General features: G+C 44.4%; 3 protein-coding genes and 2 long non-coding RNA genes across 9 annotated transcripts; 3 read left to right on the forward strand and 2 right to left on the reverse strand.

The window, feature by feature from the left end:
- The first annotated feature begins 5,340 nt into the window (after positions 1-5,340).
- On the forward strand, positions 5,341-23,224 carry LOC111094591. Of its 3 annotated transcripts, XM_038585912.1 has the most exons (7): positions 5,359-5,436; positions 18,835-18,957; positions 19,542-19,802; positions 21,707-21,755; positions 22,045-22,151; positions 22,597-22,649; positions 22,920-23,224. In XM_038585912.1, the coding sequence occupies exons 3-7, from the start codon at positions 19,718-19,720 to the stop codon at positions 23,076-23,078; spliced, it is 453 nt and encodes a 150-aa protein (XP_038441840.1). In that variant the 5' UTR covers positions 5,359-5,436; positions 18,835-18,957; positions 19,542-19,717; the 3' UTR covers positions 23,079-23,224. The 3 variants fall into 3 exon arrangements, with proteins under 3 accessions (XP_038441839.1, XP_038441840.1, XP_038441841.1); XM_038585911.1 differs by lacking the exon at positions 18,835-18,957 and having other exon boundaries at positions 5,341-5,436; XM_038585913.1 differs by lacking the exons at positions 5,359-5,436; positions 18,835-18,957 and adding an exon at positions 7,480-7,850.
- Positions 23,225-33,588: 10,364 nt separating this feature from the next.
- RHEX (regulator of hemoglobinization and erythroid cell expansion) lies at positions 33,589-50,889 on the forward strand. Its single transcript, XM_038585914.1, has 6 exons — positions 33,589-33,676; positions 46,665-46,808; positions 47,030-47,130; positions 48,113-48,244; positions 49,464-49,534; positions 50,035-50,889. The coding sequence occupies exons 2-6, from the start codon at positions 46,798-46,800 to the stop codon at positions 50,233-50,235; spliced, it is 516 nt and encodes a 171-aa protein (XP_038441842.1). The 5' UTR covers positions 33,589-33,676; positions 46,665-46,797; the 3' UTR covers positions 50,236-50,889.
- A 360-nt stretch (positions 50,890-51,249) lies between these two features.
- On the reverse strand, positions 51,250-63,349 carry AVPR1B (arginine vasopressin receptor 1B). Its single transcript, XM_038586063.1, has 2 exons — positions 61,862-63,349; positions 51,250-57,701 (listed from the first exon to the last, which is right to left on the reverse strand). Exons 1-2 carry the CDS (start codon positions 62,799-62,801, stop codon positions 57,379-57,381), a joined length of 1,263 nt encoding a protein of 420 aa, XP_038441991.1. The 5' UTR covers positions 62,802-63,349; the 3' UTR covers positions 51,250-57,378.
- LOC111094613 lies at positions 63,233-77,494 on the forward strand. Of its 3 annotated transcripts, none has more exons than XR_005385604.1 (4): positions 63,233-63,368; positions 63,918-64,072; positions 69,542-69,672; positions 76,880-77,494. It is a non-coding gene; the product is annotated as an uncharacterized LOC111094613 (long non-coding RNA). The 3 variants fall into 3 exon arrangements; XR_005385603.1 differs by lacking the exon at positions 63,233-63,368 and adding an exon at positions 63,480-63,602; XR_005385602.1 differs by lacking the exon at positions 63,233-63,368 and having other exon boundaries at positions 63,480-64,072.
- On the reverse strand, positions 69,506-75,384 carry LOC119868029. The gene is made up of 4 exons (XR_005385605.1): positions 74,903-75,384; positions 72,160-72,371; positions 71,366-71,435; positions 69,506-69,622 (listed from the first exon to the last, which is right to left on the reverse strand). It is a non-coding gene; the product is annotated as an uncharacterized LOC119868029 (long non-coding RNA).
- Positions 77,495-102,318: the final 24,824 nt, after the last annotated feature.

Below are 102,318 nucleotides of genomic sequence, written 5' to 3' on the forward strand. Positions count from 1 at the left end.
ATCCCGTCCTTCAGCATGGGGAGAGGGTCTTTGGGAAGAAAGAGAGATCCTCAGGCATGTGGATTAGGGGCTGGTTGGATGCAGAGCCTTTGTCTGTTTCCAGAACATTTGAAAGCTCTTGGTGTGACACCGTCCAATCACCTTCTCGATTCTAGAGCTTCAGCTTCAGAAGATAAATTAATAATAAGAGGACGGTTTCTCAGTGCTCTGTGGAAGTCAGCCTTATCAGGGTTCCAGAGACCGTGTCAGTATAAGACACAAGCCGCTGCTCTCCTTCATACTCAGCAGGCTCCTGACTGCAGTGGAGCCAGCAATCCGGGATGCATCAGTTTTCTCTGAATCTAGTTTCCTCGTCTGTACCATGAAGAGGGTGGATTGGGTAACAATAACAAGGAGCAGTTTTGAGGGCACAGACTATGTGCCAGGCTCTGAGCTAAGGACTTTGGGAACATTAGCTCATTCTACCCTTAAACCAATCCTATCTGGCAGGTATTATTTTAAAGCCCACTTTACAGATGAGATAACTGAGGCACAGAGAGTGTAAGCAACTTGCAAAGGTGCTGTAATCAGCATCCAAACCCAGGTTTGCCTGAACTTTAAAGTTGATGATCTGTACTGGGTGATCTCAAAGGTCTGACATTCGAGAATTTCTTCCTGGAAGAGAAAGACTAAGAGAGAGGATGGGGAGGGAGGAGGAGAGGGTAAAAGGGGGAGAGAAAATAATTTTCTTTGTGATGGAAAATTTGAAGCATTTTAATTGTAAGAAGAGAGAAGGGTGTGTGCAGGGTGGCGGGTGGTGGTGAGGAGCTGTGTGATGAGAAATCTTGTTATTGCTTCTTTTTTGCAAATATTTTCTATTTTGCCTTCAAGGAGCCTCTCAGCAAGGATCATTACTGCACTGCTGATAGGTGCAAAAATCCCCCTCATGCACCCTTCTGCTAGTTACGCCTGACCCAGATGTTGAATTCTGAAAACTAAAAGTTTAAGGTGTTTTGTTTTGTTTTTGCTTATTGTTGGAAGAGAGTTCCTGACACAAAGGCTTGCTTTTCCCGGTGGCTTGATCTGCTTTTGGTTTGGCAAAGCCTCTTGTTTTCATGCAACTGGAAAAAAGAAGAATCCAGCGTCTCCAGCATCTCGCCTGTCAAGAATTCAGATAGTGTGAGTCATTTCCAAAACCACTGTCAATCCTATTCTGGGAAAGTGCCTTTCAGACCAGAAATTATTGCAGTGCTCCCTGCAGAGGACACAGGCACTGGGGAAGCTTCTCACTTGAATACTGCCTGTGTGCGCGGGTGCACTTGTCCCTGTGTCTGCAAGCAGGAAGAGCAGTTTGTGCCTTGGGCTTGCCAGAGAGCAGGGCTGCATACTGACAGCAGCAGCGTCTGTGCTTGTTACTGAGCCTGGGCTTTGAAAGCACTCAAAGAAGAATTTGGAGTCCAATCCTGCCACTTAGGTGGAGGGCGATATTGGGGTTTTGGATCATCAGATTCCACTGCTGTAGAAAAGGAAAAATGATTTCCTTGTAGGATGACGTGAGGATTACATGAGACCATCCTCAGGAGGAGTGCTCTCTGTGTGCCACCCAGCCCAGTGCTAGACACCCAGTTAGCACTTAATACCCGTGCCCCGGCTAAGCCGCAAGGACCAGGGCAGGTGTTGGGCATCAACGAGTACCCGCTCTATGGCATCCACTCTTCTAAGTGCTTTATCCTCACTCATGAAGTTCTCTCAACAACCTCAAGAGAAAAATAGTCCCAGAGGGGTTAAAGGAATTTGTTCAAGGTCATACAGTTGGAACTGCGCCTGAACCCAAAGAATCCTCTGTAAGTCTGTGATCTTTTACAACTCTCCCTGCCGTCTGGAGTCTGTACATAGGTCACAGTACGTATTAACTCACTGAACTATGTCGTGGAGACCACCCATCCTTTTGGGTCTTTTAATGGTTCAGGAAAGCTATCAGGATTTCTGCCTGCTGTCATTTCTTCCTGTGTGATCAGGGGCTCGACCATTTAAAGGCTAGGAAATGAAAAGCAAATGAAGGGTAGGAAATGAAAATATTCTCTGACCCTTAGTTTCTTTATCTGTTGAATGGGTTTGTTAGGAAGATTAATAAAAGCATATGTGAAAATGCATAATGTACAGTGAGTGTGCAGTAAATACCTGATTAAAATATTGTTATAAGGGGAAGAGCAATTATACTTAGGCAATTGTGACAGAAATCTGGTGCCTTTTCTTATTATCTTTGTGGGTTTTCGTTTTCAGACGTCTAGTGCCACAAGTCTCACCCGACAGTGTTTATCCCCTTCATCTTTTCCTGCCTATACCGGCACTGCTGGACTCTGAACCAGGCCCATCCTGGAACTTCTGCAAGTGCCCTCAGGGTAGGATTTAGGCTGTGGCTGAATAGAAAAAGGCAGAACTTTAACCTTGGGATCTTTGTAAAGTGAGTTGGTCTCTATTCCTAAAAACTCTTGTCTTGTTCCTAGTCCATTAAATGCCTTGGAAATCCACTGGAGAAAAACACACACTAAAGATTTGGTTAATGCCGAGATACTTGTCTGATCGTCCTTTCTGGGTTAACAGGCTTCTCATCGGAAAGTCTCCAAACGGAGCCTCATTTCCAAAGTCCTGGCAAACACCATTTGCTTACTTGCACAAAAATCAAGACACCTACACTGAACTTTTTCAGAGATAAGAAATCCAAGGCTCTGGGAGAGTTTTCCTCCCAAAGGGCAGGAAGCCAGTACAGGAGGGTCTTCCACATCTAACTTTCACATGGGTGTGTTCACTGGGGTGGTGGTGGCAGGAAATGACAATGCCTTGGGATGGAGTGGGAATGGACACTGGGAAAGCAGTGGTGAGCTTAGATTTGTTCTGGAGATAGAACTCACAGGCCTTGATACCGAATTGAAGAGGGATGAAGGAAAGGAGAGATCCAGAACAATTCCTGGAATCTGTCCCACAGGCACACTTAGACTTGTGCGAGATGCTGTTGAGTCCAAGTTATTTATCCATCACCCGTTGTTTGTGACGGGAAATCTTAGAAATAAGGGTCAGGAAAACTAGCTATATGATTATGGTATATCTATACGATGGAACACTGTGGCACCATCACAAAATAATGAGAATTCTTATTTTATAATAATAAAAAGTGTGTAACATTATGTGTAGTGTGCTACCATTTGTCTAAGGTAAAAGGGGGGGAATGTTTATAGTCCCATTTACTTACTTTTTAGCCCAACAATATTTACTAGAGGTTCTTCTTTGGAGCTTTCTCATTATTTTGTGATGGTTCCACAATGTTCCATTGTATAGATATACCATAATCATGTAGCTAACCCTCCTGACCCCTACTAAAAAAATAACATTATGTGTAGTGTGCTACTATTTGTCTAAGATAAAAGGGGGAGAATATAGTCCCATTTACTTAATTGCATTCCTCTCTCGAGGCTCTAGAGGAAAATCTGTTTCTGTGCCTTTTCCAGCTTCTAGACGCTGCTACATGGTTGGGTTGTGGCCCCTTCCTCCATCTTCAAAGCCAGGAAGGTTGCATGTCTCTGATCTCTCTTCCATAGCCTCATCCCCCCTGACCACAGTGGAGAAAAGTTACCTTTTAAGCACTGGTGTGATTAGATTCAGCTCCCTCACTCCCAGGTAATCTAGGGTAATCTCCCCTTCTCAAGGTCCTTCATTCCATCCAGTTTAGCCATGTAATTCACATAGTCACAGATTCCAGGGTTTAAAACATGGACATCTTTGGGGGCCACTATTCTCCCTACCACAATTACTGATTCAAAAAAAATTTTTAATGCAAAAAAATAAATTAATGATTCCTCAACTTTTGGTATGAGCGATGGGTGGGGAGGAATAATGATGGTGTTACTTACTGAATAAGAGATCAGGGAAGCAGACATAGATAGGTTGGAGGAGGTGGAGAATCAAGGTCTGTTTTGGAAAAACTCTTTTGAATTTTTGATCCTGGTAGACCTTCCACGGGTGATACTAGATTGACCCTTGAGTTTGTGGATCTTGTGCTCTCATAAGACTTGCTGAGGCCGAAGACATAAATTTGGGAGCTGTCAGCATATAGAAAGTGGTTAAAGCCATGAAATTGGCTGAGGACACCCAGGGAGAAAATGGGGATGGAGAGGGAGAGAACCTGTAAGTCTGTGATCTTTTACAACTCTCCCTGCCATTGTGCTGTGCTCTGAAGCCCACAAGTGGGTGAGGAGGAAGGATGAGAAGAAGAAGCTGGGAAGGAGCCTGGTGATGATGCAGGAAAACCACAGTACCTCCTCCCAGAGACCTCTCAGCCACCTGGATCGAAAGAAGCACCACCCCACACTCTTTTTCTCTAACATGCTCCCTTACCCACTTTGCAGGGATGAGCACAAACTGTGATTCTCTTATTCTGCGTTTATTGCCTGTGTCCCCACTCTTGTCGGCTCCCTGAGAGCAGACCTCTGGTAGTCTGGATCATTGCCGTATCTCCAGCACCTAGCCCAGTGCCTGACTCAGGGTAGGCATTCAAATATTTGTTAAATGAATGAGTGAAGGAAAACAAACAAACTTAATCCTTCTACTCCCCATTCCATAATAATAAAGATGGCTCTAAAATCTAAAAGTTAAAGAAGAAAACAACACAGATCTTTTAATCCTTCAGTGACCATTCCCCATAGGTAAGGTTTCATAGGAGTTGTCTACAAAAGTATACTTTTAAAATGTACCAGGAAGATACTTCTGTTCCACCTGGTGGCACCTTGCTTGGAATTCCACCATTTGTCCACTTACGCCCTAGAGTAAGGCATTATCCTCTTGGCATAGTGCCTAGTACCTGGCAACCTCTCAATAAATCTTAGCTTTTTATTTGGGCTTTTAAAAATGCAAATATCCCTGGGAAAGATGACTCATGGAGTCATTAACTCCTTAGTATAAATTAGTTTCTCAGAAGGAATAGATTTTTTTTTTTTTAATTTTTAGTAATCTCTACACCCAATGTGGGGCTCAAACTCACCACCCTGAGATCAGGAGTCACATGGTCTTCCAGCTGAGACAGCCAGATGCCTAGTCTCAGCAGGAATAAAGAAGGAGTGGGCAGGAGTGGAGATGTGGAAAGGGAGAAAGAGAGTGTTTCCAAAAAAAATGCTAGGGAATCTAAAGCAAATCTCAAGTTGTGGTTTTGCTGAGGCCCACACCTGCACAGTACAAAGATTGCTCTACAAGCTGCATCAGCCACTGGTTTCTGATTTCGGGGGGTGAGGGGTGTTGTGAGTCTCCCTCTGAGCCCAGCCAGGCAGTGGAGGAAATGAAGAGGCTCTTAAGGGAGGGGCAAGGGAGAGAGGATGGGGCAGGGCGGGGAGCAGCCACTGTGAGAGCAGCTGCCTCTTCAAGAGGGAAGGCTCTTCCCGCTGTTGACGCTGTTCCTCCAGAAGTCAGGTAAGTGGTTCTGTGGAGAGCTAAGAGTTTGTTTTCATTTTCTTTCCTACTGGTCTGGAATCTGGCACACTCGTTGTAGAGTGGACACTCTGTGGCTTAAAAGGATTAGAGCAAGGCATCCCTCTTTCTTTAAACTGCTCCCTAGAGTGCTGTACATATACCCTCAATCCCCTAATCGGATGCATGAGCTGACAGCGTGTATGCAGATAATGGAGAGGAAGCCTGTCCTCATGGTTGGGGTGCCGCTAAAGGCTTATACTAAAAGGACTGAGCTGCAGGTTTAGTGCTTTATGGTTAGCAGTTTGGGAACCTACCGGCAAATGTGGATTGTTGGGATAGACATATGTGTCTGTGTGTCCTTGATCCCAAACTAGACAGTGAACACCTTGAGGGCAGGAGCTGTGCTCTAGTCTAGACTTTTTGATCCTCCAAAACCCAGCACACAGGTTGGCACATGGGGATTTGTCTGCACCTGCACAGCCCAATACAGTGAATACCTAAAGTGTGGCTAGTCCGAGTTGAGATGTGTTGCAGGTGTAAAATACTGAACTCAAGGACTTGATAGGAAAAGAGAACCAAAAATATCCCAATAGTTTTTATATCAGTACATGTTGAAATGACCATTTTTTGGATATATTGGGTTAACTAAAATATATTATTAAGATTAATGTCATCTGTTTCTTTTTGCTTTTCAAAATGTGGCTACTGCAATATTTGAATTTCACTTACGGCTTGTGTTACATTTCTCCTGGGCATCTCTGATCTCTACTGCCCTGACTTTTGTCCTCCCCCTTCTCTCTTTCCTCAACTTTCTGATCAGACCACAGATGCCCTTAGTCCTGGCATATGAAGGCCTTAGAATGTTTTATTGGCCAGAGTAAGATCTCCTGTGTATTTTATCCTTGTTGAATTACTGATTACACCTTAGCAAATGCGTTGCTCATACCATGTAGTCTATAACCATTATCCTTTGTTCTAGGATAAAGGAATTCAGATGACAGCAAGTAGGAGGAGGACTTTTATTAAGCACCAGCTTCACAAATATTTTCTCCTTTACATTTATTTTCATGATAGCTTTACAGGGTAGGCATTATTTACTTTTTCAGATAAAGAAACTGAGGCTCAGAGAGCTCTGATAACTTGTTGAAGATTGTCTGCCTAGTAAGAGACTTAGGGTCAGGATTTGAGACCTGATGTGCCTGGCTCAGAAGGAAAGTCCCCCTCCCCCCCAAGTACTAGCATGTGGCTTCATTTTTGCATAGTTGAAATAGAGCCCACGGCGGAGTGGGGGGGACCTACTCATTTGTAGGTCCTATTATGCCGGCACATGAAAGGAGGTCATTAGGGAGACCCTGGATGATTTATTCTTTATCACTGATTTCTAGATTGGGCAAGAAACAAGCCCTGGGCCGGTTCTCATTACCCCTGGGAACATTCTAGTCCTGGCACGGCCCCTATGAAACTAAGTGGTCTAGGATGCTTTCCACCTCTGAAAACAAAGAGGACCTTTACTGTTTGTGATTCCAAACCTGCTGGCTGGGGAAACCAAATGAGGTTGTTCTTGTTGCCTAATCCCTAACGGTTTACACCTAGAGTTGAGATATTTTTTTCTAAATTGAGAATTATTATTATTTTTCACACTGTGAGAACCTGCTATTTCCTTATGTTGAGATGTCTGTTGATGTGCTAGAAACCAAATTCCAGATAAGGGAGTCCATGTTGTTGGGTGGGCAGGAAAGCTCAAGTTCATTTTCGAGGATGGAGGGCTTTTATTTTTAAGATTTTATTTATTTATTCATGAGAGAGAGAGAGGCAGAGACACAGGCAGAGGGAGAAGCAGGCTCCATGCAGGGAGCCCGATGTGGGACTCGATCTTGGGTCTCCAGGGCTGAAGGCGGCGCTAAACCACTGAGCCACCCGGGCTGCCGGGATGAGGGGGCTTTTGAGGACCTTCATATAACTGGTATTTTCCAGAGCCATTTCGTATGTCCTGCTGCATGCCTTGGAAATTTCAATCTGGTATTGTTGCTAATGATTAGAAATCCTCATTATCTATTTAGCAGATGGAGAAGAATGCCAAGGCTCTTCATAAGCCTGCTTGTTAATCCTCCTTGAAAAGCCGTTTTATAAGAGTGACATCAAAGCTGGGGTGCCTCGAGGAGCACTCTCTTGAGGACTCTGACAGCCTGTCCCCTGGCTGAATCTGAATGTAAAGAGCAAGCAAAGTCCCGAGGCTCTTCTGGCTGCAGCTCCGATGAGTCTACTACAGGGAGTTAAGCTTCCTAAGCTTCCTGAGCTTCCTAGGTCCCCAGCTCAGGCCTCACCTCTTTACCCAATGCACGCTGATTGCTGCGGACAAGGCCTGTGAAGATGGATTTTCCAGATGGGTTGCCATTTCTTGTCCTCAATCTCTGGTGGGTAAATCAAAGTGTCTTGCAGTAGTTACTCCTTCCAAATGGATTTTAGGGTGAATCATGATTTTTATCTATCCAACTTGGCAGAGCCATACATTAATTCGCTGTCAGTTTTGAGGCCTTGATGTTAAAAGAAATGGGTCAGGGAATAGACCTTTAATCTAAATCCCTTCAAAATTTGGTTCTGGGCTCAAAGGCCTGGCGGGAACAGGGGCAGACAGAATTGTTAGAGAGGTTTTGAAAAGCTGTTTCTTTTTGGTTGTTATTGATTTCTTCATGGATTGAATTTTATGAGATCATGGTCTGTATGATATGGAGCATTTGGCAGTATTTTAAAGTTGTGTTTCTATTTACATATACACGTTGTGACATTTTTGGTTGGCCTGTTTTTATCGACTTCTGTCTTGTATCATTTCCCTTACATTCTGGCGATGAGTTCTCTCAGCTTTTATTTATTTGAAAATATATTTATTTTATCCTCACGTTTGAGGAATATTATCACCTGATACAGAATGTTTTCTACCGAAGTGTAATTAATATACCGTTATTTTAGCTTCAAGTGCACAACATAATGATCCAACAATTCTATCCATTTCTCAATGCTAAACAGTCACTATCTGTCAGCAAACAATATTATTACAATCTCATTGACTATATTTCCTATGCTGTACTTTTCATCTCTGTGACTTATTTATTTTGTAACTGGAATGCTTGTACCTCTTAATCCCCTTCACCTATTTCACCCATCCCTCTGCCCATCTCCTCTTTGGCAACCCCTAGTTTGTTCTCTGTATTTAAGAATGTGTATTTTTATTTATTTAAGAATATGTATTTTCCTTTTGTTTTGTTTTTGTCTCTTTTTTCCTTGTTCATTTGTTTTGTGTCTTAAATTCCACACAGGAGTGAAATCATATGATATTTGCCTTTCTCTGTGTGATTTATTTTACTTACCTTTATACTCTCTGGGTCCATCCATGTTGTTGCAAATGACAAGATGTCATTTCTTATGGCTGAGCAATATTCCACTGGATTTATATACTACCTCTTCTTTATCCACTCATCTGTGGATGGACACTTGGGTTGCTTCCATATCTTTGCTATTGTAAATCCTGCAATAAACATAGGGGTGCATGTATCTTTTCCATATACTGTTTTCATTTCCTTTGAGTGAATACCCAGTAGTGGAATTATTGAAACATATGATATTTCTATTTTTAACTTTTTGAGGAAATGCCATGCTGTTTTCCACAGTGGCTGCATCAGTTTGCATTCCCACCAATAGTGCACGGGGTTCCCTTTTCTCCACATCCTCGCCAATATTTGTTATTTCTTGTCTTTTTGAGTCTAGCCATTCTGACAGGTGTGAGATGATATCTCATTGTGGTTTTGATTCACATTTCCCTGATAATGAGTGATATTAAGCATCTTCAGTTGGCTTTCTGTTTTTTTTGGGAAAATGTTAAGATCCTCTGCCCATTTTCCATCAGATTCTTTATCTTTCTTTCTTCCTTTCTTTCTTTCTTTCTTTCCTTCTTTCTTTCTTTCTTTCTTTTTTTTTTCTCTTGGGTTGTATAAGTTCTTTATATATTTTAGATGTTAACTCCTTATCAGATATGTCATTTATAAATATCTCCCATTCAAAAGATTGTCTTTGCTGTGCAAAAGCTCTTAATTTTGGTGTAGTCCCAATAGTTTATTTTTGTTCTTGTTTCCCTTGCCTGAAGAGATGTATCTAGAAAAACATTCCTACAGCTGATGTCAAAAAAATTATTGTCTATGTTTTCTGCTAGGAGTTTTATGGTTTCAGGTCTCACATTTAGACCTTTCATCCCATCTTGAGTTTATTTTGGTGTCTGGTGTAAGAAAGTAGCCCAGTTTCGTTCTTTTGCACGTGGCTATTCAGTTTTCCCATCACCACTTGTTGAAGAGGCTTTTCCCCATTGTATATTCTTGCCTCCTTTGTCATAGATTAACTGGCCATGCAAGCACTGGTTGATTCCTGGACTCTGTGTTCTGTTGTATGGTCTACTATAGTGCAGTATTGTACTGTTTTGATGACTACAACTTTATAGCATATCTTCAAGTTTGGAACTGTGATGCCTCCAGCTTCATTCTTCTTTCTCAAGATCACTTTGGCGATTCAGGGTTTTGAAACCCCATTTCTTTCTTATGTATTCTTATTAGCAGGAAGTTCTTGTCGTTCAATACATTCTGTGATTACTAACTAATCAAGAGTCCTTGCTCAAAATGTGTAGTTGTAAATAAAAGGAGGAAAACATTACATGTGAACAAAAGCCCTGTTAAGCTACTTCTGGAAAATAAGCTCTTTTGAAGATCTTTCAACATGTCAACAATGGAGATCATCAAGATATATGTTACCTTCAAATTGATTTTTTTCTGTGAAATTCCATAAGAAAAGAAACTGTAGGGCAAGCTAACCTTGCAAACAGCCACTTTGATGGGAAGAAAAAGACAATGATGTTGTTCTGCTTTGCTAAAGTTTGTTATCTATATCCCCCTAGAAGACCACAACCTTCAGGAAAAAGGGGCTATATCTGAAAAAAACCAAAACCAAAACAAAACAAAACAAAAAAACAAACCCAAAGGAAAAATGACAAGGGTTACTATTAATGTGGCTGTTAGGACATGTCATTATCCCAGGGAACACGGTGGCATTTCAGAAACTGCTGAGTGAAATTTGTCTGTGCTTCTAACTGGGTCGAAAGCCCTCCAAGGCAGGGAGCACACAGTAGGCACTCAATAGATGCTGAATAAACAGGATGTGGTGAGGAGCCAGCCCTTTGCAGATTTGCCATTCTTGGTCCTCTTGCCAGCTCCTAAAGCTGCTGGAAGGGCTCTACATCCTCGAAAACAGGAGTGTGTTTTGTGATGTGTGATGTACTGTTCTTCATGCAGTGGGGTGAAGTGACATTCCTGTTTGGATGCAAGTCTTGAAATCCTGATGAGCAGACTTGGCAGTGCTGCCCTGGGGTACACTGGGGTACTCCGGGCAAGGGTGGAGATGAGAGAGGGAAGGGGATGGGAAGTGGAAGGTGCACAGTTCTGGTGAGGGTGGTGGTTGGTGCTTTCCCTGTGGCTGATGTCTCTGGGCGTGATTGGTAGGCTTCTAAGGGACAAGGTTGGGTGCTCCTCCTCCTTCTGGGCCATCCAGCAAGTCTTTAGTGATACAAAGAAAAAAAGACCAAGGAAAACAGGCTGGCAAGTCTGGCAGGGGACAGAGGAGCAGGTCGCTCTGGAGGGTAGGGGGCCGGAGGATCTAGGACTCCAAGGGGCTGGCCTTACTCCAGGCAGCAGATTCTTTCTGAGTCGCCAGCCAGTGAGGCTCTTCTGGCTCTTTCACTGCGTCCTTCTTACTTTATGACACATATTTATTTAACATCTACTCTGAGGGCAGCTTTGAATTTCAAAATAGCTAAATATAAAGTGACTCCATGAAGCTCAGGCACTGGGTGCACCAGATTAGGGTGACATTTACTGAAATGTGTTTTAAAATAGGATCTCAGGAACATGGAGATAGTCTAACCCTTGCTCATCACATATCAAAATAGATTCATGGGAAAAAAAAAATAGATTCATGGGGGAAAAAAAACAACCAACAACCCAGGTTCATTACAAAGCTGCTTCACTGACCTACATTAAAAGTAGGGGTTACTAGAAAGAGGTCAGAGTGGCAAGATAAATTCTGGACTTTGTCAGAGGCAAGAAGGGGAGATGCTCTGTAAACAGAAGCGAAAACCCAGGGGTTGTAGACAGAAGTTTGGCCGTCATGAGAACTTTTTTTTCCCTCCAGTTGCTGGGTTCACAGGCAGCTTCAACTAAGCCAAGGTTGCTTTTTTTTCAATTCTGTTCGCCTTTGAACACCTCTTTTTAAAATATTTTATTTATTTATTCATGAGAGACACAGAGAGGCAGAGGCACAGGCAGAGGGAGAAGCAGACTCTCTGCGGGGAGCCTGATGCACGATTCGATCCCAGGATCCTGGGATCACGCCCTGAACCAAAGGCAGACGCTCACCCACTGAGCCACCCAGGTGTCCCTCCTCTGAACACTTCTTGTTAAAAATTATCTTCACTTTCCAATCTTCTGTTATGTCAGAACTGGCCTCTTAGAGTTCTCAGCTCAGGCCTCTCACACTGGCTTGCCCTCATCCAGATTACCCTATGCTGACTCCCCCTTCATCTCCAGCCTGATGCCGGGAGGCCAGCCGTCTCTCCACCCTACCCTCCCTCATTCTCATTTTTCTCCTCTCCTCTTTCTCACTCTCTTTTAACACAGTAAATAGTCACTGCAGAAAAATCAGAAAACTCGGAGAGTAAGTAAGAATATGAAACTCACCAGGAATTTCACCACCCTGAGATAATTATTACTAACATTTGAGTATTTAGCTTTCCGTGGTGTGGACATGGAAAGATGGCCATAATATATTGCCAACTGGGGAGAAGAGGATACACGTGCACACAGATACAGAAAACACACAAGTCCAGAGTATTTGTTTTAATGGAGCATATTTGACATTGTGTTGTGTTATCTGCCTTGTACTGACTTGACAATACAGTGTGAGCATCTTCCCTCGTCAAAAAATTTGTTTTCATAGATCACTTTATTGGCTAAATCTTATTTCACCATGTGGATGTCCTACAATCCACCATTTCTTGGTATCAAAGATGTTTCTCAACTGCTGCTGTTGTAAATGACTTGGCAGTCATAGTCCGACACCTAAATGCTTGCATACTAATAAAAAAAAATTCAAGGGATGCCAGGGTGACTGAGTCAGTTAAGCATCCAACTCTTGATTTCAGCTCAGGTCATGATCTCAGGGTTGTTGGATGGAGCCCTGCACCAGGAGGAAGCGTAGAACCTGCTTAAGATGCTTTCCCTCTGCCCCTCCCTCCTGTTCTCAATCTCTCTCTCTCTCTCTCTCTCTCTCTCTCTCTCACACACACACACACACAATTCAACTGAATAAATCTGAAAGCCTAATTAGCTTTATTCATTAGTTTCTAAACTGGGCGTCATCCCATCTAGCAAGTAAAGGGGAGAGAGGGCTCCCTTTAAGGGAGCTACAGAGAGGGAAAGGGCTACAGAGAGGGAAAGATTTTCAAAAGCAGAACAAGAAAGTCATAAATAGAAAAAAGAATGATTTTAAGAGACGTCACTTTCGTTTGGGGACTAACGGGTATCAATAGGGAGATTAGTTGATCTTCCTTTGCGGGATGGAGAGAGCCTATGTGACAGATTGCCTTACTGGTCCTCACCAGAAGACTCCTGCCTGACCAGTTAAGAATAGATTTGGGGTGAGGTTGAAACTGCAGTCAGAGTAGGTATTAAGTCCTGGTTTGGTGACTTGGCCCAAGTAACACTGTTTTGGGTCTGTGATTTTCTTTTTTAACAATACACATCCTTGACTATTTCCTCAGGATAAATTCCTTTAAGTGAAAGGGCTGAGCCAAAGAAGTAGGGTCATCCGCAGGGCCTTTGGATACACACCACTGGATTTCCCTTCACAAAGATTCTAACAATTGTCTTCATGACAGAGTTTCCATCCCCAAGAACACTTGCTGAGACTGAGCCTTTTCCTTCTTTTTTGAAAAACCAAAAAAGGTTTTAAATTGTTTTAATTTAACTTCATTGATTATTACTGACAAAGAACTTCTTTTTAGATGTGTGCATCTGGCCCTTTGCATGGGTCTTTGTCCAGGCGTATTCCGAGCATGAGTTCAGTGGCAGAGACTGAGTAGTACCGCAGCGTGCAACGATGGACAAGACATAGCTGGTCTTAGGAGTAACAGTTAAAATAAGTTTCCTCTTCCCTTTCTCTAGTACTTTCTATTTTGGAGAAGTTGGCATCAAGGTCAAGAGAGTATGATTTCTTTAGATTCATATTTTGAAAACTTCATGCCATGTATTTGGGTTCTTTGCATTTTTTTCTAATTTTTCTTGCAATCCATCTGTTATGCTTGACAATGGGACTAAAGGTAAATTCACATTCTACTCACATTTCTGTGACAGATTCATATAACCAACGGTGTGCTCTTTCAATATTATTTTTTGGCCTTTTACCTTTTTCTCCCTCACATTTATTCAACAATTCAAATAGTTTAATTTCTTCTATAGGCAGCTTTTCATTTTCTGTTTATGAGTCAACCTTTTTTTCACTCCAATATCTTAGGAGAAGCAATATATGACCCCAATATTTTATTTTGGTATTTGTAACTTTAAAAAATAATATGCTGCAAGCTATGAAATTTAATAATTAATGCAGTTAATTTTTGTGTTGAAGAAATTTCCTTTAATGACCCATAAATAATAGCTGTGCTTTAATTAACAGTCCACCCTCTAATATAAGATAATTAAAATAATAATTAATACTAAAAATCAAAATACTAACATTAAAAAGAATAGAAATATTAAACATAGTAATTAAAATAATTATTTTATGGATACATAATGGTAAATGAACATTAACTACAAACATGACTTATGGCATAATGAAAATCTTGAAGACTATCTTTCGGAACTCTGAGCCACCATTCGGGCAGCCATATGAATTTTAATGCAAAATTTCAAAGTTACCCGATACAGCAATACAGAGGATTTTTTAAAAATTTAGCAATTGAAAAGCAGTTCCTTGTTGGGAAGCATTAGTTAATGTCGATGTCTTAAATCAACGAGCTCTTTATCAACTCATTCAGCTTCACGTTATGAAGCAAGTGAATGTCAACACTGTTAGAAAAAGTCTTTTTATTTCCATGTGTCAGAAACTTATCATTATAAATGGATTTTGCTAGATAAGACATTTTTTGTTATCTACCAGAAAATTAATAAGAATATAAACCACCTGGGGCGCCTGGGTGGCGCAGTCGGTTGAGTGGTGGATTCTTGGTTTTGGCTCAGGTCCTGATCTTGGGGACATGAGGTCAAACACTGCATCCAGCTCTGTGCTCAGTGCAGAGTCTGGGTGGGATTCTCTCTCCGCCTCCCTCTGCCCACCCCCCTCAAGTAAATAAATAAATCTTAAAAAAAAAGAAAAGAATATAAATCACGTACCTTTGGAATCAGCAGTTAAATAAAAATGTGAAAAATTCAAAATAACAATGATGTTTATAATGCATGTAGTCCTCTTAGATGCCATACCCTTGAGCAATAAACAACCTGATGCCCTAAACAACTGTCCCTCACCATTCTAGTCATTTACATGGCCCTTATAAGTAATGTAGGGCTCCCACGTGCCTAGAAACAAGCTGTGTAGGAAACGCAAGAGAGGCTACTTGAGAGACCTGTGTTTGGATGCTGGTCATGCTGTTTGCTCTAACCTTGGGCAATTCGCTCACCGCTCCCTAGGAATCCTTAGTCACCCCATCTACAAATGAGGGTAAGTAATACCAGCCAAGAGGCTGACATTCTAATTTTCTTAGGAAGCCAATGTTAAGGCAATTGTTTGAGGCTTACGAATAAGCCACTGTGCAAACTGAAAGCCTAAAGATGGTCTTTAAAGCAACCTCCAACCAATAAATGGCCTCGTTACAAACCTCAAGAGCACATAGGGTTTCTATTCTGAGAAATGAAATTTTGCAAAAACAACCAGAAAAAAACATTTAAAGTCCCAGAAATGGTGAGAATATTTACTTCGGAGGAAGCCAGGAGGAAGTTTGCTTAAATATCTTCCTCCTCCCATCCCCTGTCCCCTCTGCTGACCCAGCAGAGCAGCACATCCGTGGCCAGCCTGGAGAAAAGGAATGTGTCCAATCTTCCAAACATTCATCAAGCATTTACTGCAGTCTCCTCTGTTCCAGGCACTGGCCTAACCTCCAGGCAGATAAAGCAAATCAGACGCGATGTCGGTCCATGCAGGGCTCCTGAAGTCTAGCTTGTGAACTGTCTTCACTGCACCCTGTTCTTCCAGGTTCTGTCCCTCCTTCCTTCATTCCACTGTCCCAGGTGACAGCTTCCCTCCACCCTCAGATGTCCAGCGTACCTTCTCTTTTCAATCATTTCAGATATTCATTGAGGGAAAAGTGACCGCATGTTCCAGCTGCCAGGCTTTGTTCGTAGCACCCTGCATGTCCATAGTCTCAGCACTGCCCAGTGATCCTCCCATTGTCCAGCACCAGCATAAATGCCACCTCCCCCTTGCTAGGCTTCCCTTATTACCCAAGTTGGACATAAATTGTCCATCTCTCTGATCCAATAGCCATTTGTTTGTACCTCATTTAACACTGACCTCACACCTGTCTTTTCTTACAGCTATTGGAGTCAACGGATATCTTCCCTGGGGTGGGAGGGTGAGGTGAGCTGGGATAGCACTCTTTGAACCACGGCCATGTCCAGTTCCTCCCTAACTCTGCTCGGAATTAGCTTAAGTCCTTCTGTTAGTGGCACTCAGCCATCCTGAGTCCATGCATGGCTCTTATGGTGTATTTATTTAATATTTTTTGGTCTTTATTCTCTGTGCCCATTCCTTCCCCCTCAACCACCCTACTCCTGTCATTGCTTTATTAATAAAAGTGCAACCTCCCAATCTATGTAATAAACCTTATGGTTTGTGTCAGCTCAAATCACATTTGCTGTTGTTTTGGATTGAATTTGCCTATTGGCTAAGGGAATAAAATACGGCGTTGGAATTTCAGGCCCCAGCAACCAGTGAGGAAGGGTTTGGGGCAGGGCAGGTGACCCTTGGAGTTTCAGTGGAAGGTGGTCAGCCGTGCAGCCTGCCATGTGCTTCTTCGCCCTCTCCAGGCTTCCTCGACTTCAGAACCTTGTTTCCTGCACCCTGGGCTCTAGCCGCTATGGCAGGGCCATCTGCACAACTGCCACCTTGCCAGCCAGGAGGCCCTGGAGAGTTTTCTCTTCCAAGAGATCCTGTCCTTGACATATAGTGCTATTTGAGAACAGCCATGTCTGTCTCTCCTGCATTTTGTGGTTTGTACCCCTTGCTGTGTTGAAATGGCCCTCTCCTGCTCTCTGGTGAAGAGACACCATGAGTCCCCAAACCAGAAGGTTTCAAACCTTTTGGTCTCAGGGCCCCTTTACACTCTTAAACATTATTAAGGAACCCAAAGAGCTATTGCTTATTCAGTTTATATCTTTTTATCTTTGCCATTTTAGAGACGAAAACCAAGAATATTTTTAACTATTTAATTTAATTTAAAAATAATACTAAAACCATTTTGTATTAATATAAATAACACAGTTTGATGAAAAATACCATGCTTTCCAAAATATGAAAAATGTAGTGAGAAGAGAGCCATTGATTTATATTTTTGCCAATCTCATTATTAATATCTGGGTTGATCAAAGGGAGCTAGATTCTCAGATCTGTTTGTGCATTCAGTCTGTTGCCACATCACATGACATGTAGCCTTTGGAAAGCTCCAAAGTACACTTGAGTACAAAGGAGTCTGTATACTTGAGAAAGATTGAGAGTAAAAAAGGCGACTAGCATCTAGTACTATTATGGAAGTAGTTTTGACCTCATCAAACTTCTGAAAAGATCTCTGGAACCCCCAGGGAGTTCCTGGACCATGCTTTGAGAACTGCCTGCCACTTATACCATTGGTTTCTTGATGGCAAGGCCATATTCTTTTCATCCTTAGAGGCTAGTTTTGTGGCAAACTATGGTTTTGACTCAGTAAACCTTGTTTGAAATACTTGGAAATATCTGCGCCAGTGAGAAGCATCCCCCCACCATGGCAGTAGCCCAGGGAAATAGTCCACTTATTTGGGTGACGCTACAGATGCTGACAGCATTTGGATTCCTTTGGAGGACAGCCTCTGGAGGCATTGACAGTTCTGTTGAACTGTCTCAGTGGTCTCAGGTCTCTGTTCTTTGAGGAGGATTTTGATTTTGGGGAACAGCCAAAGGCCGTGTAGAGTTAAATCTGATTAATAATGTGGGTAGTCAATTGAGTAACACTACCTTTTGGATTTTTAAAAAGTAACACTGATTTCTTAAAATTTAGATTGCAAGTCTACTTTAATAACCATTCTCTAAATCTACACATATATTTATATGTGTGTGAAATGATGTTTGAGCATATTTAATAACTGTGCCATCATTTAAAGAGCAAAAATTGGAAGCCATTTCGATATCTACTGCTAAGAGACCAGTTAAATAAATGGTGGAATAGAACACTCAGAAGCTGAAAAAAGAATGAGAAAGTTCTGTACCTGTTGATAAAAAATTAACTCCAAGATACATTAGGTGAAAAAGCAAGAGGCAAAACAATACATATAGTATGCTGTCTCCTGTAAGGAAAAAATTATTTTGCGTGTGTGTGTCTGTACGTCTGAGTGTGTCCATGTGTTTTCTTAGTATATACACAGGTGTACTCTAAACTGGAAATGCTGGTTGCCTCCAACGAGGGGAACAAGGTAACTGGGGTGAAGGATGGAAAAGCAGTTTTTCAAAAAAGCAGCTATCCTTTTGTAACTTTTAAATTCTAAATGATGTGAATGCTACCTAACAAAACTAAAACTATAAATAATAAATAAACAAATAAATAACTTGTAGAAACCCCAAACTAAAAAGATGATGTCCTCTCCTCCCTCCAAAATTAAAAATAAAACAATTCCTAACATTTAGAAAGGCTAATATCCAAAAAAGAGTCCTTAGTATTCCTTGAGTAGTATGACTATTAGAAGAAATGTACAATGTGTAGAGGGAACACTAGAAGGAGACAATGACATGCATTTGTGAAAAGAACAAGTTATTTTTGTAGTGATGCCTTATTCTTGTCGCCCTTGCCCCGTTTCACAAATAGGGAAACTGAGTCCAGGCAGGCAAATGACTCATCCATGTCACCTGGGGCTCCTGGTTCTAACTCTTGCCTTGTTAGGGGATGTCCCATCTGCTCCTGCAGATCTTTCTGGGGAGGCTGGGGTAGGGGGTGGGGAGACCCCTGAGGGGGTCAGATCCTCTTTTATTTGGTCTTAAATATAACCCGATCCTTGCCTCTCTGAACAGGGGCTGGAGGCCAAGGCAGGGGGTACGTGGCAGTGACGGCGCCTTGTGGGTCACATCTCCCTCACTCTACCCTGAGCCCAGGAAGGGCATCCTCCCCCAGGTGCCTCCAGGATACAACTCTCGGTGTGTGGTAGGCACAGCTCCCCTATTTCCAAAATTGGCATCACCCACTTTATCACCTACTTTGTCACACTTTATCCCATTATCACACAATCTGATTGATTCAGAGTGATTTTGGACTGTTTCAAATCAACCTCTCTTTCAAAGGATAAAGATCAATGCAGAGATTCTGTGTGGAGGCTCACCACGACTCCGGTAGAGGGTGTGTGGCCCTGACCACAGGGGTGGGGGTACTACAACACGGTCTTTGGCTTTTGTTTGTTCATTTGGCAGATACATATGGAAGCTCTCCGGTGTGTAGGCACCGTTCACATGGGGGGGGATGAAAACAGGTAAGTTTCTGTTCTTGCAGAGCTTATGTTCTCTTGACAAGAGGCTGACAATAGTCAAAAAAACAAATAAATGATAGAGGTAAATTTATATACTAGTAGGTCAGAGGGTGATGTGACCAACAGAGGCACATCCAGGCCAGATGCTTGCAGAAGACTTACCTGAAGATGCTTTTCTTAAGAGAGAAATGTTCTTGCGATGTTTTTTGAGGACCTTCCCTGCAGCGATGAGATTCTAACATTCTCCCCACCCAACAGGCTTCCATGGTAGAATAAGAAAGGTGGAGAAGAGGGATTTCAGTTTCCTGGGGCGCTGTGTCTGTTAGCTGCCGGTAAATACCTCTGAGAGACTCTGTTTCCAGCTAAAGAAGACCACCTGTCCTACAACTCTCAGGATTAGGCACAGGAACTGTCTGGGTGGACCCTCTGGCAAAATGAATTGGACCAACTGTAAGTTCCAGAACTCCAGAGCCAGTAGCAATGCTTTCCTGGATGACCCCACACCACTGCCCTGCTCTGGTAAGACCAGCTGGAAACCAACCCAAGGCCAAGTGGCTATGATTTACTATTAAATAATAGTCTGACCACGTAGTTCTCAATCCTGTGGAGTAGGTATTCTTACTATGTCCATTTCATGAAGAAAATGAGGCTCAGAGAGGTTAAGTGACTGTCCTGAGATCACACAGTTAGGAAGCACCCTGAGACCCAAGTCACTGGACCCTAAAGCCCAGGCTCTTTCATGACCATCCTTCATGCTTGTCCTTCTGACTCTCCTCTGCTTTCCCAGATATGTCCTTGCCTTCCTAAGCCTGGAGGGACACCCTCATACTGTCTGTCCTCCTCGTTATAAACAAGTGTGCCCCATCCCAGTCAGCCACCCCTCATTGGTACCCCAGGGTCCCCTCTCATTGCTCTGGGCTTATCTCCACTCTACTCCCCCACGCATCAAGCCCCATGACTTGGTTCCTCATCTTTGATGTTGATGCCATGGGCACTGGGAAGATCTTGTTTCCAAGGCCCCTCCCTACCCCTCACCCAGAAGGTGGTCAGGAGCTTGTCAAAGAGAAACTTAGTGAGGTCAGCTATCTTACTCAGAAGGGAGACTAAAGAAAGGCAGAGGGGAAGTGGACCATCAAGGTGCCTGACGCAATTCTATCTGGACTTTAGTGCCCCGAGAGGCTCTGATTCTTAGTGAGTCCACCCCTAGATGCTATTATCATCAGTGGGTATCAGATTCCCCTAGTGGTGCCGCGTGTTCCCTTACCCAACCTGAGCAACAATCTCTACATTTGGGTGTCTGAGAAGCCAGGTTCCCAGGCAGGTCTGGAGAGGTGCTACCTGCCATAGGGGCTGAATTGTACAGCTCCACTTTATGGGAGGAAGGAAGAGGGAGGGACCTGAGTGCAGACAGAGAGAGCTTTGGGTTTGGAGTCAAAAACATGGGCTCAAGGCTCCATCTCTTGGTGCAGGAGAAGAGTTTTCACAGTGTGGAGAATATCATCACCACCCCCACCAGTCTGGGCAAGCTCTCACACCTGCTACCCCTGCCCAGTAGTATCAGCCCAACTTTCCAGGGTCCTGAGCCCTTCAACCCCACCATATTTCCCTCTCTGGGTACCCCTCATCTGCATCATTCTAGTTATCTTTTTTCTGGATATCCTGTCATATCTAGTATCCCTTAACCCTTTGTAAGAAGCGGGGAAGTTGAGAGTGAAATGAACACACAAAGGCAGCAAAGTGTAGCATGTGTAAGCACACTATTTAAAGTCAGAGAGATGTAAAGTCCGAATTCTGCAACTTAACTATTTCTAGGATCTTGAGCAAGTCTGATTTCCTTCTGAGCTGGTTTCTTTACTAACAATTGTTCCCATCTCATTGTCTATTTATGAAATTAAATAAGATAATGAATGTGCCTGGCATATATTAAGTCCCCAATAAGTGGTAACTAATAATACCCATAGGATACCTATAGGATAATTAATATCCTATAGAGCTCGTTTCTGTGTGTGCCGTGAGTCCCTTTGCATTACTATGATGGATGACCATAGACTGGGTGGCTTATAAACAACAGAAATTTGTTTCTTATAGTTCTAGATGCTGGTAGATCCAAGATTAAGGCACTGGCACATTCAGTGTCTGGTGAGAGCCTAATTCCTGGTTCATAGAATGCCATTTTCTCCCTGTGTCTTCACATGGTGGAAGGGGGCAGGAGACTTGATGGGAGCCTCTTTTATCAGGGTACTAATCCTATTCATGAGGGTTCTGCCCTCATGATCTACTCACCTCCCAAAGGCCCTGTTTCCTAATACCATCACATTGGGGGTTACTATTTAACATATGAATTTTGGCAGGACACAAACATCCAATCAATAACATGTGTGTAATGATTACTCTCAGATTTCCTTTCCTTTTCCTTTCTGCAGAGAATTTCACTACCCTGAAGCCAGAGACTAAACCTGATGAACTCAGCAGGTAGGGAAGAGAAGGGCTGGACCCATGGGTGAAAAGTGTAGAGGACTGTGGAGAAGGGGTCTGCTTGGCCTGGATATGGGGATTAGTGTGAGTGGGACCATAGCTCTGGAGGTTGGGGCAGAGGAGAGAGGCTCAAAATGGAGGCAGGAAATAGTTGGGCACTGGAGACATGGAAGCCTAGAGATAGAAGAGCTCCCCAGGAGTAGAGAGGCCCCAGGGCAATTCTCTGGTCACCAAAGCTGGCCAAGGCAGCTAGAATGTCCTCATTTCTCTTGTTTGCTTCTCCCAGCTTAGGCACAGCAGCTACAGCCATTTCTGGCTCTGTTGGTGTTGTGGCTCTCATCTTGCTCCTGGTGGGTCTCTTGTCCATGACCCTGAAGAAATGGAGACATGAGAGTGAGTTGAACAAGCTGGCCCTGGAACTTAGGAGGTGGAGATGGGAGTATCTTTCCTAGGGCATAGCCTTGGAGGATGGGAGGAGTGGGTGAGCTATGACGTCTGTTCTCTAGAGCTGCCAGAGACTCTGCATAGAGCAACAGATTCATTTATGGTACAAATTCTTTATGCTGAAAGCCATATATAAGCAATCCGCTTTATAGCATCAACTAAAAGAAATATTGAAACCACATTACCTCATCTAAGTAATAATTCAAATTATGAAGTGTACCAGTAGTGCTCACTCTCCCATCTCATTCTGGACATTTAGCTTACTCTCAGGAACCCTGTGGGTTCATTACAGTGATTTTTGCATTTCAAAGTTCAAGCTTAAGTCCAGCAATCAACAAAGTAAAGATGGTTACTATACCCACTCAAGCTGACTCTGAATTTTTAATTTTTCTAGGACTATTTAAGAAACAATTGAGGCACCAGACCAACTTTCTCCATAGAACTTCGGTAAGTAAATAGTCATTGTACCTAAGGGAGCTTCTCATCACCTCTGCTACTATCTCATGCTGTCTCCTATGTAGATCCCATACAGGAGATAATGGGGATGAGACCAAAAACAGCCCTAAAAGAAATGTTTTTGAAGTTAAGAGGGAAATCCAAGGTTTCCTTGGCAAAAAGCCACTATTCTACTTGCAGTCTTGCCAGGGGCCCAATAGCTGTCTACAGAAATCTCAAGTGCCTAGATATCTGTCTCTAACTGGGGTTCTGTCTCTGAAGGAGCTTTCCTGCCATGCTGATGCCATATATTCGAATGTGATCAACCTGGCTTCCTGGAAAGAGGATGACTTCGCTGTCTATGCCAACGTGCCCCCTTTCAATCGCCCTAGGAAGACATCACCAGACCGAGTGGAATATGCCTCCATTGTATTCCACTGATGGGAAGCCAATGAGATGCTTCAGATGGAGAGTCAGACCTATGCCCCAGCTGGATCCTGAGCTGGCTTGTGCTTTAGATGGGTGGTGTGGGGGTGTGGGTGTGTCTATTTAGAAAAATGCATAAAACATATTCTAATGGTGGTAAATGGCTGGATATTTCTTCTGATTTATTGGAAACAAAGCACAGTTCTAATGGAAAGGAGTGGCATAGAAGAGACAAGGACACGCTGATCCAAGCCATCCCAGCCCCAGAAGCAGGTTCCTGAGACAGACTGGCCAACAAAGAAGACTTTTTCCAGCTCTTGCCCCTCCTGAGGCTAGAGTTGAGGAGGAGGGCTCATACTACTCAGGGCTCAGCTTCTGGGTTGTGTCTTTTTGCTCTACTTTGTCAAGAATTAATACCGTGCTCATGTCTGTGGAGATGTGAATGGCTGCCTATCTTGTGTGTCTGCCCAAGAGAACTGTTGCCCAACAGAACTGCAAGTGTGAGGAGAGGAGGTGGGAGGGTCAGCAGAGACATGAGAAGTGTTTCTTACTGAGGGCACAAGGCCTGATGAACACCCACAGGCATGGAGGGCCCCCCGGGAAAGGAGTGTGGAAGGAGCACCTGATACAAGTGGGCTACATGTCACCACTGGTCAGGGCCATCTCTGTGGGAACTTTGGAGGATGTCTGGAATTACCATGGAGTCTCTCCTTCTTTTCTTCACTTAAAAACATGTATTAAATCTCACCATGTTCTAGACTCTGGAAATCTAGCTGTGACCCCAAGATACAAAGCCTTGTCCTCATGGAGCTTACCTTCTAGGAGGGAGAAATAGTCAATGAACAAATGAACATACACACAGACTATCAGATGTTGGCATATTAATAAAGCGAGTCATGGAATGTAGGAAACAGAAGTGGAAGCAGGGTGTTATTTTGCATTGGATGATCAGGGGAGGCCTCACTATCACTTGACCTAAAGGAAGTGAGAGTAAATGGGGAACAACATTCTGGGCAGAAGGAACAGTAAATGCAAAGGCCCTGAGGTGGAAGTACACCTTACATAGTCAAAGAATAGCAGGGAGGTGAGAGTGTTTGGAGTAGAAAGGAAAAAGTATGAGGAGATGAGGTTTGTGCAACAACTCAGCACCTGAGTTTGGGAATCAGGGATTCAAGGCAGCATTTCCCAGAGCATATTCCATGGAATGTCAACATAGAGCAGCCTGGTTTGGGAGGGGCTACGCCTCTGGCTGTAGATTCCGCTCTCTGCACTCTTGGTGCTCTTCTCTGTTAATCTCCAGTGTTCTCCTCACTTACAGGGGACTCCTGAACCCAGGCCAGTCTTCACCCTAATCCTGTCATCACACAAGGTGATTTAAGTGGCAAAGGTGAAAGTCCTCCTTCTCTCTGAGCTCCGAGTTCCCCAAAGTGTGTCCCAGTTACAGGAGACATTAATGGATGTAGGGATGGAGAGATTAAATGAGATCTAGGACCAAATAAATTTGGGAAATGATGAATAAGCAAAGAGCAATGGAGAAAAAGGAATTTTCACTTAAAATCAAAGCTGAGGGAAGCTACTGCTTATCATCTAGGGAGGGTGGCCTGGTCTATTTAATAAGAACATCGTACTCTATGGCTCCATTCCATTCATGAGGAATGACGAGAGGAGGAAAGGGTAGAAAGGAAACAATAACATTTCCAACCCTCTGCCACCTTTTCTGTGTCAATCAAGGGCAAGTCCAGGAGTAGACAGCCCTTTGTTGTAGTGGAGATGTATGCTTGTCATGTGCCCTGGTGTGCCAGGGATTCGCCTGGTGTACACCAGTTGTCCCGGTGACATCATTATGACATCCCCTTTCACTCAAAAGTCAGAGTTTGGATGGTACGGTAGGCAGTCGCCCATTAACAATACTTTCAAAGTGCAAAAGTAGGTCTGAGACCAAGGAAGGAGGGTAAAGTGAAGATATTTTGTACAATAAAGTGAGAATGAGTTGAGTGGGGGTAGAAGAAGCTGGAAGAATCATGATTTAGGGGGATAAAGGGGAAAGTTTTGAGAGGAAGGAAGGTCAAAGTCACATAAAAGACTTCTACCACTACAAACCTCAGGAAAGCCTGCTGAGCACACCAATGCCTCGTGCAGGTATTTTGGGGAAGGGGAAGGGGGCCTGAAATACACGTCTTGGTCAGCATAGAGCAGAAATAAGAGGGAAGTGGTGAAAGGTGCTATATGAATGAGTTGGACAAATCGGGAGGAGGCCGAACTGAGAGCTGGAAGTGAGTACAGGAACACAAACCCTCTGGAAATTCTCAGAAATCTCAGAGAGGGCCCCAGAGTTTCTAAACCAACGGCTAGAATATTGAGCCAATGATATTTAAATCTTAATGGGTAGATTGACCTTCACATAAATCTGGATCGTAAAATTTATTTATTTATTTATTTATTTATTTATTTATTTATTTATTTATTTATTTATGAGAGACACACAGAGGGAGAGGCAGAGACACAGGCAGAGGCAGAAGCAGGCCCCATGCAGGGAGCCCGATGTGGGATTCGATCCTGGACCCCAGGGTCACACCCTGAGCCAAAGGCAGATGCTCAACCACTGAGCCACCCAGGCATCCCAAGGATTATAAAATTTAGACAGGACTCTTTATTGCAAGGCTTCTCAGAGCCTTCAATATGTAATATATTCTGTGAAAGGCCATGTAGTATTCTTTAAACTCCCTTTCATTTCCCTAAGGGGCATCCATAGGACGGGAAGTATTCCTTGTAGTGCTCATGGGAAGAACTGGTAAAAGAGGACACCTGCTCAGGTGGCACTGTCGCAGAGGGACCGAGTGACCAGGCTAACTCTAGGTTAGAGTTAACTTAGGTTTTCATCTTGGCAAATGGGGTGACTGCTCAGCCTGAAGCCAGGACACCCTCTCTACCAACACTGATTTGTGCACAACAGCTCCAAATTCTTAGTGAGGCTGCAAGAGACATCTCTCTATGGCAGTGGCTCTCAGCTGGGAGAAATTTCACTCCCCCCTCCAGGGGACATTTGAAAATATCTGGAGACATTTTTGATTGTCTCAATGAGGTGGGATGTGTGTGTGTGCACGTGCGCACGTGGTGTGTTACTGGAATACATTGGGTAGAGGCCAGGGATGCTGTTAAAAAACCTAAGATGCACTGGACAGACCCCCCTCCCCCGAAACTAGAATTATCCTTCACAAAATGTCAGTAACACTGGTCTTAAGAGATCCCGCTCTAGGGTCTTCCTGGAGCTCATGTGTGAGCCTGTCTTGGCGCTGGCTCCTATAGATATCTAAAATAAAGATATTTCTCAGGCTTTCTCTAATCTTTCCCCTAATCTTGGGGCCCATGGTGATTTTAACAACAGCCAAATGAACACTTAGAAGTAATTAAGAAATCTTAGCAACTAGAAGGAAGGATGGTCAACCATCTCGATTTCCTGGGGACTGTCCCAGTTTTAGCACTGAGAATTTGAGGTTCTAGGAAACCGTTCAGGTCTGGGCTAACAGCTGAGACTCCAATCCTAAATCAACCTTTGTGACTTTGTAGAAAACAGCTACTCTTCTCAGTTTGGAAGGGAGAATTCTGGATATTTCCAGCTAAAGCCTGGAGGGCAAGTAAATTATGTGCTCCAAGAAGGTCCAGGTCTTGGGCTCTAAGACGATTTCCTCCAGCTTATCCTCAAAAGAAGTTGTCCACAGCTCCCCAGCCTGGTGGGAGCCGCCTTCCTCTCCTTGCTCTCTACCTGCACCCATGGCTCCTGCATTGCATCTCTCTGAGGAGCTGCTTAGTGCATTTGGTGAATGAGTGAATTGATGTGAGTCTTCTCTTCTAGAAGATTCTTGGGAAATTCTGTTAAGTAGGTTGAGGAGCTTCTAGACATTGTGTCCACTGTTATTTCTCCTGAAAAAGCACAATCCTGCAAGGCTCTGAAAATCATCAAAGAGAATATAACTGTTTTAACAAGGACGGGGATTTGGAACATAAAATCTTTTCCAAAGTCCTGAGAGAAATCTCTGTGTGTGACTGGAAATAAGGCTCACTTGCTCTCTTAATGTTTCTATTAGAGCAAGTTTCTCAGTGCCCAGAAGTAACAGTTATCACTGACGTTATTTAGAATTACTGGCGCATGGTGATAATAAAAAATAAATTGCCTTTAGTTTTATTGTTTTAAAATCCTTAGAGACAACACACCCCTTTAATGCCCGCTGCCAAGATGGACAGGTCCATTGCCACCTGCACAACCCCGTTGAGTCACCACTGTTGGCTCTCAATCTCAGCCCTTCACTTACTGTGTCCAACCTTTCCCAAGTTAACTAATTTCCCTAAGTTCAGGCTTTCTCATCTGTAAAATGGAAATAATAATGGCTACTTCCACAGGTGTTTTCTGATAATGTCTCACAAAAATATTCTATAAACTATAAGATGCAGGGGATCCCTAGGTGGCTCAGCAGTTTGGCGCCTGCCTTTGGCTCAGGATGATCCTGGAGTCCCGGGATTGAGTCCCACGTCGGGTTCCCGGCATGGAGCCTGTTTCGCCCTCTGCCTGTGTCCCTGCTTCTCTCTCTCTCTCTCTCTATGTCTATCATAAATGAATAAATAAAATCTTTTTAATAAACTATAAGATGCAATAGAAAATGTGAAGAATTAGTAACTGGTTATTACAATTGATTGTATTATAAGGAGTTGTGTCTCATTGGTTACTTGAGGGAACTAGATCAGCAGGACTATGTTGCCAACATTAGAAGGGACTGGCCATTATCCATTACCAGAGGTTTTTTTGTTTGAGAACCTGCCTCAGGTATCATTCAGCAGTAGCTCCTCATAATCAGAAACTCTGCCAATAAATAAATCACATGACCCCCACTTTTTCACTTCCTTGGTTGCCGATCATCTGAGTGGAGAGCCAACATGGACTCAAAACAGTGGAAGAAAATTTATGTGCAAGGTAGGCGAGGCCAGATGGAGGAAAGAACACAACGTACTACAGTGCAAATTTAACGAGACTGATGAGTGCAGAGGGATGTCCTTCATTTCCAAAGGATTCTTGTTTTTAGAAAAGGGTGTATTTCAGGCTTTGCAAAAATAGTGTACTCCTCTAATATACTCTGAAAATATGTTCCTGGACATGGAATGTTGAAAACTTGATCCAGTAACTTCATTGACATCCCCTGGAAACACACCAGCTGGGGCAATATTGACTGCATAAGGGAAGTGGGGGGACAGCCAGGAGCCCCAGATGTTAGATGGATGTCCCTTGAGGCCTAGCATCTGTCCACTCCTGTCCTGTTCCTGCTATGTCTTCATCATGATTTTGGGGTCTCCTGCTCAGGCTCCAGCTGTCCTTCTGATATTGGAGCATCTCAGGGCTTTCTCTTGGGACCTCTGTGTTCTCACTCTACTCCCAAAGTCTTCAGGAGCATCTGCTTGCCTGTGCCACTGAAATCTGTGGCTCTACCTGCAGACAGAAGCTGAGGCTTCTCTGACCAAAGACTGTGATGAGCCCCACTGCTGTCTGTTCACTGACTCCTTTCAACTTTCCAGAATACAGCCTTCATCACACCTTTGTGTGACTTATTTTTATTTATTTATTTGTTTATTTATTTTTATGTTTTGAGACAGAGAGAAAGTGAGAGCAAGAGCAAAATTGGGAGAACGAGAGTGAGAGCAAGAGCCAGAGAGAGAGAGAGAGAGAGAGAGAGAGGGAGAGGAGGGGCAGAGGAAGAGAGAGAATCTTAAGAGGGCTCAATTTTGAAATCCTGAGATCCTAAGATCATGACCTGAGCTGATCATGACCTAAGTCAGACCCTCAGCCAACTGAGCCACCCAGGTGCCCCCCCTCTTTGTGACTTCTTGCCTGAAGTCTATGATCCCAGTCACATGAGGATAAGGACCACGTCTATCTTCTTCACTCTGTATCCCAAGCACTTAGCATAGGGCCAGACACATCACAGACCATCAAGAAATAGCCACAGAATGAATGGGTGGCAGAACCATTTAGGGGGAATAACACTGATGCCATAGTAGGAAAGCCTTCGATTTTTTCTTTAATTCTTTTTTAATAGTAGCTTCATTGAGGTGGAATTCACATACCGTAGAATTCACTCATTAACAATCTTGTGGTTTTTAGTACATCGGCAGAAATGCACAACTAGCACCACAATCAATTTTAGAACAATCTAGAAGGAACCCTGCTCTCGGTAGCTGTCACTCTCCATTTTCCTGTATGTTATTTTTAAAAGATAATATAGCCTGGGGTGCCTGGCTGGATCAGTCGGTAAAGCATCCAACTCTTGGTTTCTGCTCAGGTTGTGATCTCTGAGTCGTGGGATGGAGCCCCACGTCAGGCTCCTTGCTCAGCGGGGACTCTGCTTGAGAGTCTCCTCCTCTCCCTCTCCCCTTGCCCTTTCCCTGCTAGCATGTGAGCTCTCTAAAATCAATCAATCACTCTTTGAAAAGGCAGAAAAAGAAAGATAATACAGTCTAACATTTGTAGAGTGTTTTGTAGTTAACAGAGTACTTCATGTGGGCTCATTGATTCTTGAACAACTCTGGAGGTGGTCATTGTAGGGCATCTGTCACTGAAGGTAAGCTTTAAGTTATGGAGCAAGCCCACCAATCAATAAAAAGTTAAAGCTGAAAGAGGGGGCAGGAGTGGTGGGGGTGACCAAGGGCAAGTAGCTCCTGGCTGTAGACCATTGACTCTGGAAAAGTGCAGGGCTCGGTGCTTCATATTGTTGTCATGTGAACTTAGGGCTCTGCAGTGCACGCTGCCCATGGCATGTTGAGTGTCGACCTACTCACCAATGCACAAAGTCCATTAGGGGGTACAGAATGTGTACAAATATTGCATAAAGCAAATGGCTTTTGAAATAATAATGAAAGATCTGAATTTGAATCCTTGTTCTGCTATTTACCAAACTCTCAAGAACCTCCCCAATTTTCAGTTTCTTCATTTTAAAATAATACCCTTTTCGCAAGTTTGTTCTGAGGATTAAATAAATTAGTGTACAGGAAGCAACTGGTACAGTTCCTGGCACTCAATAGATAGTAAAACATGTTATGACTAATGATAAACAGATTCGAAAAAAATAAATTAAAGCCCTCCTGGCGGGCAGCCGGGGTGGCTCAGTGGTTTAGCACTGCCTTCAGCCCAGGGTGTGATCCTGGAGACCCGGGATCGAGTCCCACGTTGGGCTCCCTGTATGGAGCCTGCTTCTGTCTCTGCCTGTGTCTCTGCCTCTCTCTTTCTCTCTGTATCTGTCATGAATAAATAAATAAATCTTAAAAAAATTAAAAAAATAAAACCCTCCTGGCTGTAACTATCATTACTGAAAAATGATAACTCATTGCTCTCCAGATTGTAGATAAATGAACACGCTCAAATACTGCTAAGAGGATACATCTTCTGAAAGCAGAAGGTCAATATGATGCAAGAACCATAAGTGCACTTTCCTTGAACTTAGATATTCAATTCTAGAACTGAATCCTAAGGAAATAGTCTGAAATAAGGGGGAAAAAACCAGTGTGTACAAAGTTAACTATGACGGTGTTATTTGCAAGAGTAAAAACACTGGAAACAACTAGTGATGACCCAAGGAATGGTTTGGAATTTAGGGTTATGCCAGCAAGGTGGGATATTACATAGCCATTAAAAATGCGGTGACGGGGCACCTGGCTGGCTCATAAGCATGCCACTCTTGATCTCAGGGTTGTCCGTTCAAACCCCACATTGGGCGTAGAGATTACCTAAAAATAAAATCTTAAAAAAAGTACCATGAAAACCACTTGGGCACAGAGGGACCCATTTGAGCAGACAGCCTGTGATGGAGGGGGTCTGGAAGAGGGTGGAGAGAAAAAACCAAGCAAAATACCTGAGCTATAGCTTTAAAAGGGCAGGCAGCTGCCAGGTAGGGGGAGCCTTATAGATCTTATTCAGGATCTTGGATTTTGTCCTAAGTACAATGGGAAGCCACGGGAGAGTTTTTAAGCAGAGAAATGACATAACCAGAGCTGTGGGTTTTAAAAGTTCATTTGATATAATGTGGAAAACAATTTGGAAAAGTATTTTTAAAAGACAAGTATGCAGGGGAAGTAGTGTGGAGAACGTTTTAGGGGGATGGCATGGTGAGCAAGAGGTTTTCCCTTTGCCAGAAAATCCCTACTCCCGTTGCAACACCACCTTCCTCTCTTATAGATGGGGAGACTAGATCACTTCTCCTGCAGACTGTACTGTGTTCTCTGGGAGACACCGTGTCCCGCAGGGGTCGGAGACATTGCGCAGGGGAAAGGGCTTTGGGAGGGATGAGGTCTCATACACTGTCGGGGGAGTGTAGGGGAAGGCGTGTTAGCGACGACCATCAGCCACTCCAGCAGGTGATAAACTATCAAAAATAACTTCCTGTTGCTGTTACAGATGTTATAACTTCATTTATCACTGTTCTGATCTCCCCCCAAGTCCTGCCTTTGGGGCTGGGGTCTGTTGAGCTCAAAGCAGACAGGAGGGCCCTTGTCATGTGGGACTCGGCAGATGCAGCCCAGAAGGGAGCCCGGGCGAGGAACGTGTTCCCAGGGGCCTCCAGGCAGGAGCAGGCTAAGTGCGTTTGTGGGTGAATCCTCAGCTCATCCTCGTGTTTGTGTTTAGATGGGATGTGAGCTGCAGGTCTGCGTGTGTAACTGAGCACTTGAATTTATTCACTCTCTTATTCATGCCCCTGCTGTATTTGTTGAGCCCCTACTATAGATACAGGCAAAGGTCTGGCCACCCAGGACCCAGAGAAGAATAAGACAGAGACCCTCAGAGCCCCTTACTTTGCTGTGCAGAGTCACGAATGATCTAATCAGAACTCCTTCTAGTTCTATACCAGGAAAATGCAGTCCAGACCTGCCAAGTGCCTCAGATCTCTGGGGCACTGATGTCCAAGTCAAGTGGACTTTTTATTGTTGCATCACTGTCTAGTGAGCGTGCACACATGAGAACCCCACATACGTCTCGTTCAAAGATCCTCAATAACTACATGGCACTGTGAGCCTCGGAACGGTGTCATGGAAGGTTCAAGAGTGGTCCACGCAGAGGAGCAGAGCGACTTGAAGCTCACACAGCTCTGGCTGCTGCCACAGCTACACCGGGTTCATGTCACACGGTGCTGGAAATGTTGAGACTCAGCTTGGTTCCCGTAAGTTAACTGTGGCTTGAGTTAATTACTCAGCGAGCAAGGCCGACCCGGAGCAGAGGGGAGAGTATTTGATATTGGCAGGTGAACCCGGAGGGTGTGGAGAGCCCAGTTAGGAAATCACTCTTGTGGGCTCCTAAATCTTGAGTGATAGCAGGGCTCTGTGTCCTTAACACAACTTCTGTAAAGGAAAGAAAACGGTAGCTCCAGCCGCAGACTTACTTCCACAGTGAGCTGATGATACATCAAGAGTCACTGAGCAAGATTCAGCCTAAGGGATGGCTTTCTAGAATAAAAATATAGATGGCTACTATTTGTTGTTTACCCCAGAAAGGATCTTCTGTTAAGTGCTTTGCCGATCTATTTGTATTATTTAACTTTAAATGAACTTAGGAGATTTTTTAAAAATTAGGTATTTATTATTATTAACCCAATTTTACAAAGGAAAAAGAGGTTAAGCAACTTTAAGCAACTTTCCTCAAGACGCACAGCCACCAAGTAATATAGCAGGGTTTACATCTGAATATATCTGATTCTGAAGCCATTGTTCTACACTGGTTCTAACTTGTTCTCAACAGGGAGGTGATGTCACAGAGACCTATACATTTCTGCTTTCTTCACTTTATAGCAGGATCATTTTATCCTCCTCATGTCTTCTTCACCCCCAAATTTGAATCCTGGGGCTTTAGCTTGAGACCCACGAAAAGCCTGCAATTGGCCTTCCTTGCCTTCCTGGTGTGATCATATAAACTGCAACAACCGTCTTAGGTTGGCTTCATTTAATGTTTAATGGCAAAGAAATTGTCTTTGGAAAACGATCCTCATCAGCTCCCCAAATCTGTCACACGCATCTTTTAATTTGGGGCCACATCACACGCAGATTCAAAGATGGGCCAGGCTGGAAGGGACCTTTGCTAATATCGAGACACCTGTTTCTTCATTTTATAGAGGAAGAACACGGGTTGTCTGATGGAAAGTGATATGTTTGAACTCATGCAACAAGTTAATACAAGAGATGGGACTTGAACCCAGGCCTCTTGGCTCCCCCATCAGTGCTCTTTCCATGTTACCAGGCTACGGGCATATTTGTGGTCTTTAAATGTGCGATCACATGGAGATAAAGAGACTACTAATCTCCTCCATCTACGTAAACTGTCTGCAAAGAGGAGCAGGGTAGAGCCCTGCTGAGAGAGATAGAAGGTGTTATCTATTGCTTCACTCTGCTCTACTCAACTGAGCTAGATTATTATCTTCCAAGCAGCATGCCCCCGCCCTTTTGGAAGTGGTGAAACATTTGTGACTGACCACCAATGACTGAGAAGCTCCTGGGTGGGGCTGGGGTGTTGGTGGGGATGATGTTTCCATCGGGACATTGCTGAAGCACAAGCTGGGGTCAGTTAGACCTTGCTCGTGGTCCTGGGGGTAAGTATTGTCCGGGTCAGTAGATTTTTACATTAGTTGGAGGAGTGTGTGTCTGTGAACATATATGTGCAGACGTCTCGGAGGGGATTCTCTGTCTCTGTGTTGGGATTCCAGAGTGTGGAAGTCACTTGTATTTGGCATGGCAGGAGCCTAAGATGGAGCAATTTGTATTTGATGGACATTAGTCTCTTGTTCCTGAGACCTGAGACCTAAGATGTATCTACGCTAACCAGCAGTTGTAATCAGGGCTCCGGCTAAAAGGTGCACAGACCTTGGATTCAGACAGAACTAGAGCCAAAGAACTCTGTTAAACCTGTGCAAGCCTCAGTTTCTTCATCTGTAAAATGGACATACAACCAAGCCACCTTACAGTGTTGCTATGAGGATTGCAGACCAGTAGTAGATACGGTGCCCAGTGAAGCCCTCTATCAATATAATAGCTATAAATTAATCACTCCTTTTAAGTCGAAGGGAAGCAGATCCCAGGAAACATCTCCCTGCAGAAGTATTTTCCTTTAGATTTGCTCTGAGTTGCAAAAAACGGGCATATGTGGAAGGGCAAGCCTGGGGTGGCAATTTGAAGCATTATGAATGGGAGTCAGAATGCAGGCTGCTGCAGAGGAAAGTTGTAAGACAACAGCGAAGAGTAGTAGGTGACCCTTACAGAGAGTTTACCCCCGACAGGAACTGCGCTAAGAGCTTTACAGAGATTAATTCATTTTATCCTCACTGCAACCCTGAAAATGCCGATGCTATTAATAGCTCCTCTTTACAGTTGAGGAAACTGAGGCACAGAGATGTTAAGTGGCTTGACCGAAGTTAAACCGGGAAAGCAAATCTCTGTTTAGTTAGTGCCGAAGAGTGTGCTTAGAGCCATCCTCTGGGAGTTCAGAAGGCGCAGGGCTCACGGGTGTAGATGAGGCACTCAGGGGAGACTTGGTGATTGGCTGACCTATTTCTTGCTCTGTATAGTGACCTTGTTCGAGCTTTGGCAACTCTGCTCAAATCAATACCGTGACTGAGGACGGCTGTACAATAGGCAGGGTCCAGTGTAAATGAAAATCTGAAAATCTGGGGTTCCTTTTTAAGAAATTATTAAGAATCTAGGGATGCCAGCGTGGCTCAGTCAGTTAAGCATCTGCCTTTGGCTCGGGTCAGGGTCCCACGGTCCTGGGATCGAGTCCCACATTGGGCTCCCTGCTTGGTGGAAAGCCTTCTTCTCCCTCTCCTCTCCACTTGCTATCTCAGTCTCTCTCAAATAAATAAATAAAATCTTAAAAAATAATAAAATAAAGCTGGCAACAGCAGAGTAGTAAACCAATTGAGGGGCCCTTGCATGACCAAACTGCATAGGTTGGGATGCCCATGAAGCTCTGAGACCCAACAATGAGGCAGGAATGGTGTTGGAAGCTTCCGCCGTCTCGATTACCTGCCTTGAAAAACTTTAGGAGGCAGGCATTTGACTCCCCAATTAGCAGAAGAGAAACTGAGATTCAGGACATTAAGTGGCTCCCCCAGGGTTAGTGTTTCCTCTAGGTAAATTGATTGAATTGCAACAGAATGTTGCAAAGTGCTTCTCCTACCCATGGTCTCTAAGTATTGTGCCAGGAATTGTGGTGTGTAAAATATGGACAAGACATGGTCTGAGCCACCAAAGCACTCACAAACTGATCGTAATCTGTAGAGGTGCTTAGCTTCTCTGAAAAATAGCTGGGTGATCTATGAAACCAAATGACTTGGCCCTTTCAATTCACCCGGAGCTTCGTGGGAACCAGCAAAAATGAATCCAGGAATACTGCTTGAGTTGCTCGCCATTCTTTGTATACTCGCTGATTTAGTTTTAGAACTAAGTTACATTCAGGTTACATTTATCTATGGTCATTGCTGATAAAAGTGCCTTCCCCAAAATTACGAATCAGAAACTTTGAATGATTTGTTTTCTTCCTTAAAACTTGGCGATGCCTGTTCCTATAAATATGTATTATGAGAGGTGTGGTGTATCTGGTTGAAGCTTAAAGTTGTATTTCTGGTTATTTTGAGTCTCTCATCATTGATGCCCATGGTAGACTCAGGGAATTCTAGTACAACAAAATGCCCGAACTAGATCTATTTAGCACACACACACACACACACCCCGCTCAGTTTTAGACAGAGAAGTTTAGACAGAGGCTCAGAAAGAAGCAACATACCCAAGGTGGCTGAATTTACAAAGTCACCATGCTGGAAAGTTGATCTGGGTTCTCATTTCACATTCCAGATGTGTCCCAATCACCTGGGGTGAGGCCCCTGCCATGGGGCACTGAAGGGAATCCAGAGACGATTTTTCTGACACCCAGGACAAAGGTGATGCCCTAACTCTCTGCTGTCTCCTTCCCCGTGGTATTTGGCAGACTCCATTCCTCCCTTCTCACTGCTGGATATTTTTACTTTCTCTGTCCCCTGGTGAGTGGACATGGCAACAGTCATGGGAGCAGGGACCATTTAGGACTGAGGACTTCCATATGCCTTTGTATCTTGGGTTGCTTATACCTCTTACCTGAAAATCATGGGTGAGCCCAGTTTTTTTGCAGGGCCCTATGGAAATGGGTACGATTTTACAGTTAAACCAGTTTGTGTTAAGTCCTCTGTTTGGGTCTGAGGATCACCATCTGTTGAGCACGTATATAAGCAAGGCACTCGACTAAACTTCTTAAATATTGTATGCAGTATGGTGATGGCTGTGGCCCCAAACAGCCCGGGTTTGAAGTCTGTCCTCCTCGTGGGGAATTAAAGCCTGGCTTTCTCCTATGTTACATGGTGAAAATAGTAGCTACCTCATAAGTTTGTTGTTCTGATGATTAAATAAGATAATTTGTAGGGGCACCTGATTTGCGCATCAGTAGAGCACGTGACTCTTGATCCTGTGGTTGAGCCCCACATTGGGCATAGAGCCTACTTTAAGAAAATTTAAAAATAAAAAATAATGAGATAGTTTATGCAACATGTTTTGCATGATGCTGGCATAGAACAAGCACACAACCAACACGTGAGTTAAAAAAAGAAACAGGTGCTGTCCTCATTTTTCGGATAAAACACTGAGGCCCAGAGAAAGAAAGCAACTAACTCATAACCAGGAAGATCAGAGCTGAAATTCCAAATCCAAGCCATCTGGCCACCAAGTCCCTGCTCCTCACCATCTTCCTGCACTTATTTGTGAGGATGTCTTGCAGCGTATCCAGCTTTCTCGTGCAGTATCTTATTTATGTGTGGCCAAATCTATACCAAACCTTGTTGAAGGCAGTGGCTTCCCCGACAGTCAGGGATGGCAGACACATTTAGCTGGACTGCTCTTCCCCTACTTCTCCATCCATCCATTGCTTTTTCTTCCAAGATCCTACTCAATGACTCCTCTCTGTGGAGTGGGGATCAATTTCTCCTCCAAGATGGTACATATTATGGATACCATTCCTTCTGATGATTCATCATGCTTTGTTGTGACATCTCTTCTGCTTTTTGATTTTTCCCATATTAATATCTTGATTTTCCAAGTATAATGTGAATTCCTGACTGTTCAGGTGGTGTTTTCTCTTTCCTCTTGCCCATCAAACTATTACGCATAAGGACATACATCTAGACCACTCCATATGTATTTGATTGATTGGAACTCACACATTTATCTGATTATCTCAATGTTTTATTAACATGGTGAGATACAATTTAGATGGTAGATAAATTTTTTACGTAGATAAATTTGGTACTATGCTAACTGAGGGGCTCAGAATTTCTGGGCTTGTTTCAATACTCTTAAAATATTTTTTTCCTTGATTAGAAAAAAGATACGGTAATTGCAGAAAACTTTGACAATGACAGATAGAATAGTTAAATAAAACATTGTCCACAATCCCAACACCCATTTTTGTTAACATATAGGTGTATTTTTTTTCTATTTGCTCTTTTTGAACAAAGTACATTTAAATGAAATCCCCAGTTTAATTTCCATATTTACATTCATGAATAAATCTATATTTGATAAGCAAAATTACTGTCAAAAAACTATTCTGGATTTGGTGAACTGAATCAGATGACTAGGGGTTATTACTAAATTAATATAAAAAAAGTTTAATGATCCAAAGTTTTCTTTTTTTTACAAATTTTCTTTCTTTTTATATTTTTAAAATATGTTTTGTATGTAGCTCAATATACCTGCATGGTACTTCTTCATGGAACAGATTCCTTCCCCAGATTAATTTTTTCTCAATATAATTTTAAATGTTGGTGTAATATTCCATTCTATACCCTCACCGTAATTTATGTAACCTTTGTTTTTCAATTAGATTGTTTCCCATTTTCACTTTTATAATCAATAGTGGGTAGGGCTACCATGTGATAATAGCTTTGGTTTCATTCCAGATTGTTTGTAAATTGTTTGTTCCATTTATCTTTTTACCATTGGAGATGGGAGGGTTTTTCTTAAGAATTTTTGTAAAAAAAAATCTAAGCCTTTTAAAGTTATATATTGCATACATTGGTTCTAACGTTTTTGTCTATTTGCCTTTAAATTTTGTTTATTTGATTTAAATACATGAAATTTTAATATTTTAGAGTAAAATGTATTTTTCCTGTCGCTTTGTTATTTCTTTCATTGTGTGTAAGCTGAGAAAGTTTTCTCAGCTTTTTATTAAGTCTAGGATTTAATAAATGTTATTGAATATGTGAATATCCAATCCATTTCCTTCTACTTTTAGTGCCTCAAATTGAATATATTTACTTCTTTAATCCCTTTGGAATTTATTTTGTTATATCATGTCTGGATGCAAGTTTCTTTTTTGTTTTTCTTATAGGAAGCTAATTCATTATTCTGTGTGCAACGTTTCTTAAACGACACTTTCCTTCCACAGCTTTGTGAACCACTTTCGTTACTTATTTATCATACATACCAGTGAATTTTTTAAAGTCTATACTACCCTTTAGAAGTGGTATGTCAAGGGGCACCCAGGTGGCACAGTTGATTGAGCCACTAACACTAGGTTTGGGCTCAGGTGGTGATCTCAGGGTGGTGAGATGGAGCTCTGTATTTAGCACAGGGTCTGCTTGAGTTTCTCTCTCCCTCTGCCCACCCACCCCAAATAAATAAATCTAAAAAACAAAACAAAACAAAAAAAAACATGATATGACAGGAACCCACCTGGTCACAATTCCTTTTCACATGTTTCAGCTCTTCTCAACTGTTATTTTTTTCCCCAGATAACTTTCAGAATTAATTTGGAGTTGTAAAATAATTCTCACTGTAATTTTGATTGGAATTATATAGAACCAACAAATTAATTTCAAAGTGATTTTTTTAGTTTTCTGGATTTCCAATCTGAAGTATCACGTGTCTATTAATGTCTTTTTTTACATTATTTATTTTTTAAGAGATTTTATTTCTTTTTTCTTTAAAAAAATAATTTATTTATTCATGAGAGATACACAGAGAGAGAGGCAGAGACATAGGCAGAGGGAGAAGTAGACTCCTTGAGGGGAGCCTGATGTGGAACTCGATCCAAGGACTCCCGGAGCACACCCTGAGCTGAACGCAGGCGCTCAACCACTGAGCCACCCAGGCGTCCCTAAAGATTTTATTTCTAAGTTTCTGCAACCAACGTGGGGTTCAAACTCACAATCCTGAGAATGAGAGTCGCATGCTATACTGACTGAGCCAGCCAGGTGCCCCAGTTTTTAGATATCTCAGCACATTTTTATTATTTTCTTCAAATTCTTCTTCTTTTTTTTTTTAAGATTTTATTTGTTTATTCATGAGAGACACAGAGAGAGAGGCAGAGACAGAGGCAGAGGGAGAAGCAGGCTCCATGTAGGGGGCCCGATGCAGAACTCGATCCCAGGACCCTGGGATCACGACCTGAGCTAAAGGCAGATGCTCAACCACTGAGTCACCCAAGTGCCCTCTTCAAATTATTCTTAGCTCTATCTGGTGTGATGGCTGCTAAGGCTCCTGGTCCCCACACCCCCTTGCAATTCTGTTTCCTAACTGGTTATTGCTGATATAATAGGAAGAATAGCTGGTAATTTTAGAATATTTATCATGCTCTCAGGACTTTTTTGAGTACTCTCATCAATTTCACTACTTTTTCAACTGATTCTTTGGGGATGTTTAGTTATGGAATCACATCTTTTGCAAATAAGGATGATTTGACTTGCCCTTGCCCGAAACCATACCTTTTTTTTATTGCTTTCATGTATCCATTAATAGCTCAGGCTCTGGTGCCAACCTGCCTGGGCCCAAAGACCTATCATTTTGAGCAAGTTATTTAAACTTCTCCATGTCTTAGTTTTACTCTACATAAAATGGAAATAATAATTATGCTTCAATTTTTAACAGAAGAAAAGGAAAAAAGAATAAACTACCTCTTAGGTGGTCATGAGAATTAAATGAGTTAGGTTTGTAAAAGTGTCACAGAATATGCTCAATAACTATTCCACACCCCTATTATTATTGTAGGTTTGAGGTTGGAGGAACTTCCAACTTCTCAAAGTTAGAATTTCCAGGATTAATTTTTTTTTTTTTTTCAGGATTAATTTTTTTAAATGGTTACAGCACACATGCTTGTTTTCAAATCACCGCTAAAACATTTTGCCGCTTGGTAAGATGTTGATTAGGTATAGAAGGGATATTCTTTATTATAGTAATAATTATCAATCACATTCTTATTTCATTAACTTAAAAAAATAAGAAATGAGTATTTTATTTCATCAAATGAATCTTTTTTGACACTTTAGTGAGATCATCATTTCAAAAACTTGATCTATTGATGCTCTATTCATATTATAAAAGAGGCAGTTCCCTGCAATGATGGAGAGCTGAGCTTGGTTTGAAATTTGGTTCTTCCAGCAGAGGGACGAGGGCAAATTGCTCAACATTCTCAAGCCTCACTGTCTTGTCTAGGAAACAGTGATTAATGTCTATTCTCGCAGAGCAAGAGCATAAAAGAGCATGGTAAATACTCAACACTAGTATTCATTATTGTCATAGTTGATTTCCTGGATGTCCCTGGAGTAACTTCGTGATATTATCATATATTTAATCCTGTGTTCATAAGGTGTTCATAAATGACATGATCCTGCAGAGTTTTCCACCTTTTTCCTGTGCCCTGGGTCTGTATATATGCCACAAAAATTACATGTTCCTCAAAAGTTTAAAATAATTCACTTCCTAAAACTATTTGGACACCAAATTTTGAGTAGATTAATTTTGAGTAGATTAATTCCAAAATGCTTTTAATTTCTAAATAAATAACTATCATTTGTTCCACACTTATTACTCTGTGACAAAAGCCATAATAACTACATCACATAGCTCATCTATGTCATCCTCAGAAGCAAGTATCATTTATATTCGTCTTATTCAAACCTGAGAACTAGTTATTATCGCTCCCATCTTACAGATAAGAAAACTGAGACTTTGAGGAGTTTAAGAACTAGACCAAGCTCATGCAGAGAATGAGCTGGGACATGAACTCAAGCTGACTCCAGTTCTCTCCCTTTCACTGCTAGATATCATGCTGCCTCCAAAACTTCTTTCTTGTTTCTTTGGTTTGATTTTGGTCTCGTTAAGTTTCCTGTGCCTTGTGGAATCAATTTTGCTAATTTATATTTTTCTAGGAAATCATTAATTTTATTGAGATCTCATTTTAAAAAATACACCTTAGGAGCCTCGTAATTTTTTTATCTCCTCTGTTTTTGCAGCTAGATTCATTATGAATTTGGCTTATTTATGTTTTCTCCTCTTCTTGATTATTCCAAAGTGTGCATTAAATTAGGGGAGAAAAGCCTAGCAATGTGGAGGAGACAAGATGATATTATAAAATGAAAACAGATATTTTTTTCTTTTAAAATATCCCATTTCCATCCAAATTTGCTTCTCTTCCCTCTTCCTTACCTCAGTCTTTAAAGAGCAGAGTGCCTGGAGCTCAAAAGAGCCTGAGGATGACTTTCAAGTGTCTAGCACTTCATTCTCCAGGGCCTAGCAAGGACTTCTACCTGTCTCAGCTCCACGATGAACAAGGGGCAGGGCTGGGAGGAGAAGCCAGGCTCTCATCTCCTTGGCTTGTTCTCTTCCCACACCATTCAGCTGTGCTATGGCTCAAGTTTTTAATTTTAAAAATAATAAATCAATGAAGATTGCAAAAAATATTTTAAAGGCTCTTAAAACTCTTTAAATCTACTTAATTTTATTTTTTATTTTTTAAGATTTTATTTATTTATTTATTCATGAGAGACACAGAGAGAGAGGCAAAAACATAGGCTGAGGGAGAAGCAGACTCCCTACGGGAAGCCCAATGTGGGACTCAATCCCAGGAATCCGGAGTCATGACCTGAGCCAAAGGCAGATGCTCAACCATTAAGCCACCCAGGTCACCCTTTAATTTAATTTTTAAAGGTTTTATTTATTTGACAGAAACAGAGAGAGAGAGAGAGAGAGCACAAATAGGGGGAGTGGGAGAGAGAGAAGAAGACTCCTTGCTGAGCAGGGAGCCCGTGTGGGGCTCAATCCAGGACCCCAGGATCATGACCTGAGCCAAAGGCAAATGCCTTACTGACTGAGCCACCCAGGTCAGTAAAGCTACTTAATTTTAAAAGATCAGTAATGCCTTAACAATATGAGAGCAATTATTGATTATTGCAATCCATATTATTTTCATATAAATAATTTTCTATTGTGCTCTAGTTTTAAACTACTCTTCATAAAATGACTCTCCAAAGAAAGCATGTCAGGCAGGAATGAGGTGCATCTTTATTATTTTACCTTAGTGTTGGGCTGTACCGACCACACAGGTCCCCAAGAGCTCCTTTATCAGTCTTGGGATTTCCACCCGGGGCCTGAAGCGAACAGAGGAAGTGTTCCCAGTACTCTGCTGGAGTGTGGTTGGGAGGTCCCTGACACAGCGCTATATTACTGTTGGTCCAAGTGTCAAAACTCAGCCAGTGAAGGAGGGCAGGACTGTCCCAATCTTAATGATGGAATGAGCCGGTGGCAAACTCTCTCATGGTCCAGGAACTCTTTTCACAACATAATTACCCTAATTTGCTCATTTCCTGGTTATTTGGTATGTGTGTGTGGGGAGGTGCAAATAAGCAGATGTTTTTGCCCACTGTCTGATCAGCAATCTGCAATTAGACCCCAAGGAACAACCTGTTCATTGCGGTTAGGGGCCATTAGCCACTTAAATAATGACATCTGTCATCATTTTCATACCTCATCCTGTCCCGGATCTTATCTTCAAACTATACTTAACATGAATGCCTGAGTTTCCTAAAGCAGACCACTCAATTTTAATAGCTCTACTCAAGTTGCCATCTTGGTGAAGCATTTCAGGGTTGAACAATATGGAATCTGGATCTTCCTCCATTTACGTCGGGGTTAGGTACCAGTAATCCCATCATAAACTGAAAATATCCTAAATCAGAAATGCATTTACTCCACCTAACCTACCAAATATCGCTTCACCTAGCCCACCTTAAGTGAGCTCAGAACACTCATATTAGCCTAGAGTTGAGCAAAGATCATCCAACACAAAGAGCCTACTGTATCGTAAAGTGTTGGATATCTCATGTAGCTTATTGACTCCTGCACTGCAAGTGAAGAGCAGAATGCTTATGTGGGTACAGAAGGGTTGTGAATGTATGGGATGGTTGATCTTCATCGTTGCAGAGCTGACTCGGAGCTGCCCAGCATCAGAGAGGGTAGTGCACAGCCCACAAACAGATCCAAATTAAAAATTCCAAGTATGGTTTCTACTTTTCCACCACTGTAATGTCTAAAAATTATTAAGTCAAACCGTCATGGGGACCCATCTGTAATCACTGAGTGCTTCCTACATGTCTGGTGTTGTATATTGGTCTTTAGAAACAGCATAAGGCACTGAGCCCACACAAGAATGCTGTGGTGTAGACATGATCAATCTCCACATCTTATAGGTAGAGAAGCTGAGGTACTGAGAAATGTAATAATTCACATTTAGAAGGGAACAGAACTTGGATTCTTACTGAAGTCTGTTGGGTTACATACTGACACAGGTACTGTGTGTCATTTGGCCAGCAAGATGTTCATAATATATTAAAACAATGGAAGGAAGTATACGCATTATAGTTTTGTGTAAAGAGCCCAAATAAGATATTGGTTTTAAAATAATGGAACATTGATTTAGTGCAGTGATTCTCAACAGGGGGCAAGAGCTGCTGCCTTGGGATGAAGCATTTGGAAATGTGCGGGGCCATTTTTGGTAATTTTGGTTGTCACAGTAACCCGGGATGATGGTGGTCTCCTATGATGCTGAATGTCTAGCACAGCGCAAAATAGTTCTAGACAACAATGAACTGTCTGGCACTAGATCTCAGAAAGTGCTAAGAAACACTGATAAAGGGGAATCATAGTAATTTACAATGATGCCATAAAACTCAAGAGTAGTAAACTCAAATAGCTTCAGGGATCAGTGACTGAAGGATACATAATCCTTCTTAGGGCATCCAAAACTCAGTCTTTAAAGCACCTTAGCAAACAAAATCACCTAGGCACCAAATTTGGCCCGTGGGCCTCCAATTTGGAACTTTTTAAGGGAGGTTTTTCTGATCTGGAAACATGTTTACGACATACTCAGTGAAGAGGAAAAGCTGCTAATCAGTATGATGCCATGTTTAGAAAAGATTGTATATATGGATACATATATTTACATGCACACATATACAGAATACTTATAGAAATCTGTAGAAAATGTTATGGGATAAAATGCGGGTGATTTTGTGAAATGTTTTGCTCATTTGCATTTTAAATTCCACCACAAATGTCTATTAGTTGTTTAATTTTTCATAAATAAGGAGAGAGAGGAGCCTTAAAAAAATTAAAATTTGAGTGTGGTTTCAGAACACAGCCCTTAGTGGCTTTCTGGCCATCCCCTTTGATGAAAGGAGAATAATTTCTGTGATTTAAGGACACATAATTTCTGTGATTAAGACATTGAAGATGAAGTCATCAATACTAAAGCACTAGAGCGCTTTAAAACTGAAACAACGCTGTTGGTTTCCCAGACACATTGGCTTTGCTTCTAGCCTCTCTCTGTGATTTTCATGTCTTTCGTCATGCAATAAAGCTCTCCTGGTAAAGTCCAATCACCCTTTTGCAGCTGCCTCAGAAATCAATACTGGAATCCATTTGAGAGATCAGAACCTGTTGAAATTTTAAAAGGCTTTATTCAAAATGAGACAAAAGCAAGGCATTAAAACCCTATCTCTGCCTTTTTGCAGTCAAGTTGCCCAGTCCTTCAAGATCATTGTTTTTTTCCTGAAAAATCCCCATTTGCCTCATCTTCATCATTCTTGTGTTTTATTTCCAGCATCCTGGCTCTGCAAATTTTATTTTGTGCACAAGTCATTTTTGACTGAGCTCTCTTTCTGGAGTTTGCTGACTGCTGTGTGTGTGTGGGGTGGTGGGGTGGTGGGGGATATACTGGATTTTCTACTCACTTGTCTGTGGACTTTGGGATCTTCCCAGAGTCCTTTCTCCTCTGTCTGTCTGGGTTGTGTCTACTTCCCGCCTCCCTGCAGCCCCTTCTTACCAGCACCTGATTCTTACAAGGCAACCTGACAGATTTTAATTTGAAAAGCAAAGGGTAGAGTTAGGTGCCTTCGGGAGAAGTAGCTAGAATTTATTATGTCATAAAGGGGGGTAGGTTGAGGAAGTATGATGATAAATTGGGTATGTGTTGCTCCCAGCTTTTGATCTTGTGAAGAAAAGTCACTGCCAAGGGCTAGCTTGTAGGTAGGTATGTGAAAGAGATGGCGGTGTTTTCTCTCTGGAAACTTCTAACTGGCCAATGCCTCCAGCCCTGGGGAGGCTTTGGTGGCAAATCCCACATATCTTCTTGCCCATCTCTGCTTTCTCTCTCTCTTGACTCTTGGTCCAAATTCTTAGAAAGCCCCAGTGTGAGAACCACAATCAAAACAAAAGTTTTCAAGACTTTCCACACCACCCTTAGCATTTGGAAACTCTAATGGGGAAAATAAGCCTCGGTGGCACTTAAAGTCTTTTGAAGGTTTATGGGCTGCTGCGGGACAATAGGTGGTTGTGTCCCTGTCTCAATGCCGAGTATCATTTCGAAGGCTTTGAAAATATCTTACCTTTGTCCTAGAGTAAACTCCATATTTGGCAACATGCTGATGAAATTCAAAAGCTTGATTTTTAAAATCAACATATTCATGGGATATAATGGCATCCAGAGTCTTGGTCCCCAAAACCCCATGAAGCCATGCCTGGTGTGCATGTGAGTGCATGTATGTAAGATTTGGATTTCTTTTTTTTTTTTTTTAAGATTTTTATTTATTTATTTGAGAGAGAGAGAGAGAGAGCATGAGCAGGGGGATGGGCAGAGGGAGAAGCAGACTCCCTGCTGGGTAGGGAGCCCGATGTGGGACTCGATTCTAGGACATGGATCATGACCTGAGCCGGAGGCCGACACCCAACTGATAGCCACCCAGGCACCAAGATTTAGATTTCTTTAATGACTCTCTCCGACTCTATTTGCTTGAGTTGACTCCCCTGGTACTTCTGGCAGCAGACTCTCCGGGAGCTGAGGCCAACGGGCGAGGATGCAGGCTTGGATTTAGAACCCAAATCCATGCCCAGCCACTTCCAGCTGCGCGACCTCCGACGTGTCCCCCTGCAGTCTGAATCTCCCACTGCTCGTCCTTAAAGGAGGGGTCGTGATATCCCAGACACGGGACCGTGTGGGTTAGGTAGGTGTGTGTGCCAGTGGCTCAGCGCTGTGGCTGGCACAAGTGCATGCCCACCCGCTGTCAGGTGCGACTATCTAACTACTAGTTACTGCCTATTTTGTAGGTTCAAAAACTGAAAGCTGGGGAGAGCAAAGACTCCCCCCACCCCCGGCCGCTGAGTTTGCCTGAGGGGAATTGGGGCATAGATTCCAGGAGTCCTGACCAGCCACCTTGCCTCCTGCAGTTCTCCTGGCCTGCCCTGTGGGGGACGCAACGTGCAGACGTGGTGCCCAGAGTGGTTGCTCCCAGCTCTCTTCCTTCTGCCCCCGTAAGAGCCTGAGCTTCGTTGATTCCCCGGGCTGCCCTGCAAGCTCATCATGCTGACAGAGTGAGTGGGGTTCCAGTGAGACTGACTGGTAAAACTGGCTTTGGAGCATGCACACCACCCTCCCCGGCTCCCCATGCCTTACTGTCCGGAGAGGCAAAGGGACGTGCCCTGAGACACACAGCAGCACCAGATGGCTGGCTCTGGCTGGGGGCAGGGACGGGTTTGCAGCTGCATTAGAATCTCTGCAACCTCTAACTCTGACCTTTCTCCTTTCCCAACAGAGACATGAAGGTCTGGCATGGTTTAGTGATTGCAGTGGTGTCCTTCATCCTACAGGCCTGCCTCTTCACTGCCATCAACTATCTGCTCTGCAGGAACATGGGTAAGTGGCCTGGCATTTCCCTTCTACCACTTGCAGACACCATCCTCCAGCCTATAGCACGACGATCCCCCGAGGACCCTTTTGAATACCTCCTTGAGGATCCACTGGGCAGATCATCCTGTACGGGGTAATCTCCACTCTGACCCGACCTATTTCCAGTTGGGGATGACAGCCCAGAGCCCTTCCACCACCCAGACCCTCTACCTAGAGACAACCTCCTGCAATGCTTAGGATGATGGGCTCATATAGCCTGGGTCTGACTAATTTTCTTCATCACTGCCAAAGGACTCAGTGTGGTGAAGAAATGGCTTTGAATTTCAACAGAAGGAAGTCTGGCTAGACTAAGAGATTAGCTTAAATTCTTAAACTGATTCACAGTGGAAAATAGAGAAGTTCTGTTCTGGGACGGTATTAAAATTAGGGAAAATAAAATAAAGGAAGTCTAGGTTTCTCTAGCCATTCATTCATTCATGCATGCATGCGTGCATTCATTCAATATAGCAGGAAACAAAACAAAAGTCCCTGTCCTTATATAACTTATATTCCATGGGGGGCACAGACAACAAACTAGATAAACAGGTATACACACGTGTGTTGGATTATGGTGAGTCCTAGGGAAGAAGAAGAAGATGAAGCCAAGCAAGGAGAGATGAATTAGATGACGGCCAGCATCACTGACATGCCGACATTTGAGCATAAACCTCTGGAAGTGAGGAAGCGAGGGACATCTGCAAAGGCTCTGAGCAGACGGGTATTTGGTGAACAGCAGGAGCAGAGAGGCCAGGGTGGCTGGAACTGAGAGGAGGAGGAACAGTGAGGCTTGTACTCCAAACGAGTTGAGGGGTGCTGCAGGGCTTTGAGTGCAGTGGGAGGTTTGAAGAGGGCTCTCTGAACGTTTTGTCCTATCGAGGGTGGTGCCCAGAGGCAGGATGTGCCTAGCCTGGAGAGCTGCCACTTTTGACTGTGGCTTTGTCCGCTTTAGCCAAGAAGAGTGAGCGGATACTGAAAGGGGCCAGGCTCCAGGCCCCCGGGCCCGGCCCTGCCCACCGTCAGCCACTCGCTGCCCAGGAGAAGGAGACTCGGAGCACCCCTGTGTCTGAGCCCCATTATAGACGTGAGTGAGGGGGGGACAACTTGTCATAAAGCTTATTCTTCTGTGCCCGGGCCCCTGGGGAGCCGCCCTGCAGCAGCGAGCCCTGCCCCTGCCAGCCCGACCCCCGGCTGGAGGATTCCTTGCACCCACCTCCGTGAAGGCCCCAGCAGCCTGCCTTTTTCAGTAAGCTGCTCTTCCTCTCGCATCGGGCCATCCCCATGGGTTTGTGTGGCTCTAAGTTCTTGTCCAGGTTTGGTTGAATGTGAGCCACTGCAGAGGGGGACTGGGCTTGTCTCTGCTCCTGTCTTTGAAATATTATGGTGCCTGTTTTACCTGGCCACTTCGTGGGACAGCCAGGATGTCTGCCTGCGTCTGGCCACGGTATCTGGATATTTTAATAAACATGAGTCTTGGGAATGGCTCAAATCTCCATTCCCATGTGGTGAGTGACCCAACAAGAACGCTGCCCTCTTGTTTTCTCTCTCAGGGCCAGGGAGACGCACCGGGTCACTGGTCACACAATGGAAATCACTGCTTCCACAGCAAAACAACTGCCGCACTTTACTCACCAAGGATCACACTTTTTCTAATGATTTATCTCTTGGTTGATTTGCATTTGCTCCAGCCTTCTAATTTTATCTTTTCAGTTGAAGAGATCTGGTTGTCAGGCTTCCCCTGCACTGAGGTAAGACCTCAGAGAACCACAAGAGACCACTCACAAGAATTCAATGTTCCAATGGAAACGGAGGGACCCTGGCCCCATCGTGACCCTGGCCCTAGGGTTTCCCCGGAGCCTGGCCAGAATCTGAGACTCTGGTTGCCAGGGACCTCAGAGGTCATCATCCAACCCTCTTGCTTCACGGGGAGCAAAGCCAGACACAAAAAGGGATATCACTTGCCTAGAGTTAGTGACACATTTAGTGCCAAACCTGTGCCCAGGACTGAGGAGGCTAGAGCTGTTTGCCCGGGGCCACACCGTGTCAGCGTGTCCCTGATTATCCCTCCCAACACAATCAACCCCAGAGTGTTTGCTATGCATTTCAGATGGAGCTGGATGGAGCAGCGGTGCCTGGACTCTTGGGCACGTTCCTGCCTATTTGGAGAGGCTCCCAATCCCTCTTCTCCGCTTACCTTTACGTGGCTGGCTCTGCCTCTTTGTCTCCTTCTTCCTTCCATTGTGTCCATTCCCTGCTAACACCCTCCAGCTTTCCTTAGAAGAACAGTTTCTATTTCTCCCTAGATGGCAGCGACACATCCTCAGATAGCTCCAACAGCTCCGACAACTCCGACAGCTCGCCTCAAAACTGCCAGGTAATGGATACCCCTAGTGACCCCAGCCCTTTGTATGCAGTTGGGGTCCTTGCTGTACAAGACTGAGCAGCCAGGTCACCCCTGCTCCAGAGATGGGAGCAGGGAAGGAGGGACTTCTTGAGCTTTTGCAGCATCCTTAGGTGACAGGTGGTCAGGCTCGTAGCAATATGGATCATCCACACAAAATGGGTCTGGGTGGGCTGTAAAAATGCAAGTGCCAATGGACCACCTCCTCCTCCCCATACGCCAGTCACTGGGCCAAAGTCTGCTTTGAGTCCTGAGACTGAGTCTCCACATCTTTCCTTAAACTGATGAATTCCCTACAGACAGCATTGGCAATCTTCCCCACTCCCCCTTCCCTGCTCTCCAACACAGACACCTGCAAGCCACTTCTTTCCCTTCCAGCCTAGGGTGAGCTGAGCCTCCTGGAGTGAGAGTTCCATCCTGGGGTCCCCTGGTAGGAATTTTGATGCATATTTCTCTGTTTCCCCCCCACTAAGGCCACCAAGGATGTGAATTACACACAAGTGGTCTTTTCAACCCCTGGAGGACTAAAAAATGAATCTGCTCTGGACTATGAGAACCTAAAGGAAACCACAGATTATGTCAATGTCTATCCGAAAAGCCACAAGCCCAATTTCTGGACTTTTGCGAACCCTGCTGACTCTGAGCCAGTGGAATACACTCAAGTGGCCATGTGAATTCTAGGTTTTAAAAGGGGTGAAGTTCTCTACAAATTCTTGCACTTACTTTGTAGGGGAATTACTTTTTTCTTCTTTAAACAAGTCATAGGAGACTAAGTAGGCCTGTATCTCACTCAGCAAGAAAGATTGAGATCAGATGTCAGGAAGAACTTCCAAGATAAGTATGGATGAGTGGAGGTATCAGTAGAGAAAGCAGTAAAGTCTTTCTCCACAGAAAATTGTGGGGGAAAAAGTCTTTAATCAGCTGTAGTAGAGTTCTGTTTGGCAATCTTACCATTTAATAACTCTTTGAGCTCTTTAATGTTTGGCAACAACTTCCTTAAAAGTTTTAAATAAAACAGCAACTGCCACTTGCCACTTCTTCGTCTCTCTTGCCCAACCCTGCATGTGACCCCTCCTTGGGTCTGTGTCTTGCTGAGCAATCCTGCTCTGTCCTCAGCACTTTGAACAGGCCACTTAGAAAGCTCCCTATCCTTCAACCTTTGAATTCCCTATTTCTGAAGAATGAAAGCTGACAGAGTCCTGGTAAATACCAGCTAGCATCACAACCTGTGATTCCAGGGAAAAATCTCCCCAAACTCAACCCAATAAAATGTAATATTCTTTCCTGGTTTGTTGTTTGTTTGCTTTAAGTCAATTAGGAATAAAAGGACACTTTCTTAACTTGATTAAGAACAGCTTCTCTCAGGGCTGCCTGGGTGGCTGACTCAGTCAAGTACCCACTTTCAGCTCAGGTCATAACCCCAGGGTCCTGGGATCAAGTCCTACATTGGGTTCCTTGCTCAGCGGGAGCCTGTTTCTCCCTCTGTCTCTCTGCCTGCTGCTCCCCCTGCTTGTGCTATCTCTCTCTGTCAAATAAATAAATTAAATCCTTAAAAAAAAAAAAAGAGCAGCTTATCTCAATCAGCTGATTGCATGATACTTATCAGTAAGGTCACAGGTGCAGTTTTATTGAATCCTGAAAGAAGTGTCCACAAGCCTGTCATTTCCTTCATCGAACATTGCCATAAAAGTTCTAATTGGTGGAATAAGACAGTTGACTAAAATGAGGGCTATTATAAAGGAGGATAAAATTTGTCATCGTTTGTAGATACCCTCGCCCTACAAGATCTCAGACAATTAACTTAAAATGTTTTAATTGATAACATGCAGTAAGTAAAAACTAGATAAATATACAATATATTTTTCCAACAGCCAATTAAGACATGAAATGAAAAAAAAATTTGCTCACAATAGCTAAAAAACCATCTCAAGAAATGGATGACCTAGGAACATGCCTGGCTAAATTCAAGCACTCAGGTCTTAGAGAGGATTTGTTACCCGTGCTCTACCTGCTGGCCATAATTGACCTTTCTAGCCCTGGTACAGGGGCTAGAAAAGCTGCACAGGGGGCAGCTTTCATCTTCCCAGGTTCCTCTTCCCAAGATGATCTGAAGAAATGGTTCTGGCTTCAGTGTCTGGGCCTGCGCAGTTTTGCCAGTCTACGTGTCCCTCCACCTTTTGCCTACCACTGTTGTTACTTTCCTGCTATAATTTGAATATTTGTGCCCCTTAGAATTTAAATGTTGAAATCCTAACCCCAAGGTGATGGTATTAAGGATGGGGCCTCCGGGTGTGATTAGATGGGGAGGGTGGTGTCCTCATGTATGGGATTAGTGCTTTCATAAAAAAGACCCTGCAGAGCTCCTTAGCCCCTTTTGCTTTTTGAGAATATAACCCATGTAAAGTCTGGGTTTCTGGTTGAAACCCAGAAGAGGGTCCTCACCAACCGTGCTGCTACCCTGATTTTGGACTTCTAGCGTTCAAAATTGAAAGAAATAAATTTGTGTTGTTTACAAGTCACCTAGTTCATGGCATTTTGTTATGGTAGCTGGAATGGACTAAGACATCTTCTTAGGAAGCTTTTCTTAATAGAGAAAAAGAGATTTTTATTGATTAGGGAGGCAGAATGAGGAATAAACACCAACAATGTCACCACCAAAACACTGCCTTTGTATCTAGAAATGAAACTGCTTCTTATTGATCTCTTTTAAAAAGGGAAAAAAAAAGAGGAATTTACAGGTATGTTGAAGAGGTTCAGATGAGTCACCATACACACTGAGTCTGGGCAGGGACACCTCTGAGACAGGTCCAACACCAAGAGAGGGGACAGCTAAGGTAGCGTGGATGGAGTGCCTGCTTCCTGCAGGATTCTGGAAAGGCCCTGGGATTTGGAGAAGCATACATTTAAAGAACACTTGAACATCTGGGTGGGTGAGGTCAAGGCACTTCAGACCCAGTTGCGGGGACAGGCAAGAGCATGTACCAAACCTGTGACAAAAAGGAACTAACACAGAGCAATGAAAACAAACCCTAGAAGTGTTTGGGCAGAATGGGTATGGAGTGTTAAGATCAGATGTCATCAGACTAAACATCCCAGAGAAGGGTGATTTCTGACCTCAGTTTAGAAAGATGGCTAAAAAATTGATTGATAGGAGAAAAGGCAGAGGGAAAGGGAGCAGGCCCACCTGATGCAGGCTCTCCATAAATGCTCCAGGGACTGACCTGTACAGAACTACAGGAGAACTATCTGTGACTGGGCCCCTCGGAGTGGGGAGTGATGTCGGGGAGCACAGGGGTCTGAATGCTACTGACCATCTAATCAAGGTCTGTAATGAACTCTGCTGTGATTGGCTTCAAAAGTATGACATTTGTAACAAATGAATACGTCATGGAGGTTAACAATATCTGGGGATGGCATTCTTAGAGAACACCGTCTCTGCATGCAGTTGAACACGTGACTCTACCCAGTGAGTAATAGAGACTGGGCTGACCGTCGGTGACGCAGAGGACTTCTCCGATGCCCCGATAAGGGAAGAGGCAAGTTCATCTTATGTCCTAAGGAGTTTGGGCCAATAAGCTGATGACTGAGGCCAGCTAACAGTTTGAAGTGATCCTCAAATTCATTGCTAACCATGTTGCTAGAAATAAAATGTCCTTTTGTATGTAATATCTCCGTGAACTTAGAAGGTCAGCTGTGTAAATCTGTACCGATGGTTGCTTGTATGAGCAATCACCTTTCGAGGAACTCAGTGTTCAGCAAAACGAAGTCACTTTCTTCCATGTCGTATGCCATCGGAACATCCAGGGAATGACCGAGTGCCCCACTCTGGATTCCTCCATGAGTGTGCACTGGATAAAGATCTCTTCCAATTTATCTTACAGGGGCACCTGGGTGGCTCAGTCAGTTAAGCATCTGTCTTCTGCTCAGGTCATGATCCCAGGGTCCTAGGATTGAGCCCCATGTCTGGGTCCCTGCTTGGCGGGGAGTCTGCTTCTCCCTCTGCCCTTCCCCATTCCCCACACCTACTCATTCTCACATCTCTCTGTCTCAAATAAACAAATAAACAAATAAGTAAAATCTTTTTTAAAACTTTCTCTTACAAGATACAGAGAAGCTGATTTGCTACTAGCAACATGTAGATGGTTGATTACACATCATTAATGTACTGGGACTAGATAGTGGACCAGAATAAATGTGACTAGTCTTCAACGGAGTCGTAATCTAAAGGAGCAAGCATCCAAATGCCCACTATTACTGCAGTAGAACTCCGTGTGGTATTACGGGCCTTCGGGACCTACTGGGGTGAGGAGGTGTTTTACGTCCGCCATCAGTGGGTTTTTTGCTCCCGAGATCAGGACACATTTCTGGGGCCAGCGGACTCTCAAAAGGCCTCCTTCCGGGCAGCCCTGGTGGCCCAGTGGTTTAGTGCCACCTTCAGCCCAGGGTGGGATTCTGGAGACCCAGGATCGAGTCCCACGTCGGGCTCCCTGCATGGGGCCTGCTTCTCCCTCTATCTGTGTCTCTGCCTCTGTCCCTCTCTCCCTCTCTCTCTCTCTGTCTTTCATGAATAAATAAAATCTTTAAAAAAAAAAAAAAAGGCCTCCTTCCCCATGCCCCAGTATCTAAATTGAACACATTATAATAACTCCAGCTCCTCTGTGTTTTTGAGCTCTCTCAAACACTCATCTTTTCAGGCAACAATTTCTACATTTGGTCCCTCACCTTGCCTTTGTTCTTTGCCCTTTCTTGACAAATATATCCTCCATGAGAGAGAGAAGCATGTGTTCAGGTTATCTCTGGAGAACTGGGTCAAACAAGGAGCCAAGACTCCAGAACTGTAGGGAAAGGTAGCAGATACTAGAGTGAGAGGCTGCCGGCTTCCCCAGCCTGCCCTGGGGGTCAGCTCAGCTTCACTCACTTTCAGCTCCAGACTGCCACCGTGTGGCCCCAGGGCAAATGCCAGGACGCTCCTGTTTTGCTCTTAAGTGGGTGAAGGTCCCTCCCCATCCCTCAAACTCTCTTCCACATCACTACCCTAAGCAAGGGGAACAAATCTTATTTCAGCTTGAACATCCTGTTGTCACTGCCCCTAGGAAACAAACATGGCCAGACATTTCCTGGTTATGGAGTTTTATTGGTCACTTTCAACCCCATCTCTGGATTCCTCACCTAGGAGTGAGCCACTGCAGCCTGGGCTGAGTCTCGAGCTCCTTGATAAATAAAAAGACCTATTTACATACAAAACACAGACACAGACATCTGGAAACATACTGGCCTATATACCAAACGACATAAAAAACCCTTCTGAGAAATCTCCATAGTCAACCAATTCGCCTCCTGCCATCCTCTGTCCTGCCCACCCCTACCCCCTACTCCCACGGGGGTTCTAAGGGATTGAAGTATTTCATAGAGTCCACAGGATGGCACAAACATTTCACAAAAGTGCCCAGCCCGGGGACAGCCTGGTTCCACTCCTCCTAGGGTTAGCTGTCAGAAATGAAAACAGAGACCCTCCTCATGCTTCCCACAGGAGCTTACTCACCAGATGCAATCTGGAGCCAGGCCATGGTAGACTGTCCTATAGTCCAAGGTCTTATAGCAACCCCCACCCGCAACAAAGTAGACATTATTGTTTCTACTGAGCACAAAAGGAAATCATTGAGCAGAGAGATTAGAGGACTTGCCCAAGATCCTGTGAGAGCAGGACTCAAACCCAGGGCTTTGGAATGCAAAGCTGATGTCCCTTCTCCCTCCTGGTCATCACGATGAGCCATGGTTTACTCGGCACTGACTAGGGCACGAGGGATGGGATCCGTGGTGAGAAAGGCAGGGGCCTGGCTTATGTACACAGGGCAGGAGGACCTTCAGCAGCTCATGCTGACAGGGGAGGCCCCTGAGCCCAGCTCCACCAGGACAGATGCACAGGGAAGGAGCAGTTGGATGTCAGGGACTGATGTAGGCAACAGAACGTAGTGAAGAGAGGCTGTGGGCCCTCACGTCTGCCCTGAACCTGGGTCCCATTAGGGTCTGTGTCCCACTCCCTGGTTCCTTAGCACTGAAGGCTTGGGATGCTTTGCTCTCTCATAACTCAGCTTAGGTTCTTTTCTTTTAAGGAAGCCGAAGAAGGCTTCTCAGAGCTGAGTGACCTCTTAAAGCTCAAAGTTGCAGTCATTTCCTACAGCTTCCCTCAGAGTGAAGGGCAGAGAACCTGTTCCCTGGAGCTGCTCTCAGGAGCTGTTTGTTAGCCTGGCGGCCTTTCCACTGGTAGACAGCTCCTGAGTCCACCAACCACTTTTACGTCCACAGTCCTATTTGACCTCATAACAGAGATGAAGGATCAGTCGACATCCTCCCCATGTCGGTTATCATGGTGGCAGAACCAAGACCCGGTTCTCCTGACTTTCCAGCTGATGCCCTTTCCACTGCCAAGACCATCTCTTAGTTTAGAACCAGAATTCGGGTGGGGAAGCCACCCCGAGATTTAAGTCCCACTGGAGATAATGAGGAGGAGCAGGGCAACGTCCCAGAGTCTATCTGCTCTGCTGCCTCTCCCACTTCAGTAGCACTGAGTTGAGGGCAAAAGTAGACAGTCTGGCCATTGCAGGATTCACAGCCACCAGAATTGAGTCAAAGGGTATAAATGTCATTGCCATGAGAATCCAACAATTCTTCTAGAGCTTGCTGGTTAGAAAAGGCTCTGCTGTAACCCCAGGCCCCAGTCTTGCAAACTCACGACAGGGTAAAGCTGGGAAAGATCTTTTGGATCATCTCTGTCCTAATAAGTGAGAAGACAGAGGCCCAGAGAAGGGAGGGGACCTTCCCGAGGTCAGAGTCGTGTCTCAGATCCTGGGCTCTTGACTTCATCACAGCATGCATGGCTCATAGGGAAGCCCTGAAAAACCTCAAGGAAATCCAGAGCCATGATTCAGCCACATTTTCTGTAAGGTTGTTTCCTCTGGGCCAGCCCCGAGGAGGGCGAAGTGCAAATTCCCTTAGAGAAGGAAGGAGAGCCACCAACGAGTGCTGCCTCAGAGGCTTCGCCCACTCTTAATCTTACTGTGATCATTTTCATCTTCTTCTTTCCTCCCTCCTTCGCATACTCCCTTCCAGTGGGTCACACCGATGAGTCTACTTTGCCCTATTACCTGTCCTGTAAAGGTGGATGATACGGGGAGAAGGAACACGAGCATTTGTGGAATTTTTACTAGCTGCAGGTGCTGTGCCAAATCCTGCATCTCCCTTCAGTAGACAGGTGGGCACAGCAGGCAAAGCCGAGGTACCTGTTCACCCACCCCTCTTTGGTTTCCTTCATTAAAGAAGCCTCCCGCTACAAAACAAACAGACAAATCCAGGATGGAGATAGAGAAATAGGATCCTTCTCACAGGTTTTCACTCCTCCCCTCTCCCGGCTGGCTGGGTGTGCTAGTCGGGATAGGATGGGACAAAGAGTCAAGGCGGGAGACCGGCCTGAGTCCCGGTCCTCTGTGAACCCCTAGTCAAGGCCGTCCTAGGCCTGCCTGAGATCTGGGGCACCACATCCACCACATGGGTGAGTTCCAGGTACACTGTAAATGTGCGGGATCAGGGAAACAGAGGCTTGACTCTCCCCGATTTCCAGGGTGTGAGACTGCGAGCACACGAGGGTCCGCCGGCACACCAGAGGCACCTGTAACATCAAGGGCAGGGCAGCCATTCTGGCCTCAAAGTGGTCTCCCCCGAACTCCAACCCCAGCCCCCCCAGCATTTACACCCAGTGCTGAGATGAGCAGAGATCCTCTGCTAGTCCCATGGGCGCACCCTGCTCTGGCGAATGTTCCCTAAAAGGCGACGGTCTCTGTGGAGGCCTCTGCGTCCACCTGCGCTGAGTCTTTGGGTGAGCCTTCAGGCCCGGGGCCCCCACTGAGGCTGGGGCTGAGGGTGAGGGGGGGCTGGCCGCTAGAGCGGGTCAGCAGCGTGGTGCGGCGGCTCGAGGGGCTGTGGCTGGAGAGCTGGGGGCGCGCCTGGGGCCCCCAGCAGCAGGGCAGGCGGCGCAGCGGGCGCGGGCGCAGGTGGCTGTTGAAGCCCATATAGATCCAAGGGTTGCAACAGCTGCTGAGGTTGCCCAAGAGCATGGAGATGGTGAAAGCCACATTGGTTGAATCTGCAGAAGAAGAAGCACGAAAAGTCTTGGAATTACAGAGCTGGATGGCACCTGGGAGAGAGTCCAAGACCCCACTGCGCAGAGTGGGGAGACAGAGGTCAGAGATCCGAAGGCGGGGAAGGACTCCCTTGAGTTCTACCATGAGAAAGGGCATAGCAGGGACTTGGAGCTGCCTCTCTGGCTCCAGAGTCCTTCATCTCTGGGTCTTGCTTGTAACTTCAGAATAAGGTTAGGAGCTAAGGTTTACTCCAAGTTGACTTTGGAGGTGTGAACATAGTCTGGGAGAGACCGGCCTGAATAGGAGGTAGTATCTTTGTTCCAAAACTTAGACCTCTAATGGATGGAGATCTAGAATGACAGCTTCGGGCTTCCCAGGTGGCTCAGTGGTTTAGCGCTGCCTCAGCCCAGGGTGTGGTCCTGGAGACCTGGGATCGAGTCCCACGTCAGGCTCCCTGCATGGAGCCTGCTTCTCCCTCTGCCTGTGTCTCTGCCTCTCTCTCTCTCTGTCTCTCATGAATAAATAAATTAAATCTTTAAAAAAATAGAATGATACAACTTCTGTAAATCATGCAGGGAACATAACTGTGATTCTAGACCAAGTTCAGACCCCTTTGATTCCCATTCTCATTTATGTCAAACAGATGGGTGCATCCTGTCCTCCTTGGCCCTAGGGACAGTCCCACTCATCAGGCAGTGAGCATATGAGACCTGACAGTGCCAGGGCTCTGGTGGGGGCTGGGTGGGCAACAAGCCTGACTGTCCTGCAGGTGCCATTGCATCATCTCCAACAGCAGTGGATGGGCAGCTTCTAGGTACAGAGCACCCAAGCATCTTATTCCAGACAAATACTTGTTCCACGTCCACAGAGATTATACCCAGGGAAGCACCATCCTACAGGGAAAAACTAATTTCTCTCTTGGGCAGTCAAAACGTGAGGATGCAGACTGAAAAGATGTCTTCCAGACACAATATTCTTTCTGAAGACTATATAAAGCTCTACATACCAGGAGGAAACTTCCAGGCTGGACCCTGAGTACCCGCTAGATGCACCACATTCCAGCCATGGCACAGGCTGCACACTGAGGTAACTTGTTCTTCAGCAGAGCTTATAGAAATAACTGAGAACAATGTCAAAGCTCTAGTGAATCTTAGGGGTTATGGCATAGACTGGAAGCCAGGTCTACGGACTCTAAGGCAGCAATCCCAAACCCTTGTGCAGTTTCAACCAACAAACTCTAAGGCAGAGCTCCAATGCCTGCTCTGTAAAGCTCTGTGAAATCTTTTTTTTTTTTTTAAGATTTTATTTATCTACTCATGAGAGACACAGGCAGAGGGAGAAGCAGGCTCCCCGAGGAGAGCCCGATGTGGGGCTCGATCCCAGGACCCTGCGATCATGACCTGAGCCAAAGACAGACGCTCAACCACTGAGCCACCCAGGTGCCCCCAGCCCTGTGAAATCTGCAGACACTCTGGTTCCTTGGGCATCTCTCTTCCATAGCCGGGCTGTGAGACCAAGCAAAGGGAAGACACAGGGTCAGAACATTTGAGAGAAGACATGAATCACAGTGGTGAGAAGCTAAAGTCATCTCGGCCTGGACTGACCTATGAGGGCATAGAAGTGGGGGTGTGGTGGGAGCACCTAGAGATGCAGGAAGGACCAGCCTCAACAGCAAACAGAGCCTCCTTCATTTTCCCTGCATTCTGGTCTGCTCCCCAGTTCACAGAATACCGGGGAGCTGTGGAAGATGTGAGAAGTTACTTTGGTGAAGGGGATGGTGTTCACCCTAACCACTCCATCGACACATATTCAATGCCCAGATTAGGCCGGGGACTGAGGGGATCTGCAAGTGCCTTTGCTTGGGAAACATCTGTTTGATTTGACTCCCTCTGAGCCAGGCCCAGCGCAAGGGCTGGAAATGTGGCCGGAGGAGCAGGGTCTGCAGAGGCTCCACCTCTCAGCCCTTGAGGGCAGACCCATACTGTACCCTGCAGGAACTCAGCTGACAGTTGTGGGGAGGGCAGCAGGAGCAAGGGCAAGGAGACAGGCAGGCCAACCAGAGACTCAGGGACGAGAGGCTAGGAGGCCAGCATACTATGGAGAGGAACTGAGTGTACTGGAGAGTAAGTATTTTAAAATAATGGCTCTCAGCTCAACTAGAAGGCCCTCAAAGGGCTTCCAGTTTTCTGGGAGAGCACATTGTCTGTAAGGTAACACTTCATTCCTGCTCTCCTTGCTCAGAGAGGCCATTGGTAAGTGGAAAATCACTCTATGCAGGTGAGCAGGTGAGGCACAGGTATGTACTGAGGGGCAGCCTTGTGATGATAGTGACACAGCAGGCCTGCAGGGAAGCCTGCACTGGCCTGGTGGCCAGGTCTCCATCCTCTTGTGGGTTTCTCAATGAAGGATCAAATGACTACTCACCCCTCCTCCCCCCTGCCACTGGCTAAGCTGGATTATTGAAAGTAAAGCCATGTCACAGCTAATGTTTGGACCGTGGGGATTCGAATCCTGACTCCATGTCTTACTCGTGGTGGCACTTTGGAGATGGCCCAGTTATTTCACCTCTCAGAGTCTCAGGTTACTCACACGTAAAGCAGGAGAAGGCTACCACTAAGTACCAAGGACTGGATGTGCTGCTTGGCACTAGGAAACCCTCCTCCTTTCTGTTCTGTGCTTGACTAGAACAGGGAGGTCCCTATAGTTGGTTAGAATCAATACGTTTATTGCTTAAAGGGTAATTTGCAAATAGCCTCTTGTCCAGAGGGATGTTCCAAAAAAGGAGGATAAAACAGGACTGTAATAGTTTGGTATTGTTTTCACACTTCTCTTGCAGAGTTGTGCTCAATTCATGAAGAGTCTGGCCCTACTCTCTCCAGAAAAGCAAAGTATTTGGCTTGAGTGTGTCCTAGGATAAACAAAATGAGATTAGAAACAAAAGCATAAGGGAAGGGGGAACTACTCCCTAGAAGCTGGTAGGAATTGGTAGTCTGGATCTGCTGGTCAGCAAACTGTCAGGAAGCTTCCAGGAGAATCTATGGATAGGGCCTCCCTAGGGTAGTTACATGCGGCACCCATTGTACATCCTGGGCTATGTGCATGACAAGCACTGTAGGGCACACAGTCACCCCTATTCCCAAACACTCAGATGAATTGACTTGCACTTGTCCCCATGTCCCACTCTACTTGGGAGCAGAAAAGGGTGTCTTTGAACACTACTCTTCGACATTTAGGCTGCCCAGACTCAGCCCTACCTTCCTGAGTACACACCGTCCCCAGGTGGCTAGACCATCTGGCAGTGTCTAAAACTTAGGAGGCTTCCTTCTACCTCACCGCAGAAAAATGACAATAGCAAGACCTCCCAAGTGCCACCTGGAGCATGGTGTTCATGGAAGATCCCAGGATCCCATTTTGTTTTTCACATAGGAGGAAGACCCGGCTTCTCAGGACATTCAGAGCCAGAATTCTGAACAGAGTAGGGGGTAAGGGAAAAAGACGAGATAGCAGGCCTAGGTTTTACTTTTCACTTCGCCACTCCCTAGCTGTGTGGCCCCGGGCAAGTCACATTTCCCCTCTGAGCCTTTCTTCTACATTAGCAAAATGAAAGGGCTGAACTCAAAATTTCAGAGCTGTCATGTGCCAACAAGCTAATCAGTTGGAAGTAGCTGTTGAGAAGGAGTTCAAAGTCATGCCCAGGCTCAGGAAGGTAGAGGGCTGAGAGACACAGCTCTCAGCTGTGGTCACGAATTGTCATCCTGGACAATTTGAAAATTCTTTTCAATTCAGTCATTCCATGATTCTAATGCTCATCTATGCAACTGGCAGTTAATTGGTTGGCCGAATCTGTCAACAGTCGTATTTCATTAAGGCCATGTAACAATTTCAAGCGTTTATATTTATTTATTTAAATTATTTTTGAGCATTTAAATTAGGTGCCCAAAATTTAAAATATGGAAATCTTACATAAAAGATACATGGCATCTGCGGGCTGCCCGGGACTTATAGCTACCGCTTTTCACGGGGGATAGGCACCACCTTTCCTAATTCCTTCACTCATCTGCTCCCTGCCCAGCCCTGGGAAGCTGAAGAACCCTATCCTAAGCCTGCTCTTCTCCTCTCCTTGCTCTTTTCTGCCCCCACTCCCCCACAAACACACACTCGCCTTCATCAGGAGCGTTCTTGTCCCACACGGACCACATCTGGACGCTGAAGAAGGGTGCCCAGCAGGCGATGTAGGCCAACACAATGACAAAAGTCATTTTCACAGTTTGGATCTTGGCCCTGGAGATGGTGCTGATGCTGCTGACTCGGCACGGCAGCCCCCGAGTGGCTGCGGCTGGGCCAGAAGGCAAGGTCCTGTCCCAGGCCCTCCAGCCTCTTCCTTCCACCTTCCGAGCCTGCGTCTTGACTTTTAGGTTCTTACAGATCTCATGGTAGATGAGGCTGTAGCAGGCTGTGAGCATGGCCACGGGCAGGATAAAGATGGCCAGGGTGGTCCAGGTGATGTAGACCCGAGGCCCCCAAGGGAAGCGGAAGTCTGCCCAGCAGTCCAGCACCCCGGTGCCCTCGATCACTTCCCGCAAAGAAAAGATGAAGACTTGAGGCAGGCTGAGGACGGCAGCCAGCAACCAGGGAGCGGCGATGAACGGGTAGGTGGACTGACTGGGTTGCTGGAGGCTGCGCAGAGGGTGACAAACAGCCAGGTAGCGGTCCAGCGTCATGGCCAGCAGCATGTAGGTGGAGGCAAACATGCTGAGCACCTGGAGATACTTGACAGCCCGGCAGAGGAGGTCAGGGCCCTGGAAGCGGTAGGTGACGTCCCACAGCAGCTGGGGCAGCACCTGGAATAGTGCCACGCCCAGGTCAGTGAGGGCTAGGTGCAGAACAAACAGGTGCACGCGGGAGCGCTTGCGGCTTGGCTGTCCCAGGGTCAGCAGCACAGTCAGATTGCCCCCTGTCGCCAGCACCAGGACGGTGGCCAGGACTCCGATCTCCACCTTGGCCAGCTCCTCATCCCGGCCCAGCCAGGGTGTGGTGGCATTGGGGGCAGAGAAGGCGCCCCCGGGAGTGGAGCTGGCAGCCCAGGTAGGCCCAGAAGTCATGGTTGACTTTGCTGGGAGGGAAGAGGAGGAGGTAGAGAGAGGGATGGATAGTGTTGGGGGTGGGGGGGAGAGTGGAGGGCTTTGATGGGTGAATTGGAGTGGGAGGCTTCAAGGTTTTAGGAGGGGAGAAAGAAGACAATGACAGGGAGAAGGTGAAAATAGGTAGAAATGGTTAACAGGATCAGAGAGAGAAAGATAAGGAAGGAGAAGACGCTGATCACACAGTGTGGAGGTAAGACCTAGGAGCGAAGAGAAAGAGGGCTCAGGGATGGAAACAAGGTGTCAGGAAAAGAAGAATGGATGAGGCTGTGCAGGATGAAGCTTCTGGAAGGGAAAGGAGCCTGGGGAGCTGCTACTACTTCCCAATCCATTCCAAATTCACTTTCTCCCAACTTTTCTGGAAGCCGAAACCGATGTCCCTAAGCCTGCCTGGAGGCGAGGTTGGGGCCTTTGGCATCGGCTGCTGGGCTGGAAGCCCCAGGAAGCCCGCGGGGCGGGGAGCTGCGGCCAGGGGGCCCCCCCGAGCGCAGCCACCGGAGCGGAGCGGGTTTTATGGGCTCGCAGCAGGTGCCCAGCAGCCCCTGGGCGCGCGGGTTGGCTCGTGCAGAGGGGGGCGGAGTGAGGCTCCCGGGGCTCAGCCCGCAGGAGGGCCAGAGGCTGGGGGTGGGGGCGTGGGCAGGGAGGAGGGCAGCGGGACCGCCAGCTGGGAAACAGGAGACGCTCGCCAGGGCGTGCCAGACCCCGACTCGCAGACACAGGACCTCCCCCGCCCCGGAGCCCACGGCCTATCTCCCGAGACAGGTGCTCACGCAGGGAGTAGGGGGGTCAGTCCCCGACGCGGGGCCCCTGAGGCTGGCCGCACTGTTGGCGTGTGCCCTGCCCCAGGCTCCCTGTTAGCTCCAGAAGGGTCCAGACTCTGCAGGGCTGGCCAGGTGGGCGAGTGGGTGCCCCCTTTGACAGCAGCCGCTGGTGGGAGACGTGGAGCCCTGAAGCAGGAAGAAAACGCGAGCCCGCGTGGAGAGGGAGGGGTGGTGAGATAGCAGGGACTGGAGCTGAGAGCCCGGGGCCCTGGGTGGGAGGGGCCCACCGGAGGAATGTCGCTGTGTGTGTCCCTAGAAGTCTCAACCCAGCAGTTAACCACGGGGGAGGCAGGATACAGGCCCAGAGAAGTGGCATGACTTGCTCTAGAAGATCACGGAACCAGGATGCTGGAGAGGCAGGGCTGGACCCTCGCAAGGAGCGTTTCCAGGAGCAGACTTGACCAACGCCCGGTATGTGAGAGACGCTGGTGCTCCAGGGGACAGATAAATCCACAAGGTGGATTATTGGAGTAGATTAGAAGTTGATTAGGAGTGACAATAGGGTCCGCCACCCTCAGAAAGCACAAGACCTATCATTGCTCAGAGGTCCTCTTGTCTCTTCCTTTAATCAAACCAGATGCCCCTTTACATTGTCACCCACCCACCCAGCAATTACCATCGCCCTGGAAGAGGGGTTGCCTCCTAAACACCTGCAAATTCATGGCCACTGCATCCCAGTGCCGTGGTTCAAACACCATCTCTTCCCCAAAATACGGTAGCGTCCTCCTGCGCTCCACCTTCTTGAGGATTTTGCTCTCTATCACTGACAATTTTGTCTCTCTACTGGTTCATTCCTGTCTGCAGGCAAACAAACTCTAGCATTATCTATTTAAAAAAAAATGTCATAACCTTCCTCAGACACTACATCTCTACCTCCAACTTCAGCAATCTCCTCCCCTTCACAGCAAAATTTCTATAAAGGGCTGTCTAGCTGGTCTCTATTTTCTGATTCCCATTTATTTCTTGATATATTCATTAAAATTATATATATTTATAGGTTTTAAAAATATTATATATTACATAAATGATATCATACTAGAGATGGCTCTCTAGAACTTATTTTTAAAATTCTACTTGATCTTTCCATGAGGGTACATAGATCTAGTTCATTCAGTTTAATTACTGTGTGGTATTCAACCGTGTGACTATTAACACATTTAATTATCCCCAACCCTACTTTTCTCATTGAATTTATTTCCAGCTCTCTTTTTTTTCTTCTGCTATTTTTTAAATGCTACAATGAATATTCCACGTAGGCCTCCCTCTGTTCATGTGTGAAAATTTCCTTGGGTGTACATCTGGAAGTACAGGCTGGGTATTGGTATTCTTGGGTCATACAATGTATGAATTTTCAATTAGGTAGGACCATGTCCTAACTTTTATCTCTAAGTGTGTTGTATTGATTTATTCTCCCACTGGCTGCCCTGAACTTTCCCGACATCCTCACAGTCAGACTTTTCATTTTCATCAATTTGATTAGTGTGATATAGCATCTCATTTTGCTTTTATTTATTATTTCTCCGATGCCTAACTATTGGGGATATCTTTCCATATATTTATCTGTGGTTTGGGTTTCCTCTTCTGTGAATTGTTTCACATCCTCTGCACAATTTTTTATTAGGTTGTTTTTCCTACTGATTTGTAGGACTTCTCTACACATTCTGATATGAACTTTTATGTATTCTGATATGTCACAGATATTTTCCTCTATTGGCCACTTATCTTTTAACTTTGTTTTTGTTTTTTGTTTTTTAAGATTTATTTATTCATGAGAGACACAGAGAGAGAGAGGCAGAGGCACAGACAGAGGAGAAGCAGGCTCCATGCAGGAAGCCTGATGTGGGACTCAATCCCAGGACTCCAGGATCCTGCCCTGGGGTGAAGGCAGACACCAAACCACTGAGCCACCCAGGGATACCCCCATCTTTTAACTTTGTTTATGGGGTCATTTGTGACAGAAAAAATTTAAAATTTTATGTCATCAATACTTTCATTTATCATTTGTACTTTTTTGTCTTGTGTTCCCTATCTCAAGAACAGAGATATTCCCTCTGTTTTTTTTTTTCTAATATCATATTTAGGTCTTTAATCCATCCAGAACTTATTTTTGTATATGTGTCAGGTAAGAATCTAACTTCATTTTTTTTCCCACGTGGCAAACCAATTTCTTCATTTATTGAGTAAGTACATCATTTCTCAACTGTCATCTGTATAATAAACATATCAAGTTCAAAATATATATGAGCCTGTCTCTGGGATCTCTGTTCTGTTGCATTGTTTTATTTTCTTTTTTTTTTAAATTATTTATTTATTTATGATAGTCACAGAGGGAGAGAGAGAGGCAGAGACACAGGCAGAGGGAGAAGCAGGCTCCATGCACCGGGAGCCTGATGTGGGATTCGATCCCGGGTCTCCAGGATCGCGCCCTGGGCCAAAGGCAGGCGCCAAACCACTGCGCCACCCAGGGATCCCTATTTTCTATCCCTGCTCTAATATTTCACTATTTTAGGCACTAAAGCTTTGTATATGGTAAACTCATATATGGTAAAACTTAATATGGTAAAACTAAGTCTGACTCTCTTTCTTATTTTCAAACTGTTTTTCACAAATTTAAAATTATGAATTGAGGACAGCCGGGTGGCTCAGCAATTTAGCACCACCTTTGGCCCAGGGCATGATCCTGCAGACCCGGGATCGAGTCCCACATCGGGCTCCCTGCATGGAGCCTGCTTCTCTCTCTGCCAGTGTCTCTGTGCCTCTCTCTGTCTCTCTCTGTCTCTCATGAATAAATAAATAAAATCTTATAAATAAATAAATAAATAAATAAATGAAATTGTGAATTGATATCAGTTTGTCTGTTTTCACAAAAAAATCTGTTAAGCTTTTGGTTGGAAGCATTCAGTTTAGAGAATAACTTGGGGAGAATTCACACTTATGATTTTAATCAGATCTATTTTTATGTTCTTCTATCATGTTTTATGATTTTCCTCATAAATATCTCATCTTTTGTTAGAGTTCTTTATCTATACCTAATAGTTTCTGTTGCCACTATATACAAAATTTTGTTTTATCACATTTTCTGGTTAGTTCCCAGCATATGGAAACAATATTTATTTTTGTGTCTTGCTCTTATGTTTAGCAATTTTGCTACAAAAAATTATTAGTAAATTATTTTGGATTATCTGTGCATTTAATATTGTCTGCAAACAACAGTCATTCTTTGTCTTTTATTCCTAGTCCATTTCTTTTTTCTTGTCTTATTGTAATGGCTAAGATTCCAGTAGAAAGTTGAAGCGCAGGCATCATTGATATTTCTGCCTTTAATGAGATTGCTTCTTAAGTTTTACCATTAAGTATTATATTCATGGCAGTCCTCTTCACTTTTAATTTTTAAATATACTTATTTTTACATGTACATAGTATAAAAAGTCAAATGATTCTATAGTGATTGTTATGAAAAAAGCAATCCTTCCAAAATTGCTCTATTGTTTAACTCCCTAAAAGTAATCATTTTCTTCTATTTTAAAAGTTTTTTATTAAATTTTTTTAGCCATATAAAAGTAGAGAGACTAGTACTTCATAGGAGAACATAGTTGTTCCTCTTTCCTTTTTGCAGTTGCTTGTCACTCCAATTTGTGGACCTACCATACTTTATTCATCCAATCCCTTTTGATGGGGACTTTGACTGTATCCAGTCTTGCTATTACATATAGTGCTTCAAAAAATTGCCTTGTATATATTTCTTTCTATATTTTGCCAGTGTATCTCTGTGGTAGGCTTCTAGAAATGAGATTGCTGGGTTAAACATTAACAGTTTTACTATATATTGCCAAATTCTCTCTCCAGGGATTGGGCCAAATGCAAGTTGGCCCAACTTGCATTCCCACTAGGAATGTATGAGGGTACCTGTTTCTTTATAGTCTTGCCAAGAGTGTGTTCTTAAATTTTGGATTTTTGCCAATCTGATAAGATAAAAATAGTATCTCAGTATAGTTTTAATTTGTGTCTTTTATTATGAGTGACGTTAAGCACCATAAGGTCAAAAGCTGTTCTTTTTTTTAAGATGTATTTATTTTATTTGAGAGAGAGAGTGAGAGAGACCATGCACAAGTAAGGGGAAGGGCGGAGGAAGAGGAAGAGAAGCAGACTCCCTGTTAAGCACAGAGGCCTGGAGCAAGACTCAATCTCATGATGCTGAGATCATGACATGAGCTGAAATCAAAAGTCAGCTGCTCAACCGATCCACCAAGTGCCCCTGTCAAGAACCATTCTTATTTCTTTTTCTAATGATTACTGATATCTCTAATGAATTTTTCTGTGATTATTGGTCTTTTTGTTTTCTCCGTTGGAAACTTTACATCCTTTGGTAATGAACCCTTATCTGACATTTAAATTGGAAATACTTTTTCTCATTTTGTCATTGATCCCTTTACTTGGTTTATGGTATTTCTTGGCAGAGGCCACCCTTTTAAACTTATTATTAGATTTATTTGCTATCAACTTTCATATTTCTAAATAACAAAATACACCGTTCCTTCTTCAGCTTTGGGTTTTAAGCATTACCTATTGGTCTTCCCTTAGGTAGGTGAGCATATAGTACCCTTTTAACACAGACTTGCCACTCACATACATACTTACTATATTCCCATCTTCCCGATGTAGTAATGGGAACAGTGACTTGTGGGTGCCCACTGGAAACTGACCTTGCATAAATTGAAAGTTGAATCTTTAAGGAATCATAAAGACTTGTAAAGCCTTCTACCAAAAATATTTTAAAATTAAAAAAGACATGATTTGGGATCCCTGGGTGGCGCAGCGGTTTAGCGCCTGCCTTTGGCCCAGGGCGCGATCCTGGAGACCCGGGATCGAATCCCACGTCAGGCTCCCGGTGCATGGAGCCTGCTTCTCCCTCTGCCTGTGTCTCTGCCTCTCTCTCTCTCTCTCTCTCTCTCATGAATAAATAAATTAAAAATCTTTAAAAAAAAAAAAAAAAAGACATGATTTGTCCTCAAATAATTTAACCTAATCCTTTACAAAAGGATTTGCTTCCTTGAATTTGAATGTTGGTTTCTGTATTACTAACTAGTAGACTAAGATACAGAGAAATCAAAATCAGAATTGGTAAGTGTCACTTCAATTAAAGAAGAAAGAACTGTTCTATTTCCATACATTCATCTTGAACACAGCATTTTCAGGAATAGAGCTATCATGAGAAAGGAAATTTGTTTCTTAGAATATATATTTGACAGTATTTCTTCTCTAAATAATCTTCCATTTTGGCCAAAAGGGTGAACTCAAAACCCTTCCTGCATTATTACTAGCCAGTGAAGTGTGGGGCATGTGTCCCTCTTATGTGACACCATGACCTGGGCAGAAGTAAATGGATAAGGCCATTTCTCTCCTGCAGTTTCTGGGTGCCTGGACTGGGGGCGGGGGGTCTCTCCTGGGTTGGGACTCAGAACACATTGAGTTACTTGCCAGAGCTGGGATTTCATAGAGATGCCTGGTCCCTTCTCATCATACTTGTCATCTACCAGGCCCTCACCTTTCTGCCTGCCTGGGTAACCCTTGATTCACAATCCCATAAACATCTAGATGGAGGAAGTGGTCTGGGGAAGATGGGCCATTACTGGGACTAATGCATCTTTTACAGCCGGGAGCAGGCCTTGCTGTTGCCACTGTCTTCTGTTAAGTTTGATTAACTCCGAGATTGATGGAGAGCCGATGAGTAAAAGGAGTACATATAGAGGACAGGATGACAGACTAAGCAGTATTGATTTCAAGGACTCCCAGAAAGTCTCTAGTTGTTCCTCTTGCCATAAAATAGCTTGTACAATCACAGAATGTTGGAGTTGAAAGGGAATTTATTTTTTGTTTCAGAACCAAGAGGCTGAAAAGTGATGGAAAGGACCTCAAAGACTATCAAGTTCCATCCTCCCATTTTCCGGAAGAAAGTCCAACCTGAAAGCCAAAGATGCAAGTGAGGGTCTCAACACCACATGGCTATGAAGGTGAGAGTCAGGACCCAAGCCCACTCATGTGCTCTTTTCCCCATCTTTTCCTCAGAGCAGTGATTCTCCACTCTGGCTGCATATGAGAATCTCCTGAACAAAGTAAAATGCCTAGGGCTCATCCACAAAGATCGGATCCACTGCTGTGAGGCAAAAGTTTCAGCATTGAAACTAAAAGGCCAACTCCGTGCTTGGTGTATACTAGAAGCTCAATAAACTTGTTGAATGTGAATTCACAATTTAATGGGCACAGATGTGTAAATGAAATATCCCTGCCAGTTAATGTTCCTTCATTTTTTTTACTTTACTTTAGAAATGTTTAAATATTCACAAAAGTAGAGAGAGGGGTATAATGGTTTGCATGGTATATAATCTGACTTTTGACAGGTTTTCTGGAGAGTAGAGGGAAGGAGTGACTCTAATGCCACTGAGAATTCCAACAGCCCTACTAGGCCAGACTCAAGTTACCTGTGTGCAGCATCTTTGGGAACCTCTCAGACCACATCCTACTGAACATGTGGCTGTGAGAGGTACAGGTGTGGGGATCCAGTGCCCTGACATCCTGGCACTCAGAAACCTCGAAGGTAGCTAAAAATGAGTGGCCCTTCATATGATCCAGTGCTACCCTTGCCTGGCCCCAGGGCAGAGCTTAGCTGCAAGGGAAGAGAGGCCTACTTAGTGCTGGATGGTATCCCAGGTGCTGGGATTGAGTCTCCAAAGGGTGCCTGGCTTTCTGGCATGGCTCTTAGAACAGCAGATGACTCTGTCATGCTCAAATAATACCGCCCTTGACTCCCTTTGCAGGTTGGTTGACACTTCTCCTATTAGTTATCATCAGTTCATGAGAAAGCTTTAGTTTTTCTTTTAAGCTCATTGTAGCTCTCAGATCTCCACTAAGTTTTCCTGGAATTTAATAAAATGGTGGCAATGACTCCCAGAGAATCAAGAGCACAGCATAGCTTTCTAGTTTCTGGGAAAGGTGGTTCCCCTCTGACTTAGTAGGCCTGACTGCTTGAGGCTAGGAGCCCTGGAGGGAGCAGCCCTGGGGGTGGGGACAGGAGTGGGGAGGGGTACAGCTGCTGAGTCCCAGAGGCAGGGACTGTGGAGAACAGCTGCTAAATGCCATTTGCTTCTCCGGTGCTCCCCTTGCCCTGCCCCAGAGAAATAGCATCAAGATGTATCGTTAAGAAGTCTGATGTACCTGCCCCACCACCCGCTTCAGCTCACATGCAAGAGGGGGGTTTGCGCTCATAGCCCTCACAAGCCTATTTCCAGCCATCTGCACTGTTTTCCCCCATCCTTCTTGCCCCACCCTCCTACCATGTTCCCTGGGTACTACCACCAGGCCCAGCACCCCAAGTACCCCCACAGCTAGTTTTACTGCCTAGGTTGGGCCGGTGGATGGGTAGATAGTAGCCCACATTAGAGACACTCCTCTCCATTTTTCTTCTCACTCATCAACACTTCCCAATTCTGTGCCCCACCGGGAGGTGGCCAGTCAGGGAGCCCATTCATGTTGCTAATGTGTACAGGTAGGTCGTGTGAAAGGGCCAAGGGGTCTATTATTCACCCTCCATGACAGTATCCCCAGCTCTTACCACGTTCTTGGCACGTGGTAGGTGCTCAATAAACACCTGCTGGAAAGATGCATCAGGAAAGATCATTGGCTTCGAAGCTGGGAAACTTGACTCACCTCTTGTTACTGTCAGGAGTTTGGCGCTGTGCCCATGATGAGGTCACCTCCTCACTCTGGCGTCAGTTTCCTGTCATGTAAGGTAGTTGAATTGGTTGAACTTGAGGGTACCTGCAGGGCGTCTTTTTTTTTTTTTAAGATTTTATTTATTTATTTATTTATTTATGAGAGACACACAGAGAGAGGCAGAGCCACAGGCAGAGGAAGAAGCAGGCTCCTCACAGGGAGCCCAGTGTAGGACTCGATCCCAGGACCCCGGGATCATGACCTGAACTGAAGACAGATGCTAATCTGCGGAGCCACCCAAGTGCCCTACTGAGCCACCCAGGTGTCCCACCTCCAGGGCCTCTTTTATGACTCTCTGGTAGGACAATTCCACCCTCTCCTGACCCATGCTGAGCTATTCCAGCTAAATATTACCCATCTCAGGACGGAGATAAGTTATCAGGAGATAACTTACTTTTAAAACAGACCATCTGAACAACAGTACCTAACCCAAGAAGGAGCTCTGATTCTGAAAATTCAGAGCCGAGGAGGCCAGGAAATTCAAAGCCATGATGAGCCAGATTAGTTCTGTGGGGACAGATCCTGAGCCTGCGTCCCCATCAGCCCCTGGTTTCGGCAGCGGCCCCACAGAGGACAATCTGCATGTCACACAGCGGCACCAGGCTGCAGGCTGTTGTGGGAACTTGGGGCAACAGAACTCATCCTGAGAGGCCGTGCCACCCCACAAGATGCCTCCCACCTTGACCCTCACCGGTGTCCCCTTCCCAGAATCAGACCTAAATTCATACCTAGATCGAACATATTTCATTTTGGTCACCATTGAGGCAGAGCTGAAGGAAAAACTGCAAGAAGCAGAACGAGCATTTAGCAGAGCTCGACACCGGGCCAGGGTGACCGGGACGTGACCGGGACGGAGTCCGAGCTTACGGACATCACACGGGGTGTGCGGTGGGCGTCCAGGCCATCTTCTTCAGATGCGGGGGAGCAGGTGGTTCAGCTGCTAACGAAACGAGCACAAGAGCCCCAAGCTGACATCCTGGCCTCTCGAAGCCCCCTCTAATGAGCCCCCTTTTCTGTTGCCTGATTATTTATTCTGAAACACGGTTCCCATCACGACCTTTCCCCATGCACATAGCCACATGGTTTCCGGCTTATTAAATCACATCAAATTTCTTAAGCCTGGCCCCTGATGCTGTTGTTTGTGAGCCTTCTGCTTTGCTAAGGCTGGTTTTCCATGGCATTTCCCGTCCACACTGCTGCCCACGCCTTGTCCCACACCTTGGCTTTGACGTTCTCCTCACTTGAAGATGCTTTCCCCCGCCCCCCCTCGATTTACCCGAATCCTGCCAGCTTTCAGGGCTCCCCTTGCCCACAGCCCTGAACTGCACAGCTCTGAACTCATCCAAGGAGGAAAGGGTGACCATCAGTGTGCATGCGAGCCTCTCAAAGCAGCAGAGCACAGTGGGCCCCAAAAGCAGCTAGGCAGGGATCCTCAGGAGAGGAATATTTATGAAGTAGAAGAGTGAGAACACAGAGCAGAGGCCACTCTGGCTGGGCACCTTATAACAAATCCTAGCACTCAGTGGGGTGACTTTGGAAGCAAAACAGGGAAGTCAGCACGTCCACTTGGAGGCAGGAATGACACCCTTGTCATGCAACCAAGCCTGTCAGTCCTGTGACAGGAGAACCTGTAAGGAGTGGAGGACAGCAGGAATGAGTGAAGGAGGGTGGGCAGAGATGCCAGCCAGGATCTGGGAGCCACTTGGTGAGCATGGGGAATCCCAGAGAGGGAACTTCACCAGGTGGCCAGAAGGACTGCAGTTCTGCAGTTCAGGAGTATAGGTGAGGAGGACCCCCAAGGTGAGCAGAGATTTCAAGCCTGGGATTACAGCAATTTTGCTGATGGGTAGTCTGAGCCAGGGAGTTGTTTTTATTTCTGAGCTTGTAACGTTGATTGATCAATGAAATGGAATCAGTGCCTGAGGCGGTGTCAGTTACCTTTAAAGACTCATCTTTGGCTGGTAATGACATGAATAGATCATAGAGCCCCCAACATTTAAGGCCTGTTGGGATATTCATACCTATGCCAGAAAAAGTCAGTCCATGAGCTCTTGGGACCAGAAGGGTCATTTCCTACCCCTTTAGGGAGCACCTTTAGACTGAGCTTTTCTTCCCTCTTTAGGCTCTTTCTCCTTTTGGAGCTTCATTACAAACGTGCCTGATGGTTGACTCTGGAATAAGTGGTTATGTTTCATGCCATTTTTTTTTCTTTTTTTAAAATATTTTATTTATTTATTCATGAGAGACACAGAGAGAGAGGCAGAGACATAGGCAGAAGGAGAAGCAGGCTCCATGTGGGGAGCCCGATGTGGGACTTGATCCCAGGACCCCAGGATCACGACCTGAACCGAAGGCAGACACTCAACCACGGAGCCACCCAGGTGTCCCTAATACCCTGTTTTTTTTTGTTTTGTTTTGTTTTGTTTTGTTTTTCCTAACTGCCCTTCCTTGAGTCATTGTGATGTCATGGAAGGTAGGCAGGTAATTTCCTTATCTATGAAATGGGGACACTTAATACCCATTTGCAGGTTATTAAGGATTATATGTGCACGGTGCCTACCAAAGCTCAGTACATAGTAAGTGCTCAATGAAACACACACTGTATTATTTTTTAATGTTGTTGCTGCTCTCTGCTGCTCCTTCCGGCTCTGGCTCTCTTTTCTCTTTTTAGAAAGTGAACATTCAGGAATGCCTGGGTGGCTCGGTAGTTGACTGCCTGCCTTCAGCCCAGGGTGTGATCCTGGAGTCCAGGGATCGGGTCCCACGTCAGGCTCCCTGCATGGAACCTGCTTCTCCCTCTGCCTGTGTCTCTGCCTCTGTGTGTGTGTGTCTCTCGTGAATAAATAAATAAAATTAAAAAAAAAAAAGAAAGTGAACATTCAGATGGGAAATTAGGGCCTAAAATATATTTCCATCAACTATAGCTACTTTTGGCATTGTGCAGTGGAGGGGCAAATAATGGTGGGGCAGGCAAAGATGGGAAAGACTTAACGGCCAGACATCACTGACAACACCGTTTGCCTCTGCAGTACCACCTTTCTAACCCCCCAGGGGTGCAGTGGAAGCCATTGAGATGCCCCTTCCTCCTTTTTTCTTCTCTGAATATTTTTAAAAATCACTTCAGCATGAGATTAATCAATACTCTACTAGATTCTGGGGTGAAGGAAAGGGGAAGAAAATCTTTTGGGGGCACCTGGGTGGCTCAGTCAGTTAAGCATCTGCCTTCAGCTCAGCTCATGATCTCGGGAGCCCTAGGATCGAGCCGCATTGGACTTCCTGCTCAGCAGGGAGTTTGCTTCTCCCTCTCCCTCTGCCTTACGCCCTGCTTGTGCCTGTGTACTCTCCCCTCTTTCTTTTTCATAAGTAAATAAAAATTTTTGTAAAAAGAAAGAAAATCTTTTCAGGGCAGATAAAGTACAGACAAATTCATTTCAGAATGACTCAACTTTTATCCATTTATTAGGTCCTTACCAGATTTAGAAGATAACGCTTCTCAGTTTGTAGTGTAGTCTATAGACCTCTGGCACCACAGCCTTCTGGGGGGACGTGCCTGGAAATATAAGGTGGATTCCCAACTTCATCCTGGTCCTACTAGATGAGAGTCTTTGGAGATGAGAAGCAGGCAGTTACATTTGGAATGAGTTCCCCATCAAAGTCTGAGAGGCACCACGACATAGGAAATATAAAGAAGTGTAGTTTATGCCTTAGGCAGCTTGCCATGCAGGTGGAAATGACCAAAAAGCAGGAAGGTAATATAATCACTGTGTGTTTTAGAAAGATTATTCTGGCAGCAGTGCACAGGATGGCCCTGCGAGGGGTGTTAGAAGCAGGAGGTCTATTCAGAGGTGTTGGCAGTAAGCCTAGCCGGAGATAAGGGCAGGGGTGCTGCAGAGGAGGGACAGATGCCACATGTCAGCCCTCGTCATAGATGTGAGTTTTTTTTTATGGCAGGTGGTCACCAATTCCTTTTGGTTGCTGGAAAGCTGTAGATGACAAACATATAAAAATAGTCCAAAAAAACACCAATTCCATTTATGCTAGCAGAGGCCCCAAGCCCTGAAAAGATGACGGTCTGGCTTCTCTGGGTGTAATCCAAAATAAAACCACACTGAAGGTTCACATGGCTGCTGACATTTTAAAAACTTTCTAGATTCTCCAGTTGTAGCTTTCTGGACACATTCATTAGAGCTGTGCTTCTCTTCTCTTTTTGGTTTCTGCTTTGCTGGGCCCTAAGTATGGGCTTAGTCTTTCTATGAGGTTATCAGAACCAGCAAGGGAGGCAGGCTAGGAGGGAGCAAGTCAGGAAGTACTTTGGGAGGGGTGGGTGGTGGTGAGCTTTGAGGCCGATTTAACATGGAATGATGAACATGGGCTAAAAGCAAGAATGAGGAAACTCATTGTGGGAGGTGAGATGACCTAGCTGAGGAACTGCAGCTTCTGGATAGAGCTGAACTGTTCTAGAATCTAGAAATTGAGCTGGGTGAAAAATGGGAGCATTCTTCCAGAGTGGGGACAGGCTGTCTCTGATCTTGAGTTCCACTGCTGTCAGCATGGGTGCACGGGCTCTGAGACCTCAGAGAACTGTGCCTCTGAACTCAGGGGAAAGGTCAGAAAAAGCCACAGGCTAAAATGAAACCAAATGAGCTACTGAAAATGCACACTTGGCCATCTTTAGACATTGTCTTAGGCCATGCAATGAGCCTGAGTTGGAGACCCAAATACACAGTATCTATAAGTATTTATCTATCTTACTAATATTTAAAGGGCCCTGCTAAGTTCTTTTTTAAAAAAAAGATTTTATTTATTTATTTGAGAGAGAGAGAGAGAGAGTGTGTGCGCAGGAGCACAGGGAGGGAGGGGCAGAGGGAGAAGCAGACTCCCAGCTGGGCAGGGGGTGTGCCCCTGGGCTCGATCCCAGGACCTCAGGATCATGACCTAAGCTGAAGGCAGACGCATAACCGACTGAGCCATCGAGGTGCCCCAGCCCTGTTACGTTCTATAGTTAAAAAACAACAAAAATCTGCCTGGTTTTTTTCTGCCTATTTTATTTTTTAAAACTAGTATTTTCTAAAACATTTAATCATGGGATCCTTTAATCATCCAAGACAGAAGTTTCAAACTGACTGCCTGACTGAATCTGGCCCTGGTATGTTTTGTTTATTTAGTGGAGCATTTGCAAAAAAATTTAAACTGATTGCTGCCATTAAAAAATCAGGTGATTTCACCTAAAAACCCAGATTCCCAACTTCTCTTGAAAAAAATCAGATCTGGTCATTTCAGGACCTCATCCCCATGTGGCCACCCACCTGCTGGAGCTGAGCGCTGATCATTTTGAGAAGGGACATGTCCCCTTCTGTTTGCCAGAGTCCCCAGGGCTCACCATCATCCCCTCACGCCCCTGAGCATCAGCTGCCATTTATCCTCACATCTGTGCTATTTTTTTCTTAGGAAAGAGCGCTAAGAAGCATATTTATACTGAAGCTCCGATTGAAGTTGTTCTTTTATCCAGCCTGCGTCACTCCTTTGTACGCACACCTGGCCCTGTGACACTAAGTTGGGAGCCCTGTTCTAACCTCTGTTATCATCACACAGCACCAGAGGGAGAGGAGGGCTGCCAGGCTGCATTTGCAACCAGTCCCTCTGTGCATCGGTACAGAAAGGCCAGAACTATGAGAGGATAAGAAGCATGGCATCGAGAACATGGTCAATAATATTGGAATAACCTTGAATGGTGACAGATGGTGGCCACACTTACCGTGGTCAGCATTTCATAGTGTATAGAATTGTCTATACTGTGTTGTACACCCTGAAACTAATATACAATGTGTCAACTATACTTCAATTAATTTTTTTAATTAAAAAAAATGCTAGAACTGGTGCATTAGAGACCCTTGGGCAGGGAGTTTCCCAGATGGTCATTAAGTCATCTACCCCCCACCTAGAATCTCAAGACAACCTCAGGAAAGTACAATTGAGATGAACAAAGCTGTAATCTTCCGAGATGTGTTATATGGCTACCAAACAAATAGGTGTTTAGAAAGAAGCATATTGTGAAAAGAGTCCCCCTGAGGTATTCTATGTGTGGAAAGATCTGAGTGGAAAAATCCGTCTCTTCGCAACCTGAGTAAAACCTCCTTCGCAGCCACCCCCCTCCTCTGGGCTGATTCTGTGCTCACTAAGCAACCTCCTGGTTATAAATGCCATTCTGGGAAATGGGTGTCTCAGAAGGCAGCTGTGAATATTCTGGTTACCGGACAGCCATGCTCATTCATTACTCATTTGCAGATTGGCCTTCCAGCACGCGTGCTTCTCGTGACCTGTGATTACACAGGCCTGGATCCCGCAAGACCTGAGCTCCTGACCTTGCAACGCTAAGGGCAGCATATTGACAAGGACCATCCTCGCCAATGGACGAATCACCTGCCAGCCGCCCACCTCTTCCCTGCTGCAGGGAGAGGGGCCTGTCTGGGGTGCAGAGTGGGGCGGCTGCCGCCCCAGGCATGGGTCTGCAGTCAGGGGCCGGGGTGTCTAAGTGTCCAGGGGAGCAGGAAGTCTCTTAGTTGTTTGCTCCTGAGTTCTCACTGTCCCTGGAAGATATTCCTGGCCTCTGGCCCTGACGAGGGCCCTGTGCTGTCCCCGACACAGAGAAGCATTCTGTAAATGTTTGTGGGAAGGGTTTCAAATGGAGACATTTCAGCAGAAGCCAGGTGACCCCTATGCTCCCATCAGCGATGTCTGAGGGGCTCCTTGCTCTGCTTGGGAGGCTGTACTTCTTGATTTCAGAAGTCCCTTCTGTCCCAGAATCTATAGCTCGGCTCCCTAGGCTGACTTTGGCAGAGGACAGAGCAAGAAGGAGCAAGAACAGCGCTGGCTTCAGCCAGGGGGCAGTGGAAGATGGTTCTGTGAAGGGAAAGGGCTCCCAGGAGGGTCTCTGTCAGCTTCCTGGTAACGAGAGCCGCTCTCCTAGGGTCCCTGGATACCCAGGACAGGGAGAAAAGGCACACACTGATCAGCTCAGTTTTCATCTCAGGCAGCAGGTGCCAGGGTAGAGCAAGGCACAGAGGCACTCCTGCCTGCACGGAGGAGAGAGGCAGGAGGGGCCCAACAGCCAGGGAGGACGCGCCTGGGGCCAGCTCAGCGCCTCATGCTAACAAATGTTGTGCATCCTTTACCTAAGGACACTTTTGGGGTGTAGCCTGATGTCCTGTCAACACTCCAGGTGGTGAGTGGCTGCAGAGGACACAGGAGACCCCGCCCCATGGCCTCTGTGCCCTGCCCTGCACCTGGCTTCCGAAGCCTCCGAGGCAATCTGTGTGGGTGACCTATTCCTTCCTACTGTGATGCCCGTGACCCTTACAGCCTAACGCACTGCTTTTGCGTTTTTCAGAAAGGATATCATGATAGTGCCACCTGGCTGTAACATTTTCGTGTTTCCATATTTACTTCTTTTTTATGCAAATCCCAGACATCGTGAAATAGGAGTCTTTTAAAAACTCAGGACATTTTCTCACATAATGATACCATTGACTTTCTCACATAGCTGCAATACCGTATTATACCCAACATGAGCAATAAGTCCTTTGTTCCATCTAATCCCCAGTCCATATTCCAGTTTCCCCTATTATCCCACAAATGAGTTTGCCTGGTTGGTTTGTCGGCAGCAAAGCTTTCTAAACAGTGTTCCCAGCAGCCTTGGGTTTCTGCACAAATGTCTCAGAGACCAGCCCAGCAAAGGTGAGGCTGAGGGGGCAGGCCCAGGCCCCCTCCTCTGTTTCAGCCAGGGCAGGTTTTACTATCAGGAACAAAAGGGGTTTTCTGTCAAGAAAAAAAAAAAGGTTTGAAAACTGTTTCCATAAGGACATGCTTTCATACTTTCAAAGAGAATACCTCCTGCTATAATTGCCTTAAATCAAAGGGATAACTTTGGATACTCCAGCAGTGGGGTGGTGGGAACCCAGGGGTGGGACACAGAGATTTGACAGAGTCCAACAGTTAGAGAAGGAGAGATTTTATTCCCACTGGACATGAGCCTAGACTCACAAAGTCGACTTTTCCAGAATTTGGAATACATTGCATCCACTTGGTAGTTCCTCCTCCAGGTACTAACTCATAGAATATTTTCACTCTTTCCTATCTAGGTGCCTAGATCCTGCTCTATGAACCCCACCTCATTCTTGCTTATTCATAGGGCAGATTGGCACATTTTCAGCCAATGAATTTTTTTTTGAGATTTTATTCATTTATTCATGACAGACACAGAGAGAGGCAGAGACACAGGCAGAGGGAGAGGCAGGCTCCCTGCGGGGAGCCCGATGTAGGACTCAACCCCAGGACCCCAGGATCATGTCCGGAGTCGAAGGTGGATGCTCAACCGCTGAGCCACCCAGGCATCCTGAGGCAATGAATTTTGAAACCTCCCTGCTCAGTTCATACTTCTGACTAATTTTCTAAGTCTACACTACAGGACCTGACCTCAGAGGAATCGTCGTCCACGGTTTTAATCATTACAGTTTGGCATTACCAAAACAAAATTAACACAGAGTACCAGTAACACAGACCTGTTGGTAGCAAAGCAAGAGCTCTTCTTATCACAGATGCAGCACATGAGTGAGCAGCTGCCGCTTTGTTATACTAGCCTGGGGAACACAAGCCCTGGCAATGAGAGGAGGGAGAAATTCTAGCAAATTCTGACCTTTTCAGGGAACCTTACTAATCGTAGCTATCAACAACAGCTCGAGACGTTTCTCCTCCTCCAGCACATGTGCCCAGATGAACCTGTCAAGATTTGCTTTCGAGTTCTTGAGGTTATATTTCAAAAGATGATATTTGCCCATCTTGTTCAACTGCAGAATGCTAAGTTCCATACAGATAGTGACAGTGTCCATTTTGTATATACTCACATATATCAGTGAACATGTGTTTATCCACTAATATGTGGATTACACGCAAATAAACCTAGCTTGGGTAGAGAAAACCTTGGGACATCTGAAAGGAATCATCCTTTCCCATCACCAATATTTTTGTAATTTTTCAGTTAAAGGCATATTAAATTCTAGCTTGCCTTTGAATCTGACTAATATTTATGACCATCTACTAAATACCTAGTTCCCAGGGTGGGAGGTCTGGGTGGTACAGTCAGTTAAGTGTCAGACTCTTGGTTTTGGTTCAGGTCATGATCTCAGGGTTGTGAGATTGAGCCCAGCAGCAGGTTCGGGGCTCAGCGCAGAGTCTACTTGAGTTTTTCTTTCCCTCTCCCTCAGGCTCTCTCTCTCAAATAAATAAATAAAATCTTTAAAAAAAATACCTAGTTTCCTTTAGGTTTTTTTTTTTTTTAGATTTTATTTATTTATTTGAGAGAGAGAGAGAGAAAGCAATCACAAGCAGGGTAGTGGCAGGCAGAGGGAGAGGGAGAAGCAGACTCCCTGCTGAGCAGGGAGCCCAATGTGGGGCTCCATCCCAGAAACCTGGGATCATGACCTGAGCCAAGGCAGACATTTACTGACTGAGCCACCCAGGCGCCCACCTAGTTCCCTCTGAATATAAGAGATGCATAAACCATCCTTCCCTAGGATGTTTGCGATTTAGTTGGTGACACAAAGCTGCCCACAAGAAAGTCGAAGCCACGTAGGACAGGATACACTCTCCCTTCCTGCCTATTCAAACATGGCCCTGCTTTCAATGTCAAAATCAAACCTTCCTGTCACACAAAGCATTCCTATACTCAACCAGCCTCTACTGAGGACCTATGAGTTCCAAGTATGGTATTGAAACCAGAGGTAGAACGGTGAAGGAAATAGTTGTGCTTCCTATTCCAGTACTTAAACTGATCTTGGAAAAGTTATTTAATTACATATGTAGTCATGCTCAATACTATCAAAATCATATGCTCCTACAAGGTGGTGACCATATCTTACATTCTTTTGTCATCCCCTCACTAGCTAGACTCTAGTCATAGAACTTATTAAATACAGTTTGAAAGGTTGGGTTGTATAGGATTTTCAGGAGACATGAAAAGCTATATATTGAAAGTAAAATCTTAACACAGAGAAATTCCAAAATGCTGAGAACTCCTGCCCACCCTTCAAAACACAGCTCAAAAGTCATCTACTCCATGATACCTTCCCTCACTTACTGAGGCAGATTTAGTTCCTGTCTTCTCTCTGAGTCCATACTCCTTGGTGAAAACTCTATGGATAAAATTTAGCAGAGTAACTATAATTATTAGTTTACCAAGTTTCCCCTGAGACAAGCATAGTTTGGGGGAATAAGAATGGGATCCCATGCCCTGCCCAGGAAGATAGTTCCTCCCTGTTTCTTGGATGGAGGGTATATAGAGGATACACATGTCTGCAGGCCTTTTCCTGACAGGATAACAGATGTGCAAATACACATTTGCAAAATTACCACTCCATGTAAATACATAACAGTCCTCCCTAGCCTCTTTCCTGAAAATATAAAGAAAAAGCATTCTAAGGGGAAGGGAGGTGAGAGGTAGTGGTCAAGGGCAGCAGCTTTCAGCTATGCAAGATGACTAAGTCCTAGAGATCTACTGTACAGCATAGAGACTATAGTTAGTAATACTGTGTTGTGTGTTTCAACTTTAGCCAAGAGGGTAAGTCTTAGTGAAGTGTTCTCATCACAAAAATATATAGTAGTAATAATAAAATATAGGCTGGGAGGAAACTTTTGGAGAAGATGGATATGTTTATGGTATAGAGTGTGTTGATGGTTTCATGGGTGGATACTTATCTCCAAACTCCTTGAGCGGAATACGCTAAATCTGCACAACTTTTTGGATGTTGGTCATATCTAATGAAGTAGTGGAACAACAACAACAAAAAAAGAATAGAGTTCTAGGCCTTTGAAAGAGAGAAAAAGAGAAAGAGATGATCTAATCAGAAGGCTGTAGATTTTGAGGTTGAGTGAAGTAAGGACACTTGGGAGAGTGCTCACTCAGCATTTCCGAAACAAAGAAAATAGTCATAGTAGATAATATTGGCCATCAGAAGGGGGTGACATCTCAAAATTTTACCTGAGAAGGTGGGCATCTGAGGGGAAGAAATCTGGTAGCCACAGACATTGTTTTAGTGGACAGGCTCCCAGGGAATGGGAGGTGATGGCCAGGGGCTGAGGGTAGCAGGTATCTATTTCAGGAGGTGGAGTCAGAGACAAGACAGTGCCCCGAAGGAGCAGGAGGGACAAAGCAGGACTCTGATTCCAGGAACTTCATTACCAGAAGAAAAAAAAAAAAAAAGCAAAAACCCAGGCAGCAATTCAACTTTCAGGGACAAGGAGAGGACCCAGGCATTGTGACTGGTGAGGAGGGCACTATATTACAGTGGCTTTAGAGCTGAACCTCTGGAGCCAGAGACACAAGGCCGGACTGATCCTGCTCATTTCTCTCAGTGGTCCCAGCTCAGGGGCTGTGGTTTGGGGTCTGGGGGACAGAGGCTGGGGGAGGAGTGGCGGAGAATTAGCTCACCATTTTCCCCCTGGACCAGAAACCACCTCCAAATGATGCTGGCTGTGACCCCCAGAAAGCTAAAACTCACTCTTGAAGCCAAACTTTGAGTTAAAAGGAAGCTTGAGGGATCCCTGGGTGGCGCAGCGGTTTGGCGCCTGCCTTTGGCCCAGGGCGCGATCCTGGAGATCCGGGATCGAATCCCACATCAGGCTCCCGGTGCATGGAGCCTGCTTCTCTCTCTGCCTCTCTCTCTCGCTCTCTCTGTGACTATCATAAATGAATAAAAAAAAAAATTAAAAAAAAAAAAAAAAAAGGAAGCTTGAGAATCTTTCTTTCACTTCCTTGGGCATTTTGGTTTTAAACTCATTTGTAAATGTTGGTTTGAGAGGAAGCCTGGAGTAGATTGAAGATCCAGGTTTGTGATTTTAACTTGAAGCCAAATTTCTAGGCTTTCTTGTAGCATACCCAGCTAACTGGAAAATTTGAAAGTAAATACATTTTGAAGAGAAAAAAAAAAAAGATGTAAGTTCCCGCTGCTCTCAGAGGAGGGCTTTGCAACCTGTGAATGATGTCATCGTTTTGTTGCCTGTGAGAGAACTGGATGGAAAGTCCTGTTTTCACTTTCTTCCAAAGCATTTATGTGTCTAGGAGGGTGGTAGTGGGTCTCTAGGAATTATTTCTTAACTGCCCTGGTGCCCTCCTTTGGAAAACAAAGACACGTTATCCAAGTAGAGCACTCAGTGAGATGGCTCTGGGCACAGCCCTGCGGTGTTTGCTTTCTGTGGACATCTGGAGTGGGAGCCATGGTGACTAGGCATATCTGATAGCCGTACATCTATCCCCCATGACTTAAGGGAGCCATCACATGGATACTGGATCAAATGCACATTTTAAAGCCTGCTAATGCTCTCATCACAATGTATCCAACTTGTCTGGTGGATCTGGTATTTGAGTTGAAGATGGGGGTGGGTGGCCACCTGCCCTATTGTTAGGACTAAGGGATTACCTGGAATGTGTGACTAAAAGCAGGACAGTACCCCACACAATGGGATGGTGGCCACCCCACTAAAAAGCATCCCCATTTCCCACTGTTGATGCCAACAAGAGAAGACCAGATGGGAAGAGGACAGTATAACTCCTTAACTCAGTGGCTGTCAAACATTAGCCTGAATTGAAACCACCTGGAGGGCCCATTAAAGTGGATTTCTGGGTCCCATTGCCAAAGCTTCCGATTCAGTGGGTCTGGGTAAGACCCAAGAACTTGCATTTCCAACAAGTTCCCAGATGCTGCTGCTGCTATGTTTAAGAACCTCTGCTCTAATACACTGGGTTCTTGGCTGCCCATTGAAATCATCTGAGGATTATATATATATTATATACATACATAGGTGCTGAGTCTCACCCCCAGACATTCTCACCCCTAGCTGTTCTGATGCAACTATCCGCTATGGGGATTTTTAAACCTCCGCAGGTGATCCTAATGTGCAAAAAAGTTTGAGACTGCTGTTCTCAAGCTCTGCTCCCCATGAAGTGCTCTGATCTGAATTCATTTCCTGACATTTATTCCTTTGACATTTAATATGCATTTGTTGAGCAGCTACTACGTGTCATGCACTGTGCCAGAAGCTGGGATGGCTAAAATAGACATGATCCCTCCTTAAAGGAGCTACTGTTTAAGGAAAAACAGTATAAACAAGTCAACAAAAAACGCTGCACAATGAAAATTTGTGACAAGAGCCTTGGAGAAGAAGAGCAGGAAGCAGGTGGAAGAGAAGGTGAGGGACTTTGGGGGTGGGGGGTGGGGGGTGGGTTATCTGGGATAGAGATGTCTACGAGGATGTCGACTTCGGAACCGGATATGACAAGTGTGGAGAGAAAAGCATCCCAGGGATGAGAAACAGCTTGTATGAAGGCCCTGGGCTGGGAAAGTGCTTGGCATATTCTCACTGCTGTCAGATGGGAGCACTTCTGGAGACACAGCACCAGGGCGGAGCAGCTGGGCCGCATGCAGCAGGGTCTCCCAGGCTATAGGGGCGAGCTAGGGTCAGAATCTAAGGCAACAGCCAGCCATGGAGAGAGAGTAACATTACTGTTTATGTTTTTGTATATTTTTAAAATATTTTAATGATAAATAAATAAAATCTTAAAACAAAACAAAACAAAACAAAAAAAGGTGCCTGGGTGGCTCAGTCGGTTAGGTGTCTGACTCTTGATTTTGACTCAGGTCATGGTCTCAGGGTCATGAGATTGAGCCCCAAGTCGGGCTCTACACTCCGGGGGACATCTGCTTGGGATTCTCTCCCTCCCTCTCCCTCTGCCCCTCCTCCTGCTCATGCTCTCTCTCTGTCTCAAATAAATAAATAAATAAAACCTTAATAAAATAAAATATTTTGATGACTGTGGTGTGGAATGGAGGTTGGAAGCACCTGGCTCAGGTTTTTCACCAAAGACCCATGAGGGTGAGAGATTCGGGCACCTGAGAAGTCCCGAGAAGTGCCCGCGGCAGGCAGCCAGGGCTCCGGAAGGGCTGTGCGGGGCTGTAGCTCCGCGGACGGGTGGCCCTGGGATGGCCCATCACAGACTGGAGGTGGCTGGCCTTGCGTCTCCTTCGTGCCCTGCATGGGCTAACTCACCAGGTATTAGGTTACGTACAGCGGTTTAACACCTCTGCCTCTTTTCCGCGTGGACTTGGGCTGGAGGCTGTTCTAGCTAGGGGCCAGCTTTACAGCTCCCTGCTAGATGAGCTGGGGCTTCCAGGGCTGCCAGCCAAGCAGGGAAGTCCAAAGCCAGGCCCCATGGCCCCGGGGACTCGGGAGTCCCAGGTGCACGGCCATCTGCAGCGGCCCTCGGCGCTGGGTGGGGGTTTGTAATCTATTGCCCAGATGGAGAGCTGCATGAAATGCTTCTGGCAGGTACACAGACACCTGAGGTGGGAGGGCAGCGTCGCAAACAAACTGTGGAAAAGCCTGTCCTAAGTAAGTAGGTGCCGAGACCCTCAGGGCAAGACAAGGGGACCATTGCTTGATGCATAGGTACACTCTTTGTCATTCAAAACTAATTGCAGAATCTATATGAGCTGAAAGTAATGGTTCTTCTTTTTTTAAAAAAATATTTTATTTATTTATTCATGAGAGACAGAGAGAGGCAGATTCATAGGCAGAGGGAGGAGCAGGCTCCCCCCATGGGGAGCCTTATGCAGGACTTGATGTGGGACTCAATGTGGGACTCAATCCCAGGACCCTGGGATCATGACTTGAGCCAAAGGCAGATGCTCAACCGCTGAGCCACCCAGGTGTCCCTGAAAGTAATGCTTCTAAGGAGTAATTGAATATGCCTCAGGTAGTCTTCTGTGGTCAGAAACTCATACCCTGTTCTCAGCCTCATGCAAGGGAAAGACAGAAGGGCAGGACATGCTTGACGGTTTTATAGTCAGGCAGGACAGAGACTCAGAGGAGGCCTGCAGAGCAAGAGCTGAGATCAGGTGCCAGGGCTACTGTTCACCGACTGTCTTAGCCTAGTCCCCAGCACACTGCTTCCCCTGGGTATAGCTCTGTAAGGAAGGATTGGTGTCAGAAGGTGCAGCATACAACACTTCATCTGGGGCCTGAGGGGGGCAGGACTGGGGTGAAATGTGTGAAGATAGGGTCTCAAATGGGTACTCAGTAAACATTTACTGATGATGCTGGGCTAGGTGCTGGGAACAAGAGAGGCCCTATCCTGGGCAATGGAAAGAGATGGAGTAAGTGCTTGGTCACAGGGGCCATATTTTATCCATCTCTGTATTGTCAGTGCCTGTCACATAGCAGACACTTAACACACGGGATCGAAAGAAATGCTTTAAGGATTTAAAGAGTCCAGCAAAGCATCCCTGGCTATCAGTAAGCTCTCCATGCCTTTTTCTTAAGCACATTGGAGTGTTTCCTTGACAGGAACTAGATCTCAGTCAGTTAAGGGTCAGATTCTTGGTTCTGGCTCAGGTCATGATCTCATGCCCCATGTAGGCTCTGTGCTTAGCCAGGAGTCTGCTTGAAGACTCTCTCCCTCTGCTCCACCCTCTGTGCTCGCTCTCTCTCTCTCTTTCAAATAAATAAATCTTTTAAAAAAGAGAATAGGTGAGATGATGAAGATTTGAGGAAAATAAAAGAGAGGTGAGGATAAAGGAAATAGAATGAGAAAAAAGAAAGAACTGTAGACACTCAGGATGGAGAAAAACTAGAAAAGAAATGTAATCAGAACACATTCCATGTCCTGGGTCAACAATATTTCAGGGTCATAAAAAACTAACAGTATGGCAGATGGCAGAGAGAAGCTGGGAATGCATAAATGTGTGAAAGACTCATCTACCACTGCTGGAAATAAATAATGTCTAAGTATGGAGGTTCCTCAAAAAATTAAAAATAGAATTACCATATGATCCAGTAATCACACTACTGAGTATTTACCAAAAGAAAACACTAATTCAGAAAGATGCATGCATCCCTATGTTAATTGCAGCATTATTTACAATAGCCAAACTGTGGAAGCAGTCCAAGTGTCCACTGACAGATGAATGGGTAAAAAATATGTGACATATATATACAATAAAGTATTATTCAGCCATAAGAAAAAAAATGGAAACCCTGCCGTTTGCAACCACGTGGATGGAGCTAGAGCGTACAATGCTAAGCAAAATAAGCCAGTCAGAGAAAGACACTCATGTGTGGAATTTAAGAAACAAAACAAATGAACAAAGGGGGAAAAAGAATAAGAAACAAACCAAAAACCACCCCCCCCCAAAAAAAATTCCAGACGTAACTGTAGAGAACAAACAGATGTTTACCAGCGGGAGATGGGTGAAATAAGTGATGGGGATGAAGAATACGCTTATCTTTTTTTTTTTTTTTTTTTTTTTTTTTATGATAGTCACATAGAGAGAGAGAGAGGCAGAGACACAGGCAGAGGGAGAAGCAGGCTCCATGCACTGGGAGCCTGACGTGGGATTCGATCCGGGGTCTCCAGGATCGCACCCTGGGCCAAAGGCAGGCGCCAAACCGCTGCGCCACCCAGGGATCCCAGAATACGCTTATCTTGATGAGCGCTGAGAAATATATGGAATTGCTGAATCACTAGATTATACACTTGAAATGCATGTAACACTCTATGTTAACACACTGGCATTAAAATTAAATTTAAAAATGGATATTTAAAGTTGAAAAATCCACACAAAGCATTAGAAGTTTATTTTTCAGGTATACGAGGGACAAAGAATTCAAAGTGGTTGCCCTTTGGGAACAGAATAGGAGATGCTCTAAAGACTTCTTCCAGCCCCAGGTTAGTCTCCCGGCCCTAATACTCTCCTCTGCTCAGACCCAAGCAGCAACCTTATCCAGATCCGAGTCCCCCAGGCAACCAACCCCTGTTAACCAAGGCCAGAACTGTAAAATGGAGAAAAGGCAGGCCCTTGAATAGGAAGAGATCATGAGGCACCCCAGGCAGCTGCAAGGCTGACTTCCTAAGCTGAGATCTGTTAAAATGATATTTGATTTTCTGGGTTGAATGGGAAACTTCAACCAAATAAAAAAATACCTTCCTTGGGCAACAGCTGAAATCATGGAGGAAGCCGCAGGAGGTAGGATGTCAGGAGGTCAGGGTGGGATCAAAGCTAATCTTCAGGTTGCTTCTTGCTCAAATGGCCCAGTTTGCCCCAGACTAATTGGGCCTCACACAGCTTGAACACAAAGGCAAGAGGCACTTCATAGACAGGAGCACAAAATAGAGGCAGAGAAGAGAATGCCAGGGCTGGAACCAGTCTCAGCGAGCATCTTCGCACAAAATAGAAGGTGGGAAAATTCGTTATGGTTGAACAATCCAAAGGACACAGAGGCAGATGGGGCAGACCTGTCAGCTGACTTTAGGCATTCCGATTCCTGTGTAGTTCTCTTTTCCTTTCCACACCACTGCAGAGGGAGCAAGATAAGCAGAACAACAATCTGGTGTTGTGAGCACCAGCTGGAAAGCTGGAGACTTGGGTTCCAGGTGCAGATCCAATGAAAGCCAATCGCTAAAACTTCAGAAAGTCACTCAACCTTAAGCCTGAATTTTCTCAGTCATAGACTAGATGAGATTTTATAAGGTTCTGGTTTCACCCCCAGAAGGCCAAATTCCTATCTTGGAGAGAGATATTTCATATTCATGTCATGCCTAGAAGATCTAATTCCATATCTAACAGGTCTCTACACAGAAAGGCCCAGATCCCACAACTAGAGAGTAGATTCTATGCCCAAGAGGCAAGAATTCACATCAGGATACACTTTCCATGCCTAGAAAGTCAGACTTCATACTTGGAGGGCCAAGGTTTATGTCTACAAGGGCAGGTTTTGTGTGGAGGACCAGATCATATACTCGAAAAAGCAGAATTCACACCTAGGGAAGCTAAATCAATGCCTCAAAGTTCAGATTTCATAAACAGAGCTCAGGCTCCATGCATGCAGAACCTACCTCTATAATCCTTATACCAGGTGCCGTGCCAGGAGTTCGAGGCTCCACACATTTTTCATGATCAGACATTGACTTCTACACAAAGAGTGCCAGATTCCAAGCTTGGAGATTCGGATTCTGCATATAGAGTACCACGTTTCCTGTGAACAGGGCAAGATTTGATTTTCTTGAGAAGCAAATTTCTACTATTGAAATCCTACGATTCGTATCTAAAGTTACATAGCCCACATTTGTAAGGACATGTTCCACACTTGGAGATTCAGGTTCTATACATGGGGCACCAGTCTCCATGTTTGTAGGGTTATGTTCAGTACTTGCAGATTGAGATTCCATACATGAATCGCCAGTTTCCAGCTTTGGAGAATGGGTTCCATGTCTTCGACTTTTTAAGAGAATCAATTTCTAATTTTCAAATTTCTAAAAGTGCTCCTTCTCAAAATTAATCTGCCTTCCAGTGTGCCAGAAGTTAAGATGCCACACTGGCTTACCTTTTCTGCCTCCCCATTCATAATCGCTACTTTCCATTTTGGTGAAACAGAATGAATGAATGAGTGACTAGTACCCTTCCTGTACTGAATTTGGAACACCGCACTGGGGTGAAATAAACTCCAGAGTGGTAATGCAGCAATTTAACATATTGCTGTTAGGGAAGCTTCCTTTATTCAACACACTGTCATCCTACACTAGGGCAGTGTGTCTTTTTCTGTCTTATCCATATTTCTGATGAAACAAGTGTAGAAACAAGATATTTTGGGATGTCTTGAATTCAGGTATATTATAGAATGAAGTGGCAGGAGGGATGACAAGTTTTGTTTAATGATCTTGCCTTTTCTATCCCCTGGTTATTGTTAAAGAATGCATTACTACTATGGGAGAGTTCTGTGAGAGCCAAACAAAGAGGGTCAAACTACTAAATTTAGCAGAGCCTTTTCATCCAGGTGACAAACTCCTGGCAAGGCAATCCACCCCTTCCTCCCTCCCTTCCAAGGCAATCCACTTGCCCTCCTTTCCTTCCTTTCTTCCTTCCTCCTATCTGTCTTTTTACGCATCTTAGAATTAATAAATTAGAATGTATTAAAAGTATGTCGGAGAGTAGCAGTATGCTACAAAATGTCACCTGCATTCACCCAATCTGAGTTGACTATTTTGCTTTATTTCCAAGAGGAGAAGATGAGAAGCCCCACGTTCACTTCCAACATATCAACATTTGATATTCAAGTTGGGAAATGACCTTGAAAATAAGTAGAGGTGCTCTACATTTCCTTAAACACTCATTGAGACTTGTAGAAAAAGCATGTTCATTTATTTTGGCCAAAATATTACTGATATCATAGGGACACATAGGTGGCTCAGTCAGTTAAGCCTCTGCCTTGGGCTCAGGTCATGATCCTGGAGCCCTGCATCAGGCTCCCTGCTCAATGAGGAAGCTGCTTCTCCCTCTTCCTCTGTCCATGCTCTCTCTCTCTCTCATTCTCTCTCTCTCTCTTGCTCATTCTCTCTCTCAAATAAATAAAATCTTAAAAAAAAATAACCAATTGATATCATAAGCGTATATTCAGTTTTCACGTAGGTGCAATCTCCTGCTATTCCTTATCAACCACTGCTCTGTTGGGCCAGTTATTTGTATTATGTAAGAATTGGACTTAGATGAACTTAATGGAAATACATTGTGAAATCAACTGTAAATAATGCACTTAAAATAAGAATTAGTATATCTTTTGTAAGCACCACATTTACCAGTGGCTCAAAACCTTTTCCTTTTGATGTTTATTTCCGTGAGGTAGATTAAACTGCACTCTTAAAGGTAGAATGTTTACTTATGTAGAAAAAAAATGTTCCTAAAATGCACCTAGTACATAATGACCGGAGCACTTTAGAAAACCAGGTTCATTAAATTTATTTTGGAAGTACATAAATTAAAATGTTTAAAGACCATTATTTTAAAGGATGTTAGGTCGTTTGCATAATCTCAAGGAGAGAGAGACTGGAGTGTGGGCAGCCAGAACCAATCCTGTTGCCAGGCAGGGAGACTCTGTGAAACCCCTGCTGCTACTTGGTCTGGAAGCTGGATGTCTCTCTGTCACCCCTGCACTCTCTCCCTGGGTCCTGCTCACAGTCCCGGTCCCATTGAAATCACCTGCAGGAGCACCACTGGGAGGAGCCTGTGCTGCACGCCTGATCCCTAGCTTTAAGGGAAATTTGGCTTCTATTTTTAAAAAACAGACTCACTGGATAGGAGAGTTCCCAAAGCATCTAGATGACTAAAAAGAATGATAAACGTTACTACCCAAAGTATGTAATAATGACATGATTTTAAATACAAATATTTTACTTTAATCAGCACATGCTTGAGGACTGCATTACGTTCATTTTACTACAATACTTTATTGTCACAATTCCCTGCTTTTCCTCAGTTCACGAATGATGCATGCTTCTTAATTTACTTTAAATTAATCACATTAAATGGAATAATTAGTCGACAGATAAATCTTTTTTAAAAAGACATGTTTTATAGTGTTTGGTCTGGGGTTTGCATATTAAAATACACACTGAAATTCAAGGCTTGAAATTTTATTCTCCCATTCTGTACTTGAGAAATGTATTAATTTTTATAGAATTTTTAAAAATTAAGTAGACACTAGTCCCACTTAAGTATGGAAAGCCCCTGGGACAACATAATAAACCTGGTAGGTGTCACAAGTCCCTGGTTGGGAAACACTGCTTTCCTCTTCTTTGGGGGATACTTGAATCTCAACCTCCTGTTGCTTACGCATCAGCTTGTGACATAATCACAGCTGGAGTGGTGATAGCTAATACCAGACTCACCTGCTGCCGGAGATCCGGCTAACTAGTCACCCTTCCACCTCATCTTCGCTCTCTTGCTGTTGAAATCCTATTATATGCTTGAACTGATCAAGAAATGGATGACCAGGGCCACGTTGAGTGGCTGCCTTCCAATTCCCCCCCAAAATTCTACAGGAAATGAATGACCCAAACCAAGGAACCAGAGGCCTCGCCAGATCCAGAAATCCACAGTGGCTCTAGAGCGCCCCCAAAACCTGGAACTGGAACCCTGCAGCCTATGCTGTATGGTCTAGTGCAAGGGGTCTCAGGTGGACCTTATAAAAGCCTATCCCATTTGGCTTTTCATTTACTGGGAATGAAGACTCTTTACACCCACAACGTGCTATTTGCTGAAAAGTGCCTATAAATCGCACCCTGTAACCTTTTGTCATATTTGTTCATTTAGAAACAAAACGGTTGAGACCTTATCTTTAGTTAATGCATATGGTATTCCGGTTGTAACCAGCGACCTTTTAGTTAACAGACAGTGACAGCAGCTTTTGCTTTCAACCAACTCATAAAATGGAGATGAGGAAACAGATTAAATGTTAAAACAGGGACCTAATCCCTTAGCAGCCCAGTCGGTGTGAGAACGGAGGACTTCACTATTGAGTAGACACCTCTTGGAGGTCGTGGAAGATACAAGTTGGCAAGGATCCCACTTTATCTACTGCTTCTCCTTGAGAGGCCCCAGCCCAGAGTAGCCAGAGCCTGTGGTTGTGTAGATGGTGCCTGGAGAAGTGTGCCCTTATCCTGCCACTCAGAGCCCACGGCAGGGGGACATAGGCAGAGGGAGAAGGAGACTCCCTATGGGGAGCCCGATGCGGGACTCGATCCCAGGAACCTCAGATCTAGACCGAAGGCAGATGCTCAACCACTGAGCCACCCAGGTGTCCCTGTCCTGCCACTCTTTAAGAGAAATGTATTGTTGCTGTATTATGCTGATTATAGTCTTACTAAATTATTGTCCTATTGTGCATTGGTAATGGGTGGACACTTATTAAAAAGAAAACCACAGGCTACCTGGGGTGCCTGGCTAACTCACTTGGTAGATAGAGCATGTGACTCTTGATCTCCAGGTCGTGAGTTCAAGTCCCACTGTGCTGGGTGTGGAGATTACTAAAATAAATAAATAAACTTAAAAGGAAAACAAAAAAACACAGGCCCAAAATGGTGCCCCTTAAGCCACATTACAACCCCTGTCCCCCTGAAATGTAGTCTTAACCAGGTTAGTCAGGAATTTTCTGATCAGCATGAACAGGTCCTGCATGATCTGGCTTCCACCTACCTTTCAGATTTCATCTTCTGCAGCTCCTACCATGACACAGCAATCACTGACTCCCTCCTGGTGAGCCTCTTGAGCCTCATCTGAGGCATACTATTGCTCCTCCTTAGGACAAACTCATACTTGTCCTTCAAGTTGTAGTTTATGTTGCTTCTTCAGGGCAAATATCCCTAAGAACATCTCAGTTTTCATTTCCTGCCCTTCCTCAGGGGATCCCATCATCCAAAGCCTCTCTCTCTGTGGCACTGATCACTCTTGGCTATGGATGTCCGTTTGACCACCTGCCTCCCCCACTGGACTAGGAGCTTCTAGAGGCAGAACTAGTGTTTTTTGTCTATTTATCCTTCTCAAGCCTCAGCCAGCACCTGGGATGCGCAATTGGAACCCAGTTATTATTTGTTGGCTGGCCGATTGAATGAATGATGTATGAGATTTCTAAATCGAGCCTGGGCCCAACTGGGATCAAAGGGGAAAGTCCAGGTGGGTTGCATTGCATTCCCCTGTGGCCTGGGGAGACAGGGTTCCCAGCCTGACTGGCCAGAGTGCAGGCAGGCCTCTCATACAGTACAGTCAGTAAAAAATGGAGTGGGTACTTGCCCTAGGCCTCCTGAGACTTTGCACATCCTGCTATGGGGAGTTGATCTCAACATAGAATCTGTCAATGTTGCCTCCTCTTTAGGTCCTGCTTCAGAAAAAAAAAAAATTCATGAAGTCACTTCAGGTTTTGCTTAAGTAGGATCCCATTTGGAAGCCAAATTCAAAAGGTTACAAATATACAGGACATTTGGCACCTTTAGCAGGTATTTGCTGGGTGACCCTGAGCAAGTCACCTAAACTCTCTGGGCCTCCATGTCCTCATGTACTGTCAGCCCAGTGTTCCTGACCCCCACACCCATGGGTACCAGTGAGGCCACATTAACACCAGTGCTGGAATGGATTGACCTCTTGGATCTAGCTGCGTAACAGCAGAGCCACAGGGCCATGTTTCCATCTCCTCTGTTATTTCTGGAGTCTAGAGGAAATCTCTCCCATATGTTCATGTTCTGCTGACAAGTTATTTGGGGAGGATCCCTGGCCACTGTCACCACTGCCAGACCTGAGGTTTGATTTAAAAAACAAGTTTGTATGAACTTTTCTTGTTGAGAGAACTTTAGAGGCACCCTCTTATGATGCATTTTCAAGGGACCAGACCGCTAGGTAGAAAGCATAAAAACATGGACATACAGGAGAGACCTAAATCGATAAACATAACCTCAGGGAAAGCCTAGTGAGGACTGGAACTCTCTCGCCAGTTGAACACATTCAGAACAAGGCCCTATCTTTTCCAAAGTTGTTTCTGGCGTATGGACAGCAGGTGGCAGCAAAATCAAGTTTTTTTGATAGCAGAAACTTCTGGAGCTTTGCATGGTTCTCTGAAGGAGGAGAAGCAGCTTTTAGTGAAAACCTTTCACCTAAAAATCTAAACTCGGCCCAAGAACAAAAGCAAAACAGAGCGAGGAACTGCCATAACCAGCCTTAAGTCACTTCAGATCCAGGCGTCAGTTCCTGCCTGCCACCCACAGAGCCACACCTTGCCCCTCTGAGGAATTCTGGAATTTCTGTGGATGGGGGCCAGGAAAGGAACCCTGGGGTCTGTCTCTCCTTGACTAGATACTCAACAGGATTCCCGTCCTGATGGTGCCCTTGTCACATGGTGAAGCTGGTTCACAAGGAAACAGGCTCCGGTCAGGGTTGGACTCACTGGAGAACACAGCCCAAATTCAGAACTGACTTGTACATGAAGGAAGGGTTGTTTTTTTTTGTTTTTTCTTTTTAAGGAAATTTTGTGGGCAATGAAAGGAAATGGAATACTGATACATGCTACAACATGGATGAACCCATAAACATCACACTAAGTGAAAAAAGTTGTAGAATACCACCATTTATAGGACATGTCCAGAAGAGGCAAACCTAGAGAGAAAAAAAATCGATTAGTGGTTGTCTAGGCCCGGAGAGGTGGTGCTTGGAGAAGGACTGCTAATGAAGACATGGTTTCTTTGGGGGGTGATGAAAATTCCAAAATTAAGTTACAGGGATGATTGCATAGCTGTATAAATATACTATCCAATTATACACTTTAAATGGGTAAACTATATGGCATGTAAATAATCTCAGTAGAACCATTTAAAAAAAGAAGAGAAAGGGGAAGGATACTTTGATCACTAATATATTTCAAGTGAAAATAAACTTCGACTCACTATCCAAGACCCTGAAAATGGAAAAATAGGTCAATGATAATATTGAGTAGGAGGGACCCCCACTCCCCAGCTACCTGAAGCACAAGACAAGAGTGAACAAGATATGCCTAAAACAGAAACGTGGACAACAACAGGAGGATAGAAACACTGCCCCCACCACCACAACAGGTTTCATGTTAGAGAATTTAAGGCATTATCATCAGAAGTATTTCTAGAAATTATGGAATATTAGGATAAGTCAACACGTTAGCCAGTATTGTAACTTAAATTCATGTAAGGTATTAACTCCTTAGGCATCCTACTAACTTTGTCTGGGGGGGGGGGGCGTAAATTATACTGTTCATGGCATAATGAATAAAAAACTGGGTTTCAAAGCCAGGCTGCCTTATTCAAAACTTGGCTCTGTCTGCTGTGACACCAGGTCAATAGAGGGAATAACAGTATCTATCTCATAAAGCTTTTGTAAGGATTCTACATGTAAATGCAAATTGCTTAGAATAGTGCTTGATATAGTAAGCACTCAATAAATTCATTCATTCAACAAATATTTATCGAATGTAGTGGTGGTTCAATATGTGACTGTGTTAGATGTTGGGAATACTAAGGTCAATAAAACAGATTCAGTCCTTGCTCTCATGGAGCTTACTTCCTGGAGGCAAGAGGCAAACAGCAACAAAAATTACACATATATCGCTATGGGGTGAATTGTTTCTTCCTCCCCAATTCATATGTTGAACCCCTAACCCGTGATGCAAAAGTATTTACAGGTGGAGCCTCTGGGAGATAATTTCAGTAAGTTGAGATCATGAGGTTAGGGCCCTCATGATAAGATTAGTGCCCTTATAAGAAGAGACACAAGAGTGCTCCTTCCATCATATGAGGACACAGTGAGAAGGTGGTCATCTACAAACTAGAAATAAAGCTCTTACCAGGACCCAAATCTGCTGACACCTTGATCTTAGACTTCCAGCCTCCAGAGCTATAAGAAATAAATATCCATCATTTAACCATCCAATCTATGTTATTTTGTTATAGCAGGCTGAGCAGACTAACTCAGATTTGTATATTAATATGTAATTGATGTAAGAACTTTGCATAGGAACATAACTGGTTTAACTGATAGAAGGAGCCATATATGGACTCACAGTGAGGAGCCTCCATTCCCATTTTAGCAGTGATACCTGCCCTTCCACAGTGTAGCCACTTGAAGGCTACATGTATAAATCGATGACCAATAAATAAATAAATAAACAAACAAACAAACTAGATGATCCTTGAAGTGTTTGGTTCTGTCCATGTCATAGTTGGAATCACAGTTCACCTTTTAGGTAAATCACACACACACAGGTATGCCAAATGCAGGATGACAGAGAGGACACCCTTAGAGTGGATATTGATTATTTCAATTGTACTCTCTAAATGGAAGGTTAATTAAATCCTTAAATTTGGATTTGACTTCCTAGTTAACAATGTTTCCTTCCTGGAAAATAAATAGTGTGTGTCAGACACAACAGCTCCTTTGGACTTTTTTTTCCCCCTTCCTTCGCTTATTATGAGCTCTGACTGTGTTCTCCTGGAGTCTCTTCCTTACCAGATAACAGCAGAGAGAATAGAGCTCTTGGTTTCCCTGAGGTTCTTCTGATAAACGACTGACATCTGATTGATCCATCCTCATTTCACTTGTTACCTGCACAGGAAAACCATAGAAAGTGTGATGGCACAACAGAATCATTTAAAAGTTATTCAAGGGACGCCTGGGTGGCTCAGTCAGTTAAATGTCTGCCTTGAGCTCAGGGTGTGATCCTGGGGTCCTGGGATCGAGTCCCACATCGGGCTCCCTGCATGGAGCCTGCTTCTCCCTCTGCCTGTGTCTCTGCCTCTCTCTCTTCATCTGTCATGAATAAATAAATAAAATATTTAAAAAATAAAGAAATAAAAGTTATTCAAACATTTTGTAAAATTTGATTTTTTTGCTTCTCTCACCTCTGAACACTTTCAGTTGGGTGTCTTGGACTTAAGAGATTTATTCAAATTATTTTGCTCTTGGACTATCCAAATTCTCTGAGCAGGTTACAGCCTGTAAGAACTGTATCCAAGGAAACATCTCATTTCCATCTTTTGACCTCCAGAAAGCTTCCACCACCAAATATACTGAAGGAAACAAAAGTGTTCTCCTGTTGTCTGTGGGGCAGAGGAATTGAGGGACAACCCCCCAGAATTCAAAGAATGCAGATGTCTCTTGCTTTTTGAAAGTTCCTGTGACACCGCTTTGCCTTTATGAAAGACCTACATTAGTACCAATTTTGACTAACTGAAAGAAATCCAAGGAGAATTTATGCTTTTATGAAAAATGCAAAAAAAGTGAAAATAACATTTTACTGTGAGCCCTTACACGGGCAGCGTACACCCCTGAGCAGCAAGAGAGGGACCCCCGCCAAGCCCCTCCCCTTCACTGGGAGCCACACTCAACACCTCAGTATCCAGCCGCCAGAGCTCTGAACTGTGTCTGGGAGCATCTGTGGCTTATCTCCATTTATTTTGTGCCTCTGTTAGCAAGATGTGTCCCAGCGTATCAGGAAAGCCTAAAACAGGTTATTTCTGGGGTCTGGAAATACTCAAAATTTTTCCATATGAATTAATGGTAATTACCGCTTTGCTTTACATCATCTCAGGTTAAGAAAGGTTTTGTAGGAAAACTCTACTTTCAGGTAGTGAGGAAAGCCTGTTTTGTGTAATGGAACAGCCAGGTAGCTTGTGATTGCAGAAAATTTTTCTTCTGGAGGCAAGACTAAAAGGGTCCTCATCAAACCAGCCATATCTATTATTATTTTCACTTATGAACAGTCCATTTTATAATAGACTTTCTCAAAAAGAAAATAGAAGTGAGATTTTTAAAATATAAAAATATTCTCAATCCTCACTCTGAAATGCAAACAGAAATTATAAGAGGATGTTTGGTGGATTGGCAAAAAAAAAAAAAAAAGTGAATAACCTCTTCTGTTGGCATTTTCACATAAAGGTTGTGGGAGTATCATTCATTGTAGGGAGGGCACTTCAACAATATCTACTACTAAATTTTATAGTGCACAAAACCTTGATTTCAGTGATTCTACTTTTAGGAATTTACTCCACAGATGTTCCAGATGTGCTCAAAGAGGGTAGGTATGAAGATATTTATTGTAGAATTGTATATGAGATCAAAACCAAATAAGCCAATAAACAAACACCAAAAATTTTTTTAAAAAGTTTTTTAAGCCCTTAGAGGTCTATGAAGAAGACTGGTTAAGTGAGAGAGTAAGCTAGAGCACATTCCTACAATGGGACATCATTATTAAAGAATGACCTTCACCATGTATTGCTGAGGGAGAAAAAAGGTACAGAAACATTTGTAAGTAACTACATTTGTTTGATATACAGAAACTACTGGCACAGGTTGCATCTGGAGAGGGAAATTAGAAAACAGTTTTTCATTTACACCCTGATCTTTCATTATATATCTTTTTTTTTAATGTTTGGGTTTTGTACCATCTCTATGTATTACATATCTTAAAAGATAATTAAAATTTCAATAGCCACAAGAGTGACACAAAAATTCTGTAGGAGTAATATATGCACTGAATTTTGCTAGATGTCAGGTACTGATTTTCTAACACTTTGTTTATGTTATTTGGTTTGATTCAACCACAACCATGTAAGGTGGGTACTATTTTGTTTTTAAGAGAGGGGGTCGGGGGGTGGGCAGAGGGAGAGGGAGAGAGAGAATCCCAAGCAGTTTCCACACCCAGCACGGAGCCTGATGCCAGGGCTCGATCTCACAACCCTGAGATCATGACCTAAGCCAAAACCGAGTCAGATCCTTAACTGACACAGCCACCCAGGTGCCCCAGGAGGCTACTATTATCTGTATTTCATAGAGGGGGAATATTGTGGTAAGAGAGAGACTGTAAGTTATTCGGATTCACATCTATCTTGTCAGTGGATGAGCTGAGATTTGAACCCAGGCAGCCTGGTTCCAGAGACCAGACTCTTAGCCACTCTACTATACTGCTCCTATATAATCTCAGACCTTCATAGTGAACTCTTCATTATAGTGTAGCCAGTATAAAACTTAAGTGACAAACTCAGATGTGCAAGAAATAGCTCACTTCTTTATTTTCTTTGAATCAACTAACATCTGATTCTCAGTCCCCATCCAGCTTTATTGGAAGAAAATATAATCTCAGTCATTTCCAAGGCTTCCCCATCCAAGGGTTGTGCAGGATCTTGGGGGTCTTACCTGGCAGCAAAGCCTGGCAGAGACCCTGCCAGTTGTCAGTCCACAGTGATGATCACAGAGATGTCCACCAACCCAGTTCAACGTTCTCCAGCCACAGAATGGAGTCTTGCTAACTCTCACACCCAAGCTGCAAACATCTTTATATTCTCAGGAAATTTGCTCTTTCCTTTTTCACACAGCCTTCAAAGGTGTGAAGAATACTCTCTTCAATGAGCTCAGGTTTTGTCTAAAGACAGCAAGATCATTCTGCTGAGAAATTACTTAGAGCCTCTCTAACTTGCTTAGATAAAAGGGGAGGAGAAAAGTATAGAAGAAGACCAAGAAATTCATATCTTAATAAATTATCCTGCCACAGTCATGAAAAACAGCATACTTTTGGATTTGGAATTCATCTTCCTCATCATTTGCATCTTCAAGTGTTTTAGCTTGTGGTTCTGGAATGATGATTGTAATAGATAAATAAAACTATGTCTTCCATTGGTAGCAGATTTAGATTGTAACGTGGGACAGTTAGTTTGAATGCAAAAGCACACAGAGTTTATTTTGAGGAAGGGACAAAAACCTAAAGGAGAAATGAGGATATTTCCCCTTTACACCTTAAACGACCTCAAATAAAAATCAGTCAAGTTCCCAGCCTCTGTTCAGCTCATCAACCCATAAGTGCAGAAAAGAAGACAAAATTGGAATCCAAGGCAGTAAGTGTTAGAATCCATAGGTCTGGAATCAAAGAAACCATATTTAAATAGAAACCAGGTTGATAGCAGAATGTTAGCATGGTTATAGCAGGCAGGAAAAAGAAGACATATGATCTAAGCATAGGATCCTTTGACTGTAGGAGCCTGGGTGAGAGGTCTGCCCCAAATTCCATCTGCCACCAATGAAAGCAGAAAGGAAATGTGTAGGGAGAGCCAAGCCATGGGGAAAGGCTCCAAGATGGGTGTGCCTCCTGTGTGTTTAGTAATCATGTCCAACTCAGCAAATCTGAATTTCTTTATTCTTTGGACTACTATTTGTTTTAATGAGCAGGGAACATTTGATCTTAAGCAGTTTCCACAACCCAATTTTCCCCTAGCCTTTGTAGAGGAAAAGAAATGTCTGCCCTGCTGGTCATATTTGCTTGTGAAGGCTTTTGGTCAGCTAATTCCTGGTCCTTTGCTCCACCTAGTGGATTTGCAGGCTAGAGAGGATCTGAAAAGAGACCACTGATGCAAAGGATGTGCTTTGCTGATAAATCTGGACTTCTGTTGGTTTCTTTATGGACTATACCCTGTTCCACCCTAATCTGTCCTTGTTCATCTTGAGTGGGCTCTTTTATTTATTTTCATTTAAGCAAATGTGTAGCTGTGAGTCAGCAGAATCTAATGCATTCCTTTTCTCTTCTCTATATATCATATAGCATTTTATGATCAGGAAGGAGGCTCAAATCAGCACAGAAAAGCCTATTCTACTCATAATTATATCTCCCAATGGCCAAACTCAAGCAAACATCCACAGGGTCATTTAGTTAAATAATGGCCTACCTACTTGTTAATCCCCATGGGGCTACTTTGAGCAATAACTGGTTAAATAGTCATAAGGCTTTTTTTTTTTTCAGAAGTTTCACATGTATATAAAAATAGATGAAAGAACTTTATAAAGCATGGCAAAGGTAAGGACTTCAGGTACAAAGGGATTTGGAGCTGATTCTTACACAAAATCCACATGTGGAGCCAAAGATAAGTACAGTGTAGGCTTAAATCATTAGAGTATACAAAATAAATTCAACAATCTATACTTATTTATTGTCTACTCTGCCCCTGTCAGCTACCAGCCTTAAAATCAATCAAATCATTGTTCTTTATTTCCTACATATAGGTGATATTTAATAGCTTTTATGGGTTGTATTGTGTCCCCCCAAATAATCATATGTTGAAGTCCTAACCTCGAGTACCTGAATGTGACCTCATTTGGAGATAAGATATTTACAGAAGTAATCAAGTTAAAATGAGGCCATTAGGGTGGGCCCTATTCCAATATGACTGGTGTCCTTATAAAAAGGGGAAATTTGGCTACAGACATGCATAAAGGAAGAACACCACATGAAGTTGAAGATGGCCATCTACAAGCCAAGGAGAGGGTTCTGGAACAGATCATTCCCTCCTGGCCCTCAGAAGGAATCAACCCTCTCACCCTCTTGCTTTCGGACTTCTGGTCTCCAGAACCATGAGATGATATGCTTTTATTGTTTAAGCTACACAGTTTGTGGTACCTTCTTTTTTTTTTTTTTTTAATTTATTTATGATAGTCACACAGAGAGAGAGAGAG

This window comes from Canis lupus, chromosome 38, assembly GCF_011100685.1.
Source record: "Canis lupus familiaris isolate Mischka breed German Shepherd chromosome 38, alternate assembly UU_Cfam_GSD_1.0, whole genome shotgun sequence".
Lineage (NCBI taxonomy): Eukaryota > Metazoa > Chordata > Mammalia > Carnivora > Canidae > Canis > Canis lupus.

What these genes read in the sequence shown, in the direction of transcription:
- LOC111094591 (XM_038585911.1), top strand. Translation starts at nt 19,718, where the DNA reads ATGAATTGGACCAACTGTAAGTTCCAGAACTCCAGAGCCAGTAGCAAT. An exon ending in GAAGAAATGGAGACATGAGA is followed by an intron (nt 22,152 to 22,596) that starts GTGAGTTGAACA and finishes TAATTTTTCTAG; the next exon opens with GACTATTTAAGAAACAATTG. An exon ending in ACTTTCTCCATAGAACTTCG is followed by an intron (nt 22,650 to 22,919) that starts GTAAGTAAATAG and finishes CTGTCTCTGAAG; the next exon opens with GAGCTTTCCTGCCATGCTGA.
- RHEX (XM_038585914.1), top strand. An exon ending in TCTGCTCTGCAGGAACATGG is followed by an intron (nt 47,131 to 48,112) that starts GTAAGTGGCCTG and finishes TGTCCGCTTTAG; the next exon opens with CCAAGAAGAGTGAGCGGATA. An exon ending in GTCTGAGCCCCATTATAGAC is followed by an intron (nt 48,245 to 49,463) that starts GTGAGTGAGGGG and finishes ATTTCTCCCTAG; the next exon opens with ATGGCAGCGACACATCCTCA.
- AVPR1B (XM_038586063.1), bottom strand. Translation starts at nt 62,801, where the DNA reads ATGACTTCTGGGCCTACCTGGGCTGCCAGCTCCACTCCCGGGGGCGCC. An exon ending in CAAGAACGCTCCTGATGAAG is followed by an intron (nt 57,702 to 61,861) that starts GCGAGTGTGTGT and finishes CTTCTTCTGCAG; the next exon opens with ATTCAACCAATGTGGCTTTC.